This window comes from Tetrao urogallus (genome assembly GCF_951394365.1).
Source record: "Tetrao urogallus genome assembly, chromosome: 7".
NCBI lineage: Eukaryota > Metazoa > Chordata > Aves > Galliformes > Phasianidae > Tetrao > Tetrao urogallus.
The window spans coordinates 34,110,582-34,254,760 of NC_136820.1; the positions used below are offsets into that span (position 1 = coordinate 34,110,582).

At 40.3% G+C, this 144,179-nt stretch overlaps 1 protein-coding gene across 3 annotated transcripts; it reads right to left on the bottom strand.

The window, feature by feature from the left end:
* Nucleotides 1–18,547: 18,547 nt before the first annotated feature.
* Nucleotides 18,548–116,123, bottom strand: PIP4K2A (phosphatidylinositol-5-phosphate 4-kinase type 2 alpha; the record flags this gene model as incomplete). 3 transcript variants are annotated; one of them, XM_079538402.1, is made up of 10 exons in its annotated part: nucleotides 18,548–18,628; nucleotides 20,091–20,194; nucleotides 20,909–21,152; nucleotides 24,234–24,347; nucleotides 33,098–33,136; nucleotides 35,902–36,048; nucleotides 48,502–48,654; nucleotides 64,008–64,104; nucleotides 65,138–65,235; nucleotides 115,983–116,123. In XM_079538402.1, 10 exons carry the CDS (start codon nucleotides 116,121–116,123, stop codon nucleotides 18,548–18,550), a joined length of 1,218 nt encoding a protein of 405 aa, XP_079394528.1. The 3 variants fall into 3 exon arrangements, with proteins under 3 accessions (XP_079394528.1, XP_079394527.1, XP_079394529.1); XM_079538401.1 differs by having other exon boundaries at nucleotides 115,947–116,123; XM_079538403.1 differs by lacking the exon at nucleotides 115,983–116,123 and adding an exon at nucleotides 115,522–115,667.
* Nucleotides 116,124–144,179: the final 28,056 nt, after the last annotated feature.

Here is a 144,179-nt window from a genome sequence, read left to right on the forward strand (position 1 = left end):
CAGGAGGCAGCTCCATGGGCAACAGTGTGAGCTGACAGTGAGGCCTGTCAAGAAGCCCCATGTCACATCACAGAAAGGGCTGCTGTCACCCTGTAACACAATATTTGTTCTGTGCTCATCAAAAGGAAAATGCAATGCAGGGGGATTTGCTGAATTCCAGCATGAAGGATTTGAGGGGGGAGGTTCACTTCACCTTTTCAAAATGCTCAAAAGCACTTCGCATTGACTACAAATTAAAAAAAAAAAAAGTTTATTGGAATACATTCTGCTAATAAACAATACTTTCAAATGTGTTATTTTGGAAGGTGAATATATTCCATGTTACTTTCGGTGTCTACTCTTATGTGCATCTGTGAGAAGCATTTCCTTCTCACCTGTTTTGGTGCAGCAATAGGAGGAATTCGAACACGCTTTCAGTGCGTGAATATAGGTACAGTCATTCCAATGGTATCCTGTTGTTTGTTATTTTCCCTGTAGAAATGCCTCATACAGCTGACATCACCAGCTCAGCAATCTTACAGTGCTGAATAATCGTAAACATGTTTGTCCTACTTATTCCCCTGGAGGATTTTTCTGCTTACAATATTTAAAGGAATATGTCCTTGCTGTGACATGGGTGTACTTCAGAAATACTTGAAGATCATACTAATTATCAAGTTCATAGCTTCAAAAATGAGTTTCCCACAGTTAAAACCAAAAATGTTTTGCTTATCGATAAAGAACACTGTCAGTTGAAAATGTTAGAATTGTCCAAGCAAAAATATTTATTTATTGAAGGCATCATCTGATATTCAATACGTAGGAGTTAAGGGAATGTTTTGTCTTCAAACTGATGAATTAACTCTAGAAACGCTGGTTTCTTGGCATCTCTGTGAAGTGCAGCTGGCTGAATAACAAGTTTGACACTGCTTGAGAGCTTGCTTTGCTGTGCACCTGTGGTAGTGTTGGGTTATGTAAACCTTTCACTTTCAACTAATAATTGTCTGAAGGACTGAAGATGCAGATTTTTTAATAAAAATGATGTATATGAAAAGGGAAGTTAATGAGAGAAGGGTCGCTCCAAATTGTTAGTGACACTACAGGGATCACTTACTTGTTGTGTGGGGTTAATGTTTCGCCTTGGTACGAGTGTTGTTTGCAGCTTATCAGTCAAACGAATGTCTCAGCGTGCTTTGCTTTATTCAGGCACCTTCCTACAAAGCTGGTTCATTGAGGAAATTTATCAAATGATACCTGGAAGATACCAGTTGTGTCAGTACAGTCATTTTGATCACGTATCCCCCTAGTACAATAAATGAGATTCTTCCATTTATCTTAGCCCTTCCAATAGAGAAGAACCCACCAACTGCTTTCCAGAGGTGGAGTTAATTGAGTCTGGATTTAAACTCGAAAGGCTCCCGTGTGCCTGGGGAGTGGTTAGAGAAAGTACACAACGCTGACTTGTGCAGGTGAGTTGTGGCCTAGGGCTTGGTGGGAGGTCAGCCCTCGCCAAGCTCTGTGCCCTATGACATGGAGAAGTGCCTTACCTGCTCTGGCAGCAGCGTAACCCTAAGAGTTGGAGCAGCTGCGCCAGGCAGAGACCTGAGGGGATTCTTTGTTCCACCTCCGCTCTGTGCTGTCAGCACCTTTCTGCAGCTGTGGCCAATCTCTGGTATTTCTGAGGAAAACCAAAGCAAACAATTCTGTTAATCTGGCTTTTCCAGCTCCAGCACTTTCTACAGATTTGCGTTTTGTCATCGATTATGAGCTCAACATGAAGCTCTTCTGCGATTGCTGTATTCTCATTGTGTCTCATACAGTGCTGTTACATCAAAGGATGGTACAACCTTCTTCTTTGCTGGGTTGCTTACAAACTCCCCTTTTCTACCTGAACACCTGTTTTAAGGAAAGTGTGTAGGAACTCTGTAGCTGAAAGTAATCAGTGCTCCTCAGTCAAGTTAGGTTAAAGCTGGCAGGAAGGTCACTGGGCTGGACACGTCTGTGGGCACACGGTGACTGTGTATCTCTGCTTCCTTAGGAAGCAAATTTGCAAATGACATCCATGTCTTCTCCTAAGATTAGAAGCCAAACTATTACATCTGTGTGCGGGGGGAAATCCTTCCTTTATGATTCCTGTATTCAGCGGGAGAAAGCTTAAAAACAACACTTGGAAAAACAATTGCTGTATTAATGGAAGGCTGCAAAACTGATGAGCCTGGCCAGTAACCGTGGAGGAGCAGTGTTGTGAGCATGTTCCGAGTCAGCCAGGGCAGAGGCTCTGCAGCCCAGCCTGGCGGTGTGATGGTTCCTTGGCTCAGACTTTCACAACTTGTTTCCCAAATCTTTATCACTTTTGTGGAGCTGTCTGTAAGGAAGATGAGAGGTTTTTGAGAAGTGGACATCAAGACTGAACATAGTAGTGTTCTCAGGAATGCATTGTACTGCAGCAAAATGAATTCCTTTCACTCAACATTTCCATTCGCGCCCTGTGCCACAAGCTTGCTTTCTGGAGCTCATTTGAACTGACCCTTCTGTTCTGAAAGAATGATTTCCTGAGAAACTGATTTTCAAAGTGGTCTTCTCTCCTTCCAGCATTATCTGTATTTCTGATTACTGTGTGAGCATTCCAAAACATCCTGTAGGACTGTGATCACTTAGCACAGCTTGTAGGAATAACCCCACCTTTATCACTTTCTGCAGCTCTTACTACCACGTGCAAGCTATGCTGATCAAAATCCTTGTGCAGATCGTTGCCAAGTTGTTAAATGAGAAATAGTCCCAGAAGTTTCACCCAGGAAAGTCTCTTTCAGATCCTTGCTCGTACTACTACTACATCTTACATTTTGGTGTTTTTCAGTAAGGTAGGTTTGATGTAATTTGATGTAACGTATGCCTTGTTAACAGTGATAGTATTTTTTTTTTCTAATGTAAGAAACTTCAAGCATAAAAAATGTATGGAAAAAAAAATATTTCTAAAAGTGCAAGGTCAAGCAGTGGAGAAACTTGGTACCTCAGAAATGAGTGTAACTGTTGCAGGACTTTAACTGAGCACCGGTAGGTCATACTGTGAGCATGGATTTGATTCCATGTCCATACATGTCTTCCACGAGTATGGTACAGCAAGGTGCCTATTCTAGGGAATAAACAATGACATATGGTGAAAGAGGAGCAGGACTGCAGTCTGATTTCATCATTTGTTGTAGTGGAAATGCCAAGTCATGGCTTGAACCAGTGACTGAGCACCTGGTGGAAAGGCAGGGCCGACCCAAGGGAGCTCAGGTGCATGCAACCTCATTTAAGGGTTGGCAGTGGAGGCAAGGCTATCTTGCTGAAGATCACCGCCTGAAGGCCTTCTGAAGGTAAGCAGTTTTTCTTCCTTTATTCCTGTGTCTATGGCTACTGAATTTGGGTTTGTTCTCATTTGCTGTAGCCTAGGATTGTGCTATTCCACTATTGCTGCTGTACTTTCCATAGCATTACAGGTGTTGAAAGCATTGTGTAATGTTTACAGTAGTTGAATGATGTTCTATAGAACTGGACTCTATCCTGGGCATTGCTAGACGTCTCTGCATTTTTCTGGTCTTATTATTTAATAAAAAAGATCTTCTGTAGGTTATCACTGTTTTCATATTTGTAAAATAAGTCTTGTGGGAATGCTAGATGCTCAAAGGTGGGGATGACCTAATGGGAACTGTGCTTTCAATCTGTGAAGTCCTGTATATCATAAAATCCTTTGGAAAGCAGACTGCTGGCATCTCTAAGTGTTACTTACTTTTCCCCTAATCTGTCTGTGTTCAGTCTGTGCTCTGTAAAATGGGAGTAATAATGCCATTTCCCATCTTCCATCCTAGAAGAACAACAGCGACAAATTAGTGAAGTGTTGTGATATAGCAGTAAATGCTCATAAAGAAAAGAGGGATTCCTTTTTTGATAGCAGAACTTAAACAGCACATAAAAAGAATGTCTTGGACTATACCTTGAGAAGGAAGAAAACAAAATGCTAAGCTGCTCATTAAATTAGCACTGTTTTCTCTGCACTGAATAATGTAGAGATCTTGTGGAAGAATGGTGTGTGACTGTGTAATGAGAGATCATATATAGAAATCTAATGAATATTTATGCTTTTAGAGGCAAATAAAAGTTGCACAGTTACTTAGTTCTATTCTTTCCCCAAATTAAATGTTGTTAATCCACTAGTGTGAAATATTTTGTTTCAGGAAATTGCATAAAGGATTATTTATCAGGAAAACATTATGAAGAGCATCGTGTGCTGCTGTGTGTCCATTTCCACGTACTGCCCTCCCCGCCTGTTGCCACATCCATATCGTAAATCCTCTACATTGTTGCTCTCTAAGGAACTGTGCAACTGGTTCATTGTTCGTATGTCAGTTTGCATATGCAAATGACACGGTGCCATACATTTCAGCTGCAGAAAAAGCTGTTTCTATAATCAGGAAAACTAGCAATTAATGAGCTGGGAGTAGGAGCAGATACTGCTGTGGGCAGGAACAGCAGGCTTTTGTGCCCTCTATGACTTTCTCTGTATCCGCTTGGTTTTTAAAGCTGCCACGTTGCTGAGACAGCCCCTGGTTGTCTGCCTGGTTGATTCTGCCTTCCAAGGGCTCAGAGCTGTGTAAACATGCAATTGAAAGCTCATTGGCTCCAAAAATGAGCTTAAAGGTGGGGAGGCTTGATCTGAAAAAATATGTTAAGAAAACAGCAAGCTTTTAGAGGTCTCATTTCTTTAAGCAGTTCTGTTGTCTTACAGCTGAAAGAGGGAAAATAGAGCAGCAACAACTGAGGCAAACTTTGACCAGAGGTAAATGTGTATGAGCTGGGAGGTGCTGTGTAAAGGAACATGAAGAGGAGATGGTGCCTGCTGAAGGCTGGCTTTGCCATTCTTTCTGCATATACTTCCATGTAGTCCTTGCATTCTGCCACCTTTATCTGATAGCAGCCTATTCTGGTACAAAGTAACATACTGTGCAAGTGCTTTTGGATTGTAGCATGGTATTTAAAAGGAAACACAGATGTTAGTGAACAATTCAGAGAGGAAATGAAAAGAGGAAGAGCATCTGGAGCCTTGAGTCTGGGCTGGAGCTCTGTTTGCAGTTGATTTAGTACTGCTGGGCCATTGCAGTCAGGTCTGGACTCTGTGCTTTTGAGTAGGTGCCCCAAGTATTCCCCAGCATAGCTGAGTGTGCTCTGCTCTGGGCACAGTGCTGTGCAAATTCTGATTTTTGAGGGTTTGGGGAAAGGACAGCTGCATTTCTTTGACGTCAACTCCAATTGCAGCAGCCATAGCCATGACTTTTACATCCCTTTCAGTTCTTCCCAACCTTTTGGCAATGGTGATGCCCAGAGCAGCTGTGTGCATTTACCCAAATTTAGCAAAGGGCTGTCACCCAGAGGGAGGGAGGCTAGGGACTCCTGCCTCCCCAAGGCTTTTGTGGTTCAATCACTTTTCTGAGCTCGGGTAAAGGTGGTAAATCTGCTCCTTTTATAGATTTAATGGAAAGGTTTGTGAGTGTCTGTAAAACAAACTGTTACACCACCTGTGGTGATAATAAATATTTTACGCTCTGCAGAAGTGAATTTGTCTTAACAAAGCTCTTGGTTACAGTAACCTGCGTGTTTCTGTTTAGCTCGTGCACGTCTGCTGTATCTGCACATCTGAACAGACCTGCCAGAGCATTCCTGCCTTTATTCAGCTCCTCTCGCTATTTCCTGTGGGTGCGTTTGCTCAGCACCCCAGTACTGCTGTATGCGCTGCCCTCGGTGTCCTTGGTGAAACAGATTCGGTGTTACATATGTGCCAAGTCTCTCTTTGGATCTCTGTTTTATTATTTAAAGAAACAGTTTTTTATTTTGCAGCCTTCCATTGATTTATCAGTGTGTCCTGGAAATACAAAGTGAGTTGTCTTTTGCTGTCAGGGACGTAGTTCGTGTCTCCTAATAAGTAATATAGGCATTATCTGTGTTTAATGTAGAAACGCCTGCCCTTCCTTGAGTCTTGATGCTGTATATTGCATGCTGTCTAGATCTAGGCAAACTTAAAAGCAGCCTAAAAGGCACTTGATGGGATCAGCCTGAAGGTCAGTTCTTTGTTGTCTTTGGAGCTTGATGTGAATAGTTCCATGGAAAGGGTAGAACCAGAGAGATGGGAAGGGACTTGGATTGTTTTCTTCAGACTTTTTTTTTCCAGTGTATATTCAAAATGATAAAATGCTTCAGGAATGTTAACTGTAGAGACAGAAGTCGTCCCCCCTCCCCCCTTTTATCTTTTAATTATTTTTTATTTTTGGGATGTAGCAATTTCCTCTTTTTCTCCATTAGAAGGACATTTTAATCTGCTCTGGGGTATTGACCGTTCGAATCCTCAAAACATGCTGTTCAAACCTCCTGGAGGTTTCTGCCAATACAGCTCATTCAGGCTTCCAGGAGTGCAGGGAGAGGAAGGTATTGGAATACATGCAACACTTGTGGAGGCCAAAGGTATTGGAGGTTGAGGGAGGGGTAGGTCCGCTGAGGGCCATTAAACATAATGGTCCAGATGCAATTGTGTTAGCGGAGATGTGGGCTCTAAATGCAGACTGCTTGGTGGAAGCAGGAGATTTTGAAGTGTTGCGTATTTGTGTTTGAAGATGCTTTTATTTAGTGTATGGCTGGTTTCTAAATACAGCTCATATATAAATACTGCAAATGTATCGGTTGTTCTCCGTTCTCAAAAGGCAGAAAAGAAAGGAAAGCGTGCCCAGCTGTTCCTCCCCTGTATGAAGCTTGGTCTGAATTATATGTAGTGGAGTATGAGAGCTCCGCTTTTAGCCTTCTAGACAATGCTCTTCGTGAGTGACTGCTTCTGTTCCTTCTGGAAGTCCAGTACAGTTCTATTGTGATGAGTAGACCAAGCCTCTAATGCACAATAGGTGAAATTTAGATGGGCACAACTTTTGTACAGTAACACCGCTGAACTGAGTATTTCTGGCAGAACAAGTAAAGGAGTGTACATATGGGTTATGTGAGCTCCAGTGTTTAGAGGAAAAATGATGAGAAGAAAGAAGAAAAGCAAGCTGCTTATGGAAATCATTTTCCTGCTATCCTGGGTCATAAATAATTTGTGCCAAAACATGAAGAACAAAAAGTATTTCTTCAATACAGGTTTGCCTTTTCCATTATTGGACCAGGCTGCTAAATTTGAACAACTGCTGAGTGCACAGGTTATGTATATACATATACATACATATACAATGAGTATATGCATATATACAATATGTATATATATGTGTATGTATATATATACACTTATAACTTATTTATATACAACCTGTAACAATTAACTGCACCATTCCCTGAGGTCTGATAGAATATCTGTCAACTCAGCTACAGACACAAGTCTGATCAGCCTTTAACGTTTTACAAATGAATGAAGAAACTGCACTCATATACAAAGATTGAATTCCCTTATAAAACCCAATGACACCACTGACTCTACGTGAACATGTGTTTCTTTATTTTAACCCATATTCATTGTCTTTTAAAGACACTGCGAGTTTTGATGGTGCCTTTGTGCCATCGTTCTCTTCATAATGTGAAAAATGCTTTCATGTTTCTGATAGGGAGACGATAATTTGCAATCTTGAAGAGATTGTCACATAAAGGAGACTGCGTGCGCTAAGCTGCATGTGCTGCGCAGATGAGGTAATGTCTGTGGTGCACACCAGATTAACCTGGTTGGAGCACAGAATACCATTTTAATGATGAATTAAAAAAGGTGTGTGTGTGTGTGTGTGAGAGAGAGTGAGGTATCGCTTTGGGCAGTGGGTGAGCTCCTGCTCAGAGCAGGTTAAACGTGAGAGAAAGGGGCTGTGCTGCAGAAATGAACCGGAGAATTAATGCATTGTCAGAGGGAGTTCGGAGAAAAGGAGGATTGTCCTGAGTTGACGTATGGCTTAATGAGGGGCGGGAGAAATGGAGTGGAGGTGTAGAGGGGAAACAGATAAAAATAATTCTGGTTTCCTCTTCCCATCCAAAAGCCAGGTGTTACGTATTTTCTTTGCCTCTGGAGTCTAATAAAAGACCTGTGGGAGTCGATGAAAATGTTTTTGTCTCTGTTCTATTTTTCCCCAGTAATAGAAATTTTGAGGGGAAAAATGAAACACCGTGGTAGTCCTTAAGGCATTTCTTTAGATGATGTAGATTGGAAATTATTTCCTTACAGGACCAACGGTATAATCCCAGATCAGAGTTCAGCTTTTAAGCCAGTTTTGATCTATTTTCACAAACTAAGACGTAAGAAATTTAATTGCCAGATGGTTTGAGAGTCTACTTCCTATTGCACGTGCTAAGCTGGGCTGGAACGTACCCTTTTGAGAATAATTGAGGTGCAATCAGTGGATATACTACCTGCAATGATGTGCTTTGTGTACAGAGCGGGGGAAGAGCACGTTTCATAGATCACCTCTGAAGCTTCAGAAACATGGCACAGTATTGAGTATCTATATCATTTTTAGCAAATGCTGAGACTTTGTAGCTTAATGATTGGAAGTATTTACATTTTCCAGATGGGAGGAATTTCGGTCTCTGTTGTGCAGAAAAACTTTCTGCTTTAATTATATATATGTCTTTTAAACTGGAATCAGAAGCTGCTTCACTGACGTGCTCCATTTATCATAGGAGTCCACCTTCAGAAATAGATTTTTCATAACTGCAGAAATAGAAAGAGAAGCGGAGAGGTCAGTCCTTGTTAATTAAAGGCAGCCAGTAACTGATGTGGACAATCATAGATCTGAGCAAAACCTCACTTGTCTGCTGATGTACCATTACTGTGATTAATGGCACAGTACACTTACACTAACAGTCCGAATGAGTATATTAACATTATAAAAGTCTTTAAATGAAGGTTTATATTTGACTATCATTTTTGATAGCCAAATGGCTGTTAAAGAACTGTATTTGCTGTCAGTAGTCGTATGCCAATCGATGCCAGTCCTTTCCTCTAGGGAGACAGCTTGTAGACTCCAACCCAAGGGTCGTTCTTGACATCAAGCTGCAAGTACCATTGAGAAGTGATTTGCATTAACGTCCCTTCCTGCACAACCACCACAGAAGGGAGTGCCAGGAAGTATGTATGATCCTCCCTGTATCTCCCAGCCCGATGCTGTCAGCAAGGCAGCTGCCATCACGTGTTTCATTTCAGCTGCTGACCCCAGGCTACCACTGCGCCTTTTGTGTGTGTGGGGTTTCCCAGGCACCAACCTCCACAGCAATGCTGTGTGTGATGGGCCTGAGGCTGCTGGGAAGTGCTGGTGTTACTGTAAATGTGCAGCCAGTTCAGCACACAGAAGGATTGGGCGCAGCGTGTTTCCATTCAGTCTCTGCTTTACAGTCAAACATACTGATGGAGAAAGGAAGCTTGAAAAGAAACGCTGAAGTTCCCTTTATGGAGTTGAAGGTGTGTTCGTTTCTCTGCAGGTGGTTCTTGTGTTTTTGTTTTTGGTTTTTTTTTTTTTTTTTTTTCTTTTTGCAGTTTTGAACACTACCCTACAAATTGTATGCAGAAGAAATGCTTTCATCTCACACTGTCCTCCACACCAGAGTGATTTATCAGCGAATTATATGGGGTTTCAGAATCTTATTATATGTGGAGTAATACACATCTTGCCTGAAGGACATCTCGGAGAGAACTCTAGGAACAGCTGCCTGGCAGATGACAGCAGGGGCTCAGGGTGGATTCCTAGCGAACTGCTGAAGAAGGTTAGCATGAATTACGAGGCTGAAGCACAAACCTTAGCAGGAGGGTGGAAGGAATGTCCCAGTGTTTGGAATCAGCCTGCTTCATTGCCAGTAGCTGCAGCAGCACCAGAGCTGGGTGCTGCCAGGTGGACAGTGGGACTGCTGCCCTACAGCCACGTCTGTCTGCTGCCACTCCACTCCTTTCCTGTTAGTGTTTCCCTGCAGAATGACTGTGACTTCCAGGGACGCCTATAGGAATGTTTCAAAGGTACCTCTGATTTTTTGTTTTTGTTTTGTTTTGTTTCAAGATGAGTTGTGTTTGTCTGTTTGCAGCCCCTGCCCTGAAGCCACGCTCACAGGCTATCAGCTTCTGGAGCTGAGAATCTGACTCTTTACCACCATAGAAAGCAGCACCCCAGCCTAGGTGAACTTTGAAACTTTGGCATATTTTCCTAATTGATGTGAATAAGATGAAAGGGAAAACTGACTCCTGTGACCTCCATAGCATAATTGTGTACCGTGTGTTGCGTGAATAAAGGGGTGTGCCATAGCTGCACAAATGTCAACTGACGCCATCCTACTCTTAACAGCTTTGCTCTGTGTTGTCCAGGTAAACTCACAGCTGTTACCCTTTGCTCCTCTTCTGTCTCCTCCCACATACCTGGTTTGTTTGCATGATGCAGCTCGGTGTGTCTCACAGTTTGGTGCTCAGCATTGCTGGGACTTTCAGTCCATCCATGCAATTGTCCAAGACAGGGCAGGCAGAGCGCTGGGGCAGGTCCTTACGTGCGTTGCTGTGCTGTAATCTGCAGGAGGAACATGTGGATGTGGGTCTGCATTGCAGCTCAGATACTCATCAGAGGGATCGGTGCAGGCAGTGTGTGTAACATGCGGGACAGGTGCAAACCGCCATTGCTGTGGGGATGGATTCATTCAAGCTGATTTTGTGGATTTCTTTTTAGATTAAAAATGAATGATACTGCAAAGGCTTTGAGCATAATTGGCTTTGTGTTATGTGTTTGTGAAAGTAGTAGACTTCCCGTATTTTGATTTAATTAAGGCTTTCGTGCCTGGCTCTAAACCAAGCTCCTGCCATACCTTACCTTTTACTGAAGGGGCTGAAGCAATCCATGCCAAAGTGCATCACTGTACTGCATTGCTTCAGCCAATGCAAAGTTGAAATGCTCGTGCTTGTGTTTTAAGTTATGTATTTAAAACTCTTTCTTCTAGAATTGAGAAGAAGGTCAGCACGAGCTGAGCCCCCTTTTCTTGCCCTCGATTAGGATAGAGTTTCCCCACTGCATGGAGGAGCAGAATGGTACTAATTATGCTCTAGAAACACTGGCACGTATTGTATGTGTGTGCTGGAGCCCCATTTGTCCTACCCTCATCTGGTCTGTGGGAATGTATGTGACAGTCGAAGGGATGTTTGAACTGCAGGAGCATCAGGCAAATGGGCTGGAGATTCTGCTCAGGAGAAGGGCTGTCTGAAGTGCTGTCTCATCACTGATGGTACTGTATAGTCAGAATATATTACTTCTCATCAAGTGAAACTTTGGTGAGAGGTCTGACTCACCTCTTGTGGCTGCTGTTGTGCTGTAGAGCTTTTAGTACAGATGTACATACAGTGCAAATCAGGATATCCTTCTGGAAGCATCCTCATTGCTGAAATACATAATATGCATATATAAATGCACGTGTATGTGAGTATATGTGTATTTATGTAAGGACTTCCACCACAGTATGTCCAGATCCATAATCAGAGAAACTGGAAATATGAGTCTATGCTGGCATTGTTACAACAGCAGCACCTTGTAGTTTCAGCAGCACGAGCCGGTGTGCGTTACTGCTGATGTGAATGTTATGCTTGGAGAGTTGGGTTCAATGCCTATTGTGTTCAGAGAGAGCCTTTCCTGTGCATTGCATCAAACTTTAATTTCTAACTGAAGGTAGCTGTAGCTAGAAGCCAGTTCAAGTGCCTGTGGACTTCTTTGATATCTGGAGTGTATTATAAAATAAGTAATGGGGGGAAGGAAGGGCTCGGGCTTGGCAGAATGGGCTTCCTGCTTTAGAAACAGTATCACTTATGTCTCAGCACTGTAAATCTTAGCTATAGAAAAGTCACAGTTAAGGCAAGATCTGTCTGTGGCCAACGCGAGGTGGAACTGCTGCAGAGATTGGAACAGCAGAGCAGGGTGTTCCGGGTGGGGAATTGGTTTGGGAAGGTAAGGGCATGCTTTGTGCAAGGGGCAAGGAGGGGCCGAAGCGCTCCGCGTGAGCAGCTGGCTCAGGCACATCAAGCTGCATGGGAGGTCTGTTTAAAACCACTTTGTTTAGCAGAAAAGCAACAATTAGGATTAAAAGCAGTTTGTCTGTTAACATCTAGGATTAATTTCCTGGCTCTGACTTCATGTTGGCATCTGCATTGTGAAAGAATTAAAGCCAAACTTTGGTCAAACATCTGCAGAGTATCTAGAAAGTAGCAGAAGTGTCTCTGTATGTGATCTCTGGCTGGGGTCTGTGAGCTCACTGAACTTTTCCCGTTGTCAGGGTGGGCTGTGACATGTGCCTGGTTATGCCTGGCTGTGGAACTACATTTCCTAATAGCTGGGAAGCCCTATATAATGGTGCAGCATTCTTCTTCAGTTGCTTCATGTATTGAGAGAATTCTAGAAGCAATTCTAGAAACACGATGTTGGGTTATGTCCATTGGCTTCCCCTGTGGCCTCTCCCTTCCCCAGACAGCTCAGCTCAGGTGCTTTCTTCCAGAGCACAGCCCCTGTTTTTATTTGCACTGCAGTGGCCCTGCAGGAGCTGCGCATGCCTTGGTGCTCTGCTGTCCTGTTCCATCTGCATTCCTTACACTGGCTGCCTACATAGCATGGACTAATTTAAACCAGTAGTTCTGATTTTTAAAGCTCGGCTATATTTGAAGATCATCTTCAACCTTCGCTGTCTGGGCATCCATGGTTGGTTCATTGCTTACTGTTTCTTGCTGGCCTGCTCTAAATTTGGAGTTATGCACCTTTCTCGAGGTGCAGCTTGCTTTGTCCCTCACCCTGCTGAAACAGCTTCTTGGTATTTTTAGTGTGTGATGGGACTTGATTACTAACAGCTTGATAGCTTTTTTCTCTCCTTTTTTCAAGCCGTCTGACAGGAATGGACCAAATGCTGTCAGTATTCTTGTTAATAAATTTGCAGCCGCTCAGTGATGGTGCTGCTCCTTTGGAGGGGCTTTGGGCAATGAGCCCTGCTTGCTGCACAGCAACATCAGGAAGAGCATCTCCTCTCTGGAAGTCTGTAAGTAGAGAAAATCCCATTTAGGAGAGCAGTTTGTGTTTAACGTGTTTGTATTCTGATCTTCCTGTGTCTCCACATGCCCAAGGCCTTACCCTGCAGCTGGATATGGCAGATGGGTGACTCAGGGCCATCAGCCTCCCCCTGCTCTGCCGTGGCACGGCCATTGTCTCTTGTGGAGGGGTGGATAAGTGGATCTGATGCCCTTCCCCACGAGGGCTGTGAGTCCTAACTGGAGCTCCATCACCTGGGGGAGATCGGGCCACATTGATGTGGGCTGCAGGGGAATGACAGTGCTTTCACATCTGTCTTCTATGGATGGGCCAAGTGGGTGCATCGTGTTGCAGCCGAATGGGAGCTGCGTACTGGAGGAGGGCATGTGGGCTTTGGTGCTGTCAGCCAGCACCTGTGTGGAGTTCTGTATGCCACGCAGGATGCAGGTAGAAGCGTGGCTGAGATTTTCTTACAATGAAAAGCTTTTTATGGGGCAAAGGAAAAGTACATAGAAAGGAAGTGAAGCGCTCCAGTCTTGGGCTTCTGATGCAGAGTCAAGAAGAAATAGTGGAAATATTGGTAATGGAGAATGGCAACAAGTTAAATCACATTCTAGCGTTGTGTGGAAGTGTGAAGCTGCTGCGAAACACCCAGCTCTCACAGCTCTGTTGACTCCAATAGACGCACACAGCTAAGTGAGTTGGTATGAGCTCATCAGGCGGGCAGGGAGCAGAGCAGATCTTTGTGAACGTAAGCACATTGGGTAATAACTGAAATGCCTGAAAATCGTCACAGCACTGATAGGTGTGAACTTATGCCAACTCGAAAAGAAGTAAATTTTGTATCTTAATTATCGAGGAGCAGATGATTACGTTATGTCATATCACTGGGGGGGGATGAGATTAGAAGCCTGGGGAATGAGAATATCCTCAGAAAAGCAAAGATGATGATATTTGCTTTGGGAAAAAAGTCTGTAAGAGGTTGGCATTGTACTGCAGTTACAGCAACAACTGCAGCCAGCAGCTGAGTGCCCGCTTCCACACCGCGCTCTGTTCAAACAGCGATCATTGTGCGTTTCTGGGATTAGGTGCTAAATGGATTACTGGGAAATTCTCAAAATAAAAATGTGTAATCCTTTTACAAAATGTAGCTGGCAATTGAGAAACACCACTTTAATGGGTGATTTTAATTTTTTTTTTTAGATTTTGGCATTAAAAATAGAATACAGGTCATTCTGCCTGGCTCAACTGTTTTGATTATTTTGTTAGATAAAGAAAGGGGATATTCACATTATAATATGTGCCAAAGCTAATATTTACCCTGTATAGCACATAAAGGCAGAATTGCACTGAGTGAAACTGAGAGCGGAAGAGAACAAACTCTTCTCAGAGTCCACTGTAGATAGAACAAATATTAATGGATTTAAATCGTTCTAATGCAGTCAGGAAAGATACCAGGAAAAAAAAAATCTGTCAGTGATAGAGAAGTGAGGTATGGGAGGGTTAGCAGAGGGATCCCTCGGAACTGCTCTCGCTGGTAAGCATTAGCCCACTTCTTGGCAGGGTTTATCTGCAGCAGAACTGCTCTGGGACAGATGTAACTCCCTCTTCAAGTCCTTTCCACTCCCATTTTCTAATGCTTTTAATAAGGCTGTTGTTTGACTGTGAGTTTCATCTCCCGCACATCATCTTGGCCATTTGAAGATGCTGCTCCCTGGCTCTGCCACTCGCTTATGCATGTAGCTGTGCAGCAGCTCATGTTGCTGTGGGGTGAAGACAGCACTGCTGGCATGGCACAGCTGCTGCTCCCTGCTCTGCATGGTGAGGAGATGGAGCACGCTGAGTTTCAGCACCAGCAGCTGCCACAGAAGAATTGAGATGGGAAGGAAAGGTGAGGCTGAATTCTCCTCTATGTTAGCCACTTTATTTCTTTTCCCATTACATGAGAAATACGAAAGTTTGAAAGACACCAAGAAGCAGGGATAGCAGAGAGAGGACAGACACTGCGCAACACTGGGGTGAGAACATCAGAATGTAATGAGCCTGTGATGTGGGGACTTGCCACTACCACAGTGGGAAAGGAGGGCTGAGCACAAGGGGATAAGCTGCAAATTCAGATTGGACATTTACAGTACAGTTTATGTAGAAAAATATAGCTCTCAAGAAGTTTTCATTTCTTTTTCTGCAGTCCCAGCATTAATGAACCCATTGGCTTCTATATCCTGATGACCATCATTGCTTTCTTCGGGTCACAGGGGGAGAAAACACGTCATCAGAAAAGATATTCTCTTCCTACGCTGGAGCATACACATGCACCTCCTCAAGCCAACATGCTTCGACTGCCTGCTGGAGCCAGCGGTGCATCATACAGTGTGCCCAGCAGCAGCCACAGGGAGATTCAGCATCCATCACCCCCACCTGTGTGGACAGGCAGGGGACAGCACCAGGATGGGCAGAGAGAGGCTGCAGTGGGTGCCAGCTGGGGGCTGCTGCCAGACAGGGCAGAAGCAGCTCAAATGGTGAACTGAAGAACCGCTGCCCTGCAAGCAGCAGTCCTGGAGCAGCACGGCTGTGCTACAGCATGAGCAGCTGGAGCAGCCGTGTGACATGCAGGCTTGGGTTAACGCTGGAGATATCATTACATGAGTAATTAAGAAGCGGATTCTCTCCCCTCCCCATCACTTCACCTGCTCTTAATAGAACAGCTCCTCAACAGCCTTCCCTGTGGGGAATGTCTATATTATCATTAAGTCTGTCAGGTGTATTTTAGAGGTAAAAATATTTCTGAAAACATTGCCTTGCTACGTCTGTGCAGTAAAACAAAAGGAAGTGAAAAGTGACAAACGCATTAAGAGAATTAAGTCAGTCAGAATAAAGAACAAAACTTCCTTTTCTGCTACTTGGGCTGAGCAGGCTGCTTCATGTGCTGGGAGGCCTGATGGAACTCCAGGCCAGAAAGCCCCCTCTCGTAGGAATTATCTGGCCTTATTCCCAAGTATTTTTATGTGACTATGAGCTCAAGCCCTTACATGTGTTGGCAAATTCTGCCAGTCTTTCCATGCTTTCATAACTGTAGGACATATTCCTTTTTTTGTAGTAAGACCAGGACTTCACCCATTGAGCCATCGCTCCCAAACCTCTGTTCTGGAGCACAGCCCAAACACAGAACGCAAAGGTTGCAAGCCATTTACGTGCATGTGGAAGAAGCAGGGTAAAATCTAATGAAAAGGTTCCAAGTTTCTGACTGTGCTTTCTGGTATTGGCTACACATTCATTTTAACATCCAAAATTAGTCTGTAAGCGAGCAGAAGCGGCTGAAACACGAGACCAAAGGAATTACCTAGTGAGTCATCAAAGTGCTTTATTTTATAAAGCCTTGCTCATGGTTGGAGTGTAATCTAAGCGCTAACATATACAATAATGAGACTTCCTTGCCCTGTCCAAATAAACAGTTTATCAACAATAATGAGTGACAAAACTGCTACACAGACAAAAAGGGTACATTTCTAAAATGGTCTAAAAATGTACACTGATTGGCCGCAATGGAACATTTACTCCAAGTACGTGTACCTCATTTTGACTTCAGGGTCTCGCTGCGGCCTCACACTTCAGGAAGCCACAGGAAATGAAACTCTGGTGATAAATGCAGATGATGGGGGGGCATACAGGAAAGGACAACAAAATATCAAGCCACAGTACCAACTTATTTAAATACATACAATACAAAAGTATACACATACATTACAGTGCTGCAGACATCACTAAGTCAAACGTAACAAAAAATCCTGTAGGGAAGGTCGGGCAAAGGAGAAAAGAATTAGTACACAGCAAAAGGGATAGCATTGCCTTTGGCCACCAAGAGTGTGATGGGCTGCTATCTATAGGCTCCTCGGAAGTAAAACGTACGTTATGCACAGGTGCAGGCTGAGTAGCACTGATGTTAGTAATGGAGAAGGCATGCTGGCACTCCTGATCTCTGTTAGAAATGATGATGGGGAGGGCCTGACTTCCTTTAGATTGCCTACAAAATCTAACAATTTCAATAAAGAAATTTCAAAGGCACAGCTTTAGCACAGTGTATAAGTAGATAAACTTTAAGCATATGTAAATTTGTCTTTCAAGCATGGAATCTTCCAGGGAAAAATACAAGAAGAGCAGAAATACAATGTCGTTGTTTAAAAATTTTAAACAAGTTAAACATGATCAGCACAGCTTTAGGCAATGCACTGTACAATCAGATTTGAGTACACGGCAGGACAGGTCGTTTTGGTGATAAAAGACGTCCTTGGGAAAAATCCCTCTGCAGTATCCTTCCTCACTTTATTGTAAGAGTCTGCCGGGGGCGCGAGTGAGACATTCACCGTAGTACATGGCTGCACATTACGCTTGGAGGGTGACGAGCATACTTCATCTGTACTGCAAAACAACTTTACATGTAAACTTAAAAGTCACATATTGTACACAGCTCTAAAATTCAGAAATATCCCTGCTTTCCTAATCATGTAAACAGTAAAATCCGGGGTTAATTTTTAGAGGGATAATCTACAATAAAATCCCGCCGTTTAAGCAGTACAATGTAAGCATCCAAACTGCAAATTCCCATTAAATTACAAGAGAATGGAGTTTCTATCCACGCGTACATCTCGAGGGTGAGAGACTCTGCTACTGGTGCCCAGAACTATGCACTTCTTCAGACAAGCTTTTTTCCACTTGTAACATTATTAGCTCCTATATGGCAAGAATATAAAACAAATGAAAACTTCGGGTAACAAAGTGAAATAAGCAAGGTTTTCCCTTAATGTAAGTTCACGGCAGCAAAAATGTACGCACAGCATGAATTACACGTTAGCTCTTTGTAAGGTAGGAGACATCAGCTCCTGGTGCCTGAGAGCACGGGCTGCCCGATGCGACGTGCGGAGGAAAAGGAAGAAATGGGAGAAAGGGGAAAAAAAAAACCAACAAAAAACCCCCCAACTGCAGGAACCTGATGGGAAGAGCTCCAGCACCACGGGCCCACTGCTGCAGTGCTGTTTGTAAGGAGTGCCAGTGTGCACGGTGTGAGTGTAACATTCGCAGTAAGGTTTTTATTATTATCATCACCGTCATGAATACTGTCACGTATCTTTTAGTTCAAAAAATAAACTGATCCACAGTTTACAATTTGCTATCAATATTGTAGACTTAACATGCATTTACTTTCCCCACCCCCACCCCACGCCTCTTTGCTCAGTTGCTCCGCTTCAGCTGGTAGCGTCAGAGTGGGACTGTCACAGTGCACTCTGAGTAAGCTGTTCTATTTATTTAATTTAATGTTTGTTTGTTTTTTTGCACACACAAAAGAGTCAGAAATAGCTAGAACTATGCTGGGAATATCAGGCAGCTGTTAAAGCGAGTACTCCACCCCACTTCAGTCATCTTTGCCAGCAGATGTAAACAAAGGGGTTGCTTTCTGCAAGATGAGCGCTTCTCTGAGTTCCTTTTTCCCTACCCTCGTAGTCTCTGCTGCTGTCCCCAGATCTCGTGTCTGTCCGCTGTGACATGAGGGGTTACGTCAAGATGTTGGCAATAAAGTCCAAGAAGCGCTTTGAATACTGTTCAGGATTAACAGTTGAAATTTCTGCACCGGCCTAAATACAGGATGGAGAGGGAAGAGGAAAGAAGGAAGAAGCAGTGTTTAGTGAATGCTTTGTCACCAGCAGCACTGTGATGGATTAACTTGCGGTCTCAGAACCAGACACACACACTTCCACCAACCCTCCAGCAGAATATGAAAGGCACCTTTTTAGGCTTCACACCAGTGCAGGTACGCTGGGCACCACAGCATCCGCCTCCCGATTCTGAATGGCACTCTTCACTTTCTTTATTCCTCTTTACTTTCATTGTGTTTCATTCCCCTATACAATTCCCACTGCTCACACCTAAGCACGCTACTCACAGATTCCCATCTCTTGAACAGCAGCATCTTCCTGTAGAGAAGACTGAACCACTGCAGTTGGATCCCATGTGTCCCCACTTGGCTGATGCACATGGCTATCTGACTGCTAACTCATCTGCTTTGGAATACGTGGGAACAGTGAGACACACTTTTTCCAACTTTTAAATCTGGACTCCCCAAATGAGCTTCACAACTACTAGTTCAGCGAGATCACAGGTTTTTTTTTTGTTTTTTGTTTTTAAAGTTCATTAATAATTGCCAGCTAATGGCTGCACAAGGCCTGCATCGACTTTCAAGTGCTTTTAGAATGGAGAAAGTAATGAGCAAAATGTACTGCAAGCCTGTCCAGGGCTCTCACTGCTAGGCATTCTAAGTTACCTTCTATTGGAAACTCAAAAAACCCAAACTCTTTGATTAAAACCATCCACAGTGCCCTGATTCTTAGAGGAGGGACCCCAGCTTCAGAAATGATTATGATCTTAGGAAATTCTGACCTCAAATCACCATCAAGTGATAATGGAAAATACAAATCTTCACTTTGGAAGACTGGGCTGCTTTGCCATAACTCTTTGGTGTCTGCTGCTCAGCAGCAGTTTCAGTCAAAAATAAAGAAATTCATGGCAGTCAAATACAAGCCTTCACTGAATGGTATCCAAGTATCTAACATGTACTTTTTACACTTAATCTTGCAAATTGAACTTTTTTTTTTTTTGAAAGAAATCTTTGAAAGTCAGACACGTTATATGCTGAGGAATTGACTTTCAGCAGGTTGTACCCAACAATGAAACCATCACCAGGGTCCCGTGTCAGAAGTAAGATTCACAACAGCTTCCACTGAGCTGCAAGCTAATACAAGTACCTGGTGAACAGCTTTGTCTGCAAGTATAAAATACATCCCACTAATGTAGGACAAAGCCCTAAAAGGGCAGTGCCTCACTGGTCTTCTTTATGGGTAACAAAAATGTGTGTAGCTGAAGAGGGAGCTTTAGTATGCAATGTATAGAAGTTACTCTGTGCTGTTTTATCCCATATGAAACTAGGAAAAAACAATCTCTCTCCTTTGCACAGGTCTCTTGAAATGTATTCTATCAGTGCACTAAACAAGAAAAACGCAGAAGTATAAACTGTATCAGAGGAAGAAAACAGACACTTACCCCATGCTTTACTGTTTTTGCAGCATGGGCAGCTTTCTTTTTTGCATCGTAATGAGTAAGAATGTCAATAATGGCCATAAAATATACTTCCTTCCTAGGTGCACCTGCAAAGGACAAATACATGAAAGTGAGAATGACATTTCAATCATGCCTTCTCCTTCCAGCAAAGGAGACTTCTTTAGGATCACTCAGCAGCTGGGGAAGGGTAATGTCAGTCAGAGTTAAGTTCTGTAGAGACCACAGGCTCAAGATATTCCTAAGTGAAAGTTTAAATGCACTTATATGTGAAACCCCCGAATAAGTGTAAAATAAAACACCAGCATACAGAAATAGGAATTATTGCTCACTTAATGTGGCTTTCAAGTTCCTTTATAGTTATACAAACAAACAAGGAAAAACTAAATTTTATATGAGAGGCAGTGCTTCTGAGTCAGCAAAAGCATATTTTATTTATGAACGAAACTATATATTTATTAATGTAAATATTGGTGAAAAAAAACAGCAGACACTGCTGTCTTGAACAGCCACTGAGAACTGTGATGTCTGAACAGCTAGTTCAGAACCTGAGCTGACTGTGCAGCAGGTATGCTAGCTGACTGCATGCATCCCCACACATCACTACATCTGAGAAATATGTTCAGTAACAAAGCTGTGCATCACAGATGTCTTTTGCTGTTTGCTTCACCCAAAGAACAACTGATTTCCTCCTCTACAAAGCAAATTTATATTGTGCTACGTAACTTTCCCTTAATATTGTTGTGAAGATGTTTGGGTTCCAGTGTAAGAATCTTAGCATGCAAATGTTTATTACTACTTACTTTCATGAGATTTTATTCCATAAACATCAATAGCTGGATCAAATTCCCCAGGAGCCAAAGGCAGCGAGCTGTTCAGTGTATTTCCTGGACTGTCTGGAGGAGTTCCAATAGGGTGTGTCCCATCACTTTCACCTTCATCTTCTCCATCATTCTCTTCACACTCTACTTCTTCCTGTTCAGCTCTTTCAACATCATGAATTCCAACTAGCAAGCTGTAGTCCATGAGTTTTAGCTGAGCAAGGAACTAGAAAGTGATAATAAGCAATTTATCAGTATCACAGACAAATGTGAGCTCCACTTTCAAATAAGAGAAGTTACAAAGATGCCATCGGTTGAGAAAAACGGGCACTTTTAAGAAAAAGCAAAGTGGAGAACTAAGTGATAAAGCTAGCAAAGAGAGACCTTTAATTGTTAAGATGTAGTGATAGCTGCAGGTCACTTACACTAAAAAGCCCTAGGATACTGTAGCGGTGTTCCAGTTAGAGTTGTTCTGACAACCACAGCAGCACATGGGAAGCCATGGTCTGCAGCCACGTCTGTCCCTTCACTTCCTTCTCAGCCTTATTACAGAATCATGCAAAAGTGCTTAAATATCCTTGCAATGGAAATTGCAACTGTGAAGTTTTACATCACGAAGAAATGAAATGATGCCACACTCTCTTCAGAATTCAAGTCACATAAGCAAAACATAAACATGAACGGAAGCACACCTTTGAATCAAGGCTAAAGATGGGAGTTTGAAGAAAGCTGGGAGATGAATGTACTTGCTGTGTAGACAAACTGTTCTTTCAATTGATGGGAACAGTGTAAGGAAGGGAGAAAAGAGGAAGATGAAAATAAGAAATGTTACCAAGCAAGAAGAAGGGATTAACAGCTCAAGGAGTGAAGCTGCCATAGGAGGGACCTCTGCTTATGATACACACAGAGAGAACCTGAAAGTACAAATCATTTAAGGTTTTAGAAGAACTAATGGGCTATAAAATGCAAATTAGAGCAGACCAGAAAAGGGATGTTGGTCAGACTTTGGAATAGTGGGAGGCAACAATGAGATAAGTATGAAAACATCAAGAAATAAAAAAGCAAGTTTGTCAAAATCCTGATTCTGAGAGAGCAATCATAGCTAACATGACTCTGAATTAAAGTGCTAGAAGTATATTATGAAAAGAGATTGAGAAGAGGCTTATGAAGAAAGTTTCTAACCATTTCAAGTACAATAAAGCAAAAGACTGTTCACAAGACTGGAAGAGAAGATATACAATAATATACAAGAAAAACAGATGAAATTGGCCAAAGGAAATGGAGTGGAAAGTGGAGAAGTGGAAGCCAGTAGGGTATTTGATAAATATCAAGAGAGAGGAGAAAAATCTACCAATAACGGTAAAAAATTACAAGAAAGAGAACAGACCCTTGGGAAGAAGAGTGAACTGCTAATTGGAGGAACAAGGGTTTTGTGAAAGCCCAGAGTAAAGATCATCCGACTTACAGCGGAAAAAAACATCCTTATGTGATTGTGCTCAGGACAGTTTCAGTGGAATGAGGTAGCAGGAAATGAGGCAGGAATGAACTGAGAAAAGTCATGGATGAGAGGCCATCAGAACAGCAGCAACAGTTATTACTACAATAGCAGCAGATATTATAATGTGCTAGTTTGAATAAAGGAAAGGGTGCGAGACAATTATAAGAGAAACACAGTGCAACAAAAAAAACATTTAATGACAAAAAAGAATGGATACAGAGACACATTCTTCAGAATTCTATTTCACAGTCTGACTATAAATACTTTTCATGAGATAATTTTATGCAAAGTTCTCTTCACTGTAGTAAAATCTGCATCCAAGTCCAGGTAAAAAATGTAAACTATTAGTTAGCTAGCAAGGGCAGAAGAACCAGTAAAAGCAAAACAGGCTGAAGAACAGCTTGACTTTATTAAAATCAGGTGTCAGACCACTTCACACTCGTGGTCTTCGTATATTTAACAATACTCTGTATAAATTTCAAAATCATAAAACACAGCCTCTCAAGATATTATCTAGATTCTGCCCTTGTATTTACAATCCAGTAGATGATGTAAAAGATAGCATACAATCCACCTTCTGCAGCCATAAAATATCTTCTATATTCACTGCACATGTTTAAGATTTTGTCTGCAACCTACTTAAACTAAAAGCTTTAGTCAGCAACTGCACTGTATTAAAGAGCACAAAAATTTAGTTCAAATAAACCTATCTCTAGAGCTGTGACATTGACAGAGCAATTTTTTAGCATAATGTTGTTCCAAATATAGGAGAAGCATATACTGATATTTCACAAAGTACTTTTGTTTTCATAATTACCATCATCATAAATTTCTCATCATTATGACAATGGGAAATTACATTTCTTCAAAAGCAAATGATTGCAAATTCTAAGTCTTCAGTATTTTGTACAACTACTGAGCTTCTGAACAACACTCAGATACAGATCTGAAAAACTAGACAAGTCAGTTCACATGGCCATCCTGACAGAAGTAGCTGAAAGTCTCGTTAAGTCCCAGGGGCAATCTGCTATCAGGTCTCTTCCAACAAGCAGAAACAGATTTTAGGTTTTAAGTACAGGCATTGCAAAATATTGTGTTTATTGATAATATTCTGAATTACAGAAACTGAAGTCAAGTTATATGAATTAGCCCCAAATTTAGTTTTCTTTATTTGCTGACTGGCTAAATCAATCATAGTAAGTATGACATTAAATTTGTATATTAACATTTTTCTAGCAGGAATAGACTACACTCAGCCAATTAGAAATCTGTAAGACCTATGCTAATAAGTCCACCTGGTACATACCGATTTCTCTATGTATCACTACTGTGATACTAAGCATAATCTAAAACTGGATTACTAAGATGAAACAAATAGAGCATGCACAGCCGTGAGTAAGGGAAGCTACATTATCTGTTACAGGCTACAGTCCACACACATGGCTCCAGCTAACATCAGGCAGTCCTGGTGTACCTCCACCTGTAAAACAACCAGCAATACTCACCTCTCTCTTGGGGGCATTTGGAAGGACTATGCTTGTAAAGCCTTATGCACTAAGTAGTACCATCATTTTTACATCACATCATCAAGGCAGGGATAAAGCATGGCAACCAGCTATGGCATCAAGCCATTTATCACAGCAGCAAAAGCAGTGAGCAACTCCTGAAAGTTTAAATTATGTTTCATTTAAAACAGTCAGTGCTTACAGATAAAGAGTTTTCATTTATGAATTACAGGTATGCTTTCCTGAGCCATTTCCAATTTGCCACACATTTTAACAACAAAGAACCGATCAGGGGCACTCTTACCTCAACGTCCTTCTTGAGTTTCTCAAGGAACATCTTTTTGTTATTTTCATCAATATGAATCTTTTGGCCATCGTTAATAAAATCGTTGTCTTTGAATGTTGGCAGCTCTTTGGCCTAAAATAAACAAAAATTGCTGTCAGAGTCAGAACACAAACAGAAGTGCAGTGCAGTTGACGGTTCAGAATGGGTCCAGAGCAAAAGCTTCTCCAGCCCCACCAGGAGCTGAACCCTCAAACCTCCCAAAACGTGGTAGGCACTCGAAGGCCCAAAAGAGGGCATTAGTGAGCTGTCACAGCTGAAAGCCCCACCACTTCTGCAGTGTGAGCAACTACACTTGCAGAAATTGTCCTCCCTTGCTTACCCACGCTTGAGAGCCTACAAGGTATACATTCTCTGGGACTGCAGTAAATTTAACTAAGACAAAATATCAAACTCAATACTTCATTTGCATCTAACCTTCAAGTCCATACTTCTTCCAAGATATCATTTGTCAAAGTGACAGTAAGTGAAGCTGAGACACAATCTATACCTCATAATGAAGTGCTACTGCATCAGAGCTTATAGATCAAGCCAGACTGGATTACACTTTACATAGCTACTGTAAATGTTAGTAAGTGCCTAATACCAAATAACTGTTTATAAAATATCAAGTGAACATGAATTATGCAATGCTGCTTAGAAGTGGTGAATGCCAGAGAAGACTGCTACCTTTTAAATACATAATTAAATATTCTTGATATTGGAGCATTAGTTGATTATCTTCACCTTTAACTCTGCCATGAAGTGATTTGCAACAGCACTAAGGAAAGCCAGAAACTCTCACATGACCACTGCAGTAACCACTAGTTTAAGTACCGAGACCCTCAAACGGGCTGTTTTCAGAGGGCAATGACTGAAAACTTGCTCTAAAGAAACACCCAACCAAGAAAACAGATGACAAAATAGTTCCTCCAGGGTATTTGGTCAAGTGACCCAGAAGTAATCATAGCTTCTACAATCAGAGCCTTGAAAAATTCTGCCCATTCAGCCTTTCTCCCTGCCCTCATCTCTCATCAACATTAGGGAAGAAAAGGCTTTGTTTACAAAGAAATGTGGCAGAACACCTGAGTGTTTATCCTCATTTGCAAGTCCTCCCACTAGGAATGAAAAGCAGCTAACACCAGCCCACTGGAATATCCTCCACCAGCACAAGCAGTAAGTACGTAACTTCACCAAACAGTACTTTTTGTAAGTTTATTTTCTTTCTACAACACAGTAAGGAGAAGATGTCTGTATCTTCTGCTTCTTCTCTGAAACACACATACTGGAAAGCACAAGATTAAAATACAAATGACACAGCAGACCCTGCAGTGCCTTCATGCATCTTCCCAGAAGCTTTTCCTGCTGTTGGGCTGTGCACAAAAGTGGCCAAAATGCTCAGCTTCCCAATTCTTCAAATTTATTTTCTTGGACTTGGAAATTAGGAATTGCTTCAGATCCCACAATGCTCCGCTTGTTTAAGAAGTAGCTGTTATCACCTAAGTTATTGCCCGCAACATTTCGTTATGAATCCATGCTAAATTCATTGCATCCCAATACTTATGAACCTTGGAAAAAACTGAAGTCCAAGCCTTTTTGCTCTGAACCACTGCCACGTTGCACCTAGAACACTGTGATGTATTAAGATACCCTCTAGTGTTGCTCCAGAGGCTTTCTATCTATAAGTTCACATGAAAGAAAAGCCCTGCCTCAGGGCACTGCTTCCTCGGGTGAGCTGTCCTGAAGTGCTTCCCTTACAGGTGCCACAGATGCTTCCTAAAGCCAGCAGTGATTTGGTTACTGCTGTACGACAGCATCGATTTTCTTTCTGACCTACTGAACAAGAGGTCTGGGACGAGAAGGAGCAGGGGGAATTTCAGATAAGCATTCCTGTCACATGCAAACAGCCCCACAGAGGAGGTCTGGTTCTGCAGGGGCGGGCTGGGGATGTAGGGATGCTGCCAAGGCCAGCGATGGAATCTGATGTGTGGGAGGTTCAAGAATGGAAGGATTTGGATGAATTCAGTAAGGCTGAAACACTAATGAAAAGAATGCAGAAACCGTGCTCCTTCACGGCTAGCACCAAAGTCACTAAAAAGTCCTCATCTTGAGTTATGTCTGCGCCCAGCTGTCCCAGGCAGCAGATGACACTAGGCAGTGGTTAAAGCAAAACAAGCCCATCGACACTGAAAAAAACCCCACTGATGCTGTATGAGACTGGGGGAGGCAAGGAATGCCCGTGGCTCAGACATGACATGCGGATCCATGGGCAGGCTCTGCTGGACCAGGCAGGAGCTACTTTCAATAGAACTGCGCTAGCAATGCTGAGACTCTCAGGCCTGAACACCCTGCAGGTTTTGTCTGAGGGCGCGTTTCCTCACCTAGATCCCACAGCAGAGAAGGCTTCGCAAATGCAAGCATGAACTGAAAGCCAGCACTGATGCATGGAAACAAAAAGAGCAAGAAATAAAAGCTGCAGTATAAGAAACCGGAGCTAAAGAGCTACATGCTGGTGGTTGCTCTCACCATGTTATGTGAATGATGCCCCCATACTACATTCTTTCTTCTACCTCTTTCCAGACAAAGCTTTCTGTGTCTTTCTTTTTTTCTTATGTGCTAGACAGTATCACACCCCACATCTACTTGAAGCTGAACAGCCCTAGGATACTGCTGTAATCCCAAATATTATTAATCACAGCCAGCACTAGCAGAAATTCTAGTGGCAATTTTACTCAAATTAATGGCTTAGAATTTATTTGAGGATTTAGGAATGAAAACCCATGACGTATACAATCAGAAGTGGCTCCAGGAGTTACTTAACATTCATAATGTATGTGTTCATTTTGAAAAATTCAAATATGAACATTTTATACTGATGCACTGAAATAAATACAAAGCAAACCACATTATGGCAGTCTGAAACACTATCTGAATGAAAAAATTGGGACTTCACTTTAATGAAATAATTGATATGATTAAATTTTAATGAAGTCTCAAATATTTCCAATGAAGCAAAATCCTTGTTGGAAAAAGATTCTCCCAGAATGTAATTCATTATAATGAACATATTACTATCATTAAAGAACTAAATATTTTAAGAGCTGCACAGGAGATGAACATCTAACTACTTCCACTAAATTAATAATAGACTTTCTTTCTGAACCACTTCCATCATTTTTAATCCCCTACTTAAAGATGCAAGAAAGGCACAGTAGTTTTACAAATATGGAGGATCTATTTATTAGAAAAGCATGCTATTTACACACTTCAGGTTCACATTCTGAAGTTTGCCATGGTTACAGACAACTTTAATGATAAGAAGGTTTTGCTGTCTTTGAGAGGGCTGAAAAGCAATGAAGTCAGTTTCTTTTTGGACTATGATGACAGAACACACAAAGCCAGATTCAAAAACTAAAATTACTGAGAAGAATCAGAGGCGAAATTTCATTTCTATATGGACACAGATATAGTTTTTGCAGATGTCTTACGCATCTCAATTCAGCATCCTATCCTGATTTGTTAAAACGAAAAACTGGTACTTTTTTTTTTTTTTCCGAAGGAATTTTTTGCATTATGACCTAATATAACAATCATGGGCTGGTATTAATGCTCACATTTTGGAAGAAGCTTGATAAAACAGTTGTAGGACAGTGAAATTTGAGAATAATTGTTGGACTGAAGAAGGGAAAACAAACAAACAAACAAGAACAGAAAAACCCCTAACTTCACCACCTGACCTCACCTAGTGAAGGCAGAGAGTAGGCTGTGGGAGAAACAGTGCATGGAAATGTTTGCTTGGAACTAGTCACCGGCCACCTTATTCCCACAGCTAATTGCTGGCAGAACTGGGCTGTCAGTTTATACATTTTGGAAATGGTGTACAACATCTGCCAAGAATTAAGTTCTGCATCCTAGGCTTCTTTTCTTAGTAAATTCACTTTTTACTTTTTTTTTTTTTTAAATTAAAAAAGTGATGTTAACTTTCAACTCATACAAGGAAGGCAGCATTTTTAAAAGAAGGATATTATGAATTTATTTGCAATAGTTTGGCACAGGTGGTTTTGAACTGAGTCAAAGGTTTGAAGGCACCAGATCCACAAGAAGAAAGAATAACTAGAATCTCCTTTGGAAGTCTGGAGATGGGAGCTGCTCTCCTCCACTGGTTATGGATTCCAAGCCTCTCTTGTACAAACTGCCTTGTCCTGGGTAGGCATTTCTGACCAAACCAGGTCCTACTGCAGTGTTTGGCAGAAGGGGATTGTAAATGGCAATGAAAATAAAGGTGCAACCTCAAAACTGGGGTTTAAGAGAATGCTGAAAAGGTTTTAGAAGGTACAAGATGGATTTCTGTAGGACAAAAGATTGTGCAAGAAAGTGTAGATGGATTAAGAATTCAAGCATGTACAAAAGTAGTAGCGAAAAACTTGAGATCAGGAAAATGCATCCAGAATTATACCTATAGTGAATATTCTCCAGCTACAAAATGAACATGAAACATAAAATGCAAGACCAAGATTCTCTTTAAGAAAAAAACAATTGCTTTAACACAGAGAATACAGACCTTTAAACAAAACCAAACCAAAAACCTACCCACCAGTCAACAGGAAAATAGTGATTTGCTTAAGTAACAGTCATGGGTTAGCATCATATGAAGGCAAAGTGTTGAAACAGGAATCTGAACTCTGAATATTTATTGTTATCTTTGCAATGCATGGCAGTGTGATGATTTGAAAGTTATGATCTCTGCATAGGTCAACTTGAGATGTATTTCACAGAGAAACAGCAGTCATGCTTCATTTCTGTTGCGTGCGACTGGCAAACAAGCAAATCGAAATCATTAAAAGAAATAAGTCAAAAATGCATTTTTAAAACAGCAGGAAAAAATTCTAAGCTTTGGGGATGATCTGCCTTGAATCAAATTTTACCTACTTCAAGACTGCGTAAACTTGTTGCTAAGGTCTTGTATTTACTGTCTTTTTATGTATTTGAGCTTATTTACAAAAAATCACCTATCACAGAGAGTAACAGAACCCATTTAGCATTAACAGAAAGACATAATTATCATTCTATGAAATTCTACAAGAAAGATGAAATATGATAGGTTTCACATCACCTAGTTTTATTTGCTTCTTGAAATTTCTGAACTGTTCACTCACCAGCAACATCCTAAAGTTCTTTATAACTACAAGTACTCCCAGCTGGAACTGCTAATTTGATGTCATACTGAAAGTACAGCATAATTATGAGCAGACAGACCACCAGGGGAGTTCTGCATTATCCTTGTTTCACTTAAGAGGGCAAAATTGTCCAAGGAATGAATAGAAAATGCCCACTATTAATGTTTCTTTTTTTTTTAAGACGGAACTAAAGACTAAAAAAAATAAAGGAGCAGCTGTCAGAACTTGACAACTGTTGAAACATACTGTTCTTTTTAAATTCAAGACATCTGTAAGTGCATGTTATGATATTTGTTGCCAAGAAAGTGATGACTTTATTATTAAAAATATCACTTACAATGCAAATGAGAAGAATTGTGTGCTAAGGTGAAATCTAAGGGATGGAGCTTGTCTCCACACTGATTACCATAAAACACTGAAATGACAGTTTCAGAGCTTATCATCAATATGTTAGGATATTAAACAGTTGAAAACAGTCAAATGGAAGATAAACTGAGAATAAGACAGAAAGTTAACATTCAGACATTTTCATTCATCCAGCCAGCTTTTCTTCCTAAAATCTTAACCTTGAATCTTCATATCTTTTCTACACTACCAAACTAAAATAGAAAAATACCTTTTCTTTCCCCTGATTTCTTACTTTATGGTCCAATAAATCTTTTTTGCATAATTGATTGGTTCTCATTTATTAACTAAGTAACAAAGAGTATTTTGATAGGAAAACATGTCAAGAAGATCACCATTTTATCCAAGTCATTTCAGAGTAATTCATTTAAAATTTGCAGTCTTCATTAGAAAGTGACTGAAAGATCCACTTCACTGTTTTCTGGATTCTGCAGTTGTAAAGGAAGCCAACATACTGTGCCTGACATTCTGAAAACCATTTGATCACTTTGAATACTGGCATTTCAAATTAAACATGAATTACTTAAAAGCTTATTAAAACCTACAGCATGGCCAGACATTTTTAACCTCATATTTTAACACCAAAAGATTATTGCCTTTTATTACTTTTCTGTTTTTCATATATGAATAGCAGTGGGTATCCCTACAATAAGTAATTAATTAACATTGCCGTTAATTGGGATTCTGTTATGAATAGTGTCATTGCAGGGTGGTATTAATAAATTGATGCTTTAATTTGCCCCTGGCTAAATGTTAGCTAGTAAGTTACAACACCAGACAGGTATCTGAGGTACCAGACAGATATTTTTTTCTTTTGTTCAGTCACTCAGAACTATTTTTTCGAACTTCATAGATTTCAACACAATTCTCAAGGTCCCCAGTCCAGTGACACACATACAGAAATACATCTCATGATAGCAGGCATTTAGCACTGCTTACATCGCTTCAAAAACCAAACCATCTTTGTCTATTCGTACACAAACACACTCAAGCTTAAAAACAGATCTTTAAAAATATGTTGAGTAGTTTATATAAGGAAATTCCTTATCTAATAGCTCCTATTGCAGGACAGATTAAGATCACAGTGATCTGAACCTGGAGTTCCAAATACCTACAATGAAGATACTTGTGTATTCTTCTGACCCCTTCCAGACCAAAAGACAGATTTCAAAATGTGCACAGAAAGCACGTAATAGCAAAACATTATTTTTTCCTTGCCAGATTCTCAAAGAGCTTGTACAATGTTGTTCCCTCTACCCAATTCATTCTCCTGCTTAGAAATGTTTGTTCAGAGCGGTAACTTATCACCTCTTTGCTGAATTATGAGTAGTAGGAGTCTGTTCTAACAGCCAGACACTGCAATACAGCTCCATAGGCTTCATGTAGTTCTGTCTCCAAGAAATCAAATGCATTTGAAAAGAATATGATGTGTGAAACTTAGAAGATCAGAAGGAGAATCTGGGGGAGCAATTTTTATATAGCTTTCATATGAATATGCAAAATGAAAGGGGAGGCTCCAGACATTCAGAAGTTGAAAGGAATTTTGTCATTGGTCTTGCTGAAGTTAAAATTTCATGTTTTATACATGGAGAATAATTTTTTTTATATAGTTAAACAGCTTTGTTACAAGTCAGCTATAATCAGTTTCAATAACAATTTTGCCATGGACTTGCACGAGAACAGAATTTAGTGATTCTTTCTGGTTCTCACTAGTTACATAGTAATTAAATACATAGTTACTAACTCTATATCATCAGTGTATCATGACTTATCTAATTTTGATAATTTTGATATTCCTAAAACTCCTCAAAAACATAAGCACCAAACATCTGCACAGTATCATCTCTTGTAGAGCTAAATGTGTAATATTAGTAATATTTACATTATTATTCCAAGCATTAATATTATAATCTGAAGCAGTCACATCCAAGTAATTTGCCCTCCTCATTTCTATCAGCTAATTTCAGCACTACCAGCAGAGGCTTTCAATGACACTGGGTATCACTTGCAAGAAACCTGAAGAGTTAGTATCTTTGTTCTAAAAACACTAGAGTTGTGCTACTAAACGAGACCAAAAACAGACCTCAAGAAAGGAATGAAGACCACTCAAGAAATGATCTTAAGGGCCCAAAACAGAAAAGGAGAGCTAATGCAGATTACTGCAATGGCAACTGACATTTGTGACATCTTAGTTGCACACCACTGGAAGAATTTTAAGTGTTCAGCCACACCTTAAGAAGAAGTGGAAAAACTCAGCACACAGAGTGTTTCTTACAGCTAGAAATGCATCACTGACAGCTACTGAATGCCCCTTACTCCTTACTGCAGTTGTGTGATTCACAACAGAAGAGTTAAAGAGGCTGGTATGGTATGACTAACGCTTAGGATAAAAACAAGTTATTGGAATGGAATTTTGGGACAAAACAAAATGAAGTCTTTAAAGCAAATTGCTGAATGATCTTATGCAACAGCATAATTCAGAAGAATTATGGAAAACTTAGGAAAACTAGTGTCACAAGTTCGTAGACAGCTCAAAAGTTTGGAAATCTAAGAAGTCTTACAGAATGGAGACTATGTTCCACTTTTGATTATCTGCAGAACCTTCAGACAAACCTCAAGTGCCACTGGAATCTCAAAGAACATTTTGCAAATGTTCAATTTTCCAAATGAACTCAAGTTGCAGATGGAGAAAAACAAAGTGACCAACTTCCTTTTACAGCAAAGTTCCAGCTATAGAATTTGAAGGAGACTACTCCCTCTCATTACACCTGTGTATGTCCATGCCTGTCAGCTGTTGGCTTGTTTGAACAAACTTTACATAACCAGTGGTTATCACAATTCGAGTTTTGGTTCATTTTTACATTCACAATAGTAGTGCCCCATCACACAGTTTCATAAATCTGTGTCCATAAATCTTTATATTAAAGAGCAAGAAAAAGAAGATGAAGAAGCAGGAAGAGAATGAAGTTCCTGATGTTTTCCTACCACAGGGCAGGCCCTGAAGAAACTAAGAAGAGAAGAGAAAAAAGGAAAAGGAGGAGGCAGACGAGTGGCTCACTTACCTCTGGAATTTCAACACCATTGCAAACCAACAGTCAAAGGTCTGCAGTAAATACAGGAAAGATAAAGGATGGAATAAGGTAGAACTCAAGCGGGAGAATATGACAGAAAACAAAGAAAAGGGGCAGAACAGCACTGATTATGCTTGTCCTGACACTAGCTAGCAGTTTAGATAACTGAAAAGTAAACAGAAATGCACCATACCTTTTCTTTGTCACTGGCTTCTCGAGCCACAGTAGAGCCCTGAAACAGAAAAAATGGATCTAAAAATGTGCATATGTCAGAAACTAATTTGAAAACTTTACGATAACAGGTCAAAAAGTGGATGAACTGCATCTTTTGAAATTAAGAAGGTGACACGGGAGGTAGAATGTCTTCAACTTCTGCCATCTCTTGAAGAAGATCTATCACGTGAGAAGAAGGATGGATTAAATCCTCAAATGCTCTGTACCTATTGTCTCTGTGACTGATGGGGGTTTCTTCCTCATGTCTCATCCTAATTCTGAGACAACCTTGTAAGTTCAGTTGGCTTGGCAGACTTCTGAAATTTCTGTGCCAATTTAGATGTACAGTTGTGGGATACCCTACTCTAAATATCTTGGGCAAACATAATACACATTTAAAAAGGATGTCATACAATATAGGTACATACAAATATTTAAAAAAAAAAAAAAAAGATCACAAAGTACAAACAAGAACAGTGTACCTCACAGCAACATGAAGTCAAAAGAAGAGATGAGATCAACAGTGGATTCAAAAGATTTACAGTTTACCAATGGCATAATGGGTATTTTAAGATACTTTTTATTTAATGACTGAGATGTGTATGTAATGTGGTGCTTTCTGAATAAGCTGGAGGTGACCAAAAAAATGGCTGTATATATTTCTTTACAAACTTCTTGAAGCAGGACCACACCTTTCGGTACCCAGAGTTTATCAGGTAACAGCACTGCAATAAACAGTAGCCATAATTATGCCTTCATTACAGTAACATGGTAAGCATTGGATATTGAAAGATTGGTACATCAACTCTGTCTTGTTGGAAGGGTAAAGAAGTGCTCGAGTGGGTTTACACTACTTCAAAGAATGTAAGAATTCAGAACTACACATTTTTATATCATACTTTGTTGTCTGCAGAGAAAACTTAGAAAGAACAGAGAGAAAAGATAAATGGACAGCAGACCTTCAGTATTATGTACAGTACAGAAAGCAGAGATTGCATTTCATTATATCTTTAGCTGATAAAGAACTCCAACAAAAGTCTATGATATTTTAGTTTACTGATTTACTTATAGCGTTTTCTGTGCTCTACCTGCCTCCAGAACTATTGGGTCTGGACAACGATCAGCAGAAAACCAAATAAGGAAAAAAAGATTTGCAATAGTAAAAATTTTGGAGGTTGTGAAGTTTAACACTGAAGTAATCTTAAGAAAAAGTCTCAGCGGACAGGAAAATACCTTTGAAATCCTATGCTGATCCATAGTGGAGACTTTTGGCTAAGCTGGTGTCAGAAATGCCTACAAAAAATGGAGTCTGAACCTGTAACTGCAAAAGCTGTATCAATGAAATTAAGAAAAAAACTCTTTATAATCTTAGCAGTGTCATTATGCATATGCTGGGGGGCAGTAATTTTCAAGAACAATATGACACTGATGCTGAATTTAAACTGCAAGGGAAGTTTATCTTTAAGGCAATTTTGCCTAGCTGGACAAACTGAACAGTGTACAGAAGCATTCACAGAGGTAAGCAGCAGCAAATGCAGTGCTGCTTAGACCAATGGTAAGAATGTATTATATGCTATTTGGTTTTTGGTATTGTGCTTTTGCCCCATTTTTTAATGCATATGGTCATTATGATGCTCTAAAATATATGTAGTTCTCTCAAATTTTTGGAAGTTACTCGTTTCCCATTCAGGACTGAGATCAGTCACTCATTCTTAGTGGCACTTTTGGAGAAAATCCTCCAAAAAAAGGCAACTTATGATTGAATATTTGCTTTCTGCACTAGTCACCTCATGCATCAACTAGGATATTTCAAATGAAAAACAGCTAAAATCTGAGAGGGTAAATTCAAAGAAGAGCAAAAACAAAATTAAAAACATCTTTCTTCTGTAAGCTCTGCCAAGTACTAAAAACCATGAAGTCAACAGTCAGGAAATCAGTTCTCATAGATGAGGTTCAGTCAACTATACAACCAGTTCCTAGGTAAATTCCTAGGAATGGTTGCTGCAACATGTAGCATTACAAACCTCTTAATATAGAGCTGAATAAATATCTTAAAATAAGTATGCAGATGCATGTAGTGATTCAACACAGAAATTAAATGCATTAGAAAGAAGTAGGTTTCTAAGGGAGACTTTATGGAGGAAATAAAAACAATCCCTTATACAGAAAGACCATGAATGTATTTCAGGCCTTTATTCTAAGTGCTGTATATTAAATATCAGCGAAATTACATTTTAGAACAAAACTAAAACACACCTTATGATAACAACAGAAGAAATTCTGTATTTTAAGAGCAATTCTCTTTTTCTCAGAACTATTTTTAAATTGTAGAAGGAAATATGAACCTTCTGTAGAAGTGATGTACTTTGTAGTAGCGTTTTGTTGGTTTAAATAATGACATCATGTAGTCATTTTATGTAAGTCCTCTACACAGTCAGCTGTGGCCTTCCATAATGTTGAGAAAAGCCTACAGTAAGCAGAATTCTGATTTTTCTTGTGTGAAGTGCTTCACCCTTAGCCATTAGTTATATACAACAATATTTCTGGTAAAATCACTCCATTTAAAATATGCACAACACAGAAAAATATTTAGTTTCTATAAAATCATTTTTCAGCTTTTCTAAGCTTAGATGCAGAATTACACCAGCTCATCATGATTATTATATAACACAGGTTTAAATTCATTAAAATTTTGAGCAATCTTCAATCAACAGCAGAATCTAGCATTTACATTTATGATTTTCAGGTACTTTGTCAGTTATTTTATCTGCAGTTATTTCTCACCTTTAAATCATATTTTCTATAAACAGACAAACGATGGCTGAAGACATTCCTTGTAACAATCATATATATTTCAACTCCATCCACAGTGAGCCGGTACATGCCCAAAAACTGGGGAAGAAGTGTGTTCCCATGACATTCCACGATAAACTGCAGAAGCAAAAAGAAAAAACAAGAATGAGGAGGGATAGACAGGATATAAATTTGTACTCGCGCATTTTCTAAGGGAAAACAACCAGAAACAACACATCTACTTCTCAAACATATATTTGGGTGGAGACAAACCTTTGAAAAATCACGCCAAAACAAAGCCCTGCATTTAGGCTCAGCGTTTAAAAAATAAAACCATGAACTGCTTAACTTGTAACTTCTCCAGACGATGTCACTGGAAGAGCAGGCTGTGTGTGACAGATCAGTCCCTTTCTGTGGGCCAAAAGTGCACCTCATGTGTATTTGGTATTGGTGTAAAAAAAAAAAGAAATAGTTTTTCAAACGTCACAATACTTTACAGTATTTTAGTTATCCCTTATTTAATCTGTTCCTCCATCCTCAATATGAGGACCATTTATGGTGCTGTCACCAGCAACAGGCATTATGTACTACCACCAACTGTCTCCTGGCACTTTGCTGCTCAGAGCTGAGCAGTGACGTATAAGGACCTTTTTTAATTTAGGAATTATTTCATTTCCTTAAGGATGCCATGTTACATTACAAACATGCTATCAAACTTGGAAAGTTTCACCATGTGCACCTGAAGCCTGACTTTATTTATTTTCTTAAATTTAAATCATCTGCCTTTTAAACAAGTTCAAAGTACTACTGAGTGACCATCAGAAGAAACAGCAATCTAAGTACAGACTACATTGAAAATGAGAAGTATTGAATGAATATTTATTCTTACAATAAAACTGTCCATACTGTATTAATACTAAAACCAACTTGAACATATTCACAGCAATTTTGTGGAATCAAGGAAAAGTTCAGCCACAATGAAGTAGAAAAGCCATCAACAGCTTTCCTTTTTCTGTTATTACCAAGTACCAAACAGACAAACTCGGAGAAAATTTAAAAATTCAAGCCCTTAATGGAGAACAACTTTTAAATTATTTTGAATACTGAAACCTCTGTTTCTTTTGTGACAAAGTGACCTGTTAGTAGAATACATCACACCAAAATACAGGAGACTTTAGAACAAGGTGAAAGAATAAGCCATTAGAACTGTTTGACAAAGGTAATTAGTGTTTGCTGACAAATAACACAACCAAAGCTCTTAGAACTCTGAAGATTTCGCAATTTTTGGCTCTGTTAGCTTTAAGGAATTTCTTTCAATAATTTTACATTGGAACCTGCACAGACCAATACAGACTTTCCTTTTTTAAATGGCAAAAATCTAAAATAGATTTTAAGGAAGATTTAAGCACCCTGAAAACAACCCTTTGTGACAAGAATCAAAGTGAGCAATCAACAAAGCTTAAAACCACTGCCTATGAATAGAATAAAATTTAGACTAACAACTCAGACACACCAGCTTTAAAAGTTTAGGTTATAACAACATTTTCTGTCTGCCCCACAGCTTTATTGGAGGTTACAACCCATATACAAGCCACAGATGCTGCAGTCTAGCATTGTAAGCTCAAATCCCCAAATGCAAAGCAGTCTGATGGCCCCAAAGGCAATTTCAGTTCTAAGAGTGCACAAAGATTATCATCCTGCATCTGAGAAACACTTTAGTTCTTAACAGATACTGAAGTAGAGTTGTTGCATTAAAGGATTTCTGGCCACAGGACTGTGTACCAGATACACAGCTCATTTTGACCACCAGTAATTTTTACAAAAGATCTGATCATAAAGAGAAATTATAACCCTTAACGTGAAGGTTACAGAAAACATATTTAAAACAGTAATCCCTGTTATTCAGGCTGCACTGCCTACATGGTTATAAATATCAACCATTTGGCATATATCCTAAAGGCTGATGTCTTCCTAATGCTTTAGAAGGTGTTAAAGGTTGTTCTCAGAACAGCACTCCTTAAATGATTTCCTGTATACAATGATTAGTTTCTACAATGATGATAAAACAAATCTACCTTCCAAGAAGAGTTTACTGTCACAGAATTTCAGGCCACTCAATTTTTTAAAAAATCCCATCCATTTCAAATATTACAGCTCTTGCCTATGGAATCTGAACTCCTGTGCAGTACAAGGGAAACTGTTATTCAAGTTTTCCAGATAGGGGAATTGAGATGCAGAAGAGTTATGGAGTGTGTGCCACATGAAGGAACAGACCTAGGCATCTCAAGGACCAGGCTAATCCCTGCCCGTCCAGTTGCCTTTCCACCAGCTTGACACTTAAATTGTCTCTTCAATGCTAGATATTGCTAACTCTTCTCATATTAACCTTGCTGGTGCTGAGTATACCCACCTGTAAAACAGCAAGGCCCTTAACAAAGAATATGGACAACACACTCCTGTAACAGCATAAAACAAATCCTTTGGTTAGCAGTATACAGCCAACTCCCAAACTTTTCTTTAATATGAGCCATGGGGAAAGGCAACTAATGAGAGTAGCTTAAATCCTATTTGTAAATTGTCATTAGCCACTTGCCAACACTGCTGTTTCATTTTAATATTTTGCTAACAAGTCTTCTGAAAAGTCCATGTGACTAGAATGGATCACAGGACATGAAACACTCTGCTAGTATTTGCACCTTATCTGGCAAAAAAGGACTTGGGTATATTACTGCAGATTGCTAAGAGACCTTCCCAAAGAAGATCTTATACTGCAGCCATTTACTCCCACTCACTGACAACTGTGTAGACTTTGTGCTGTTTGCTTTCAGAATCTATAAGGTTTGTCTAGAACTTCCTACCTTTCAAACTATCAATCCCCCATATCTGCATCATAGAGGAGGCAAAATGTGTCCTCTGTTTGGGTGGGAGCCCAGCAGGACTTGCACTAGTGACTGTGGTTGGCAGATTTTCAATTTGCCCATCTTGATATAAATGAAGTAGCAATTTAGTCACCTCAAGGTGTTTTTTAGGAATGATTTCCTGAAGTTTCCCGCTCACAGCTGGAATGAAAGTGAGCCTAGAAAATAAGCTGGAACATCAGCTTAACAGAATTTAACTGCTGAATTTCAATGGAAGAAAAGATTTCAGACTTTATGTTAATTCTTTCTAAAAAGAGCATTAAAATATTTCTATCAAGCAGCCTTGCTAAATAAATCTGTAACACTTAGCCGGTACATTTACAAGTCCTTATATGCAGTAACAAAATCCATTTTTAAAGAGTGCTAAAATAAACACCCTATCATATTTTCTTATTAATTCAGACAATTTTCATTTTTCTGCACAGCATGAGGACAATATTACCATTAACAAAATAAAGTATTGTCAGCATGTTGACACATTCTATCAGCTGTGCAGCACAGTTTTCAAATATGTAATTTTCTGAGCTCTCCTGAATCCCATGCTTAAAGCTGAAAATAAGAAATTCTTTATGACCTTACATTCTCATTATTCTTTGTACAAATATGGCTTCAAAATTCCTTAATAAGAACAGAACTTATGCTACCTCATTTTACATTACAAATATGACTCTTAGCTTCCTCTTCTTGGTAATGTTAGTAAGCCATCAGGATGACCAAAAGATAACGAAGTGCATACAGCTGTATTGGTAAATACTCTCTGCCATTTCTGGCTAGTTTTGAAAAAATACAGGGTAAAATTCTCGTTTTTGCATTTTTCTCTTCTGGAAGATCATCTGTGGAATGAGTTTGACATGAATGAAGACTAGTTCCTCCAAGTGCAACGTAATCTGAACATGATCACTGGATGTGATTATCTAGGCAGCTTATCTGCTACCAGGAACAATATTCTTGATAATGCTACGATAAGATGAGTCACTGGGCTTGCTGTGTCTTCTGGAAGTGCCCTGAACATCATCAGTGACAGAATTTTAAATACACTAAATACGTAAGAAACAGCTACTGGTGAATTCCCTGTAGCCAAATTCATCCTGCCATTTGGTGTAGCTAAATATCTGCCTAATGAATCTTCTCATCATTCAATGAACTTCGGCAACACTTTTCCAGTAACAATTCCAGTCCATGGTGGTCTGTCCCACTTGCACAGGTTGAATTCCCATGAATGCCCATGTTAACTAATTTTTTATCTTGATTCACACAAGGAGCCAGCAGAAGGGCTTTCCCCAGCTCTGTTTCTTAGCAAATCTCCCACAGATCTTATCGCACTGGGACACCTAGAGAGTCAGGGTCACAGTTACATGCAATGTACTCTTTCTTGAGAGTTTTCATTTAAATAACAGAATATGATACTGCCTTGCTCTGCCTTTTCACCTATCCTTCCCCTTCTTTTTGTGGTACACACAGAGGGACTCAGGAAGAAACAGGGAGGAAAATGAAAAGCCTCGCCACAGATAACCCAAAGACATGCATGGAGGATGACACAACCTTAAAGCTCTGCTTTAGGATGGCATTGGCTTAATATTAGCCTACTTCAGTGCACATTCCTGGACACTTAGTCCCCACCTGCTTTTCTGGGATAGACTTCAGCCTATATGGCTGTCATCGTATTTAGGACAAAACTGCATTTAGCTTGCAGTAATGATTTTCCATCTATTTACGATTATCACCTTTTCTCCAGCCTCCCACTGAATACCTTGTGCTATTCTTCAGCTTCTGAATCATGCACTCTAGGTACTATTTCCACTTCTTACACTTGATTGTCTGTGATTTTTTCCTTTCGCTTTTCTTCCTGTTTTTTTCACATTTTTTTCCTCTGCAAAAGCTAAGGTCATATTTGTGCTGCTTTTGTTTTCTCCTTTATGATTCTGTTTTTCCTTTTTAGCTTCTTTCATCTTTCCTTCTCATCCAGTTCAGATCACTGCTCTGTTTCCTGCCTGTGGAAAATGGGCAGTTTCTCCCCTTAACCAACATGCTGCATCTGCTATTCACCACTTCTGTCAGTTGCCATAGAGACAGGCAGGCAGTGCAACGGGTAGCAGTTCTGCATTTATTACCTGTGTAAGAAAGAGGACATGCAGTTGGCAGCCCCCTATAGAAACCTGCAGTATACCCACACTTGTGGTAAGATTTATACTTGAAAGCTTGTATACTTACAGATCCCTCTTGTTCACTTGCCTTGGGATGTCTTCCCAACTTCTTTTTCCTTACAAAAGCACTTAAAACACCTGGATGTTAGCACCAAGGAAAAAAACCACTCCTTTTGAAGTCCATTTTAATAAAGATAGGTGTGCAAAAGGTGCTGGCATTTTTTTTTTTTTTTTTTAAAACAAGAAACTCAAGTTACTTTCATTTCATTTTAAAAAATATCCACCCTGTCTTTCATCTATTCTCAGAGGGCACAGGATTGCACTGTTTTGCAAGTTTAGCTCTCTGAGAAGGACAACATATCTCGTTCAGTTTAGAAACTAGAACATCTTACAGAATTCTGTTGAACTGGCACCAATTTCTGTCCTTGGAAATATTTGTAATTTATAAACATTTATATTCTGTGTTTTATGAAAATTACTCCACAGCACTTTTGCATGGGGCAATGTATCCAAAGGACACATAAACACAGCTTGAACATATACTGAAATTAACATACTTAAGGGAGGTACAGGGTGCACCTGCTCCTTATAAATAGAGTGAAACCCTGGCAATGCATGTATCTCAAAAGACTTCACTAAGATCCCCTTTAACAGTGTCAAGGGTCTTAACTCCAGTTTTCTGATCTATGCTTTTGGGGTCTGAGTACATATTTTAACCAAAACAGCAGTAGGCTTGAAGGCGTTTCAAGTGAGTATTCCTTTTTGCTCCCTATTAAGTACTATTTAAGTGTTTAACATTAATATGCTTGATTAACTCACACAATTTTAAGTTGTTGTGCTACTTCTGAAAGTAGGTGGGGACAATACAACAATGATTTTTAAAGTATTTCAGTGTTGTCCTTTTGAGCATATTACAATGCTTCTAGCGTATTTGAGAAGTAAATGATGTTCAGCTGAATGGCTCCTGAAGAACAGCTACAAGAGCCCTGCTAATAACTGCTAATATATCACTACTATAAGCATCTCAAACAAAATGCGACTGAAAGCAGTATTTCATACTATGTACCAAAAATACCGTAGTAGTAGAAACTGCCTAGCATAGAAACTTACAGCAGAACTCCATGTGTCACACATGCCTGCATTTACCACAGCACTTAGAAATGTAGGTGGTTCTTGTCTAGGCTAATTAGTTTTTAAATGTAGATAGAAAGCTGGATCTGGAGTTTATATTCTTCATAAATGACAATAAGTTTTGCAACTTTAAGTATGGAGGAAGGCTTTATTCCTCCCATTTGTTTAGGCCAGAAGTGGTATGCTCAGTTGTTTACTTTCCCCCAGGATTTTTTTTTTTTTTTTTCAGATTTGCAAGAAAAAAATAGAAAAGAAACAAGCTCTAGTATTCTTACTCAGTACTGCAAACATCAGACCCATGTGATGAGTTGACAGAAAGCATCAATGTTGAGACTTGAGTATTCACCATCTGTCTGAGTCTGTAGGCCTGAATGCCACTACCGAAAAACCAAGCATCACATTGGACGGGATAAACAGAGTCTAACTCACAGTTTCTAACTCACAGTTTCAGATAGTAACTACAATTTACAACTGTCAAAACTGCTACTTACAGTTCAACAGTTTGAAGCTTGAATTGCTATATATACTTGTACGCTGTTTCTATAGTAACTTCTCCTGGTATTCCTTCAAACTTGATTCAGTTTTAGTTATTTATACATCTCCAGTATGTAGCCATAGACTTGGAATTTGATAATTTCATTTTTACTGTTGATCACTAAAAAACCCCAAAAACTATAAAGTACTAACAACACAATAACCTAGGAGGCACGTAACTTGTCATTTTGAAACATCCCACCCAACATTACAAGAGCAGCTCTACCTGGAAAACAGAAAGCTCAGTCAAACTGACTTATTTTGTTTTCCCTCTTAAGTTACCAGCCACCTGCTTCCTGAAAAAAGCCCAGTTTCCCTAAGCTGTGCAGTCATGACCATTATATGAGGGTTGCTGTGAAAGTAATGCCTCCTATTTTATGATGTTGACCCACAACATCATAAAATAGGCGGATATTGGTTGCATTGGCAGTAGAGGTGAAACCTTCCTACCAATATCCCATTACATTTTGTTGCCATGTGACAGATGGCAGCAGAGGGGCAGTCTGACAGAACAGTGTCTGACATGGGAGTGCATATGAAGCAAAGGTATGGAATTGAATCCCTCCACGCGGAAAAAATTGAACCCATTGACATTAATCAACGCCTGCTGAAACCAAACAGTGGATGTGAGCACAGTGAGGCAATAGGTGGTGCTTTCAGCAGTGGTGACAGTGAGTCACCTCCACTGGTACAGATTTTCATGAGTGTGGCACGCAGGCTCTTGCTCACTGCTGGAGAAAATGCATAGCTAACGGTGGTGACTGTGCTGAAAAATAGCATTTTGTAGTAGAGAATTTGCTTTATCGAATAGTATTATTGTAGTTTCTGTAGAAATAAATAGGAGACTTTACTTTCAAAGCAACCTACATAATTTTCGTTAATTAAAAACAAGGCATTCTACACTTGATATTTTTAGTCTTACAAGTGTTAACATGTTGTGCACAATTCCCACTCCTTTTAGAAGCATCTAAGTATACAGGTTGCATAACTATAACCACAGTTCTTCACAACTGAAAAGAACAGAGCATTAGAACTTCAGACAAACAAAGAGAGAAAGGACAAAAAAAGATAGGTTTGTGGACAATAAACATCCAGTTTCTGATGAAAAAAAAACACCCAAACCTTTATTTCTATTTTCTAGTGGCAGTCTACGTGTCTAATCTTTTGGTGACTCACAAAAAATCATCATTACTTGGAGTTGGATTTCAAAAACGTTCATGGGAAAACTGCTCTGCCACATTTCTCTGCCGAACCCACCAGCTCCCAGATGCCTTGTCTTCTTTGCTTAAAGATAGCTACCCCTCTTGTATGTACTGCTGAGAAACTCAGGCAGACCGGGAAAACATTTGATAAGGCTTGTTTTGTCCTAAGCAAGGAGGAGGAGAGAGACACTGTCAAGGTCTAGAATGATTCCATCAGTTTGGAGCTGTAAGCATGAGTAAGATCACTGGTGAGTAAATATGGTTTAAATGAAACTCATTCAGAGTTTCAGCCTGCAGAATAAACGTGAGATGAGTCTGTAGAGAAGTTAAAAAAAAAAAAAAAAAAAAAAAAAAGCCTGAGAAAGAGAAAAGAGATGATCTGTCATAAATAGTAGAAATTTTGCTCATCATCATGCCAAAAGTAACTGGATAATAATTACTGCCTTCCTGGACAGATGAAAGAGGGTGCAAAAGTCCAATTGTTCAAAAGTTACTGTTCAGAATGGATAGAGGACCAAAGTTAGGTACTTCGGGGATACCAGATCTTTGTCAAGGGAGACTTGGAAATAAGAGAAGCATTCTTTAAGAATTCACATGAATCATCTCCCTGGTCTTCACGTGCCTGAGAAAGGTTATTCCAGCCAGGATCCCTGCACTACACAACTGGGTCTGAGCATGTCTATATGCTCCTGTCCTTGGAAAGCTGAGCCTTCCAAACATGGGTTTACTGTAAGAGCAGCCTGACACAGGACATGGAATAAGGGCATGCCACTGAAGTCCCAAACTAGTCAGATGCACTCACATTTCAGCTGTGGAGCTAATTTAACTGGGTCACAAATTTTCACACGTGAAGAATGCTGCTGGCAATCAGTGCACTGAAACAGGGGGAGAATTAATGAACAGACCTTTTCCTAAAAATGTGTCACTTTTATATGTGATTGCAAACAGCCTCATCAGCTGCAGTAACAATTACAATTCAGGAAGATAGTGGGCAATAAGCTATGTATGTAAATCAGGATTTATGCATCTTTATTACTCAGAGAGAATATGCCAGAATAAAGCTAAAATCGAGAGAACTTGTTTTGACAAAGATTTCCACAAGAATATCCAGTGCAATATCTGAAAAGTCTTGCCATCTGATGGGACCATGGAGGTACGTGTGAGTTGGACTGTGTTCTGGAAAAAGTTCTAACTGGAACAGAAGAACACACATCCAAATTACTAAACCCTTCTCTAAGTCAGGATGCCCATGTTCCAACTGCAAAGTAGGAATAGCAACTGGCCTAGGTTAATGTCTGAGTTAATTGCCCAGAATTATTTGGAAGGATGCTAGTAGGCTCAAAGCAAAACCACAGTAGGGAGCATTAAACTGTTAAGATCAAGTAAGTACCAATGGACGATACCTGGATTGAATGGTTTGTTAGTACAAGCGTAACCTAAGGGCAACTTTGTGCGATGACTTGGTAATGAGAATTATTTAAAGACCTGCTCACCAGGACAGTAGGTTCCCTAGACTTTGTCCAGCATAATAAGATATGCCTTCCTTGTCCAAAAAATATCTAGAGAAATGAGAGGACCAACTGCACCTAACAGACCACGCATTCAATTACCAGCAGCAAAACACAGGGCATGTTATCAGCTGCGTCACCACACTTAGTAAGATTTAATTTAGATTTTCTTTAACTATAACAATTTTATTCTTTTAACAGCACTTTACTGAAAAGTAAAGCACTCTCAAGCACAGAGATGAAGAGAAATACCATTCTCTATGAATCTTTCGGAAACACTACTGAAAGATATCAGACTTAAATCTATTTAAGTTACTAACATAATAAAGTGTAAGATGTTTCTAACACTACCTAAGCACATGCTTTTATTCTTACACAGATAGCAGCACATAGGCAAATAAGATGACTGCCACAGATACCATGCAAATCATTGCCACTAGTAAGCTACCTACTATGGACTCTGATGTTTTGAAAGCATGAACAATAACAGATTACAGTAATGTTTAAGTTCATTCATGCTAGCCACTTCATGGCCACTCTTGAAATGAGATGACTGTTTTGTAAAGCAGTATGACTTGTCAGCTGGATTAACAGTCTCAAAGAAATCTGGATTATTAATTGCTAATGCCAAATAAGAAATGGACCAGAGCATTAATTTTCCTGCTCTGCTTCGCAAATGAAAACTGTTTTAGATCAAAGCTAAAACTGTAACTTTGAAAATTCTAACACTCCCAAATTACAGATAATAGTTTAAATTTTCTCATTAACAAAATTGAAATTAAAAGATGGTCTTACAAAGATTTCTGACAGTGACAATATTTTGCTGTTAAAATAAGCACATGCTTGTCTCACATTTTATTTAAATAGATGTACAGCTTGCAGAGAGGAAGGAAACATCTATCTCACTGAAGGCTTCACAACAACTTGGGGCTTGAATGGAACTCACAGATCTCAAATATACAGCAGGAGAGAGAAATGGAGCTGGAAGAAGCGCTGTGAGGATGGCTGGCAATACTTACAATTCCTAACATCCCAAAATCATGCCTCTGTCTCTCTTCACTTTTAAAAGTTGCGGAAGTACAAAAAATGTAATCAGGCCTTGGTACTTTACATTCATTGGTGTTGCTTTCAAAATGTGCAAGGGCTGCTCTGAAAATAATGCCTCCTATTTTATTATGTTGGCCCTCAATGTCAGAGGCAGACGTTGGTGCTGTGGCAGTAGTCCCACCGATATTCCATTACGTTTTGTTGATGCATGACAGATGGCAGCAGAGGGGCAGTCTCATAAAATGGCATCTGATGTAGGAGTAATTGTGAAGCTTATCTGTGAGAATTGGTGGTTTATGACTTAGGAACTGTGTACAGAGCCAAATACTGGCTTTAACGCATTGGAAACAACAATGGCAATGCTGGAATATCACAAAGTTTGTGCCAGGTGGGTCCCACAAATGTTAACACAGGAACAGAAAGAACATCATGTGCCAGTTTGTCAGGACCTACTGAACCAACACGAGGCTGAAGGTGGCAGCTTCCTGAATCGCATCTCCACCAGCAATGAGACGTGGTGTCAACACTACAAGTCAGAACAGCAGACCACAAAGTGGGAGCACGTGAAGAAGAAAAAGTTCAAGACACAGCCTTCAGCAGGTGAAGTGACATGCACTTTCTTTTGGGATAAGAAAGGGGTGATCCTACTGGATTTCCTCGAATCCAGACAAGCCATCAACTCTACAGACACATCTGGCCGCTGACTAAGCTAAGGCTTGAACTTTCAGACAGGCAAGAGAAAAAGACAACCTTTCTCTGGCAACACAATAATGCAGGACCCCATGCCAGTCTGAAGACCGTGGAGTACACTGCCAATCTCAGCTGCACTGTTCTACCACACTTGTACAGTGTCGATTGGGAGCCTTCTGAATTCCAACCATTAGGGCTGATAAAAGATGAACTGATAAAAATGTGTGGGCAACATTTTCCTAGTAGCAGTGCCATCATAACAACTGTGAAACAGTGGGTCACCTCCACTAGAGCAGATTCTTATGAGCACAGCATGCAGGCTCTTGTTCACTACTTGCAAAAATACATAGCTAATGGTGGTGACTGTGTTGAAAAACAGTGCTTTACAGCCAAGAATTTGCTGTATTGAACAGTGTTATTGTGCTCTTTCTATCTGTTGTAGTTTCTCTGGAAACAAAGAAGAGGCATTATTTTTGGAGCAACCTACATAGTTTGTGATTTCTACTGAAGTGGCATACAGTATCAGAACATTATGAAACATCACAAGGCAAAACAACAGAAACAAAAAAAACCAAACATCTGAACATCCTGAAGTCTTTACCTGCAATTCCAACTCACAGATGTGAGCAGGAAGACGGAAAGAAGGAAAAAACCCACCTCCCTTTGGGCATCATATTTTAGATCATTTTTAAAAATTTCCCTGGTTTATGCAGCTTTAGAGCTTATTCAAACAGATCTGGAGCTAAGGAAGTTAGCACTGACTTTTATTAAGCCTTCTTGTATTTCCCAGGTTCTGCTTCCCTCTGTACCATTCATACAAACCACACACTGACACAGCATGAAAACTGTTAAGGTTGATTTCAGGGATTTCCCCTGCTCCCTTCTGACTTCAAAGTAATTTATATAAAAGCACATTGGCAAAATCTTTTTTTTTCCAATAGCTGGAATTTTATATCAACTTTATATCAAATCTTTAAGTTCTCATGCTATTCAACATTTATTATTTTAAACCTGTAAGTACTGAAACACATTCCATGCTTAGACTGAGAAGAAAAAGATCACGTGCAGCATTCATACACTTGTGCACGGTGATCCCCAAACCAGCCTAGAATAAAATAGCTTCAAGCCTGGAGGTGAAAGCATGAGAATCTTTGTAGTAAGGAATAGGATCCTATGAACTCTGAGTTATCATCTGTACCATGCAGACATACCATCTTACTTAAAAGCTAGCTTGGATATTCAGAAGAGTGTAGCCTTATTATTTTAAGTATACCATAAAGCAGACATGCAAAAGGAAAAAAAAAATCAGTTATTCTTTTCCCATGATTATTCCTTTAAACTTTTAACACTTTAAAAAAGATTGGCATTGCAATATATGAGAAGATACTCGACATTTTGGTAAGAAATAGCATATTACCTGATGGTATTTCTTCAGTATGTTGTGCATTTCTGCTACATCTTCACTTGTTATCGTTTTGATGATATATCTTTTGTCATAAGATGTATGAAACCGGGCACCACTGCGTGCTTGGGAATCATTGGCAAGAGGTGCACTTCTTGTCAATGAGTTCTGTCAATTGAATAAAAAACAAGTGTTGTCAGACAAAAATATACACATTTTCTAACTAAAACATATATAAAACATTTGCATTTATTTTAAAGTATTTTGAACAGTCACTGAGTGGAACTCTGCCAAGCATGTAATCCCTTTAAATATTTTGAGAACCAAAGAGCGTTTGGGTGAATGTACTGACCATCAATGATTTAAAAGTCAGTGTAGATTTACTGTGCTTTGTTACATATATGCTATCAGCTTTGGGGAAAAAAATACAGAGTCATGAAAACCCAAAAGAACCACTGTTCTACACCATAATAACCAGAGGATTCAACGCTACTAACAAGTATCATTTTACAGTGCAGTAGGAGTTGTTCTTAAGCCAGAAGGACTGGCTGAATAACATAACCAAGGGAGATTTCCAAGATGTGGTACCAGAGCTATTCCAGTGATTTCACATCTAGTGTTAAGCAAGTGATATTACTGTACAGTTCCTTCTTTGGCAAAACAGACACATCTGCCTTTCTACAAGCTCAGGAGGGGAAGAACATTAAATAACTATATAATGGTCAGAAGAAAAAGTTGCTAGAGATGAGTGACCATACCTAGACTAGGGCTTGATACAACTTGTGCTCCTACACTAGCAAAAGAAATTTTTTTTCCCCCAGAAAGTTAAGCAGTATTCAGATCAGAATACTGCTTACCTTATTTGAAGGTGTGCTTATGCTTTAACTCTAGCAACAAAGGGATCTGGGATCACAAGCTCTGGAATTCCAGCAGGAACTGCACACACTAACTTGAGGAAAGTGTTCAAATTCAGTGCCAAGGAGTCAGTGCTGTTGTCAATTATTATTAAGTAACAACTGCAACCTAGAGATGAGGGCAACTGTAGCCTCCATTTAAGAAGGAGCTTGAACACATACACACACCTTCGTATTTCTGATTGCATAAAGGAATCCCACTGACTTCAACAAGCATTCAGAATGTTTAAATCCTGACCCAAATGTGAGATGCTTTCTTAAATCAATTTAGTGTGAGGTAAGAACGTTTTCCCACAAGCTTACTTCGTTCAACTGAAGTACTCAGGAGTATCAGGAATAACAGTAAATTACCTAAAAGCACACAGCCCCATAAGGTCTTATTACAATGAAAAGCTTTGTCATGACATGCAGAAGAAATAAATCTTTGCAGACTTTTCCCTGCACACTTCTAGACTCAGTGAATTACAGTCATTACCAATGTCTGTGACAAAATGTGATTCTCTGCTATTCTCTCTGTTCACTAAAGAAACAAAGGATGTGGATGCCTCCCTAATGCTTATAAATGAATAGTTTTCCTAGACTGATCAGATCAGAGATTCTAGGACAACCACTGAAGGCTCAGTTCCTGATCTGCGTTGGCTTTTGTCAGCCAACTTTAACAGGTGCAAGTGCTGCACACACTGAACTACTATGGGAATTTAAATTTTCCATACCTGTTTCCAGATGTTCCCTACTCTAATTCATTTCCCACCACTCCGTCACTGAAGTATTTTTTATGTACTGACAATGCCTACCCAAGGGAACACGTACTATAAATGGACTGAATTTTCTTAATAATACACTTCATATCAGAAGTGTATCATAATTTTAAAACTGAATCATATATTGACTTAGTCTTAGAAATCATCCTCCATTCAAACCTTCTATGTTCTAGAGTCAGAACTTGACTTTATTTCCAGGGTTTATATTTAATGTTTTTAAATGACAAACTGATCACAGAAAGTTTTCAAATGCAATGGAAATTCAGTTTCCATCACCACAAACTCTAGAAAATATGATGAAACATAATAACTATTCACAACTTTGAGAAAAGCTGAAGCATGGGTAATCATCAGTGTATCCAGTGAATTGAACTACTGCTAAATTATTAGGCTATAATTCAGTTAGCAATAATAAAGGCTACTGGGTAATTATTTGTTATTGTTCCCAGCAGAAAAAGGTGCATTATTCTGAGGTTAACTGTTCCAATAAAGCTAAAGTGTTCATCAGTAACCACACATTTCTGAACGTATTGCTCCCAGAGAACCCTAGCCTTTAAACTGTAAGCCCATGTGGTATAAATCTTGAAAGCAATTAACCTGAGGGGAACCTTAAGTTGTTGTGCTATAAAAAATTGCTCAAAAGTACACTTGTCAGTCTGCCAAGGAATCTCAGATGGAGGATGGAAAGAGGGAAGATAATAAGGAGGACCTGGACTAGCATCATTGTCCAAAATGTCAAGGGCTTCTGAGGCACATTTTAACACTTCACCAAAAGATGTGTCAGATTTAAGTGAAATTCCTATCTGCGAGTGCTCACTTAGAATGAAAAACCTGAGTGGTTTTGGTACAAATAGAAGCAGCTGACTTCCCAAAGTGTCTCTGAAACTCAGTACTGATGGCAACGTCATGACTGAGATGCAGCACGCAGGAAACGATGCTGCTCTGGACTTCCCATATGCTGAAGCTCAGCCAACAATTCTGTGCCCAATAACGCGTTTTTACTTCAGACATCACCACTGCTAATCTTACAGTCCTCTCACTTAGAACGTGTCCTCTTTGGTCTTCACAAGTACTACTTGCACTCACTCAAGTGTTAGGGCTTAAGATAAAGATCTTCCTACTTTTTAGGTACAGTATTCCTGAAAACATAACCTCCATTCATCCCATTCTTAACCAGGAATTTCTAGAATATATTAATGGAGCAACCCCCCAAAACCAAGGTACTTATTTTGGTTCTTCTTTTTATTTTTAAAAATATTTCCTGTTGGTGTGGTACCTGATGCATTTAAAAACAGACAACATAAGCAGTAAGAAATTTTGCCTTAAAAGAAATGACATATGAAAAAATAAGAGAATGAATTAACCAGTATTCCTTATCATGCTTCTTTCATTTACAATCCATCTTCACAGAGAAAAACAGAAGCTAGTCCAATTCAAACAAATTAATAAATTTAGTCATATTTTAAATCAACTGGATGAAACCTCATTAAGTCACTCAGTTTTAACTGATCCATGTCTTTTCCTGCAATAGTTGTTTTTCTAATGGAAATGAAATCCGCTTGATTGCCAATTATAATGACAAGTTAATTTGCAAATACAGCTATCATATTGAATATGTTGCTAACAATATAATGTATACATAGACAATTATTTAGTACACAATCTACAGCTTCTCAATGCTTTGATACATCAGAAATGGTATGCATATGTTTTTGAGTAGATGGCTATTCTCTTTCTAGTTATCTATATCAAGTTTAATTAAGAATGCATGTAACTATCATTTTACCATGTACATAATTAATTTGTTACAACAAACCAAACAACACTGTACTAAGCAGCACAATTCTATACATGCACAGGTAACTCAGATGCCTTCCCTGCAGTACTCCAAATCTATTAATGAATTAAAGATCAGATGTTTAAACATTAAACATGTTTAAGATAAGAAAACCCATTTAATTAAAATCATTGACACTTTGTTTTTACTAACTCCATTCCTGTAGAAACTCTCAATACAATGCTCTTTTCAGATACAGAATATAGTTCATCTGAACACTGAAAGAAGGTGGAACACAGTGTTTAAGATTAATGATAACTGCTGTGTGTTCTTTTGATTCATGCATAAATTTAATTAATAAGTACATTTTTAAAAGCTGAAAAATTAAAACCAATGCCATTATATTGGGCTGAATAATAATAATTTATTATTACTTTCTTGTGCTGATAATATATGGTTCAGTTTTGTCTGTGGACAACTTTGTCATGTTTCACATTCACTTCTGTGAATAGAGGAAAGTTCAAATTCTTTCAAAAGCAAAGCCTCCATGTATCACACAAAATGTCCTACCTTCCAACTATACTAATTCTACTGCTTTATAATAAGAAATCAGTCTTCAATAAAATACACAATACAGTTGCATGATCATCACAACAAAGAATCTTTGAAAAGATGACAGCAATTAGTCTGCACCTGATAAACTATTAGTAAGTAAATTAATGAGCAAAAGATAAAACCAGAAGAGCTCATGGGATTCAAAGCGGAAACGATATGGCTACTTAAAAATACTTCTAAAACACTATCATCCACCCATTTTATGTAGGTGAATCTAACTTACCTGACTGACTCAACACTGTTCTGTATATATCAAACCATTCTGAATCCCATTCAACCCTGCCAAATGCTAACAAATGAATAGCACGTCTATTAGAAGTGGAAGAAACTCTGTGCTGGAAATTGCATCTCTTATAAGTTAGCACAGAAGGCTGGCCAACAAGGTCTCGCGTAAGCCCCTCTGATGCACAGCCAGTAGTTAAACTCGTAACTGGTAAGAAATCTCAGACAGAACTGTCAGTAGCACCACATGTGACCTCTGGTATGCACTGTCTACCACAAAGCGTGGACAAATTGTGGAACTTTCTCCTTTGGAATTACATATTAGCCCTGTAGTATGTATCTAGATAAGGACAAGACTTAAACTTATTTTGGGTTTGTCTAAGCTCGGTTTTTAAGAGAATCACCTTTATCTTAATGCAGACAATAATAAGAAAGTCATCCTGTAGTGGTGATTAGACTGAAAATATGCATTTATTTGAACTGTACTGCTCTGTAGTTGAGACTATTATCAGATGCACTGCACTGACTTCTCCCGTCAAATGCAGTACAGTCTTGGGAGGCAATATTGGACACAACAGCACTGATAAACTTCAGTGATGCTATGTGCAAAAAGTGAGCAGAACAGGATAATAAATTGCACTGTTGACATCCATGTGCAAACAGGTCGGAAGAAAAGCTGACTCAATGTGCCTAAAAAAAAAAAAGCAGCACAGGGCGCTTCCTCTGCTTTCCTGTTCAGCAGTGATCTCATTAGGCAGGACCAGCATGGTGCCCAGCTGGAAAACCTCATTCTTAGGTGAGACTTCCATGTGGGATCGAGAAGGAAACAAAGAATGAAAATTAAGTATCTCCCTTTTCTGAAAGGAAAATACAAGAAGGGCTGAGGGAGGATGAAGGAGATGCAGGAAGAGATAGATGATGGCTAAAACCTGATTGGGTTCCCTTGGGCTCTCTTTCTTAATTAGGGGAAAATCAAGTGGAATATGAGCAGATGGCAAGGAGCCACTCCTCACTGAGAGCATACTTATGAATCACAAAGACAGAACAGGGAGTATATCCCTCAGATATAGGAAAATACCCTTTGAAAGACACAGGTTCACCATCCTAACAACCTTTTTACCATTACTCACTGCTGCTCACTTGTGCTCTGTGCAAACAGACAGTGGGGAATTTATCTAGCTATACCATGTCAGAGCACTATCTTTAGTGAGAGCAAAACTCTGAGAAAACAGGGTCACAGTACCTTGTTCACATTTTCTCAGCTGTTCCAGCCTCTCCTCAGTCTTCACCCTTACAACTAACAAACACATGTGCCAGCCACACGCACTTTGTTCCACTTAACAGCTTCACTTAGCAGCTCTCCTGATGCCTCCTGCTCTGAGCGTCTGTGTTCTGCCAATTCCCTGTTCACCTCTAATTTGTGAAGTTTTAATCTTGTGCCTGCTGGCTTTGGTCTCAGGAGAATGAAGGTTTTGTACTTTTGAAATGTGAATACTTTTATGAGGTCATTTAAAGACTATGCTAAATTACTTATGTAATTCCTTATACAACTCGAAGACGCGCTTAGCACGCCAAGTTCAGAGATACCACTAATAGATAAATTTCCCTTTTGTGCACCTCCCTCTCTCTCCCAAATGGTTTCTCAATGAGAAATCACCGGCTGAAAGTCTCACAGCCCTAACATAAATCAATATTAAAAGTATCATCTACACTGCGCTGCAGGCAAATCTGCGGGCAACCAGAAATACTCATCCGGTCCTCTGTACAAATCACAAAGAACTTGTCCCACATCAAAGAATTAATTTCTGATGAAATAATCTAGATACAGCTTTCCATATAAATAGGTAAAAGCTACACCGCTTGCTAGAACTTCACTTTCTGAAAAATTCTTGATACAAAATGTTAATCAGCCCACCTAAGTCAGATCATAATTTCATCTATGAACAGCATGAACAGCATATTCTTTAGCAAGTTAATTAAAAGCTCATTCAGTTTTACTGTAGATCCCCTCTCTTTCATCAGCATGTTTTTCTGTGCAGAGTTTTATCAAAATTCCTACAGTAAAAATACAGTGGATAAGGAGAATGTTCTTACCAGAGGTCCTGATCCAAAATTCTGTGAAGATCCTAGAAACAAAACAGCTCCCACCAAATCACATGAGCTTTCCTGGAGCCTTCAAGAGAATTTCATAAACTAGAAGCCAACACAACCACCACATATCACACGCCATTCCATTCCACCCAGCTTCTCCAAAACTGAATTCCAATCTTTGCTTTTGGTCTAGGAACAGCTTCCAGTAAGACAGTCTGGATTTTCCACCTTCACAAGCCAAAGACTCATCATTGCAGTTATTCTGGCAGTTATTCACTTGTACTGCTGAAAGTCCCATCACAAGGCATTCTCTATGTTCTTAAATCGCTTTGATGCCAGTTTCCCATATCTCTTCTGTATCCAAATTGCCGTCCGTTTTTTTAAGATGACCAGAAGCAACACTAAATACAATATATTAGCTTTAAGTATAAAATAAACAGATGTTCAAAAAAGTTAGTTCTTCCTGGCTTTATCTCACACCGTTCAACTTACCCACCCAAAAGAGCAGTTGAAATTGACTCACTGAAAGCTCACACTAGCGCTACATTCTCGTTCTCTTTGGCCTTTTGCTCCTTTTCAGAGCTGCTACCTCCTCAAAGGCAGACTTTTGCTCCCTAAGTATGCACTCCCTTTTTTTCCATATAATTATTTATCTGATGACGTTAAAAGGCATCCTGTTTGGATAGGCTCAGGATGCCAGGTGGCGGTCCAAGTGGTACTGCATGAAATTCTTGTCTTTATCACTCTTTGCTATTTGGACAGATTTTGCCTCTTCTGCAGGTTTCCACTACATGAAATGTCAATTACTCATTGACAATTAAATTTTGATTCTTGTCATTTAATACTCTCTTATTCACACGGTTTTAATTTATGTTTATAAAGTCCCCTAAAACTTAGTGTTTTAGAAAACAACAAAGTCACAAAATACCAAGTCAAACACTGACAGAGGAGTCACCAGGTACCAGCTGAAGCATCACTTACACTTAGCGTGTTATCTTTTTTAAACATACTTTACCTTGTGCATCGGTCAATAAAAATAGCAGCCTACTGTAACAAAGAAATTATCGTATAATTGATAACTCCAGTTCTACCAACACAAGACAGCAAAAAAAGGGAGACCAATTTTGAGATCAATTTCCAGAGAGATGCTGGCTGTTTCTGAGAGCAACAAGTTAAGCTATTTGGAGCTACATTATCTGAATGAAACACCTTTTTTTTTTTTTTTTTTTTTTTTTTTTTAAGTCAGAAGACACACACAGCAGAACCTTCGGCCCTGCTTGAAGTACAGGAAAGGTTTGTCCCTCTTCCTCAATTGCAATCTGCATTTATAACTGTCAAAGTAGTGCCCTCATCTTCAAAGACAAACTGCTGGCAAGTCTCTTCTTCCTCTGTCCACTTTGCCTGAAATGCTCACAGCAAGGATATTTATCTCCACAGTGGGAGGTCAAGGATTAGCCACAGCCTCCGAGAGGGTGGAGAGATTTAAAGGTCAATTTAATTAGCTCATTCTAATCTTCTACACAACTAATGTAAATGTTATTGTTTTCTAACTGCTGCTTTAACAAATGAGATTATAATTTAGAAACCTTGAATTTGTGAACTATGTTGGATGTAATACAAATTCTTCATGTAACCAATCTTAAAAGGGAGTCCAATAAAAATCACCATCGAGACACAGAGCTTCTTAAGAAAAAAAGGGCAGCAGGAAAATTCTGGTGATAAAGCACAGAGAGATGTACAAGAACAGTAATCTCTCAAATTGACTGGCTTAACATCTTCTCATTGATTTAAATCTTTTCCATTCTGCAATGCCTGGACAAAAACAAAACAACAGTTTCTGGTACTGTGATCTCATTCAAAAGTCGTGGGATGCTAAAATGAGTGTCACAAGACATTCCCCTACTGTTCGAACCACATACCCCAAAGACTAATCAGATCAAATCCCAAGCTATTTATGAGCGCCTCTGGGCAAGCTTTGCATGAACGAACAGGCAAAAACAAGTGCACAGATGATGCTCTGTGATGACTGAAATAATAGGTCAGAGGGAGAGCCTGGCAGTAGTTCATTGCTGTTAGGGAAATTACATACACAGGATCTGGCTATTCTTCTGTGACACTGCCTGGCTCATGCACAGGTTCTTATGAAGACAAGCTTGCAGCTTTCACAGTTTTAGTTTTACTTTTTCAAAGACGTTGGGAATTACGAATGTGGATTAATTGATTACTGATAAAGAAACATACCAGATAGAAATGATGTCATACTACTGGATATGGAGCTTTCAAGGCTTTCTACTGCTTTTTAAACAAGCAGCCCACTTCTTGGAATGTGTTCAGGATGATGCTTTACCTGCTGTTCTACAGAAGAAAGGCAAAGCACCAGTGTTATTATATATATATATTATACAAAGCACCAGTGCATACTATAAACAGCAGAAGCATCAAATCCAGAAGTATCTGGTTTTGTCATACAACAATGGGTAGGGAGAACTTTTGGGTTTTATTTGAGCATTGGCAATGTGCATTCTACCACAGCTGTTGAGCAGGATGGCACAATGGAAAATGCTTCATATTAAATAGCCTTCATATTTTTCTTCAGAAGAACAGACTTACAGGAAGACATTTCTCTCATAACACAAGCTGTCATCTTAAGAGGTGGGAAACTTCAGTGGGAACACTGCTTTTGCTAAAGCTTGCACTGACAAATTTTCTGGAAAGCACACTCAGTTACATCTGCAAGCAGAATCAGTCTATCAAGAAACTCAACTGAAACACCAACTTACATTTAAGAAATCTAGCATGTAGCAATGTATGACTGACCACCAACACCATACAAACATACTCAGTGGCATGACCTCTCCCTGCCTTTGGCAGCTGTATGGTCAACACTGTGCTCTGTTTTCAGTCAGCTCAGAAACAGGTTTCAAGAGAGCCATGTTGAATGTCACAGGGGCTCCAGGAGAGAAAAACAAATCACTCTAGTTCTATGATACTATGATATGATGTCAGAAATATCAACTGCTTTCTATCGTCTTGTTCAGATGTAGATGTAACTCTGAACATTTATGAGCTCTGCTTTTGTGATCAAGACTATGGGGTCCTTGACTTGGTCTAATGACAGTACAGTCAATAAAATACAAGATTCTTCCCTAAATCAAGTCACCCTATTCAGACAGTCTAGATTTGGAGTTGTCAGTTTAAGGCATGCACTTGCATTGGAAAACACTAGGGCTCTTTATCTGGGAGCCTTTCCCTTTCAGCCCTGCAAAGCTTGGCTTGCTGCCTCATTTTCAAGGATGGCCCCATAGCAGCTCAGGGAACTCCTATCAGCTCGTTTTTTGATATTGCCAACACATGCTAAATCACTCTTTTCTAGTTTGACTACCCAGCTGTGAATGATATTTAGTTTAGACAAGACACTACTGAAAGCAAGGTAAAATATTTGTTTTCTCCAGTGAAGACTAGGAGAAACTGGAGTTATAATTGCTGTAGTGTTGCCATACCTACTAAGGTCCAGTCCCACAGTCCCTAAATTCCTATTTCAGCTTACATTTATGGTATCAAATCCTAGAACGTAACATTCAGATTGTATACCTTGTTTTTAATGTACTGGAAAGTACATAATCTACTGGAAAGAGCAGAAATGCCACAGTTGTTAGCATAGCTGGTTCCACACCTTACTACCACGACCACATACGCCCACATCAAAGATGTCAGCAGTTCTGAGGATCCGAGTGCCAACGTTCATTTGCGATCCAGAGACTATATGCTACAGGTCTCTCATTTGACAGATTTGCCACACTGAAATGACCAGCACAGGATTTTTCTTTCAGGTAGTTCTTGCTTCCAGGAGTATTTATGCATTTTTTAAAACACTGGTATGGAATATCCCTTTAGCCAGTTTAGGTTAGCTGTTCCAGCCGGGTTTCCTCTCAGCTTCTTGCCCACTTCCAGCTTACTCACAGAGTGGCAAAAACAGAAGGTCCTGACACTCTGTGAGTACTGCTCAGTGCTAGTTGAAATATTAGTTTGTTATCAGCACTGTCCCAAACAATTCCAAAACACAGTACCATACAAGCTGCTATGAAACAAGTTAACTTCATCCCAGTTTCAGTACAACAAGTCACAAGCCTGTTTCAAAAAGATGCATCACTATCAACTGATATTTTTTGTTTAAACAAGCATCTAAGGTTGTAAAATTGTTTGCAAACTCCAAATATGATTTCTTGGAATTGAAAAAGTCACACAAAAAGAGTAAAAATATTCATTACGAGAAAGCTGGTAGTAGGAAATTTAGATACTTAGGAAGACAATTATACTAAAGGCTAACTTCTGAAGAATTAATCCAAAATTTGCAGTATCTATCTGCAGCTACACTAGAATCTGGACTACAAACTACTTTAAGAAATTCTTCTATACAGAAATCTGCAAGAGATATTGAAACTTAAGGAGAGTCACACATCAGAAGAAGTGAAAGATACTGAGTTCATATGGTTTGCTATAAAAGAAATTGATTAGAAACAGAAAATCTCAATTTTCATTTCAAGATGTCAAACTTTTATATGGAAAGAAATGCACACATAAATAACAGGGAGCTCTAAATTAAAATGATTATTTAAATTAAAATGACTATCTGCTACAAGCCCTTTAAGAATTGTTTACGTTACACAGACAACTACTACAAATTGCTTCTACAGACAGACAAAGTCAGAAGCGAGCATGTCTCCTATTACACCACGTACTAAAACTTTAATGAAAATCCATTGCTCTCTCCCCAATTTCCTGCAGAAGGGTCATTAGGTACAGTGGGACACTGGTGCCTTCTGGAATGAGCAATTCTATTTATAGGGCAAGAACCCGGTCTCCCTCTTTTGCCTAGTAGAATCCAGATGAAGGATTCAGCAAGAGCTTTAAGCAAGAACAGATGTGTGGGAGGACAGTAAATTAAGTTTATTTTCCAGAGCAACAGGAGCAGAAGCATTTGTAACAGCAGTAGATCCTATTTTTCTGGAGTTGGTTGGGGGGGCATCAGTTAGCTGCTATCTTGCCAACCTCTCCTAATTTTACATTTGCCAGAAGCCAGTCCTATAATTCTTCTGCCAAAATTATACTCGCATATTTTATTAGGTAAGAAATGGTGATAACTAAACTAAAAAAAAACTTCGAAGTTACCCCACTGAGTAAATATATTTTGGGAAACAAGAGGCTTTTCTGTAAAGTAACTTCTGCAAAATCAGTGTCTGAAGCTGAGGGGGTGCAGAAATTAAAAATTAATTTAGGACTCCAGTGAGTTAGGATTCTACAGGTTTCCTTTACTGCATCCATTTCTCTTTTTTTTTTTTTTTTTCCCGTTAGGAACAGATAATGCTCTCATGTATTTTCCTGTCAATGTTAAGACGATCTTTAGAGCTACAAACAGTTTCCCAATGAAAAAGACTAACAAAAACACTAGTTCAAGATAATGTGCCCTATCAAGGCAAAATTTGGCACTATTTAGTGCTTTTAGAAATTGTAGAATTTCTTTGACACTTTTAGAAACTACCTTCAACGAGATCTGTATGCACCTACTTGTAACATATCACAGCATAGAATAAAACAAAAATCTCCTTTGTTTTTAAATCCATACAATACTCTCCGCACTGCCACCCATAATAAAGGGTGAATCACCAAAAAAAGCCAATTGGCCAATGCATGTACCTCTAGGAAGACAACCTTAGATCAGCACTAATCCAGACATCTTTCAGAGATGCCCAACTAGCTACAAAAGGGAGACAGATGCATGGTAGGTTAACAGAGACATTTTGGTTTTCTTCATGTGGAAGGTGGGAGCCTATTACAAGAACTGCAGCAGCCATTGCTAGAAATAGCTTCTTCCAGGGCAGCAGTGACATAATTTGAGTTCTCCAGGTTCTGAAGCTGCACTGAATGTAGGAAAAGAAAATACTTTTTAAGACAGAATCTTTCTTCATAGTTAAGAGAAGGTCTCTATGAGGAGATCTCTATGTTAATCATTCTAAAGACGAACTGAATATTTCTGTTTTAGAAGCCCACAAAACTTTATGACCTCAGGCTGCACCAGGGGAGGTTTAAGTTGGATATCAGGAGAAACTTCATTACAGAAAGCACTGCAATAAGTTCCCCACGGAGGTGGCTGAGTCACTATCGTGGGATGATTTAGCAGAGGGTTGTTAGAGTTAGGGTGGTATGGTTAGGTTATGGTTGGACTTGATGATCTTGAAGGTTTCTTCCAAGCCAAGCTATTCTATGATTCTATGATTGTACGAAGTAAATAACATAATGCCAAGAATTAAAATGAGTATAGCTCAGAAACTAGAGCATACACTAACAAATTGTTTTCATGATGCAGGTTTTTGTTTGTTTGTTAATCTTTCCTTATGAGTAAGCACTGTCTGTCTTCTGGAAAAACTCATCAAGAATATCTGCTGAACACTCTGAAAACAAAACCATTTTAAAAAAGTGTTCTGCACAATTTATACTGATACATCTGATTAATGAAGAGGGTAACTAGCCTTATTTACATCAGTCCTGTCTTGCTCACTGTTGAGAATGACATTGCTCACAATTGACTGGGACTCCCTTCCTGAATATCATTTTGTAAGAAACACTGCTGTCTGTTCCATAAGCTTCCCCTCCATTTAATATTGTACATGTTTTTTCCAAATCATGGTTACTTCTGAGTATAAGACAACCACTTTAATCAACGTTCACTGAAATAACTCCTTGAATACAACGATTATCTGGAATCTTTGTCTTTTTTTTTTTTTTTTTTAAACAGTACCTCTGTCAAATTCCCTTTTAAATCAAAGGGAAAGTTGAATCAAAATGAAAACAACTTCTGCTTTTAAAGGGGATAATCCCTATTTTATAATAAGATCACAACAAATTCTGGTTATGTGGCTGATGCCGTCCCTGGAGACTTTCTGTGATCCTATGACTGGGATTTTCATTTATGTATATTTTAGTAAAAATAACTTGAGTTTAAAAATGTGTTCGAATATATTGCTACTCAGAGTATTTTTACTTTCCTTTATTATAACAGTCCTATACAGTAAGAATTCAGGGTGAAAAACTGCTTGGATGGAGAAAAAAAAAGAACAGAAAACACAGATACTGCCTTCCCTTGGTCAAAAATGTATTAATCTACCTTCTTTTTATGCTAGATACACCTGAAATAATAAATAGCACTAAAGATTTTTTTTTTGTAAATAATATGTAAGTGTTGAAGCAAAAACAAGGATGTGGTTGCATTTTCCTCTTTTGAATTGTTTGGTTACACTATCAGAAGCTGTTAAAACAGATAGCTACAAGAAAGTGTTTTTTTTTTTTTTTTAATCTGGAAGCTTTATTTAGTGACAATCAATATATCCAACAAATGTTAATTAACAAAGGGATTCCTGATTTGGTTCGAACAGTACTGGAGATGAAAACTGGAGGTGGAATTCCATGGTGCTGTGGAATACAGCATTTTAGATTATGCCAATTTTCCCAGCTTTAACTAATGACAGCATCTTAAGTCTTCTAATACACGTGCGACCTGCTGTAGGGAACCTGCTTTGGCAGGGGGGTTGGTCTCGATGATCTCTAGAGGTCCCTTCCAACCCCTACAATTCTGTGATTCTGTGATATTTACTGAAAAGTAACTTTGTTATCACCCTATCTTCCTAAAGTGACCAACCATGAACTGACACCATCATTTTAAATTCAGGAGCAATCACATCTTTCTCTCTTACACACTCATCTTTTTTTTTTTTTTTTTTTTTTTTTTTTTACCAAGAAAAATGCAACCTTCTTATAAAGGGATTAAGTATCTTTCCTAACATTTCTCATTGGTCCATCAAGAAAACTGAACCAGGAATGTAACTTGATATTTTAGCCCCAGACATTATAACTGTGGAGAAGGGAAGGGAACTGTGGGGAAAGGAGAGGAAGGAAGAGACAGGAAAGGAGAGGAAGGGAGAAAATCCCCTTCTCCATTTCCGAGCAAAACACCTTCCTAAAGTTACAGTGGCCATAACTTAATCTCAGTCATGCAAGCACATTTTAACCAATTTTTACGCATTTTTAACACGCTGCTGCATATTGAGAAAGGGGAAAATTAGTAAAAGGGGCAGCTGAAAGAATTTAGATTCGGGCTGCAGCATTCAAGTTTGTCTGTATTGCATCATAGAAGTATTCTGTATAATTTTTTAGCTACTTGAAATCTTTAATAAAAATTGTATTATTATTTATTAAATATCTTCTGATATATCTTAGTGACGGGCTACAACAGGAATTGCAACCCATACTGAAACAGCTTAAAAAAGTAAAAGAACATGCCAGGAAGCAGACACTCACTACAGAGCAAGTGCTATGTAGGACAGGCTGTTTACCAGGGTGACTGCAGAAGGAATTATCCCTGTGATGGAGATGATGTGCATTAGGAACAGTTAATGGAAAAGGGAATGTCAGTGAGTACTGGCAAATCAGACTGAAGCAGAGTTCAAGGACTTTCTTTTGCAAAGACTGAAAGAAGCTTTGACTGCAAGAAACAATACTGCCAAATGTAGAGCAATTTCTTGTTTTGCTGTATCTGCTCTTTGCAAGCTATTTATTTCCAGAGCCTTTTAAAAAAGGGAAAAGAAAGGGCAACAATGGAGCATGGAGTCGGTTACCACAGACTACTCTTTTCTGAACAAAAAAAATACATAAAGGAAACATACGGCTTCAATGGTTTCAGAAACTACATCTAACATGGACGCGTTCCTAAAGCAACCTTTATCAGAGTGACTCAGCTGAACACAGCATCTCTTGTCAGCAGTGCACAGACATGTTTCTTCCCTCCTTCTGCAAGTTTTAATATAACCTCTCAGTTTTAATATCTCAGCTTATGGCCAGGAGGTACTGTGGTGGGAAACAAGGAGAACCAAAGGTTAGGAAGGGCCACCATAAGACAGGTAAGACAGGCAAACCTGAAATCTGATGGCTCAGGTGGGGGAAAGAGTAGGGAGAATGGCTACTTTTTCCTCTTAGTTCTTTTCCAACTAATACTTAAATAAAGAAATACTGTTTCAACAGGTTGGCCTGTTCACAACTGTAGCATAACCTGTATATGTACTGGTCTGGATGTTTTGAAAGTGAACTTACCTGGAAGTCCTGATCATCAATTCCAAACCTCTCTCTTAGATTACGGAAAACCATTGGACAATATTCCTTAAATTTGAAATGACTCGGCATGTTTTCTCTGAAAGAATATAAAACCAAATCAACACCATTTACCTGCATATGCAATTAATAACTCTAGGGTATTTATTTCAATTCTGTTCATACAAAGCAGAGAATAAGGAGATTTACAATCTCTCCTCTAAAGCCCTACTTTTTTGGGCTCACCATGTTCTACTCTTTTGTTATGTTCAATAAGTTTATACATGTTTGTCTCTAACAAGCTGAACCTGCACTGAAAAGCAGGAAAGAGCGTTTTGCCATTGCCCTTAAATTATTTCAAAGGTGAAATCTCAGATTGCATTATACAAGAATTACCATACCATCTGTGACACCAGAAAGCACGGACAGTGCCAAAGCTTCACGAAAACTGGCCTTAGTGAGTGCAGGACCAGCTTTAATATCCCGCTGTTCATTTCAGATTTGAGAAAAGTAACTTTGAACTTTTCCATAGAGAAGAAGACTCCAAGTAACAGAATTCTTCATTTTCCTAATGTATTATTAAACAGGTTATACACACAGTGGCACTAATAGTTTTACACGTGTGCACATACCGATCATGGGAGATAATTTTAAGAGATGCGGATATGATATTTAGCTATCTTAATACTTTTGAAACTCTTATATGATTGCTACAATTTCATATTATGGATTAGTAAAATTTATACATCATTTAGTTTTGATATACACTTTAAATTTTCATTCTTGTCCAAATATTTCATTTAAAATATTAACAAGTACATGCACCTGAAGTTATGTTTTAAAAAATACCCAAATAAACATTTGGAACAGCCACAAATAAACACACCAAGAGAGGATCACCTTCAATATATAAGATATTCACAAGGCAATAATAAACCATATGGAAGAAGAATACTGCCCAGCAGCCCCTGCTGTTGCTTTTCAGAACAGCACAGATGGTTATGTTTATCACAGGATTAACTTAATCATCAAAACTTCAGTCCCATCAGCTGAAAAATAACAGAGTTCATAGTACTTCATAAAAATATCACTGCCACTATCCCCATCTACAAAGAATTGTTACTTGTACTTACTTGTTGAAAAGGTGATTGTCCACCTTTATCTTTGAGTATGCTTTGAAATCATCTGGCATCAACATAACAGGGATTTGAACATGGCTCAGTTCATTGATCTAAAGGAAAAAGAATATATTAAGTTGATAATAATTTTGCAAAGATTCTGCATGTGTTCTAATTAAAAAAAAAAAAGTTATTTGGCCTGCAGTCGCTTGTGTATGTGTATGGGAGTGAATGTAATTGGAAGAAAAATGCAAAAAGAGATTTATTCTTTCCAGATTAAATGTACTAACAAGGTAGACTCTTTGGAAAGAAGAAAGAGCACTCTGTATTTATACTAGTCTCTGGAAAAAAGTGTTTCAAAGCACACCTGGAGCATGTGCTTTAAGGAAAGTCAGTGAGGACACCAGCAATATGTTCTTAAATCCTAACACACTGCTCTTACTGTTCTTGTTTAGCCAACTGAGCAACATTTTCCAAAGACAATTTAAATCCTGTATTTAAAATGACTATTTACCTTTGCAGCTTACAAACTAGTCTTACCTGTTTGTGTCTTAAACTACTTACAGAAAATATAATGCTGCTTCCATATGAAGGCACAAGCTTTGGACTCAGGAAGAAGAGCCTTGTTTTGTACAATAGCACAGACCTCAGCCAAGCTTTTGCAAGTTACAGCATTTAGGCATTTTTTTGATTATTCAGGCTCACTAAACTACCTAAATATCCAAATTTGTACCTAGAAATAAATGCAGGAGTCCGAAGGTTTTCCTTATTTTGTTATATTTATGGGTACAATTTGCTCTTTCTAGTTTTGAAATAAATATTGTCTGCATCCTCAGTATTAAAATTTTCATACATACTTGGGATTTAAGAACTATCCACTTCTGGCCACGTCTTTATGACAGAACGTAAACAACTTCACAGTTACTTAGTTTGTATCCATGTTTTTGGTAATCATGAGCATTAACCAACTATTAATTTTGGAAATTTTGAGTAAAGGACGAAAAACTTATCAGAATATTGCTAGCTTGTAGCAGTTCTTTCAAATCATTAAGGAGATAAAAAGCACAGTCATCAAAGATCATCAAAGACTCCTCACATACATTTTGCCTATGCTCTTATGGTGCTGCAGACCCACACAGCACACATTGCTTCAGCAGCCTTCTGCGGGCTGCAGGGGGAGAACTCTACGTGAGAGTTCTGTGTGCAACAGAGGTGGATGTAACAAAGTAAGTGTGACCTGTAGCATTCACTGCTCTTATCCAAAAGCGTCTCCCAATTGGGAATCTGTTCCTGTCCTTAGATGCTATCCTGTTAAGAGAGGCTCTCTGAAACACCTTTGCTGAAGCAGTTGTAGGCTATAAATATTAGAGGAAAAAATGCACGACCTTCTGCAGAACTGAAGTTAAACAAAACCTGAAAGCAGTGAGGAACCTTTTTGCTTTTAAAAAGAGAGAAGAAACCGAAGCAAGCAGGCAGGTCAGAAAGCCTCATCACTCTTCAGTCTTTTTAAGTCTCAGTAATGTGTCTTGCCATCTCTCATTTTTATTATTCAGACCTCTGCGGCCCACATGAAAACTGATAAATATCAGTTGAATTCCCTTTACAGAATGCTTCTTTGGAAAGCCCTGAAAAGTTACAAATTGAGGCATCACAGCTGTACAGAAGAGCAACAAACTAGAGAGATGCCTGGATGGGCTGACCGTGTGCTGCTCCCTGAAGTGCCAGGGAGAACACTCCTTCCTCCTTCCAAAGCAGGACAAAGAAGGAACTCCAGAAAATTTTTGAAAACACAGCTGTAGGAACCTAATAAATCATGCTGACACCTCATTAACTATGACATGAAATAACAGCACATAGATCGAACATCACGACATCTAACATACATGCTCTTTACTGCATTTGATATCGCTGCACATCAATCTCACCCTGGAACCACAGAGCAGTTCCATGAGCATGCAGAACACTAGCCTAGCTCTTGCACAAATAAAACTAAGGAGAAGCAGATAGGTTATGCAGCAATACAGAACTTTGTTTGCTTATAAAGAATTAGCTACTTTCCTAGATTGCCAGATTTTGCAACGAATTCCATGCTTGAAAAAGGGATCATAGAGACCCACACCCCTTCCATCCCAGTCAAAAGTGATACCAAGACAATTTTCAGTCAAATACAATTAATTATGCTCAATTCACACATCTCCAAATGACCTATTGATAATAAAAGCAAGTTCACTGCCAAATTAGGGGGCTTAGACTATCAAATTTGCATCAATCAAATTTTTTGCATGCATTCACTTTCTTAATTTACTACTGTAAAGCGTCTCCAAATACATTTGTAGGTATGCTTTTACACTGCAAAGATTTACCTTCGTGCTATAGCGGCACAGTTTTAATTGTACATTTAGGCCGTACAATATTACTTATGTGGAAGAGTAACATACCCACATATACTCCTATTTGAATACTTTAAAGCTTGTTATGTTGTAAATAGAAATTTCAAAACACTTATCCCAGGAGGCTCCCTACAAGATGTGAATGCACACACAGACCTACCCTCAAAAACAACCAAAAGAAAGCACTCTAACAAAAAAAAAAAATTGCAGAACAATTTTTTTTAATGGAGATTCACTGCCTCTGAGGTCTGGAAATATAATTTCTCTAATATTTTAAGGAATTCCCCTCTAGGAGGAGAGAAGAAAAAGCAAGCAATGAACATATAGTAGAAGTGACCTTTGGTATAGCTCACCAGCTGAGTAATGGCATGTCCCAGCGGCACAGGCCATTAATTAATTTAAACCCTTCAAGTATAATAAGGTCTGTTTCTTTGTGCAGTAATGCATTTTTAGGATGGATTTGACGAGGCTAAATTTGAAAGTGCATACAACACAGAAGGGAATAGTTGTGACAATGCACTGTGGTGCAAACTGGAACCATATTGGGTAAAGAAACAATATCCTGAACTCCCCCACAAATGTGCACTAGAAAGCTGAAAGGTGAAGGTCACTGGGATCAATTCTCCACTCTGCTATCACTATGGGAAGGAACAGCCATGCCTGAAAGTGACCAAATACGAAACAGTGAGAGAGTACTTTCAGCCTTTCAAAGTGTCTCAGACAAAAAAAAAAAACAAAAACCAAACAGTTCTAGTTCCACCACCACCAATTGCTCTGTGATTCATTTACTTTTCACCAATACCAAATTTTGCTGCTGTTTTTCTTTTTTTTTTTTTTTTTTCCCCAGCAGACAATGCTTACCACATCTTTAAAGAACTTACATCCACCCAATAGCCTTGGGGAATGGATTATTTTTAAAGCCAACTGAGTAAGATTTTAGTTACACAGTATCCATGCACATTATATGGAAATATCTCATGTCTTTCAATAGTATTTTCAAATTCATATACACAGAATATTTAAAAATCACCTGAAAACCTCTCCTTAAGATATTTATTCAAATATCTTTGTGATATTGGCACAAAACCAACTGCTTATGTGAGATACAGATATCCTCCGTGAATTAAAAGCTTTAAAGATGATGTTTTGAAAGCCTTATATGGCATTGCTCCTTTAAATATACAGTAGAAAAAAATCTGTCTGAAGGGATCTGCTCAGTCCTATGGCTCAGGGATGGTAGGTGGGAGGGGGAGAAGGGGAAGGAGGCTTTCAGGCAAAAACCTACTGATTGCAACTCATTTTGCTCCTGCAGGTTCAGGATTGAATTCACACTGTCAGGAAAACAGAGGCTGTAATTAAACTGCAAATAAGGGAATAATAAAAGCCTACTGGACATTGAATGAATAGTAAGACTCAGCTGGTAATGATTCTGAAATTAGCACACAGAGAGGTGTTCCCACAAAGCCATCTTATAGTGGTGACATTTCAAATAAGCTTCTCTAATTTATATGATTTGAAATCTAGCAATGAATATATCATAAATTGTTAGGCGTTATTAATGGCCTTTATTTAATTCAGATACATTCACCCTAAACACCACATTACTAGGGCAATGCATAATTAAACATTAGTTTTCATTCTGTCAGAACATAAGCAGCAATAAATTGCTTGTATGCAAAGCAGACAATGAGATATTTAAGCAGCATATAATAAAGGCAATTTACAGCATATATTGCATGTTTAGCTGGAAGAGCCAGAACAACGATCCCATTCTCCAACAAATACAATCTGATGCCTATCAGTATGATGCTGCAGTGAGAAACCTGCAGAATGCACTACAGCTGGTATTATTGATAAAAAAATATATATACTGGAAGAAGCCAGGTAGACCCAATGAGCAAAACTTCATTCCAAACATACCATGAATCTCATGCAGACCAGTTAGCACTATTTACTGGATGCTTTTGAAACTCCATGTAAAGCCTTTATTCCATATGCAGTTTCTTGTTTTTAATATCTTAGCTTTAACATGCAGCACAGATACTGCTTTCTTTTAATTCAGTTTATCAGCCAATCAGACTCAGGCCGAACGTATGGAGGCATTGGTATTTTCACAGCCAACAGCTTGATAAAAGACTTTACGGTTCTGGCCCTCGGCAGTTGCGCATGCAGGAAAACCCCTGCTCCTTCGGGTGATGTGTGTGGATGAAGTTGGGGAAGTGCTCCTTTCTTTTCAGCTCTGTTCATTCCCCAGCGCCCTGTCTGAACTGAAAACCAACCGCTGCAGTCAGATCTGCTGACACAAAAGAGCTACATTTGGTTTCTCAGCCTGAGAAAAGTCAAGAGCATTTTTCTCTAATTTCTGTATTTTTAAACACAGACTTTGGAAGAAGTAGGAGTGGAAGAGTTTGGAAGAAAGAAATTATTGAGTTCTAAAAAAAGAACTGAACTTTTAACATCAGCAACAGTTCTGGTATTTTTATGTTCGTTTGTTTTCTGCGTCTCAGTTTCTTCCTTGGCAAGAAAATTCACAAATTGCTCTGAAGCAAAAAAACATTAGGCAGCGCTTTTTGTTAAGCTACAGAGCCACCATTTTGATGCAGCAATCCAGGCACAGCGCTCAAGTCAGTTCATCTACCTATAGGTCAAAGCCTACAAGAGCAAGCCCTCTGGACTTGCCCTTACCAAGCAAAGCCACAGAGCTGACAAGTAAGAATGCATTAGAGGAAGCTACTAAGGGCCTAAAATGTCATATTTAGGAGACGTATCCTTCTTTATTCTGGAACCTCCCTGATAACCGAACAACCTACAGGCCTTAGGAAATGGCACTTTCCTGCTTACTGGAGCGCATTCATCCAGAAGATAGAAGTTTTGTACTGTAACTCACTCCAGTATCAGCAAAAAGCCATTCCTGACACTGCTGCTGAGCTGCAGGGAGCTCAGCGTGAGGCCCTGTAGGTGCGCGGTAGGGCAGGGCCTGGAAGGCTCCCAGCACCCTGCTGCCATATGGGAGCACGCTGCAGCACCGCTACCGGGGCACTAACCGCCTCCTGCTGAAGTATAAACTGAAAATGAAGTGATTATTTTACAGCACTTTGAAATCTACCTTGCAGGGTCTGGAAAGGGTGGAGGAGGTCAGCAGCTAATCAATTTTGTGGAAGACATTTGCCTGTTACGGGGCAAAACCATCATTTGATAAATGTCATTTGACAGTTTAAATTACACTCAAAGCCGTTCTTGCAAGAGAAATAAAAGGTTAAGCTAAGTTCTGCTGGAGAGAAATAAATCAGTTCAGCAAAATACTCCTTAATTTGTTTTAAATGAGGTTTTCATCATTTCAATCACACAAATTCATCTCTCTTTTTTTTTCTCCTAAAAGTACAAGGTAAAAAAAATCTACTCAGACATTTTTTTATTAACTATACAATGTGCAAGGAGTTTAAATGCCATAGGAGACTTCTCCAATATAAGTAATTTCTAGTTACTGATTCAGAAACAACTCCTGAAATTAAACCAATTATATGACTGAGAGGAAAAAACAGGGTAAAGTATGTCATTTTTTTCTGAATCTTTACCATCATTTTTATTTAAGGTATATGAAGGAAAAAAATCCAAATCAATATAAAAGCCCACCCAGCTGCCACAGAAATACATGTTGACATGTTACACATCTCAAAACATCTATCAGTAATTACCATAGAGAAGCTTCATGTTTTTACAGTTGAGGTGATACTTGTCATTAGATTGTTGGCTTTCAATGAAAATGAATAATATAGTGCTGGAAAAGCAGCCTTAGTTGAGCCAAATATTATTATATTGCCTTAATGCATACTTTTTGCTAAGTATTAAAACACAGAATATTTGAATTTCTTGGCAAAAATATTTATTACTTTTTATGGATTAAGAAATTCTGAGAAATGAATGCATCAATTAAAGATTATTTCTTTTTTATATGTTAAAAAGAAAGACTTTTCTGAAGTCTTATGGTCTGTCTTTGAGTTAAAACAAACAGAAAACAAAGTTTCACAATAAAAAACTGATGTTTCAATGGGACTTTTTTTTCGCAGTTCTCAATGGCATGATGCTCTTTTTGGGCAGGGACGTACAGAGTCATGCATCCTCTGGAAAGCAAGATACTGTGACATACCTAAGAAAGATCCAACAAGATATGGTGAAATAAACCAAAGAAAGTCCCAAAGCAGAGGGAAAAAAGTAGTTTTGAAAAGCATTCATTTCTTGGCATTTAACTTCAAAATTTGGAATACCAATGTTCAAAATTCAAACAGAGAACTTCATGGCTTGGTTATCACCCACATCAGAGAGCATTTAAAGAACACACGACAAAAGCACCCAAATCAGATTCCTTTCACAAATCTTTGATGCAAGATTTTTAAGTCTTTCAAGTCTCTTGGACATCTCCATAGCATACAGAATCCACAAGCACTGCTGTACACTGTTCAACTAGCAGAAAGCCATGTTTCTACAGATCTGGTTAAACTTGCTGCGCATCTGCTTACACCTCTCAATGGGTGCAAAAATTAACACCTTATAATGTGCCAAATAATCAAAGAACTAAAATGAATTAAGCAGTTCAGACATAAAGACTGTCATGATAACTCCCCACTAAAAAGCTGGGAAAAATGCAATTGTGTGTAAGGATGCTAGTATGCCTCGATGAAAATGAAGGTAGAGTAATAGGAATGTGATCTAGAGTGAATATTTTTGCAAAGAATTGTTTTGAGTAGCAAGTGGCATGCAGAAATAAAATGTAGTCTTGGTCCAAAAGGAAATCATAATGCAATGAAAGTCCACCAGATCTGGATGAGTTGTGATGCACACAATACAGATGAGCTCATCCCTGCCTGCTAATAACATGCTTAAAAAGAAAACAAGACAAGGCACACAGCTCAGATGACCATTTGCATGTTACTTGTCAGTGGGCTTGCAAAAAAAAACAAAAAACAAGAAAACAATCCAGTAATATACATACATATGTATTTTTTGCCAGAAATATCTCTAGTAATCTTCTTCAAACCTCAACTTATGTTCTGTGAAGTTGTACTTTAATATGATCTTTGATTGCAGCTTGTATCTTCAGATATTCTTTGAAATCCTCATTTAAAATAGACATACTTGTCAGAAGGACTGATAGCAATCTGGTCTCTATTTTTCTAATTAAAGAACAAAACTCCTTTGGCAAGGGATAAAATTTAGTTCTCCTGGCTGTGTTCTCAAAGCTTCACAAGAGACTATCTAAAAATAGGAGGATGCTAGGAGACAGTAAGCATTTATTTACGACAGAGGAAAAGATTTAATAAAAACATGTTGAATTCTCTAATGAAGTAATACAAAAGTCAGATAAATGTACTGCTGATTTCCTGAATGAGCGCATTTTAGTAGAAGAGTTCAACGAGAAGGAAGAAAATGAAATGAAACTGCACTTATAATCTATGAATCACGTTAGTCACTTGAAAAATAAACAAACAATTAAAGAGTCTATTAAATAATGATCACTTCTCATAACAGCCTTTAAGACTGTATTTGCCAAGGATAACTTTTCTGAACAGAAAAAATGTGTTCACGCAATTAAACATAATACTCTAGTAGACAGTTGAACAAACACACAGATGCAGTATTCTTACCTAAATGCTATAACATCTTTTCAACAAAGAAAGGCTAAGTATAAAACCCAAGGAACCATTTCACATATAACACCTGCAACGCAGCTGCTTAGTCAAGAGGAAGGCTTCAAGAGCATCCTCTTGCAAAATGACAGACTGGGCTGGCTGGACCATAAAGCAACAATCTGATGCATTAGATAGGCACTGTTATTGTCCAGAAGCAATAACAAACAGAGGAAAGAGAAACATTTTGGTAATTTTTACAGTGGCATAATACAGCTAATGCACCGCACATTACTATATTTTTCTTCTTTTAAGGAGGAGGATGACTGGCTTGTGAACAGGCTTTTTGGTCACACATTCCACTCTCACTAATAGGAAATTGTTGACTTGCAAAAAGATGACATTAAAACAATCCTTTTTGTACATTTATGACTATTTATCAGTCAAAGGCTAAAGCAAATTTACAGAAAACCAGAAGCAATTAACCATTTGCATTACAGAAATGTAACTTATGACGTGAAAGGAGTTACACCAGAGGCAACCGAAGCAAATAAGGGTTGCTCTACAGATATTTAAATGCTCTGCAAAGCTTTATCAGATGCTGTTAGTTGTAATGTAGACCTTGTAGAATCATCAAGCTCCATGCCATATGCCAGCCTACGGCTATAATTTTTCCTTAACTACTGACCTACATCCTCCAGTTGAAGCAATAATTTTCTGCACCAGACAAAATACCACACTAGAAATCCAAATGGATGAGAAGAACTGCTTTCCCCCTGCTAAGAGAAATCCCTTAGTTTATCTCCCTGAGGCATGTTGGTTGCACCGTATTTTTCTTGTATTTACCCGCTCTTACTCCCAAATTCTGCAATGCCCTGCTGGCAGCTGAGGTCAGGCTAGCAGGGACATAAAGATACATAGGCATTCATATACATACTCTGCAGCTTCTTGCTACTGAAGCCATGATTTTATCTGCCAGTTGTTAAGCATTTGGGAGAGAGCAGTTCCTTGCTGTGTTTACTTGAACACAGTGAACTGGGTTTTGCTTCTGCCCTGGATATAGTTTTTCCATGCTGAACTCCAGTTTAATTTGGCAATGCTGCTATATACAAAATTTCAAGGAATGATGATCATTGCTTATTGGAAACTAACTGCCCAGACATAACCACTGCAGTGCTCATTTGCAGCTGAACATGTAGACCATGGTACAGTGATTGATAACGCCAGAGCCTGCTCAGTCTCAGGGCAAAGGACCTTTGGGGCAGTCTGGAGGAGTTGAGGGGCCACAGGGAGGGCGATGAAGCACAGTGTGGGATTTAGCAATCGCAAGTCCCATCATGTTCCAATTCTGATTGAGTTGGAAGTTGAAATGCTTAAACAATTCAAGACAAACATATTTCTACCCCTTGATATGAAACAAGGCACAATTTGTTAGAAGTAACATAATTGCATGACCTTCTTCCTCAGTTTACAGGTCAGACTTTTGTTATCAAAGGATTTCATAAGCTTACGAGGACAACAGGACACGTTCAATAGGCAAGTAGACACAAATCCTCTTTATATTTGTCGTGGTCCATAAATAAAAAGCAACTCCAGTTGTTTTAGTGTTGTTAATCTTAACACACTCTGGTGTTGTGGTACTTCTTTGAAAGGAGATCAGACAGAAATAACCAAATTCTACCACTCAGCAAACACAGCAACCACAAAACATTAGCCATAATGATCAAGGCAAAAATACACTGTAGGGTAATACATTTTATGAACAGCACTTCATAGGCAAAAGTCTTAAACATATTCTTGTGCCAGTGACTGAGGCAGGACGCACGCTGCTGCTGGGCAGGCTGGGGGCTGCAGCTGAACACCATAGCATGCTCCAAGCTCTGGCCCATGGGCGTGCACAAGGCCCAGCCGAGTCCCAGGGAGCATAGCTCTAGTGACAAAAGCAGTACAGTGTTTTCTACTGTGCTATCTGTGTTTGTGTTGGATGCATCAAACTCAGTCAAAATCACTTTCCCCTGAGAATGTGGTTGGTGCCACAGTTTGATCAACCTCCACTTGTTTCCTCTTCTGAACTCTAGCATTGTAATTCCAAGACCTGGATGGCAGGACTAGACTACAAAACCACTCTCGTATCACTGATTTTCATCTCAGGCTATGTATTGCTGAAGAACCGCTTGAGAAAGGAAACTGGCTTTTTGATTATTTCCATACTTGAAAATCGAAACTAAAATATTTAAAAGATTTAAATTATCCCTTGAGAAAAAATGTCACATACAGATATATGCATTTTACACAAGAAAATATGCATATAATTTTTTGTTAAAGCCCTGAGCTACCAACACACATTTTCAACCATAAATGTAATCTATGTGTTAACACAGAATTCTCCAACACAACCTAAAAAATAAATGATAGAAACACATCCACTCCAAGTTCTGAACACTGCACCAAAAAGTGGGCACTGCTCTTCTGAAGGTTCAAAGGCAGGCAGACCAACCTGAGCTGTGTTCAGGCACAGAGGCCCCAGCGTAGCCCGAGGACCCTGGCAGGGAGCACAGCTCCCAGCTGCTCTGCATCCCTGCGCCAGCAGCAGCGCTCTGGAATGTGCACTCCTGTGCCCTCCGCATTCCTCACTGCACACATACACATTTTTCCATTTTTAGACTTAGATAAAAAGTTGTTTTTTCTTTTAAAATCTGTTAAAAAGGAAACAATAGTCTTATATTTAATCTGAAAAAGACACTGCCATCATACACTTTATTTCAGGGAGCCTGAGACCAAAAGATGCCCTTGTTTCAAGACAAGCATTAATCTCTACCATTCCAAGTACAAGAAAAATGGATGAAGGGTACGTGGTGGCCCCCCAAGTCAGGGGGGATGTGTGCACACAGAAAGAGAAGGAACATGTTTGTTTTTCCATCATCAGGAAACTTTGAAAATTACTGCATTTGCAAGCTCAGGTCTTTTTTCTTGTAAATATATCTTCCCAAATACTTACATAAGCATTAGTAAACCATAAGATTATGACTGAAAAAGCACCAGAGCATTTTTTAGGAAGGCTAGGAGAGGCCTCTGCCTACTAGCAGGAAAGAACTTGAGAGGAAAGTAGGTTCAATGAGCCACAGGTGCGTTCAGAAAAACATAGGAAGGTGCATGCATCAGCCAGCAGCACCTGACGCAGCATTTCCAACCTTCCCCATTTTCTCCCACTTTTCCACCAATTCTTTTCTGACACATGAGGGTGAGTGGCTGTCACGCTGAACCAAAGTCAAAAACCAACACAGCTTTAAATGAACCTGCTAGCAAGAATTTTTGTTCATTTGGGTCAGTTTGTCAGTTCCACCCCCTCTCAGTTCACACAAAAGTAAAGACAGGAAGAAAAAAAAAGCACCTTTCTGCAATTTGTTGGCTCAAAATGTTCAGATACAAGCTAAAAAAAACCTCAAGTTAAAAGTGCTGTGTGCAGTCTTAAATTTAATTATTACAAGGTGAATAAAGATTCATCAGGAAAGGTGTTTTTGACATTTAAATTAAGTTTTAACTTTAGTATCTTGTAAATGTATCATAAAATCAGAAATAACATTAACCTGCACTAATTACTGGGCTTACTGCTCACAAAACACCTTTGACGATTGCTTTTGCTGCCAGCATTTAGGTACTTAAATCAGAGTTTGCTGAGCTGCAAAACCAGCTTTGGGTAACTAACTTCTTTTTCAGGTGCAGGCAGAATATTTTCTTCACTCCTATCCACTCAACTACCAGAGATGAATGAAAAGGTCATTTGGAGTTGAGGAATCAGCTGGGAGCCAAAAAGGCAAGACAACCTCCTTTCCTTTTCTGGTTCACTAATAAAAAAATGATAGGAAAGGTGAGATCTAATTTTGACTTTGTTTATCCATGATATTTAAGATTGTTTTATTTAACCTAGGGAAAAGAAAGCCTGTTTAGTGCACTGCAGCTCAATTTACTGGACACAGCTTCACAGGAGTGATTTAAAAGAGGATTCTTCTGCTATAAAACAAACTGTTACCTACTAACCCCTGTCAAGACTCTACAGAGTGATGAGAATACATTGTCCTTTCTGCAGTCAGTAATCACTGCGTTAATTACAAACGCAGAACAGATTTAAAAGCAGTCCTGTCAATAAAAACAGAACCTTGACTATCCATTTAAATGATATTTTTATTTATAACATCCAAAATTATACGTTTGAATTGCAAAAGCGAAATTTGGAAGAGGACAGAAGTAGATTCATCTTCTGCTTTTGGAGACTAATAAAAATTGAGATTCAAGTTCAGTCAACTAGTAGAAAACAAAATAAATCAGATAACCAACCAACCATCAAAAAGAAAAAGCCTACAGCAACCCAGTGCTCATGAAACATATCACACACTAAAGTACTTCAGGTTAGGGGAACGCTTTTATTTTAAAAGGAAAAAAAACCTCTAGCCCAAAGGTCTGCCTTAAAATTTACTAGAGACTTAGGCCTCATCTCTGAAGGTTCAATTAAAGGGAGCCTTGTTTGACACGTTTTTGTCTTATGTCTTATGGACATCTTAAAGGATGAGGTTTCTTTAATTCTCAAGCAAACAGAATTTTATTCACTCATAGCAAGAACACATACAACTGCTAAGCGATATTAAAAAAACCCTAAATAATCCTGAATACTTTTCTACAAACTGCCATAAAGATCTTTTCCAACCTCAGCAATTCTATGATTCTACGACTAAGCGTCAGCAAGACTGAAAAAGTATGCATTCTATAAAGGAAGAGCAATTAGATTTCTTCTTATGCCCTAGAACACTGTCATTCTCTAATTCAAATCTGAACTGCAAGCTTTTCAGTATTTACATATTCTTCTCAGGTACTCTTCTTACTGTCTCAACAAGAAAGAATGCATTTTGCATTAGTTAACTTTATGTTAACTAATGTTAACTTTATGTTAACTAGGGTCTGGGTTGGAAAGGAACTTAAAGATCATCTAGGTCCAATTCCACTGCCACAGGCTGGAACACAACCCAGGTCAGGCAGCTCAGGCTGCCCAGGTCCCCATCCAACCTGGCCTTATGTCTCCAGGGCTGGGATATCCACAGCTTCTCTGGGTAATTTCTTATATCAAATGTAATGTAAGTATCCTGTCCTGGACACACAGATAGAAGAAGAGAGAAAAAAAAATTAAAAAAAAATCCCCAAATCTCTGGATATATAAAGAACCAAACCACTTAATACTGAGTTTGTAGAATTACAAAGTTCTGAGCAAAAATTAATAAATTTTCAAGTTCTCTCTTGTCTCTGCTTGTGCTTATACTCTCAGTTAAGTCTGATCTTCAGATCACCAGTAAGCTCCTTATTGACCAGCCCCTCACACTGCAAACTCCCGAACCTGAATTCAAGTAGCAGTGAAACTAAAAGCTCTGCTGAAGTTCTGGTTAGGAGGATTATCTTTCCAACGCTCATCTCTGTTTTTCTTCCTTCAGCTGAAGACTTCCTTGAAGATTTCAAACACAGGAAGCCTGCCAGCAGTGCAATATTTTCTTCTTGTCTCCAGGCCTTCTGTATTGTTTCCCTCCCACTACTATTGCATAACAGTAGATAACCCTGGAAGGCAAGGCAGGCCAATTTTCAGGAGAGCTGCACTTGGCACAACATGAGGAATATGTTGTTTTTCTAGGGTCATATTCCAGAAAAAAAAAGTAAAAAGAAATGCTTTAAGCCACAATGTAAACTCAATGGGATAAAGATGACTCATAGAGCCCTGTCTGGTTCAAGTGACCTTAAATACTCACACTAATACTAAACTAAATAAATACACATTCCAGAATCACATACCATCTATCTGCCAGTTCTAAAAATGGCCCTGTATTAATCTCCGATAAAGTACTGAATGATGGATAAACAGATGCTGTTGTACTCTGATCACTGTAACGTCAGCAGAGAACATGCTACCCACACCCAGGACACAAAGACCTGGAAGCAAGAACTAATATTTTGTTCTATGTTTGTACACTACTAAGGAGAGGAAAGGTCCTCCTCTGCTTTCAAGGCAAGGACCCCTGAGCATCTCCTGCCAGACAAATAGGCAGTCATAAGCTAAAGATACACCAATTTGTAGGTACACAAAGAACTGAGAGAATATGAATATGAGAGAATGCTGAATATGAGTAGCTTGCATGAATCCCACATGTAAAACAGACAAGGATCCCCAACACTGAAAATAAGACAAGTATCACCCAAGAAAGACATGTGAGAGACTTCTTTTAAGGTTTTAGTCTTCATGAACATTCTATACACAGAATGCTGTATTTCTGCATTTCATCTTGCCTCTCTATCTGGAGATTATTAGTTTTATCTAGGTCATAAAGAAGTTGGGCTAGCTTTACATTTGAAAATATCACCATTAAACCACAATGTAGGACTACTATATGCCACCAAATTGTGCACTTTTGCTTTTATAGCTTAGTTTGTCTCCCACTGGCACAAGCCATTTTGGAAGGAGTGTGATTTTGTAAGCAAACAGACAACACGCAGAAGCAGCTATCAATTCTGCTTGTCAGGAATCTTTTTCCTTTAGAAGCACAGCTTCACACCTGCAACTTCAGTACTCAGCCTTACACTGATTTTGGGGTGCTCACTTCAGAGCATCTCTGGTCTGATTTTTGTAAATGCCCAACAGAAACAACTCCCACTTACTTTTATTCAGTTTGGGAGAGTCTGTACACCAAGGACCGACTGGGGCTGGAATGTGAAGGTAAACCTCACGAGGCCCAGCACTGCAGATTTACTTAGGTCAATGTCTGAAAAGTGAAGTGGCATTAATTGCTATTGAGATGTTTCCTATGAAAACTCTGCCAGTTACACTATAAATAAAACCCCACAAACGATGTATTAGCCAAATATTTATGGAAATAAGTTAGCATTAAGTGATTAATTTATAGTTGACTATTCATATGCTGCAATAAATAAGGCAGTGACAGATAACTGGAAAGGCTTCAACTTTAGAAAGCATGACTGTTGACACTTAAACTTCCAGTAGAAAAAATGCTGATGACAGTACAATAATAACATTAAAAATACTGTTGCCCAATTTTCCTTTCAGGACACCTAATCCTCAAACTGTCACAAGCTGTAAATTTCTCTTTTTCTTTTTTTTCCCCCCAATCTTCCCTCCCTCCCCTCCCCCCCAAAAAAAAAGGAAAAAAAAAAAAAAAATCACTAAAATGTCACATCACTGCAGTAATCTTTCTTTCAGTTCAAGAGAGCATCTCAACAAACCAGACATTTGAACTCTGGCTTAATGAGTACTCTGAAGGAAAAGTCCAAACCATGAAAAAGTTTCACTCAGGAAAAAGAGCAGAAATGTATTTTCAGTGAAATTATTGAAATACTTATGTGGCTTTTTCGCAACATCTATGCTGTCTTCACATAAAATGGTCATTACTTTTCATTTTTAATATGTTCTTTGAAAGGAGAGTACTTAAAGAAAAAAAAGTTTCAGAGTTCATAAATTACAGCACTGATTGTTTTATAAAAGATAGGGACAATTATAAGGGTAATTTATTCTTAAAACATCCCCTTCATTGTTAACACCTTAAAAAAAGATTCGGTACAATAAGAAAAAAAAAATCTGAAACGTTAAGTAAATTGTTTCATCAACAACAAATGGATGTAACTTGCAACATTTTTACCTTACTACTAATTACAGCTTGCCTTCTTTCCTTGTGCTCATTTAGCAGTCTGAATTTGGCAACTAAGTGCTTAAGCATCCAACTTAAATGATTGTCTCCTGGCAAGCACAGAACCCAAAGCAAACCGACATTCATGAGCTGTGATTAGGGGTAGAGAGTGAGGGACTTCCAAACAGTTTACCTGTGTGTTTCTACTAATAAGCAAACAAACTCCACACCCCAAAACACCCAGGAGACACGTAGCTGACACCTACCTACCTTTCAACTTAGTTGATAGCAACTTAATGCTAGCAACCAGCTCCCAGTCACAAGCAGACTGGTAAATAACATGCCAGATCCCAAACTGCTGCAGGCTGTTACCAGCTCAGTAGACCAAGAATAATGTGAATTTTCATACTGAGCCCATAACCAGCCTCTCAACCTTGACTCTTCTTAGACCACTCCTACCAAAATCACCCTTCAGCACATGACACTTTACAAGAGGCAAAAACCTAAATACATGCTTGCTAACTCCACTTTCCTCCTCCCTAGAGTAAATTTGGTCTCCTGTTAGTGAACAGAAATTAAATGGATTAAAGAATTCAGCTTTAGGCTGCCCTACGATTTAATGCAATTAAAGTTGTAAATGGTTTCTGCAACTACCGGTAAAGCATCAAAGCAGCAAAACACAGAGCAGGACTCAACTGACTATGGAAGTGCTGGGGCATAAGGCTCATCTTCATGGAGGAGTCCATATCAATCCTGTTACAGTTTAAAAGAGGCTGTAAGATAATGCACTTTTTTCAGTGATAGAACAAAGGGCAATGGGCACAAACTGGAACACAGGAAGTTCCACATGAACATGAGAAAGAATTTCCTTAATTTGCAGGTGACAGAGCACTGGAACAGGCTGCCCAAAGAAGTTGTGGAGGTATTCAAAACTCACCTGGACACTTTCCTGAGTGACTGTGCTGTAGGGAACCTTCTTTAGAAGGAGTTGGTATGGATGGCCTCCAGAGGTCCTCCAACCCCTATGACTCTGTGCTTCCTAAATGCTTTCTGGCACTAAGAAGTGGGGACCAATCCTGATGGTGTCTTTCTCAAATGTGTATCAGTATTTCTTCTGGAATCGCTTCTTGGTTTTCTGCTGAACTACCAACAGTCCAGAAGAGCTGAACAGATTAAAAAAAAATAGCAGTGGTTTTTTTTTTGTGGGCAACCTTCCCCTCTCTCTTGAATGCCACATTAAGATGTTGAATTTAAGATAAAAAAAAGAAGCCAAATGCTTTAAAACAGAAAGAATAACATAATTTACCTTATGCATCCGAAAACATGACTGCTTTTTTGCACTACAGAATTGATGCTGACTTCAACATCCAGTTACAAGATAAACCAGTATCATACAAGGTGTACGTGGTATAATAACATGACTTTTTGAGTGAAGGTGCCTTTAGATGGAATCTGACTTGTAGTACTGTGGCATAAAACAGTGAGAAAGACACCTGTGGTGTTTCTGAATGTGAAGTAACTACAGCCAGGGAGTTTCAATCAAAATGTAGCAGACTGTTGTGTCCTTTGAACATAATAGGAAGTCAAGTATTTTAAAAATCAGCTATCCTACCACAATAATACACTCTTGTAAACAAACCTCAAAGTTGATCCTCAAGCGATTGGCAAAACCTTTACTCTGTTTTATCTAATGTTTGTCATGGAAATGTGAAAAACAAAACGTACTCAGAAAATGACTTTAAATTCTCTTAAAAGACAACCTCTTATAACAAAAGGGAATATGATATGAACAGTTTTGGAGCAGGCAGAAACACAGCAGTTGTCTGATCTACTTGGTATGCAGCCAACATCCTATACCCACAGAGAAAAAGGCTACATGAGATAAGAAGGTGGACTACAAGAAGTGAAGGACATGGGAAGGTTTCCTGTGTCTCCTGACAGCATGCACAACGCGCAGTCACTGCTACAAGCAGAACCTGACCGTCCTCTCACTTGAAAGGCTGTGAATCAAAAATATCTGCACTGGTATCTGCGGAGCTCCTTTATAAAACCACTGAAATAAAAAAGGTGAGTCAGACCAGCAACGTTCATCTTCCCTGTGTCCAACAGAAGTAGGGCTGGGGCTGCTGCATTCTAACTACTGTAACTTAATGGAAATTCCCACTGATTTTGACAGATTAAACAAAAGAAGAGCCAAGAACTGCAGAAAGAAGCTAAAAGAACAGGAGAGGAACTCAGGAAGGAAGCTAGCCAAAACACAATCCAGGCAAAAAAACCCACTAAGGTATCAGCATGACACTCGATCTGAAACATCTATTCTTGGAGTTACAAGTTGTTCTGGGCACAACATCTGCCCAAGTATCTTTGCAGTTGTGCATGCCTCTAACTAAATCAATAGAAAAAGCTTACCTGGCCTTTCACACACAGCATTTGGAAAGGAAACAAGAGGAGACTGACTGACAATACGGGCAAAATGACAATTCTGGATTGTAAATAAAGCAGTGCAAATTCAACAGAAAAGAGTGTTATTCTTGTTCCAATCTTTTCTGACCTAAATCTTGTTATAGCAAGGAACAGCTAAGTAAGCTGCTTTCTGAATTAAATTTAACTGCTTTTCTATAAGCTGAACAACAAAAATCCTAGAGCCTGGGTATGAAGAAATGCAAAGGGCCCTCAGCAGGGGCCTTTCTTATTTTCCTGAAAACCACTCTACGTGTAGGTGGCTTTCTACATGCAGTACTGCTGCGACATTTGGGCCCTGTGTTGGCTGCAGTGGGTGTTCCAGACAGCCTGAGCAGATGCTGCATCCCTGCCCTGGCCTCTTTCTTTGCCCTGCCTTTACCCCCAGTCAGTGCCCAGCTCACGCTTGCTCTTGTTGAGCCACACACCAACACAGTCTGCAGCTCTCCTTGCAGTGAGGCAGCACAGAAATGGCTCAGCCTCAGGTCAGCACAGTGCCAGAGCTGGCAGGAGGCAGCAGGACAAGGGATGTAGGGCAGGACAGCGAGCAGTGACTTAGGGAGAATACTGCACAGTATTTCATCCCGAGCAGCCCATGCCATAGCTGTGTGGTAATCCTTCTTCCCACACCAAGAATTTTCATTTATTTATTTCTGATGTCATCAGCTGATGGCACAAAACCATCAACTGCATCTAAACAAGCAGCATCTTGCCTCAAATTTAGGACTTCCTCAGGAGTCCAATGGGACAGAACTGATCTGATTTGCAGGACCACAATTAGAAATAAAATAAACAACAAAGCATACTTCACATTATTTTTGCTCTGATCCACTGTTAGGTTTCAAGTACAGAATTCATGAAGTTAATTCTTCTCATACAACTCTGGCAATCTCAGCTGGAAAAGAACACTAGCAATAGGTTCTAGAGTCTGCTTTATTCTGGGAATCTTTGCTTAACCAAGAAACACAGGGTTGCTTTCTCTCTAAATGAATACATAAATTAAAAATAAACAACAAAAAAGTAGCACCAAATCATTCTAAAACTTGCTTAAAGAGAGGTATTTAGTGCTTTGTGGGATGCATTTGACTTTTGTTTTATTTCTTTGTGTAAGTTTTGTTTATTTGAAAAAACAAAATAAGTCTTCATGAACTACCTCCTTTGCTGGCTGACACTAAGTGGGTGTGCTGACTGCCACTATGCTGCCTGCAAGGCAGCTATCATACAAGATTAGTAACAGAAAACCACCTTTTGTTAGACAGTTGTGTCTTGGTCCTGTGTTTTATGACAGCAAAACACCAAGCAAGGAGGCACCACAAAGCTTTTAGGTACAAGCTGCCCCTAGTTCCCTGGAACGTACAATTAACTCAGGGAGTATACATAATGATCCATTCAATTTCAATGCTAATCGTCCTGATAACTTACAAATGCACTTAAAAAGAACACCCTCCAAAACCTGGCAACACAGAATATGTCAAAAAAAAAAACCCACCAAAAACAACCAACCCACAAAAAAACCAACAGTTGGGTCAGATGCAATGAAGCAACCAAAGCATGAGAACACACGGCAAGTTTTTCAGGTTTCCTCTGGTACTTGGGAAGCAAATCACACAGCTAGGAACAGACACAGCAATTTTGGCACTATCAGCCCCGACGCCGTACCAGCGTCTAGACAGATCCAACAGGAGCTCACCCAGGCACATGAGCAGGGAAATGCTGCCCGCTGAGAGCCTTGCACAGGACTTTTCTAACACACATTTTATTCTCAAATCAATCTTGAATTCTGTCTTTTGATAGGAGTTCCCCCTGTATACAAAGACTATAAATATTTTGGGGAAAACTAGTCTGAATTCAAGAGCAACACTTGTGCAGAACTGTGTGGGAAGATAACAATCTCCTTTGCCGTTGGGCAAGACTACAGAGCACTGTGCCACATTCTGACTTCCACCGTCCCTGCCGGGGGCTTACAAAACCACAGGGTCTACAGCAAAACATCTGCAAACACCCAATTAAAGGCTTCAAGACTTCTTCAGAAAGAACAAATGCTGAGCTTTTATTATTATTATGAAGGCTTCAGAGTGACTAAGATAAATCTAAAAATATGAACTGTAAAAATCTCACCAGAAAATACTCTTCCTGTGTCCTTGCTCATAGACGGAGACATGAGGAGGATAGGGATGCTGACTGCATATCACTCACTATACTCTTTCAAACCAGTGCCTGAGAAATAGGGAACAGATAATCTCAAAAACCCGCATCTTTTAATATGTTCACAGTGAAGTTTATGAAACTCAGAGAAGGCAAAATAACAATCACAGCCTTTTCTGTCCTATCAAGTATCCATTACATAAATTAATGTAGCTTACAAAACTCTGTCATACCATCTCTGTCTGATACAGAAACTTGGATGCATCAAAAGCTAAAGGATTGTGTTAAGAAAATGAAAGGGGCCCTAAGACTATAGGAGTACAGAAGTAACACAGAGAAGGAGAAAAAAAAAAAAAAAAAAGAAGTGTGATCAGCAAAATTCTCTGTGATTCTCTACATCCCATGTTTTGCTGCCTAGCAGGTAAGATATGGTGAATAAGGAGGAAATGGAGAAAAAAAAATATTTACAGAAGGAACAAGACCCATCAGTTATGTCTCTTCTGGTACAAGCTATTATGTTAGCATAGCAGCCGAGCTGAGTCAAACAGGTTAATGGACTGAACATTTTTTCTGACATCACTCAAAAGGGAACTTTTAAACTCCTTATTGATGAAGCTAAATAAGAAGGAAAAAAGCAGCACTGTTATCGTTATATACAGCTCGGCTCATTAGCACATTTAATCCCTAACAAAACAGTAAAAATGTGAATGATGGTTGTTTCAAGCACAGAGATTACGCAGTATTTTTTTCTTAGGTGTTTGCTGCTAAGTGCTCTCCAACTCCAAGGTAGAGAAGCTCAAAAAAGTATGTGAAAAACTCATCATGCAGGCAATCAAAAGTTAAAAGACAGCTACAACCAGGTATCACATCTCTCTTCCTATTAGAATAGACATCTAGAAGAGTGCAGCTCTTGAAAATGCAGGCTCTAACCAGGCAGTAACCGGTGTTCTGCTCCATTTCCAGTAGGTTCCACATTTCTGCCAGCTATTTAACTTTGAAGTTATTATTCCCTCTGCCTTTGGGCTTAAGATTTCAAAGAAACTCGTGAACAAATCATTATATTTGACCAAACAATTAACTCATTGAGTAAAGACTATACTACAGCCAGCCTCCTATTGTTCTCTCTGTGGCTTCAATATTTAGGGTTTAAAATGAGATTTCAAAGGAAATTACTGTTGGTTTGAGTTCTTTCATGAAAAGCTCCAGTTGCCTCCTTACACAGGGATGTTTTCTCATTGTAACTGGATCTGTACTAGCCATTGCTGTCTCGGGAGGAACACGGTGTCATCAGCTGTCACTCACAGTCCTCTGCGGCTGCAGAAACAGAGCCAGACTTGTCCAGTGCCTATTCTTTTTTCCATCATTACAGAAGCAAAGCTGGGATCTGGGCAAATTTACATGCTAAAATATTTAAGCGCTGCTCTGTAAACCAGATTCTCCTATTACAAAAGGGTATCTTTCAAAATATTCATCATTTGCAAAAAGCAATTAAAAAATGAGATGCAAGAAATCTGATACAGCTGTTATTTACACTCTGCTTAAAAACTCTTGCAATGTTATTTTAATACAAATTGTCCACTGTAAGAAAAACAACTCAAAAACATGCACTATAAGCAATCGGCAACAAAATTAGATTGGAACACTTTAAGGGCACGCACAGAGCACTGCAATTCTCCAATAGCAAATTCCAATGCAAAGTGATGATAATTGTAAACAGAACTGTGGTACAGCCTGACCCTTTTCTGCTTTCAAGAAAAAAAGCCAACGCAAACTTTGAGTCAGATGCTGTCATGGGAACTGCCCTGCCTGGACAGTTAATTCTGCAGTAGGACTTGGCTGAGAAAACAGAACAGAACACGATGAAGGTGTTATAGTACACAGTTTCTACTTAGATATGCCTGTCAATGAGCACTGCCAAAACAACATACTCCTTTTTAGGTTCTAACATGCCTGTATTAAAATGTACAGCTTAGGGGAAGTCACAACCCCGAACTCCATCACCAATACATGTTCTGCACCAAAGGAGCGGTCTCTTGCTCAGTACAAAGGGCTGAGCCCAACTGCACCTTCAGATCACACGCTGGCTCTGGAGCAATGCCGTATGAGAGCAAGTTCTCTTCCAACAGAGGCAGCAAGTCTTAAGCCCGTTGCAGGACGTTTGATAAACCTGCTCTCTGATCTCTCAGATTTGTTATAATGATGCTCTATTAATATGAAGAAATTGAAGGTGAAACTTTTCTCATCTACCACCCCAGGGCTTTGCAGAACAAAAAATTTTCTGTTAAAATTTTTTGAATCCTTCCCATTCTTTCTCAGTCACAGACATGACAAACAGAAAGAATTAGCAATGTCCCTCAATATTTCTGAGTTACTGCAAAAACGTAGCACTCTGAGAAGATGAAAATGTACACAAACACTTTGACACAAATTGATCCTTAGAGTTCAGAAATCAGCTTGAGATGCTTCCTTATCCTGCTCCAGTAAAGTGAATATTTTTGGTTCCATGTGAGTATTTTTGTAAACTTGACTTCATGTCAATTTCCTTCTTTAGCAAGGAGAGAAGGCTATTTCCTAGGAAGAAACACACCTTTCCTTTCTGCCTGCCTTTAGGTATATTCCAATGTCCTTAGAGTGCAAATGCAGGTCCACAGCTAGTGCTGGTTTACTGGCCCATCAAAGCCTCCACTCCTCCCACAAATCAGTTTATCTTACTTTGGAGGCTGAAGGTTTTAAAAGTTCTTTGATGGCTTTAACTATCTGACAGCTTAATGTGTGTCACACGCCAATACAGCCAGTACATATGCTGGTCACACCACCCAGTGCTGCCCATTGCTTTTAGTGGGCTCCTGTGACGCTGCTGCCACAAGGGACAAAGTCCCACTTAGAGAAGATGCAATAAACCTGAAATGCTTTACTGCAAATTGTTCTCCAGAATTGAAAGTTAAGGCAACAACCTAGATGCTCTTAGCTCCAGCTTATCATCGCAAGTGTTGCTAGGACAAACCTGGAAAGCTCAGCAAGATTCCCCAGGAGCACGAGAGTGGCCTGCCCCAGGATGAGGAAGGTAGAGATATGACATGAGGGATGAGGGTCATGAATGACTGCAGTGTGTTATCAGAAGGAACATCTTTACAAGTCCCATAGGAAATGTCTCCTACAGGACACACACTTCCCTGCAGTAAGTACCATCAGCATGACAGAGTATCCAAAAATGTAAGATAATTTACTTTTCTGTGTAATAAAGCCCACATTTCTTACAAACCCTGCAGTAAAACTATCTTGCTGCTAGCACAAAGTTGGTTTCACAAGATACTCAATACCATTGGATGAGAGCTTCAACCTATTTTTAACAAACCAATTTCACTATGTTAGCTGTAAACAATAATAAAATTATTATTAGCAAGTTATGTGCTCACTGTCTTCAAGAAAGCTTCTGTAGGAAAATTAGTGTCAAATAAAATGTACGTACATAAAAGCAGTTGACTTTATGCCTTCCCACTCTGATTTCCCTCTCTCCCTCCCCCACGCTCCCTAGCACGCAGATGCTGTGAACACCACACAATTTTGCCATAGGGAAAAAATGTGCTCATCTTGGCCTCCTGGAATTTGGGTTTTTTTTTTTGACTGAAGGTAAAGATTTCATTTTCAACAGACCTTGTATATCCTTCGGGAGTCACTAATTGATTCTGGATAGTCTTTTGTCTCAAAATCCCTTTGATTTCAGTTTCTGTAGCTGCTAGGTCAGGTTTTGTGCCCATCATCTTTTTCCTCATTTGCAATATTCATTTGTTTTCCTCCACAGTCAACAGGAAATGGAATGGCACATGGGATATGCAGTAACTTCAGCACAATTCCTCGGGATGCAGTTCTGGCAGCTACCCACCAGAGCCTTCCTTTTAGCCTTTTGGTCCTTTGGTCCGACATAAACAACACATTCCTCAGCTTTTACAGCTAGGAATGGTGCCCTTGGTTAACAGCACAGCCCAGCTTTTAACCCTTTATTCTGCTGTTTTCGATGGTCCTTACCATCTACATTTCAATTCACACTAAATCTGTATCAATCACAGTACTTCTGTTACAAATCTCCACAACTCCACAGCTTTTTCAAGTGATTACAGAGGTCGCACCTAGATGAGCTTAAAGGCTTAAGACTCTAAGATATTTTCAAGCTTTTCTCTAGCCTTGTTTTGCTACAGAAAGGAGATACAAAGCATAGAACACCTTGGGTTTTATCCTCTTGCCTCTGCCTCTAAATTCCCCATAGAACATATACACTGCTTCAATCTGAAAAATTTACTAGGGACGCAATGAGCAAACTGAAGTCTTGAAGCTCAACACTGATGAAAGAGCAACCTATCAGTAGATGAGACTCTTTCAGAACAGCAACTTTTGTTAGCAAACCAAAAAGGCCAGGGTTGTAACATGAAGGGATAAATCAGTGGAAAAAATCCCGATTTATATAAAGCACATTCATCATTGTTGATGTTTGAGTGTGAACTGTCATTTTCATTTACTAGCAGCTAAAGGTACCCTCCACTGTGCCATTTTTAATGTATACCAGAGTGCATGAAGGCGCATGCACAAGTTAGTAAAACACTGGGAAATCAAAGACTTTCTTTGCTTTTTTGTTCTCTAATATTCCAGATGATGATTGGTTATGAAGAAGCAGGGTTGTTGTTTTTTTGCTGTGTTTTTTTTTTTTATTATTTAGAACTTGTATGCTGTCCTGAAGCAGAAAACTGTCCAACAGTAGACACCAATTAAAGAAAACAAACATCACTGCCCGTTAATGACAAAAACTAGCTTTCTTCATGTTATCTGCATTTTGCTGTCTAACAAAATTACTTTTACTGTACTTTTCAAAGTACAAAACTACTTTTACTTTTCACTGTTCCTCAAGATTTTTGAGGTACCATACCTCAGTTTTATTCACACACAGAGCAAGAAAGGAAAACCTGACTTCAGCTGAATCAGCTTAACTTAAAAGCCAAAGTCCTCTTGACACGTACAGAATGGGCTTCAGACAGGCAAAGCTCATTTAACAACCTGAAGTTTGGATCAGAAGACTTATTGTATATGAACTCTTTTTCCAGTTGAGGGCTATCATTTTCTAACAAACATGTAGTATGTTCAAATTGCAGCTGCTTTAGTGCTAGCACCAGCACTAGTGCTTTCCATTCTAAAAAAAAGCCAGTGCTAAATGTTACCCATTAAGACAATAAAAAAATTCAATTAAAAACACTGTTTTAAATGTTTTCCAGTGCAGGAGATGAAGGCTTGCTTGAATGACCAACAGGGCTGAAGGCATTCAGTGATGTCTGCAATGGTTTCTCCTTCTAAGGCAGTGTCTACAAAAATTAGTATTTTTTTGCTTCAAGCAAAATCTGATATTTTCTTCTTCAGCCATACACCTGCTGTACCACAAGAAATCCCCATGCCTGAGTAAGAAAACCTGGCAAGCATCAGGTCTGCAGTGGTGGGGGGGGGGGGGGTTACAGGTGCAGGTAGCACCACAGAAGATGCACATCAGGAATATGCCTTCACATCTCTGCAATGCACACAGCAGCTGAACATCCAGATGCTTTGCTCTGAGCATCTTGTGCAGCCTTCCTCCTTGAAGACCTTCCTGAAGCCACCTGAACACCCTGCTCTGGGTGGCCCTGCTTCAGAACATGTTGGCCCAGATGGATCCAGAAAGCCCTGCTATCTCTGCTGCTCTGCGATTGCGCAGGTCCCATCAAAGCTGCTGTGTTTCTGGTGGTGTAGTCAGATCTGGGACAAGAAGGCAGGGCCAGAAGTCACCTGCATTGAGATGGGAGGAAACCAAGGCCTTTGTCTCCATACCCATCAGCAAATAGGCAGTGAGGACCAAAGTTCCATTAGGACATCAGCCCTATTAATTAAACTGGAAGCTGGATCAAGCCTTCAGCATCCATTTCTACAACAGTGCTTCCTGCAACTTCAGTTCAGTCATGGCTTGTTTCATGCAGAAGCTCTCATATGCATCTTCATAGGCATCACTGTTTTGCTGTCAATTCAGTTCTCCCTGTGTTTTTATTCAGCAACAGTCAACGTGTTAAACAGGAGTATAAATCTTTTGGGGAAAAAAAACAACAGGACATAGTTATGCTCCTAGCATGCTCTTCATATTCCAAATGCTGGAATGCATGGAATCCAAATTCCATGCTCCAAAATGAAGTTACATGACCATTTCACAGTCAAGAACATTTCAGCTGTGCTATCACACCTTTATTGCTACAGGCTTGGGTTCTTGTGCTGCATTTTGAAGCCAACAGTAACTTGCTAGAAAAACAGCACCAGCAACTGGGCTAATGAACACATGCTTCCAGCCAGCTTTAGCACTTACTGAAGGCAGACAGCCATGGCTTGTTGCATTTCATTTCTGCACTGCTTTACAGCAAGCACTTTCCCCACCTTCTAATTTTGCATAATTGTTTCTCAATACACAGGTCTCTAAAATGCTATAGTTGCAAGAGTTTAAAAGATTTCCATCTTTCAAAGTAAGATCTCCTCCCCCCCCCGCCCCTGTCCAAGACAACAAAATAAACTGTTTCCACTCTTAGAGAAATCTACAGGAAGATCACACAATTGCATACGTAATATGTAAAACACTGTTATTACTGGAATTTAAAGAAGTAGCACCAGTTGAAAGTTACTTACTCCTGCCATTCTGTGGAAAATCTTACTGTATAGGAACACTCCATTTTCCAGAATCAATGTTTGCATCTGCTTTTATGTAAAAATAAAGCCAAAACACCCAGCCCACACATTTGCAGAGAAATCAAAGCATGTAATCCACAGAGCCCTGAACCTTTAAAAAAAAGAATAAATCTTTGAATGGGGCTTTAATATTTTCCCAAGCCTTGTTTCACAGAATCACAGAATTGTAGGGGTTGGAAGGGACCTCCAGAGATCATCGAGTCCAACCCTCCTGGTTCCCTACAGCAGGTCGCACAGGTAGGCACCCAGGCAGGTCTTGAACATCTCCAGAGCAGGAGACTCCACCACCTCCCTGGGCAGCCTGTTCCAGTGCTCCGTCACCTCACTGTAAAGAAGTTCTTGCGCACATTTGTGCAGAACTTCCTATGCTGCAGCTTATGTCCATTTCCCCTTGTCCTGACCACCATACCAGTGGTTAGCTCTCAGATTTTTCAGGCAGAACCTGTCAGCTGAAGTTGCTTTGTAGGTAATAAGAACCTGAAGTGAATGTGATGATTTTTCCCTGTGTTTTAAAGAAGCACTTGTTTAAAAGGTCCATGTAATTTTTCAAACAGCCTTTTATCTTTGCAATCTAACCACTGCCTGTATTCTAAGTTTCAGGCCACACTTGCCTCGTGCATTCAACAATTTTCTGGATATAACAGGATTAATTTGGAGCCTTAAAACAAACAACAAACAACAAAATACAAGTAGGTATGACTAGATTTTTGTTTGTTTCAGGGAAAGAGATGCCTGCAAGAGGAACCCCACCCTCATGCAGCTTCACATGAAATCATTCTGCTTTCTTCATATCAACCCTCAGAAATACAGATTTGTTTTCTTCAGGAGGTGGGGAAGGAGGAAGCAAAAGGCAGAAGGAAAGGAAGGCAGCTGGTTTTCTGTGTGTTAGCTTTCATGCCAGCAGCTTTAAACCAACAGCTCTGCTGGGCAGCTACTAGTAGGGCCATGAAGCAGTACAGAGCAGATAAGACCTGTAATGTATTTTCTCATTCCATGTAGTTAGAAGCTCTATGCTATGGGCAGTGACTGCAGAAGTGTTTCCTAAATGTAATGCATCTGACCTTCAAAGTCATACAGCCTCCAAAACTGAAACAAATCCTTGGAATTCCCAATCCATCCAGAAAATTGCACTGGCACACTCTGCTCAGTGAGTACAAAACTAGTGAAGGTTGCCTCAGAACAACCTCCTCAGCTTCCTTCAAGGCATGTGTAGCAGCAGCCCCCTGGTTCTTACATCTGCCTCAGCTGCAGAAATAGCATCAGCCAGCTTTGTGTGGCAGAAATGAAGAAGTCTCACAGTACACATACAGCAGACAACAACAAAAGGAGCAAAAAAGAGGGCAAAAGGAGCTGAACTACAGCTTTATTGTGAAAGCACTGCATATTCTGAATCTGTAAATATAATCTAAACTGCTCGACTTAATCCAGTTACCTATGTACCTACCAACCAACCAAATGCAATTGATGAAGCTAATTAAAGAATAAAATCTCCATTCTTTCTACTGGCAGTGCAATTTGTCATTAAAACTGTGCTATGCAATCTGTTTCAGACAGGTAGGCTGTTCCACAAGTAACGAATTACAGACATTACATGTTGCTGACATTCTCTTCACACTTCAGTTTGCTAGCTGCATTAGAATTTGTAAGATACAAATACTGCAGTAAAAAAAGGAGAAGCATTTTAGTCGCCTATTTAGTAACTGCCATTTGTTACAGGTATTTCAGTGAATAATTACTGACAACCACAGTGATAGTTTTGTCTGCCCCAGACACAAACTGGAACCTGTACTTCCTACTGCACCAAGAGAAGGGCAGCTGTTCCCTGCTGCACTCCCAACAGCCTGCTTGCATTAGCTTTTGGGTCTGTGCTGCGTTTGCCATTTATTAGAATGAGCACAGTGCTCCTGCAAGCTTGTGGTAGCTCGGATTCCAGCACGTGGGCTGTGGAAGGACCCACTGCTGCCATTTCATCACTCCACTGCTCAACTCAAAACGCTGCCCAGTGCACTGCTTTGATACTTAAGCTCCCCTTAGAAGTAATTCCCCATCTCTGCCACAACACTTAGAAGTCCTAGCAGGCTGAAGGCAAAAGTTTTATCTATATAATTTATCAAAAATTTAATTATAAAAGTTAATTTAATTTCCAAAGTACTACCGCACTTTATTATTTTCTCTCCCTGCCAAACAAGTATTTTTCATTTCGGGAGGCAGTTACAGCTATTCCTGCTGCGTTTGGGCTACATAACATGTTTGGTTTTGAGTTTTAGCAGCAGTTTGAGTTCAGACTTCAGAAGGTCTTAAATTCCTTACAATCCAGGTGGATTTGCAGAGCATGGCTCAGGGCACTTTATGGGGCCAATATAACAGCTCAGAGTGCCCCGAGGGGCCAATGCTGCTCCCTCCTGCCTGCTTCCAGCCACAGGCCCCATCCTCCTCCCAGCGAGTGGCTTCAGCTCACAAAAGGGGAGGAAGAGCATGAAGGTTTCTTCTATCCTAATGAGTTAAATGAGTTCACAGGTCTGTTTTCCAGCACAGTCCAGCCTGAAGTCATTTGTGCACTCCCATGCAGCACAGGTTGCAGCATTGAGGAATCCAGCCCAACAGCTGGCAGAGTACTTGTACCACACATTGCACCTGAAGTCAGAATATACTTCTGAACATGGGAAGTTCCATCAGACTCATGCTGGTTCTTAAGAGAAGCCTAAAAAAAGCTTTAAGACAGCACAATTCCACCACAATTCCATTCTATGTGATCCTTTTAAAATGTGTTAGAATGTACTGTAAAGTACTTGTGAAAAGTAGATCAGTACAGAACAAAGCTTTGTACATTCATAGTTCTGGCATCAGCAGAGGAGTGGGCATACAGACAAGGAACGAAGCTCACTGCTGTGGAAGGATACCAGACCCAAAGACTTACAAATACAGATGGGAAGAAGAACTGGGTACCAGCACACATTGGTTTCAGTAGAAGTTAACTCAGGAAGAAAAAGAAACATTTTCATCTTCTCCCAACACAGCTACTGTGACAGATAGACATGAGAGAATACATGGAAAGCTATTTATGAGTGATGCACATATAGAAATATAGGTGAGGACCAAGAGGTTTTATATTGAAAAGTACATCGTTAACATCTTTCAAGCTATCCTTCCCCAAAAGTTCAATTTAATTGAGCACCTTTAATGATAAAACACATCTTAGGTGCTCCAGAAGACTTCATAAGAGTTTATACTGTCAAAAGAAATTGTATTTTGTTATTGAAATAAAATATTTGTCAACGATAAAAAGCTTCAGTCTAAATATCAAGAGTACACTAACCAGGAAGCCTTTGGCTGTACACACCACACATCATATAGAAGTAACCATTTTCCTGTAATACGTTGATATTTAATGCCACCCACGTCAGATTAGTAACTCTGCTCAGATCCTATTAAAGCCCATGCAAAGCTTCAAAGCAGTTTTAACTGTTTGTTAGATACAGTGTCCATCTCAAGCACTCTTTTTTATTTTACTCTGGCCTTTTTTTTCCAATTAAGTCCCAAATCTAACAAATGGCAGCTTTGGTCTTCTCATAGCTTGGTACTTTATTCATCTCCTCAGCTAAAAACTTTAGGGTAAGAAAATAAAACTGCAGCACGTTCTTAGCCAACACAGAGCAAACAGGGTGATATTCATGCAAGATCAGATTTTAATTACTATTTCAGAAAGAAAAATGAAACAGCACTAATGTAACACGAGAAATACCAAGACACCAAAGGAAGGCAGCAGTCCATAAAAACAAGCAGCCGATCACTGCTGGGTGATGCCACAGTTGTGCTTTACGCGAAGGCTTGAAGCTTGACTGTAAAAATCCCATGTATGAAAAAGCTATTAACCTAGCTACTGCTGGTATTGCTCAAATCAAGGAAGCAATCTTTAATTTCAGCTGAGGTAGTGAGCCAAGGACAAAGGCAAGATTTACTTCTTACAACAAACTCTTCAGCAAAGCTTTCCCTCCGCCCATCCTATTACAAGGAAAAGCAAGGTTCAGCATTTCGATTATCTGTGTGGACAACTGAAAGCACAAAGATTAGATGGTAAAGCAAGAACTCAACACAGCTCTTGATTATCAGTAGCCTCCCTTGCCCAGTTACGAACCCTTTGTACAGTATCTAACAAAACCGACTGCAGTCTCACAGGTTAAACCGAGGAAGGGAACATTAAGTTATATCAGAACAGCATCCTCTGTGTGAGCTCATACAAGTACGTACACATTGGAATGTGTGTTGGTAAGAAGCATTTGTATCAGACTATTTTAGAAACAAATATGGAATACTTAACCAAGCCGCAAAGAACTGGCCAGAAAATCCTTTACAGCAAGTAAACACAGAGCTAGAACTATATTCAGACTGCTTTCAAATTCACTGCAGCAAGATCATTAAATTCAACCAGGTTTCTACTGTGCGGTAATAAGCTAGGAATATAGAAAATACACATTATGAACTGATGCAGCAATAACTTGTCACTGGTAAAGCAGATGTTCATCGCATTGACAACTTAAAAATCAGTGCTCTTCTTACAACATAGGCAAAGTCTAGTATATCAACAATTTGTAATCAAATATTAAAGATGCTTTTATTATCCAAGAATTCAAATTTGAGACTCCAAGATCATAATAACAGCATCATATCTGATACATTTTAGACAAATATAGTGCAAAGACACAGAATCCCGTAATCCTTCTGCACTCACCTTTTAAAGTGAAGCAGAAACATCAGAATAATCTTAAACTACTGCAAAGATGTACCCCCAGGCCTCTCCAGCAGTCCTGGCTGAGGTACTGTCACACACCAACAAGAGCACAACACAAAAGCAAGTGCTGTGGCTCAGCTGAAAGCCCCTCAGCCCAGCCCTCTATGTGGCAGAGACTGTAAGTATCTCAGGGAACACTACAAGGAGTGAACGCACCACTTTTCTCCCCACCCTCCAACTCAGCACAGAATGTAATTGCTATGCATTTAGTAACACTCAATTGGTCAGGCTTTTCAACACTCAGCCACTATAACTAACCTTGAATTTATGTAAATTCTTAGCATTCACAAAACCCTTTACCAATGAGCTTGACTCCTCCCTGCAAGAACCACTGCTTGTTCAGTTTGAACCCGACTCCTGCATCTTGCATGGAAAAAAGTTACTTGTCCAATCCTCATTTTTGCCTTTGACTTACCACATCTCTTTCAGCACAGAGTCTTGACTTACTAGACAACTCTTTGCATCAAAGCTGTCCCATGTTTCTGATCACCCCCTGTTGCCCTCATCTCAAAGCAGAGCGAGCTTTACTACATTTCTTGACAGGAGATAAGGACTGTAGCCTTCAAAATGTAGGTTCAAGCTGGACTTACACAGTGTTGTGGCAACCTTGTCTGGTTTACCCTTTATTCCTGTTAGTAGTTCACAACAATTACTTGTTGGACTCCATCGTATACTGGTATACCACTAATTTCTCACTCCTGAACAGTTATGGTCAGCCTCAATACATCTTCGTGTCATATACATCCATCTCCATGTCACCTTGAGAGCTGCAAGCCTTAAAGAGCTGTCTGGTTATTTGCTTCATTAGGTTTATGGTGTGTTTATTTGCTTTTTTCCTCCACCTGTAGTTTTAAATAGCATCTTTTTGAATGAGAGACCTTGACACAACGTGTGATGTATGCATCAGAGATGCTGACACCATTCTTAAAAAAAAACAAAAAAACCAAAAAACCACCACCACCACCGAGTCTGCTCTCATCATTTCAGTCATTTTATGTGATGACAACTGTGTAATAAGTGCAACGGGTATACAGTACTGCTGTTGCAAAGACACTTCTATTTATTCTTAAAAAATGTGCCTCAGCCCCTTAATAAAACAGGTCTGAAAATCCAAAGACAGAAAAACATGAATTTGATAAAGTTACTTTTATGGCTCTCAAAAACAATTTTGACAGCGATTTAAGTGGTAGCTGAACTTTATTGTCGGCCAACTCCCTACAATAGATCTAGTTTCCACATCAGCCACTTATATTTTAATTAGAACAGAACACCAACCCCAAACTCCATAGTCTGGGTTCCAGACAGTGGGGTACTTCGCTGAAAGCCAGTACATTCGCACACATTGACATTTCCACGTAGACATTTTTTTGACCAACTGCACAAACCCACGACTTTGTTTACAAACCCAACCTGCTACCAGGAAACAACTGCAGGACAGGAGTCTGCAACAGAGAAGTCAGCGAAAAGCAAACACAGCCCTTCTCTTCACCCTTCTGAAATGGAGACATGAAAACTATCATCTTTTGGTAACTGCTACATCTGAGCACTAGTTAAAAAACACATCACCACCACAGGAAACAAAAAGCAGTCCCACAAACAGCAATCCAGCACACAGACACCAGAGCTAGAGCCCAAACAACAGCTTGCATGAGGAGCTGGCAGCACACAATAGCTCCAGCTCAGGTGAACAGCTCACATTAATTACTGGCTGATAATCAAGTGCAGCTGTGAAACCATTTGCATCCAGTATACTGCAGTTCCTGAGAGCAGACCATGTCCCTGCCAGTGCAAGAAACTCATTTTTCTTCCATGGTAAGTCTACCTTTTCATGGCATTCCTGTCACTGATCAGCACCATGCATCCAAGAAGAGCAGGGCCCTCCTCCATCTTGCAGCCATACATCCATTAGCCAAGCCTCAAGCAGAGAGGACTCAGCATTGCACAACAGCAGGCAACTGGCCTTTAAAAAATAAACAAGGAAGTCAAGATCCTGGCTTAAACATGAGAAGTCCAGGAGGGAGCAGACTATTAACATTTTCAGCAGACATTTGCCATATTTAACTCTGAAGATTAGATTTATACAGATTTTGAACTGAAGCATTTCCTAAAAGAATTAGTAGCTGCTCATCTTTAACCTTATCCTTTAATACGTACTGGCCCATATGCACAATTTTGCAGTTAAGTCTCTCCTGCACCTGAGTGAGGAGGGGTTTTTTTGTGTTTTTTTTTTTTTGTTTGTTTGTTTTTTGTTTGTTTGGTTTTTTTTGTTTTTTGCTAAGAATACTTAAAATGGATTACTTAACAGATTTGAAAGTTACATAAATCGGTAATTTAAGTAAACAAGATGAGGCTGTTTTACAACTAAAGCCGATGAGATACAAGTTACTTAACATTTTTATTTTGGTCAGATACTCTGAATAACTGATGTGAGCAGCAGAAACAAGAGGTAGGGGATGTAGTTCACACCAGTGCACAACATCTGGAACAATTCATATACAGCCATACAGGACAGAAAAGCATAGCTCAATATTTTCCCGGTGTAATCACTGCAAAAAAAAAAATCTTATAAAGTCTCGCTGAAGATGCCTTAGAAAGCAAACCCTTAATGACATGTGCTGTACACACTGCAAGAAAAAAATCCTTTTTGCTAAGTCTTTTGGGAACACAGATACTTCAACTCAAAAACCAGAGTTGAACAGTAGTTAAGAGCTAGACAGGCCTGAACAGTGCCATGCCTCCACCGTGCACCACTTCTTACATAGAGAGGTAATGGTATGTATAGCACTCCATAACATTACATTTGTAATAGCTATAGAACTAGTTCCATCAGTTTCTGGAATAAAGGTGCTCACAAAAAGGTTAATATATTTCAGAACAGTTTCTTACATATCCAGAGTTAGAAGGGCACTGTTTCACCCACTAGGCACAGAGGAGACTCACAAACACTAAAACCAAACAGTTTTTAAATCAAACCTCCAAAAAAAATCCAAAACCAACCCAGCGTTTGAAATAAGATTCACAATATTTGGCACATTTAGCATACAAGTAACATTCATACTTGGCTTCTAAGTGTTAAGCATTTCTTCAGACAAGCAGTAGGACATTGATTTTAAGCCACACTGAAATAAACGTCCACACTGTGTTCACATTGCAACATCAAAGTCACTTAGTTGCATGTTTTTTCCAGTGACTGACAGAATGAAGCTCCCTTGTTTTCACCTCCCTTAGCCTTAGCTTTAATTGCCTTAGTCTCAATAGAAAATAGTTTTTCTAACCCCTCCGCACAACATGCATTCCCGTGGCCCTACCACACGATACTGCTTTGCACACCATCACCTCCCTTCACTGTACAACCTTGAGTCACTCATCAAAATAAAAAATGCTGAGCAAAGAACCTTGTTCAGGGATGTATTGCTGTAGTCTCAGCAGAGGTGCAGTGGAGTTGAGCAGAGCTGAGCAGCCTGACCACACAAAAGCCTATCTACTCACCTCCAAAGCTAATTTGCAAGGCAACTCAGAAATTAATTTTACTAATCAGTGCAAGGATCAGAAGTCAGACCAGAAAGAAATGCAGTAATGAACCAGACAGATCTTTTTCATGAATAAAAAAACAGTTATTTAAAGGTCAGACCTCCACAATAAGATGGTACAGCCTATGTAACCATGCACTAAAACATGGCAACTTTATTGCAGATTTTAACATGTCTGAGGGAATGACAGGAGTAGTTTAAGGATGCTGGAAACTACTTTATACAGTACAGTGACAGAACTGAGGTGGTGATGCAATTACATACAAGTAATCGGGAAAAAAAACTGAGCAAGAGCCATAAACCTAAACAAGTTTTCACATATTCAGACACGCAAATTGTATTTCTTTTAGAGAGAGCTTCATGTGAAGGCTCCTCAGACACTTGTCCTTACACAGATGTCCTTACAGGCCTGATGCATGCCCATTCACTTCATAGACACCTACATGTCCGCACCAGCTGCCTGAAATGTTTTCCAGAGACAGCATCACCTCACCTTTCATCGCTCCTGCATTCAATTAGATTGACTCCTTGACCTGACAATCCCTTCATGCAAGGAACTTCTAATACACTTCTACAAAGAGAGCCTCAACTAATCCCACATCCATTCAGCAATCATGGCAGCACTCCTGCAGATACTACAGTAATCTACTTCCCCCCTCTCCCAAACTAGTAATGATATCAGAATAAGAACCATTTGCAAGAATTTTCACAGGAAGGCACTTGTACATAACTACCTTCATCTTCGGCAGCAGCCTGACAAATCCTGTGTTTATTCTTTGGAGTCTGAAATTTTAAGTTTTGGGTCTGAAGTTCTCCATTTCTTGCAAATGAAGCAAAGAATAACATCATTCTGCTGCCTTGCTTTAATAGGTTCTTCCCTTTATGGACGCATCCTGAAACGAGGGCTGGCCCCACCGTTCCATTTTGTCACTGCCACTGCATCAGCAGCAGAACAGCTGGGACAATAACAGATCCAGCAGGCTCACAGCCAACCTGCACGACCAACGTCCTGCCAAAGGCCAAGGATACACCACAATCCTGCAACACCGAAATTTCTGTTTGCTTAAAGAGCTCATTATACCAGCAATAAAACAGACTTCATAACTAATGCAGCAGTGTTTGCCGGGAGCATTTCAGGCCGCTGACAAATATTTTAAAGCTTCTGAAATATCCAGGTTGTTTTGAGTGTGTGTGGCACCCAAGGAAACGTAATGCAATGGGCTACATCCTCTCACTCCAACAGCACTGATATTTCAGCCCTTACTGTTCTTAACAGAGATAAGATCCACATCATACGGATACTGCATGCCTCACCCTTTGAGTATTAGAACAGGTTTTTAAATCAAATCTTAGTTTTAAGAACAAACATATTTTAACAGATAGAAATACGCAGACTAAGAGTCAGTGGCCGTAGTTAAATTTAATCAAAATGCACTCTATTAGCACCTGGAAGTTTTCCAGCAGCCTCCTGAGTCCTTGGCCATCTGCCAAGACAGCTGACTGTGTTTCAAGCCTGCTGAAATTACCAGGCTGCATGTGAATATGCCACTCTCCAGTTTCAGTAGGGAATTTACAGTTCTGTTGCACATACAAGAAGTAGCTACCTCAGCACTGCTATTGCATTTGCACTTCACAGACGCAGCCAGACATACTTTGTGTCACCTAGATTTCAAATGTTGAGAACATTTTGCAAAGCAGCAGCTATCCGTCATACTTCCAGGTTTCTTCAGCCATAGGAAAGCAAGGCATCAGGGACACCTAACATGAATAAAGCATAGCTAGAACCAAGATCTGAATTCATTTATTCAGTATGACCTGAGAAGATAAAACTCGATTCCTTTCTACAAGTATACTATAGCCAAGCATCAAAATTCTTGTTTAACAACTTCATTCAAGTTCACTGCTTAGCAGATCCATAACACATGACAAGAGACAGCTCTCAGGGTAGCACTGCATGGAAAATGCTGAAAGGAGGAAGCCTGGAAAACAATCACAATAACTGTATTATGATGCATCAAAATGAGGTAACATCTTGTCTGTATTCTGAGAACATCAGCAGTGTTACACCTCCCAGGAACACTTATACATGTATGCAGTTGCAATTCTCTCTGGAGACCTTCACATAAAAATATATTACTTATTAAAGATATTGGAGAATACTAAGGATACAAAGAAAAGCCTCCAGGTAGGCTCAAACAACTCTTGCAAGAACTATGGTAGAAAGGTTAGCAACAAAACAAGCAAAAAAAAAAAAACAACAAAAAAACAACAACAACAACAACAAAAAACACCAAAGACAAAACAACTGAAAGACCAGCACTCTAGTCCTGAATACTCTGTATTGTGCTCTGAATATTTGATGCACAAGTCCTACGCAGAGCGTTTTCAGCTCTGAAGATTCCTCAGGCCCAAACGAGGGTTTGCTGTCACTAAAACAGGAAGAGCTAGAACATTTGCACAGAGCAGATACACCACAACTCATGCACAGCCTGAAATCTGCTGGTGAAAGCATGCTAGCACCTAAGTACTGCCAAGTATCAGGCTTGATGTAGGGAAGCTTAACAGAGTAAGAAGTGAAAATGCTCACTGTCAGACCAATTCATTGTCAGAAGAATTCTAAACTCAGACTTTGCCATAGAACACAGTACTACAGCGTTCACTCTGCTCGTGCTCCACTCTGGCTGCAGCTCCAGGGCTGCCCAAGTCTGTGCAAGCACCATCCTGCACTCCTAGCCCGGCATTCATAGGTCCTTTCTGAGCCTGCTTGGTGGAACCAACCTGAGCAGCAGCCTGCATAGCCCCGGCTGGTGTTCTGCCACCTTTTGCTATGTGGCTGAGCTGAACTACACAGCTTATTACTTAGCAAGTGGGGCAGGCTCCATCCCCTGCCTTTCTCCAACAACTCTGCTTTACCAGAAAATAAACTGGTCCCATCTATGATCCCAGGAAAGGCAAGAACAAAAAAACTAAAGGTCAAACCAGCATTTTTACCAGATTAGTTTCTGGCCTTTTGGCAAGCTGAATTGATTTACTGGATGATCAGACAAATGCTAGAGCCAGCATGAACTAAGCAGGAGGCACCAGGCCTCCTGTTATTAGAAACAGATGCAGCTGGGAAAGGCTCAACTGGAGGCATTTATCCCTTTACCTTCCATCATAGGTAGTGCTGTGACTGGCACTGACTGACATGTCTTGGTGGAAAGCCCACCTAAGAAAAGACCAGCTGCAAAAGCAGCTCACTAGCAGAGCAGTCACTTGAATTTAAGGTACATCTGTTGGAGTAGCAGATAAGAGTCTTATGCCAGCCTCAACAAACATAACTTAGTGCACTGGACAGCAGTAGGTGCAGAAGCAAAGCTTTCAATAAGCTGATAAACTGTACCACAAAGCACATGGCAGCATGTGGTCACCACACAGAAAAATGTATATCATTTCAAGAAGAGATTTTTGCTCATGTAAATATTACACCTGCTTGCTTGAGACGACTATAGAATAGTATACTACTGTGAGAGTTTGCAAGCGTATCGAGTGTAAGTGAGGTTAAAATTGGGAAGAATGAGGCTGAAGGGATACCATCCAAATCAAACATCTGCTAACCTGGTGAGGGAACCAGACTCACTTCCAGCTGTTATCACACCCCCCAGGATTGCCCTGCTATGCCTTCTGCACCACCAGATTCCATCAGCAAACAACTACTTGCTTTCCTAGAAGTATCTCCTCCTCCCCAACGAGCTTTCCCCGCTGAACTGGTAAGTTAAACAGCTTGATCAGGGGCATGATACTGAGGACAATGAAAAAAATGAAAGAAAAAAACCTGAGCTACTGCTGCTGGAAGGGGACAGAAGTGAAGCAACACATCACAGCTGTATTAAAGTTACCCTCTCCAGAACTGCTATTCACACTCAGATTCCCACAGCACATGGAGATGCAAAAAAGCTACCAGTGTGTCTGGCAAATCGTTACTTAGCATAAGCAACACTCATCACTTGCAGGAAAGATTTCCTCCAGTAGTCACAGACCCAACAGAGCCACAGCTACAGAAGTAGAAAGCAATGCACATTCAAAACTAGAAGCAAGAGCTGCCATAAGCATGGAGAGAAGGGTACCGTATCATTTCTGTAAGGAAGACCTTCCACAGCCCAATATAATGCCAGGAAGGAGGCTCATACCAGAGAAATAAATGAAAAAAGTGGCATCTTCTAAGTTGTGGACAAAGATTCAGGAAAGCAGACCGAGGTTTCTGTACTACTGCTGCAAAAGCCACAGCACTAAATGCCGCAATCTAAGATGGATTAAGTTTAACACATTGACTGTTAGGTTCAGCAACAACCCCAGTGTCAGTCTCTATCACTGGTACAAACAGAAGCGTTTCCAAGATCCAGAACAGTTACTATGGATTTGGACCATCTGCAGTCCGGTTTAAAAATAACACAGACTGCACACCTCCATTTCCTCTCCATTTCTGTTTGGTTAACATTTGCAGCTAGGAAAAACCCTTAGCAGAAAGGAGTAACACAGCCGGACTCACAGCATGTTCTCCTGCCCACTAATTGCTACCACCAGTACTTAAAAAGGCCACGAGGAGAATTAAGTCATTTTGGAAGTTATTTTAAACTAAACCAACTTGCATCACGTCTCATATCTCTGTTCCCTCCCTGCTCCACACAATGTTCATTTCCAGGGACTGGAGCCATGCCTCATAGCCCCCATCTCAGGCAGACATCACAAAGCACAACTCCTCCCCAAAGCACATAGCACTGCAGCTTCACTGGCTTCACATTCATACTGTGCTTCCTGAACTTGAGCTCTCTTTGGAGGGAGAAAAAAGCAAGATAATAGACATTTGAAATAGTTCATTAGTAAGTGATTTTATTCTACAACTCTAAATCACCATGCAAAGTTATCAACATTAATTAAATGCCTTCTGTTTAACAGCACAGGAATTAAATGACAAGGAAAATGCCACTGGTTTATATTAACACAAAATATTTTATATTTCCAATCAAGAAACGCAACTACTCCCTGGAAGTGTTCAAGGCCAGGCTGGATGTGGCTCTGAGCAGCCTGATCTAGTGTGGGTGACCCTGCTGGGTTGGAACTAGATGATCTCTGAAGTTCTTTTCAACCCAGGCCATTCAATGATTCTATGATATTCTGCAGCCACTGTCTGGATAGTTATAGATGATTAAAGAGACTAAAGTGAATTGTCATTAGTTGTTAGCTTAACTCAGAATTGAAGCAAGTCTTGCACTATTTTTTTGTTGCTCCCAAACTTCTGATGGGAATTACCCAAGAACTCCAAAATTTGAGATATCCACATAAGCATCACTATCTGATTTGTCACCTTGTAAACATTTAAGAGTGGATTTCACTACCCGTATCTTGAGCCAGCGTGACCAGCCCAAGCACAGATACCTACCTTGGACTGTTTGACCATATACCAACTGCTAGCCATGCAGTGTGCCCAGAGGCAGCTGGCTACATGGCAGATCTCACTTTCCCATTAACACTACTCCAGCAAATATATGCAAATACACAGGACTAAGACCTCAGGAAGCACTTGACAAAGCAGTAGATTAATCAGACAGAAAATGAGCTACTCTGTCCTGGAGGGTACAGTAAAATTCAACAATGCCAATCTTTTGACTAGCCTGTTTCTAAAAAAGAAAATAGAAAATTGCAAGCTGCCATCAGTTATGCAGCAGCAGTGCTATGACTCACAGCACACTATGTATTTTACAGTCAAAGAGTCTAATAGCTGAGCATTTTCATTCCTGATTTGTCAGACTTGTTGGAAAAAAAATAACCTCCAAAGCCTCAGTGGAAAAGCTATTGCAATGGCAAAACCCTCCAAGCCACAGCCAATGTGGCTGCACATTTCTGTCTGCTCCACCTCAAGCTCCAGGCTGATACATCTGAAAGCTTTGCCATTACTGGCAGATCTCTAAGAGACATGCATGTTTTTAAAAAGATGAAGGTGGTTGGCACAAGTTGTAGCTATATACTGTATGACACAACTGCATCAACAGCAGGACTATGGCAGGTTTAGACTTCCAGAGCTGAACTCTTCCACTTCTAAATGTTTACCCTCTCATCACTGTGCAAGATAAGAGTCTCAGTATTATTTCTTCTTACACAATCTGCCAGATTAACAGTGCTGTTCTCAGGATGCTAAGGTTCTTGAGGAATCTTTACAACAGCACACACAAAGTGCTTACTTGAACAGCAAAGTCCTTGAGTTGCCAAGACTAAAACATATTTCAGAGAAATGGAAGTGAAAATGGAAGGTAATACGCAACTTAAATGAAAAGCTTATTTCAGGGTTCACTTCCGTAGTCTATCAAATGCGGGGGGAAGATGCAAAACATAACTGGCAGAAACACGACAAACCAATTCTCAGACAAACTTGTCAGCTAGGAAGGTAACGGTAAATAATGTGAAGCATGAAGCTACATGCTCTGTCTCACTTCTCTCTTATTTCTTCCACCAACCTGAAGATGTAGGTATTAAATCTCTTCCAAGTGACACATGCCAGCTAGCATCAGTACTTGAATTAAGTAAAAGAAAAGCAGGGCGATCTTTGCACTTTCAAATCCTGTCTAGACATGTGGCTATATAATTTCCAATCTTGAGAACTATGCAATCAAATCCATATTCTTCCTTTAAAGAGCCCAGGCTTTTTAAAAAAATTATTTAGACAGTGCTTGCCATGGAAATATTAATTAGAAATGAATTAGCTTAGTCTCCCAAGTTAACTCTTCCCAAAGACCATGACCTGCAAGTTCAACAAGTAAACACAGAAAATCCATGTTCCTTTTTATATTAAAAACATCCCAACAGCTTCCAAGGAGAAACATGCAATATACCTTCTCTGAAAGAATGAGCAAGTACAAAGAATATTCTGACAAGTAATTGGTTTGCTTTTCAAGAGAAGATGACCACTGCTAACCACACGTAATACAGTACTTGGGGAAAAAATCCCTGACAAGTGGTACTGGGAGATGTGGTAAAGGAAATTTCACCACAAAGATGGTGCAGAACACAGACACAATTCAAGATGCTCCAGGTTTGAATGCTGTTCTGCCTTGCCACAGGCAGGGAAGCTAGGTTCAGTGGGAAGAGGGCAGGAACGTGAGCCAAGAGACATCTGAACCATATTACATCCCTGCACCAGCACAGCCCTGGGGCACAGCATGCCCTAGTGAAAGAATCTGCCAGAGCCGCCTGCTGCTGTAGGTAGGAAGGAGAAAGCAGCATTGTTGAATCAGCTGAAGACCAAAATAACAGCTGGGGAAACTGCTGCATCAGGAGCTTGCAGCATCTATAGGAATGGGCAAAGACTGCTGAGAACAGGGGTTACAAGACTTTGTCTGTGAGCTGCTGGCATTAACAAGCACCAAGATTCTGGAAATTATTTTTCCCCCAGCCTGTAAAAGACAAGTGGTAAACTCAGAAAGAGTTGCATGCATTTGGTTGCGCTTGCTGTGCATGAGCAGAAGGCTGCCTGGCTCACCGCAGGCCGCAAGTGCAGCATGAGTCAGACTGAAATCTCACTGTGCTGATGATTCCGCTCAGGCCCAGGAAAAACAACTGTGCCAGAAAATCTCTTCTGCCCTCCTCCACCAACCTGATCTCTGCAACAGGGGAAAAAGCACTGGGTGTGAGAAGCAGCCAGCCCCCGGCCCACACGAGGCACCAGCAGGGCCTGGCGGGGTTTGGCTGCACCTCAGCCTTGAGTCACTCCCTGGGCTTCCATAGCTGGGCTGCGGGGCTGGACACGGGTTTTCCCAGTGAAGTCAGTGTGTTTTAGGCTGCTATCTTTCCCAGAAACACGACCGCATATTTCAAATAGCCAACAGAGAATAGGTTTAGTAAGTACTTCCTCTTGGAGGCCTTACAGTAAAAACCCTTACTTCAAGCATGAGCTTTTAGATGCTACCACTACTTCTACCAGGCAGCCTCTAACATGTATTTTACAAATGGAGAACTGATTTGCATACCATCTTAAAAACTGAAGTTGTGTATTCATAGGCTTTATAATCAAAGTCTGCAACAGACCATGTGATTTTTTTCACAATTGGAAAAGGCACAGGAAACCCCTGGAAACAGAACAGCACGTGACAAGTACAAACAACAGAGAAGAAACTATGAACAGGATCTGAGTGATGGCTTTTACGATCTGCTAAGGAAAATAACGCTTTCTGAAATAGGAACGATCTATTAAAGAGACGTAAGTTTTAGGACTGATCATCTGAATCGAAGTGTTCATTCTGCTGCTCTCAAAATTACACAGAAGCAAAAAAGTAACCTCATCCACCACCAGCTGTTTACAATAAAGAATTCCTAGGATTGCAACGTCAAAGTCTTTAAAAATATCCCAGTTCTCATTCAAACGCCCTCTCAATTTTTGGTAATTTGCAATTTGATCACCTAGATCTGGCTCTAGATTTAAATCAAAATACAGACATTTAAAAAGACATGACTAGCAACCTTGCTTTTGTTACATAGATTGACTGGTTTTTCAGACACAGCCAACCATAATGTCTGATTCACACACCATGGCAATTGCATCCACGAGCTCCTCTAGGAAGATTTCATCCAGAACCCAACCCATGCTTAGGGCTACACTACAGCAGAATACCATAAAATCCTCTCTAAATGCAGACAGTTCGCATCACTGAGAAAGAAAACCAGTACACAGAACAAACTCAGCCTGTAACTACTGCAACATTTCTGGTACCCAAATAATCTTGGAAGGAGTCTACAATACACTGGGCAATATGATCAAAGCAGAACCAACCACTGCAAAACAGCTGTAAGTCTACCTTGCACCATGATGCACTGCCCTAGATGAAGGGCACTGTAGCAGTGCTATTAGTTTTGGTAACAGAGTTATGGAGGCTTGGCACCAAGCTAATCAGATATTGCTCAGTTTCAGCTCAATATAATAAAACCCTTATTAAGCTGCCTTCTTCAGGCTAGTCTCAGGCTAACCAAGATTTTCTCTCCTCCACCCAAGAAGAGGGACTGCTATAACCACAGCCTTGATATTGCTCAAGAGAATCTTTAAGATAGGACTCTCATGAAATATTGCTGAGAAAGTCTTCTGGCCATTATCATTTACATCTAAGAGCAACTTCGAAAACTGCAGTCACTACGAAGCCACTGCAGCTTTTCTAAAGACATCTGTCATCTACCCAGATAGAAACTGAAAGCTTAGATCCCTCAGTGTCTTCCATAAGAGCAAGGAAGCTGACAGGTATAACAAATTATTGCATCTCTTACAAAACACATGCCCACACGCATGCTTAAAAAGGTTAAAATGTTTGGAAAGGCTTCCAGAGTGAGGGTTCTCAAGTATTTTGCCTAGACGCAACGGTTCACCTCCAAATGTGAAACTGAACTGCTGACAGGGAAACTGAAGAGCACAAACCAGAGCTAAGAGTCCCTCTACTTGTCCTAAGCAACTAAGACGGTCTTCACCCTCCACTATTTCACAGCATTTGCAGGTGCTCTTTTAAGCTGGGACTGTCACTTCAGGATATGGCTTATTCAGCTAAAAAACACACCCTAAAATAGAAAAGTGAATAATGTAGTTTTCCCACCTTAGCGCATTGTCCTAGATGAACTCAATACAGGATCAGCTCAGTGCCAAACAGTAGAAACAAGTCCAGCAACAGTTACAGAGGTTGTGGTTTGATTAACCTTACTGTAGTGTAAATTGGCACTTCCTTACACAGCAACAGCTTTGTACCACCTTTTCTGCTTCACCACAGTCTGTGATGGCACTGCTGTTTGAATGGCTACATGATGAATTCTGAGCATGATGGTACATCTAAGAATTGAGTGTATATTTTTGCTGGGCTATTAGTTAGTAGCTGAATAATTACTGATCAGGAAAAGCAGATACGACTGAGCCTGTCAACCAGGAAAGCTGGAACAGCAAAGACATGATTGATAAGATGCACAAACAGGAACAGCAGGATTATGAGAGGTGAGCTAGCACATAGCAGGGACAATAAGAGGGGAGCCTGGGAAAAATGGGACTCAGTGAGTTAGTTCAGATAGTAACAGCGTCGTTCTGCAAATCCCAGCCCCACTGGGGAGTTCCACAGGCTTTCCAGTAAGGCAACAAATGGAATTTTTTGTTTGTTTTAAGTTTTCTCTTAGAATCTAAAAGGATCATGTATATACTCACAGCCATGTTATTAAGGTTGCCTTGGGAACTTAAAATGCTCCCCAAAGAGCTGGATTAGACTAATTACCTTGTCTCAGTACACAAGGTGGTAGTTCACCAAGTGAGATGAAAAATAAGTATTCCAAAAGGTGCACGGCCAGAAGTATTTCCACTGCAAACAATTCAGCTCTGCTCTTTGATGATAGATCCAATGTTTCCTTTTCAGTTTGTGACATCCATCACTACAGCATTCAGCTGCTTCCAACAATTTTCACAACACCATTATTAAGCACTCTCTCTCAGCACAAAACTAATTAACTTATGATCTTCCTACAGAGCCTGGATTCTACAATAAGACAGACGTGCACATAGCAAACCACATTCAAGAAGTTACCATCCCAACAATTCAAAGCTAGTCCATTTCACCATGGTTCTGGGATGCAAACCTTGAAAGCTAACAAGATTTCTCATTACCATTCCATAGCAGCTATGTTTTTTTAAACACTGTTGCAGCTCTTTTGCAAAAGAAGATGCACCTCACCAACAGTGAAAAGGAAGGAAGAAAAAGCAGGGCTTTTATTAGACATCTAAATAGCAAGCATTATTCAACGATAACACCGACCTTTCAACAAATCAAGATATCTTTAAGCCAACATGACCACAAGTCTGAGAGGCTGGGCAAAATTAAACACAGGGTTAATAATAGGTAGTTCCATCTTATTCCCAAGGTCTGAGGTAGCTCCATACTGCACAGATAGCCTATGGAGCTCTGCATCACAAAGAGCACAGAATGAGCGTGCACAGCAGGTACTGCACAACAGGTGAGAGTTACAGTAAACAAAGCTCATCACCCTAAAGTGTAGGAGGTAAATAAGCGTTTACTAGTCTGTAGCCAAAAGGCATAACGCACTGCTTTAATGAACAAGAAGCCCTGAAACAATCCACCACAGAATTTCTTTCAAGTCATCACGATACTCAAACAAGATGACTCAGCTGAGTCAGCAAAACCAATTCGCATTGCCTGTTTGCTTTACTGAACATTGTCCAGCCCTCCTCGTTGAGGTTAATGAAACTCAGTTTCAAAACCATGCAGGCAGAAGAACCTCCTCACCTCTGCAGTGCCGTATTTTGTAGAGGGAAAGAAACCACAGAGCACAGTTTTGAAACTGCTACGAGATCTCTTTCCATCTCTCTTCCTGTCTCACCCCTAACAGCAGCTACTGCACATTTCCCTTTCAGTAGTTCAGAGGACACCCACACGAAGTATCACTCCTGCCTTTATTTCGTGTAAGACCATTTACTACCTTTAGTCCAATCACAATAAATACTTGCAATTTGTATTTTTAGTAGTCTGTCCACACAGATGCAAAAAAAAACAAACAAACAAAACAATATTAAGTGAACTTCAACAACACAGAGCTTAACACCCAAAAAAGAACCAAGTTCTCAGTAAATAGCTTTTCCTGTTCTACTTCCTTCTATATACAAACATCTGGGCTGAGTGCCCAGATGACTTTTCAAAAATAGTTTTAATTGCTTTATTATCTCCTCAACTGTAATCAATGCTTTTTAATATGTAGTTTCTCATTGCTTCTTAGAAAGTGCCTTCTCCCACATAATCTACCACTACCTCCATTAAACAATTAATAAGAAGGGCTTTTTCCAGCTTGCTGTTAAAAAATCTGGAGTTGACTCTAAGATCAATAACTCGAGCTTCATTACTTTGCCTCACTCACTTTGAAAACCCGCTATCAGAGCACATTTGCAGCAGTGATGCTCTGCGTTAATGTAAACACTAGCCACAGAGCTGACATTACCCATGGGCAGCCCTACCCTTCTGCAGCTCCCAGCCAGTCTGCTGCGCTCACAGCTGATGCCACGAATCAGCCCCACAGTTCCGTATCCTCAGGGTTTAACTACTCTATCATGTAAAAGCATACGAAAAATGTGGAGCCAGAAGTTGCAGTAAGTTCTGCAGATGTATAACCAGTAGTAAACGCTGTGTGGTTTCTTAGCTATGATAAGCATAAGCCAATAGTTTTTACTCCAGAGGGCATAACCTATCCTGTAATTATTTTGTATCTCTGCAGAACTACAGGTTTCCTGATGTGATGGCACAGATAGTAGGACACAGGAGGTGGAAAGTCACACTTCCCTGTCACGCTGGTTTTATTCTCCCCTTGTTCAGCTCTAACAGTAGAGATGTCACACTGGCAGACAGCAGAGCTCCATAGCTTTCGCTCCTTTTGTTATGCCCTCATGTTGTTCCACTTTTCTTAAAAAGATCAAGCCAGATTACAGCTGAGAGCGCAACAGTATCATCAGGCTTTAGGGTGTCTCATGTAAGCAGTTGAAGGCAATTTTGCAGTTGATTATCTGTTGAATTATTCGCCCACATAAAGTATAGTCTTTCTGATGTACTCGTCAAATGTGCTGGGGGAGAAAAAAGGCATTTGATCCATGCATTCTTGTTTCACTTGCTCATTAGGCAGCAAGTGCCACTGCGAAGTCAAGGGCTGGCAAATTTTTAGATCAGCTTGTAATCATCCCGAAACAGATGGCGATTACAAATTCTAGGGGCTGAGTTTTAGTGCCTTTTTTTTTTTTTTAAACTTGCACGTTCATTATTCTCAAGAACTTCATTAGGTGTTCATTCTCTTCTGTGTTAATCACTAAACAGTCTGAAGGTGAGGCCTCCAATGTCTCACTCTTTACCTCAAAACTAGTTAGCCAAAATCCATTTCTATTATTCTATTTTTCCCATATTTGTGGGTGGTATGTTTTGAAGGAGCTAAGCACAGCTTTCTACAGATTTCCAGCCTTCCTAACCAGCTCCTAATAGAAGCAGACAGCCAACATGAGAGAGCAGACCCACCAATGCTGGGAACAGGACAACCACAACAGGTTGCAGAAAGCAGAGCCCATCTTCCATTTCTGGCATTTCACTTTGTGAAAGTTTCATAACAGCATCTTTCAGCAAACCAAAAAAGCGAATGCCTTGCTCTCCATGTGAGCACATTTTCATGCTCCTTAGGATCTGAGTAATGTTTACATGTTGCGCTCCCTCAGGCGCCCTCTGAAATTATTCCTGAACCTGACTGCAATCCCAAGAAGGATTCTGCCATCTCTATCTCCCTCCTATTCAAAGGCTACCAAAACAATTTCCTCACAGCCTGCTGGGGAGGAGGTGCTGTGTTTAGGAGCCCTGGGTAGCACACCTCCCTGCAGACCTTCACACACTTGCTTTATGCCTTATCACTTTGTGATGCTGATGTGCAACACTTCCCTTTCTAGTCATACTTCCTTCTAGGAGGGGTAGGTTAACAGCTGGTCACAGTTTCTTTGTATGGCTCTTCTTCACACTTGGATGATCTTAGATTTTAAATTGAAAACTTGGCCATCAAGTGTATCAGCATTCTGGCCCTACATTCAAAAAGCCTACAGAAAAAAACTATTTTCCCCATTTTATCATCACCAAGTGCTTTATACCAGTGTAAGCCACATTCTGCTGAGATGTAGGAGCCACATTTCAGACCCCATCCTTATTCTCGAGCCCTTAAGGCTCACAGACTATCTCATGAGTCGCTGCACGCAGCTCTGGAAGCAGTCTTAAAGTTTTTCAGATGAGTGCTATGTTCTAAGTTTATTTAATTACTATCGTCATTAACTATAATTTATGCTCATTTCCTAGTCTAACCTTTTCTTCTGTGGGTTTCTGTTTATTTTGTTAAGAAGCATAAGCGTGCCTAATTCCTGACCTCAATGAGTACACATACACTTTGGGCTTTTCCTGCACAAAGTTCTGACTGGAGCTGCTCCCATCACACCAAGCACTCATTTCCATCTGTCAGCCACTGCTGCACTCAGTGTTACACACCAAAAGGGTGAGCACCTAACCCGGGATCCAGCAGTACTTCAATGCAGCGTTCCTAGCCAAAGAGATACCTGGATTTGCACACATCAAGTTATTTTTGCATGCTCCCTGACTTGGGGGGGAGACAGCTTCCACAGGCTCAAAGCATTACTCATGGTTACACCTTCTTTGCAAGGTGAGGACATCAGAGAGCATCCACAGCACATACTCAATTCTACCACCTTCCTTCATACAAAATCATACACTTCTACATCTCTCCAAGCTTGCCATACTCCCCAGCTTGCCCTACCCTTCCAACCCCCCTCACCAACTCCAGGCCTTCTATTTGCCATTTTTAGCACTACACACAAAGGCAAAGTGTGCCTTTATGACATCTTCTAACTGGATCAGCCGTGCACTCCACAGCAGCACAGGATGGTAGGAATCACACAGCACTGTGCTGGTCCCAATTTGCTTTGTTATTTGGTACAACCCTTGGGAGGGCACAGGACTTCCCTCGGTGAGCACTGTTGTGCCCAGAGCAGACACACAGCAACAGCTGGGGCTGACGCACACAGCACTGCGGGCTCTGCTCCAAGAGCAGCTCTGCCCCATCCAGCAGCATCTCAGCTCGGTGTCACCAGCCTGCTGCCCTCCAAGAGCTCTGCCTAGGAGATATCTCTATAAAATAATCACGTGCATTCAGAAGGGACAAGAGGATCCTGTAGGCCTAATTCCGGCAAGCAGCACCCCATACACTTCCACAACCGGAGGCTTTAAGCAGCTCGCTCTTTCCCGGCCCGTGCCGCAGGATGCCACCGCTCGCACCGACCCACCGGCAGCGCTGCGCCACCGCCTTCGTGGGGTCACCCGACCGCAGCGACACCCGCGCCCGCACCGCCGAACCGCGCACAAAGAGAGGCGGCGGATTTGGATGGGTAGGAAACAAAGGCAACACCGAGGCGACGCGTCGCCTCTACAAAACTGGCCTCATTTAAAGCGCACACTGACAACTACGCGTAGAGCTCCGGCACGGAACGATGCGAGAACACATCTGGAGACGGCGGCTCCGCAGCGGGGCGGGCGCCGCGCACGAGTTGGGCTCAGCGGCTGCCGGCGGCAGAAGGGCTGCGGGAACGCCGGAGCCCGCCGCGCCGATCCGCACCGCCGCAGCGCCGCGCTCCCGTACCGCCGCCCGCGGCCATGTGACGCTCCTCCGGGCGCGGGCGGGCAGGGAGCGGGGGGCAGAGCCGCGCACCGCCCCGCCGGAGCCGGCCGCGGGAGGACGGGGAACTTCGCCGCGCTATGTACTTCTTCCATCATCGTCGCTTCACAATTTTTGGTGGAGGGGTGAGGTGCGGGGGAGGGAACTGCAGTGCATTTCCGCACCGCCGCCCGGGAGGGGCCGGGGCAGCTCCCGCCGCCCGCGGGCACCGCGGCACCGCCGCCCCCCGGTCCCGCCCGGCCCCGTCGCTTACCGAGTGGTTTACCCCCCACATGAGGACGCTGAGCAGCGGGTCGCTGGCCCGGAACAACTTCACTTTTTGCGCCACGAAGTGTTTCTTCTTGGTCTTGGTCTTACTCGCCATGACGGAGGCGACGGTGCCGGGGGCCGCCATGGCGCGGCAGGCGGGACGGGAGGCGCGGCGGGCGCGGGCTCAGCACGGCAGCCCCGAGGGCGGCTCGGCGCGGCGGACGGACTGACTGCCGCGGGGCGCCGCACGCATCCCGGCCTCTGCCGCGCCGAAATGGCCCCGCTCGCGCGCCGCGGCCCCGCCCGCCGCGGGGGAGCCGCCCCCGCCACGCACGGCGGCGCCCCGCCCCTCCGGGCCGGCGCGGGAAGGAGCGCCGAGTTTCGGTTCTCGGCGCCCCGTTGCGCACGCGCCGCGGGCTCGGGCCTGCGCGGTGCCTTCAGCGCTGCGAGGGGAGCGGCTGCAGGACGCGGCTGCTCGAGCTTACTGCGGTTCCCTGGTTGGAAATGGATTGCAAAGCGTGCCCATAGCGCTAATCGCTCACATTGCCGCCATAAATGGACGCCTCAGGAAACGACCTGAGACAGGACCGCACACCATCTCCTGACATAGCCCTAGCCTGCAAGCTAAGCTGTCCTAGCTGACAGAAAGCAAATTATCCTTGAAAATAGCACTCTCCGGCAGACTCTGTGCAGCAGTTTAACTGTTTAGTGAAGTCCATACACCCCACAGGCTGCATTTGCCAGCTGTACCCAAAGCAAAAATTTTGAAGTGTTTCTTATCTGGCTCGGTGACCACACAGGATGTGGTCATAGCCATAGGATACCCTGCAGAGGCTGCATTCCCAACTTAGAAACACTGCACACAAAATACACTTCTCTTGGCACACAGGGCTTTATGGGCAGCCCCAGCTGTACTAGAACCAACTCAGAGACAGCCAAGAATCACAGAATCATGATGGTTGGAAAAGACCACTGAGATCATCTAGTCCAACCCCTACCCATCCCCACTGTGCCCCCTAATCACATCCCTCAGTGCCACATCTGCACAGTTCCTCCACACCTCCAGGGACAGTGAGTGACTCCACCACCTTCCAGGGCAGCCTGAGCCAATGCACCACCGCTCTATGTGAGAAGGAACTTCTCCTACCATCCAACCTGAACCTCCCCTAGCACAACTTGAACTCATTCCCTCTCACCCTATTGCTGTTACGTGGGAAAAGAGACCAACCCCCACCTCACCACAGCCTCCTTTCAGGAGGTTGTAGAGAGCTATAAGGTCTCCCTGAGCCTCTTCCGGACTAAACAATCCCAGTTCCCTCAGCCACTCACCATTAAACTTGTGCTCTAGACCCTTCACCAGCCCAGTTACCCTTCCTTGGGCACACACAGCATTTACAGTATGTCCCCCACTGACTTCTTAACTATTCAGGTGTACCTGCCTGCTGTAGTCCTGGCTGCATGCGCAGGCTGATCGTGAAGCAAGATGACCTTCAGGGAGCAGCAGCAGCAGGGCTGCTTTATGAGGACAGACAAGCGTGAGCTGATGGCAATCCCAGTCTAGGCAGCGCCCCCACCAGTGGGACCTGATGCCATAAGGGTTGAGTGCAGGGGCCAGCATACATCAGCAGTCCCACAGAGGCATTGAACCAGATCCACCCAGAAAACAGAAGCACAAGGTCCATCTGGGAAGTAAGCTACTTTTGGAGAAGAGCCAAGGTGACCTAAAAGACAAGTTTACAAATACACTTACAGCACAGCTCAAGCAAAGAGCAGGCCTAACTCCATCTCTGAACTTAAATAGAGGTCCTGGCCAGAGGCTGGGGCTGGTCCTTCCAGGTGAGGCTGCTCATTAGGGTCTGCAGGTGGGCTTAGGGCCCCCCAACCCAGACCTACACTGGTGCTCATGGATTGAGAATTTTGTTGCACCTAGCTCAGTGGTTGTTTAATCTCCTCTGCTCTTCGGCTGTTGTGATTGCAGTAGCAAAGTTAACTAAACTGGTAGTGCTTTATATTTTTCCTTGCATTTGTTATACAGTCTTTTTTTCTTCAGTTTACTGAGAACAGGAGAGAACAGATAAGCCATATTTTGTTTTTAGTTATTTTTATTTTTAGAGTGTAAATTTATTTAGGAGTTATAGAAGGATTCTAAATGATAGCCTTTGTTCTTGGGGAAAAAAAAATCTTAAAACAAAAATTCCTGTCCGTTCTGCAGTCAATGGAAGCAGCTGAATAGTCAGCACCTCTGACTAAAAGCAGGTCACTTAGATGTCTAAATATAGATTTGAAGTCAGATTTTTAGAAGAGATCAGAACCCATTTATTCCTTACATTATGCTTAGAACATGACATCTGATCACTGCACACAATGCTGCATACATCGGTGTGACATCTGTCACATATTTGTCTGCCATCTTCTTTCCAGAATAAATCCGTATAGTGAAGCATTTTGCTTTTTAAGTATGTAACATGCAACAAATATTTTGGTAGGTTTATTATAGGGAAGGGGAGTCTTGGGCAAGAAGTTGTTCTTTTCTTTCTTCCAGGAGACTTTGCTGTCTTCTTGGCCTAGATTCTGAAGAGCTCTTTCCTGCAAATGTGAAACCTTTCCAAGGAAGACTGTGTTTTATCAGTGGATAAAAGTGGTAAAAGTTTCTCCTGCAGATTTGTTACGTTCTCGACTTCCATTTTAAAACCCTTTGAGTTGGAACTTTGGGCTTTCCCTTTCCTCCACCCCTAACAGTAACCCTGAGAATAAGCCTCAGAATAATAAGTTCTACGCTAAACCTCCACGCAGGGTCCCAACCAATGCCTGCATCAAAACCTTCTCAAAGCCACCTTCTTTTCAAAGTCCACCTTTTCCTTTGGCACGCTCCCTGCATCCACCTGCGGTTCTAGGCTGTCCCTGCCTGAATACTAGGCTTAATACAGATCTAAGGACCAGGACTCCCAGCCAGCGCTCATAGTAACATGTTCCTTTTGCTGTGTTTTCTCTACACTGTGCCTTTTCTCTTCAAGTTTCCTTTCTAGCTCCAGCCCAGCTGCAACTCCAGGCTCCCTCTTTCAGCCCTAACCTTACCCCTCACGCAAACCCTCACCCTTGGTCATGCTCCCCTGCCAGTGCCTGCACCAGGAAGTTCTTGTGGCCAAGTTTTCCTTGCAGCCTACACTTCCCTGTGACAGCCACTTTCTAGCCCCAAGCCAGCTGCAGCTCTTGGCTTTCTCCTTCTCTTAACCACAGACTCAGACCTCACCCTACCCCTGACAGTATGCCAAGCCTTAAACTAAGCCCCTCAGCCTGTGCAAACACCTACGTGTTCTTGCAGCCCATTTATTTTTGTGGCTCAGCCTTTCCTCCAGTGAAAGCTTTCAAGATCCCTTCCAGCTGGAGCTCTGGGCTCCCTCTTTTTCCCAGCACTGACCCTACCACTCACATCAGCTTCATGCCAAGACCAGGACCGCCAGGCAGAATAGTTTTATTTCAGTCCATTGACAACGTTGGTGTTTTTTGTTATGACGCTGTCAGTATATGTTGCTGGTTCATGGTGCATATACAGTGGTGGAAGATGAAAGATATTCTGGGATGGTACTGAAAAGCTTCAGAAAAAACTAAACCTAGTGCATGCTGTGTGTGATGCCTCTGGAGAGGTCTCTCTTGGTCAATGCAGCTCCACAATTGCATTCATGTTCTATTGTAAGTCAGGATCTGTAGGTTCCAATCTGGTAAGAACAGTTTCTGAGAACAGGAGATTAATTCTCTGAGTTACTGCATATGTCAAGTCCTGAGCAGCACTTCCCACTTGACTTTAAAGAAATCCACCCCCCACAGATTTATAGCGTTTAAGACTCCTTCAGTGTGTCCAGAACTTTTTGATGGCTGAATATAAAGCTTTTGAACTGCATAAGGACTGAATAGGAGGGCACGGTCAGGGTCAATTCACAGTGTTTGGGAACTTTGTTAAATGTATGCCGGTGGACTAAACTGAATGTACTCAGCTCCTGGTGAAGCAGTTTACTATTGCCAGCAGCACTGAACAGTTTTTAGAAGCTCCAGTGGAGATGAAACTGTTTTGTTTTGTCATGACTGTATAAACTGTTTTCTGCCACTGGTAAAAGTCCTTCTTCCTACATCTGCTACAAGATGCTCAGCTGGAGCTGGTGCATGAGGGAAAGCAAAGGAGAAAATGAGCTACCAGGCCCATGCTAATGAAGGCTTGTCTTTAACTGACTTCAACAGAATATATTGAAACATGGGTGCTAGCCCTCTCATTAGCATTTAAGAAAAGCCTGGGATGAGCAAGCTCACTGTTAAAGACTATTTACTCTTACTGGTACCTCCAGCAAGGTTTTGTTTAGCCTTATTGTCTAAACATAATGTTTTCTAATTTGACACTTTATTTCAGCATGTATAGGAATGACTTGGTTTTTGTTTCACTGGTCATTAAGAGCAGTTCCAGTGGTGAGTTAGGCTCACTGCTTTTAGGAGAAGGGATATCACAGTTTGTAACTGAGGCTTTGCCTAGCTACTGGAAGGTAATATTCCCCTTTACAATTATTTTCTGCAGCTGCAAAGAACAGAAGGCCCACAGAGTTTCCTTGGGCCAACTGCCACAGAAACTAATTTCAGCTAAGGCAGACTCATAAATTGTTCCATTACTCTATAAATTGGTCTGAGCACATGTCACTTCAAGCCGAGCTGGGCTACTTTAAATCTAGCCCCTAGTTGTGAAATACTGCTGCTTTTTTAAAGAATGCATCTTAAAGAGATGATGGAAATAATAAGAGCAGTCCACACAGACAAAATATTTCATTTATTTTCAAAACAGAAAAGGAGAAACAGAAAAGCAGTAACTATCAACTACTTAACATGCAGATTCTTTAATTGCTCTGATTTTAGAAGAAGACATACATTCTGTATGTGGAAATGATTACTGGCTCTATGCACTTACAGGCAGAAAGCAATGCCTGCCAGCCTTCAGACGTGCCACCAAGAGTTAGAGAGTTCACAGAATGTCACATCATTGCAGAGGATTTCAAACAATCTCTGGAACATAACTAAAAATGCAAAACTAAAATTAATTTACAGAGAGCAGTGCAATAATTCCTTAAGCAGAAAAGATTCTGACATTTCATTTTAAGCATTACCAATTTTCTTTTGTTTCTCAACAGGAAGCATAACACATAACCAGAGGCCTACAGAGAGGCCATCAGCCCTAATTAGGGACCAGGCATCTGTCCCAAGTGATGCTTTGGGGCTTTTTTTTTTTGGAGGGCGGAAAGGAGGGGGGGTGAAGGGGGTAGAGAGCAGGATGGGCTGAAAAACAGTAGACAGCTCACTCCAGTATAGGCTTAGGGAATTATTACAGCCAGAGGTAGCTTCTTTAGTCACCACCCTAAATGAGATGGAGGCCAGGACAGCTTCTTCTTCTCACCTTGTTTGACTCTCCATAAACAAGCCAACTAAAAGCCTTACTGTGATCAGCATCTAGCAGTAGCCATGCCCATTTTAGTTCAAACAAAGTAAATTCCCCCTAGTGAGAGAAACACTAAAACTCAGCTATCCCACTCCCTCTGGGGCCCTCTGCTTCCCTTTTATGACTTCCCCACTTAGGCTGCACAGCCGTCAGTTCCACCTCCCAGCAGTTTAACAAGCCACAACTGCCAGGTTTTGCAGCTTATATAGTCTTTAAGGGCTAACCTCTTCCTTCTTATTTAGCAAAGGCTTTTAACCCTTTCTAGGTTCATAGTGACTACTTGAGTTGTTTATGTGCAGTTTCCTGAAGAAGATGTGATTTTCTGAAGTCTCTGAGTTGATCCAAGCTTCTGTTTTATTGGGTGTAGTCAGCTGCAGAGTTTCAGAACTGCTCCTATGTGCTGTTGCTCCAGCTTAGGGGTAGAGAATCTGGACCAGCAAAAAGATAAAGATTGATAGATTCCATTACCAAAACTGTGGTATCTTATGAACAAGATTGAAAATGTATAATAAGGACAGTCTGTATATACATCTTCTTGTTTGTTCTTCAGCTTGAACTGTATTTTGGTCAACACTAAGTATAATGTTCTGATAAATCCATTAATCATGTCTGTGTCTGTCTAAAAGCTGATGTTTTTCAAAATACTTTTTTTCTTACTGAAAAGGTGTTGTGCTTCCTGTATCTAGCTTTAATAACCTTTAAACATGCAGTCACATTTTAAACATATTTAAGAAACAAAATGTAGTATTTACTTTCTTTAACTGCATATCTTTTAGTAGATCCTGCTTGGTGCAGAGCTCATCTTATTTGATAACACGATTAAGTTCCATTTTGCAATAGCTGTATTTTTAATATTTGTAACATTTCAGGGACATTTTCCTTCCTGCTACAGGACTTCAGCAGCATTATCAATTTCCAGCTGAGAAACACAGCTTCCTTAGTATGTGCCATTTTAGAGTTTCTTGCTTGCTGTGGTTACTCACAGGAACTACCATAGCTGATGAACTGTTGAAGAACTGTGGTGGTTCCCACATGTTCTAATTTAGACAGCTGCCACTATTACTAAGGGTTTTGTTTTAAAAGAAGGGTATCTTTATGCTCTGTTTCAGTGTTGCTAAATAGCTTTCTGATATTTTTCTGCTGAAGATATTAAAAAGTACCACTAATGCCAATAGTGAGACATAGTTCCTAGAGAAGTATTGTGAAAGTGCAGAAAATAAGGGACAGTGTTTTCAGAGCTTAAAGTACAAAAACATCCTTCACTATTGGATGCCTCTGTTTTGGATGGAAAGCACCAGGTATGAAGACCCTGACTGATGATAAACCCAAGTGAATCCTGAACCTGTAGTGGCACAGTATTTGTGGAAAACAGATCTCCCATGTATGGCATCTAAATAAAACAATCACATACATTGGCTTGCTCCATATCTTGTCGATTTGTGTTCTGAAATCTCCAAGGAACTTCACCAGATTTGGCCACCCCTGTGTTTTTTCTGTATCTCTGATAGGAATTCCCCTGCTCCATTTTGTTTATGGCTGCTTGTCCCATCTCTGGAACAAAGCCCTATGAACAGCAGCCCTGTCCTCCTAGCATAGCAGCTGCTACCTCCAATGGCATCTACAAACTTGCTGAGAGTGCACTCCATCCATCATTCAGGTCATGAATAAAGATATTATGCAGTTTTATCTTCACTATGAATCCTTGAGGGATGCCACTTGTATGACCAGTCACCAGTTCTGCTTCGCATGGTTGATTACCACCCTTCGAGCTCACTGGCTCAGCTGATTTTCGACCCATGTTATCATCCACTTACACAATCCATATCGCACTAATTTGGCTTTAAGGAGATAATGGGAGACTGTATCAAAGAATACAGTCCTACTAGAATCAAAGCATATAGCGCTCCTCCTTCCACCACTGAACAAGTCATCTCATCACAGAAGGCAATCAGGTTGCTCAGGCATAATTTGCCCTTGATCATTCTGAGCTGGCGGTTCCCAATCACCTTCTTATTTCTCCCATGTTTAGAAATGGCTTGTAGGAAAATTCTGCCCATAACTCTTGCAGAAAGTGCAGTTGAGCTTCTTGACCTTATTTTTCCAGATTCTTCTTCTTGCCTTCTTCAGGATGGATGCGAGTTTGCATTCTTTGTTCCTTATGGCTCAATCGTAGTATGTTTTTATTTTGATAAATACAAAATTGGCAACGGGACCTTAATAGAATCTATCACATTCCTCCTTTAAAGGTAAAAAAAAAAAAAAAAAAAGTAAAAAGAAAAAGCAATATTTAGGGTCCAGTAAAATACAATATGCCTCTGCTAAATACATTTTTACCATATGTAAAACCAATTTCGCCTCAAGTTCTTCCAATTTACATATCAAATACACATTTTCCATTTTCTTACAGAATATTTCTTAGAAATTAGAAAAGTCACTTCCTTAAAACTGTTTTTTTTCACTAAATCTCTTCCCTGCTGCTCACAAGAGCAGAAGTGAAAATGCTTTAGGAGTTGGTTAGACATGAAATTGCAACAAATCTCCAAGAAACTGCATAAAATACAGTAGACAAGAATCAAGAGAAAGGCTTCTCAGTGTGTGGCACTGTGCTGCATGCCCATGACTGTACCACCTCCATGCGTTCAGGAGCTGCAGGCTGCAGTAGCACCGCCATTTTGTGTGCGGTGGGGGTTGGGCTGAGTTCCATTTAGGGAAGCTCTTCCCTCCCGTACAAGTTTGTTTGAAAATACATGTGTAAGAGGCCTGATCTACACAGGTCTTTACTGTAAGTACGTGAGCAGCGCTGTTTTAACATGAACAGTTACTCAAGTGCAGGCATTTCTGCAGTTGTTTATGCTCAGCAGCTGCACTGCTGAGAGTGGCCTGTTTCCTGCTCTTAGCAGAAACTATGCCACGAGAGCACACATATGACATCCTCCGGCTGTAAGAGATTGTAGTGCATTGCCTGTTCTGGTGTTAAAAAGCAGGTTAAAAGAAGCAGCCCTGTCTGTTCCAGGCCTGAAGAGGAGCCTGTGCCCCAGCCTTTCTCTCTGATGCATGTAGCAGTGGGGGTGGCACTTCCTGATGATCTGGAGGTGATAAGGCACTGCTACTTCTTCATGTGTGGTTTGATGTTGTAACCAGAGTCCTGGCAGCTACTGAGGATTAGCAGAGCTGTTAAGAGTGCAATCTGTGTGCAGACAGGGCTTTGGTTGTTAGATGCTGTCACTGAAAACTTCTTAGCAGTGTTCTCTCAGGTCCATTGCACATGAAGCAGGCTTGGAGATTAATTAATTAATGGAAAAGAAAAAAAAAAGATGGAAATGACACACAAGAAACTGATGTTTATGCCCAAAGCTCTCTCTAAACTATACAGTTATGTATGTGTGAGCTGTGCAGGATAAGAGTGGCAGAAAACTGAAGCAGAAGACAGACTGCAAACCTGCAGCTTTCTTCTGCTGTCACTGTTTCTGCATTTGCAAATGAGGTCACTACCACATTTCCTCTCAAGGTAGGCAGAAAGGGCAGATTAGAAGCTTGCAAACTGCAGAGTAAGTGTAGCACAGCAAGAGTTTTCCTATTTAGATAGATGTTAGTTCTGTGATGTTAGGCATGGCACAGTGCTTGCAGAAATGCAGACTTTCCATCCTACGTGGAAGAATACAATGAGGAAGCCAAGTGGTTTTGCTTACCTTTGAGGTGAAGATGTATGAAGATTGCTTAGGAATAAAAGATTCATGTGTTCCAGCGGGTTTTTCAGTTTCTTGAACATCCAAGTTGAGCTTGATCTTCAGAAACGTCTTCAACAACTACCACGCAGCAAGCCAGGCCTTCTAGACCTCAATGCTATGTTGAATATAAAGTCAAGATATTGGTGAAATTGAACCAATGCCAAACTGACTGATATAGACTCCCCCTTTTCTGTTTAGAATCAGACTCACAGAATATTACTGACTCACAGAATAGTATCAACAAAAAAAAGATAAAACCCAGGCATGCTGACAGGTCTGCTGTGGGGAAGGAGGCCATCTCCATGCTGCTCCCAGTGTGCTCACCACACGGCTTCTGTTCAGGTTCCTGCGGAAAGCAGGGGGGAGGAAAGAGAAACAGTGGCTCCCCTGTTTTCAAGACTGAGGAAACTCAAGAGACATAACCAAGACACCTGGTATTTGTGTTTGTTTCCCATTATTTTGGCTGCTGAATATTGCAAAGGAGGGGTTTTAGGTCTTCTCATATACAGTAAATGGGTGAGTTCTTCCCACTAACTGGCAGGCAGAACCTATTTTTCAGGGTTGCTATCTGACTACCTACCAATAGCATGAAGACACCATTTTAAAAATATGAGAAAGCATTATTCCTTGTCACTTCTTGATTGTGACAATATGCAGACACACACACGCACCAGCCAGAAAGAAGGACTGGCACAGAAAAGAGCTGACAAAAAGGGAAATGGAGGAGAATGTAAGAAACAAGGAAATAATAGAATGAAAAGGGAGGGAGGAAGCAGCAGGGGTTTGCTTTCGTCTTCTGCACACTCTCTGTGACAAGAAAATTACTCGGAGGTGCAGGCATTAGATGGATGTTTAAAAAGGAATAGCAGAGAAAGCTTGAATGAGACTGATCTTTTGAAACAAACAGTGCCTTACAGATGAAATCAAATAGCTTTTACTGGGACAGTAGGTCTAGGAAGACTGCCATCAAAGTGACCTGCTCAGTCAGATACTGTCATGTTTCTCCTTTCACTCAGAGCAAAGAAACAATTTGTATGACTTATCACTTCATTATTTTATTCATTTGCTTCTTCATCCATTGCTGGGATATTTTCTATCAGTTACCAGGTTTCTCTTGGCTCTGTCTTCAGTCATGTTCACTGGCAGAAAGTGCTATTAGCTTGGAACAAATCTCTCAAGGAGAAAGATGTATTTCTCTACGCATCCCGGTAAGTCTGAAGTACTGCTGCTTCTAACGATCCCTAAGGAGAAGTAGGAAAAAAGCCAACTCTAAGCAACTTTTGCATGAGGAACTATTTAAAAATGCATGTAACCTTTTGTGTATTAATCTGGTTTTTAGGACAAAAATAATATTTGAATGTCAGCATAGAAAACAGTAAAGTCCATGCTGTGGTCAGCAATAACAAACTGGGCAAGGAAATGGAATCTTCCCTCTTCCATCCATGGAAAACTACACTGATATTTTCTTCATCGCATTTTAAAGTACCGCAGGCTTTGTCCCCAGGGCACCATTCCCTGTCAGTACCTGCTGTCTGTAGACTATCCCAGCTGGTACACAAGGAAATGACCTTCCTTTAAATTCATAGCATTCTTCCAACTGGCATACCACTTGTTAATTGATACTAGTAGTAATGCTTCAATAATAATTACTAATATAGTAAAACAAAACTTCAGAATATTTAGTAATTTAAAAATAACTAAAGCAGTTAGCAAAGTATGGGAGAAAGTATTTTTTCTGTAGTGCAACTCAAATTATTCTTACGTGTAATTGTTTTAAGAACTATTGCCTTAACCATTTAGGCAACAGGCTAATAAAAATAGATCAATTAAATATAAGATGAATATAGGACTTGGGTGACAATTTTCAACCATGTACTATGTCCTAACACACGAACATAAGAGGATTAGGGTTGATGGCTGAACCAGTTAAAAATCTCAGTTTTCTAAAATCTCCGCCACTGACCCAGAATGTTTCAGAACTGATTTTTACAGCTGCACACTGCCTATATTTGAGGTTTTAAAATCCCACCCTGAAAATTGTCCATAAATTTGTCATCATTTTTTTCTAGATGAAATCTAGGAATCCACTTTCTAGATGAGATCTGTCAAGTTTGCATGATCAATCTAAAAGTCAGTCTTGATTTTGAGAGTTCTTCATAGAATCATAGAATCCTTAGAGTTAGAAAGGGCCTTTGAGGGCCATCTAGTCCAACTCCCCTGCAATGAACAGGGACACCACAGCTACATCAGGTTGCCCAGGACCTTATCCGGCCTCGCCTTGAATGCCTCCAAGAATGGGGCATCAACCACCTCTCTGGGCAGCCTGCTCCAGAGCCTCATCACCCTCACTGTAGAAGATTTTTTCCTTACATCTAACCTAAATCTGCCCTCTTTGAGTTTGAAACCATTTCACTTTATTCCATCACCATAGACCCTGCTAAAGAGTCTGTCCCCTTCTTTCCTGTTATTCTCCTTTAGATAAAGAAAGGCTATCAGGTATATATATCAGGTGTATATCAGATATAATATCAGGTCACCTTACAGCCTTCTCTTCTCCAAGCAGCACCAGCTCGCTCAGTAGAGAGAGCTGTCCTTGTAGGGGAGGTGTTCCATTCCATGGATCAATTCTGCGGCCCTTCTCTGGATGTACCCCAACAGCTCCGTGTCTCTCCTATACTGAGGACTCCACATCTGGATGCAGCACTTCAGATGAGGTCTCACTAGCTCAGAGTAGAGGGGCACAATCACCTCCCTCTCCCTGCTGGTCATGCTTCTGCTGCAGCCCAGGATACAGTTGGCTTTCTGCGCAGTGAGGGCACATTGCTGGCTCACAGCCAGCTTCCCATCCACCACCAGTACCCCAGGTCTTTTTTGGCAGGGCTGCTCTCAATCCTTTCATCTCCCCATTTGTACTGATAATGGGGTTTGCTTTGACCCAGGTGCAAGACCTTGCATTTGGATTTGTTGAACCTCATGAGGATCACCTGGGCCCAGTGCTCAAGCCTGTCTAGGTCCCTCTGGATGGCATCCTGTGCCTCTGGTGTGTTGATCACACCCCACAGCCTCTTTATTTATTTTTATTTTTCACCTATCCTTTCTGATGCTGAAAGTTCAGCAGCATAGATGATAGCCTCATTAATTTCACTTGGTCAGCTGACAGGGTTGGACCTTACCAAGAATCCCTGTGCCAAACATATGCACAAAACAGGGAACTGAGAAGTAGGAAAGCAGCACTTCTAATCTGGTGATAAATATATTGTAAGTGCAATCAAAAAACATTCAGATAAAAAGAACTACCTGAAAAATAGCCTGCGGTAAAACTGCTTCAGACTGCTATCTGAAATGAAGAAAATGGGAATAATGAGATCTAAACATTCTTTGGGATTTCACTCAGGAGCATTCTGCTTAAAAAAGCATGAGACCACTTGGGTGACTTGGCGTCTGCCTTGGTAAAAACATTTTTGTCTTGGAAATGAAAATGAATGGCCTAAAGAAAAAGCCTGAGAGGAATGGAGACCAGGAATCAGTATGGGAGGCAGAGGCAAAGCTAGGGACACAGCAGGGGGTCACATCATTGGAAACCACTGGAGGGGGAAGAGGAGAAGGGAGCAAGGCCCAGGCATCCTTTATGTCTGAAATGAAGTGAATGCACACACCTCTTCTGCTAAGCCTAGAAACTACTATTTTGGACATTAGCTCCCTGAAAGGAAGAAATTTCCAACATCTTGGCCTTTTCAAAGCAGATATTTCGGCTCCATGGCCATGTTATACTAAGAGAAATCTGAAGTTTTAGCTAAGAGCACATACTTCCTCCCCTGGGCAGAACCTGCTATCTGGGAGAAGTTTTATGGAGTATCTGAAAGGAAGTTCCCAGTATTATTCAGCATTTCTGTATCAGATCAGGTTTTTAAAGTACAGAACAAATCACAGTTCACTTGTTAATTAACTGAATTTCAGCAGATGGGAAAAACAGACATCGAGAGGTTAGAATAAATTGGCCGTGCAAGTTAATGGCAGTCAGGAACATGAATCAGTATCTCCTGGCAAACAGGGCACAAATCTTTGCCAACTGGGCCACTGTGACAATATGGGTTTATCTGCTATCATGTGCTTTCTCTCCCCACGTGTGTCCCTTGCCAGAGGCACTGTGTAAGGCCACATGCCAGAACATCCCTCAGCCTGGCATGCAGCATGGCCCAGCCACAGCCTTCTTCCCTCAGTGAAGAACTCTATTTTTCACGGACAGAAAATCTTTAACAGTCAACTTTTCACAGCTTCAAGCATCTTTCTTCACATCATTGTCAAAAGCCTTGCAAGCATGATCCACAGCAATTAGGTTTACTAGTGCATTTTAATCCTCAACGAATTTGGATGCTTTCTAAAAAGTCATCCAGTTTATGAGATTATACATGATTCAAATTATTTACTTTTTTGCAGCCTTTGAATTTCAGCCAAGACATTTCAGGTACAATGGACAATTGTTCAATACGAACTTCTTCATTAGTTAATAATCTATGACTTAGTCTGCCATCCATTTGTTAAACACTGTCAAATCTTCCTCTTTTAGAGGATTGCCCAGAATGAGACAATTCATTTTGCACGTCTCTGTGAATGACGCACAACTTTTAAAAAAGGTTTAAAAATTCTTTTCTGATGCACTCCCCTACTCTGTAGAAGAGGCTCTCCTCATCCATGCCTGTGGATGCCAACAAAGAGCCATCCTATCTGCCAGGAGGGCTGGTGTTTTCCCAAGTCAGCCTGTTGAGCTCAGCCAGCAACTGGGCATAAATGCACCTACAGGGGCAACTGCTGATAGAGGACTTAATTTAGGGTTCCTGAGCATTCATGTCTGGATTAAAATCTAGGTCCTTGGAAACAGTTATAAGTGCTCCAAGTATCTTTTCCATCTCCGAGCTTCCGCAAATCCCAGATCTGTACTTTCTGCAGGTATTCAAAACGTTTCTCTTATAGCCACTTGGCCCATCCTCATTCTTGGCAAGGAATTAACTTGCCATGTATCTGTTGCTTCACATGAGTTTATCACTAGGGAGCTTAAAATGAAAACAACTGTTTATTTATTATTTGTTTATAATTACAAAATAAAGGCAATTGCAAATATAAAATGTACCACTACCAATCCTTTGCCTTAACTTTACCTTAACTACGCTGCTGCAGTTCCGTCCCTTTACTTACTCTTCACCCTTCAGGCCTGCCTGTTTCCTGTTCCCTCCTGTGTGCAGTTACTGGTGTGTGTCTCAACTCAGAGTGATCCAGTTCAGAAAAATAGTAATTTTTCTGCTTGTTTAAGTCTGCAGACTGATATGCTGTGCTCAGATGAGTAGCAGCACCAGCATGAGAGAGGCAGGCCTGACTCAGAGCAGGATTAGTTTTAACCTATCCGGGAATGACATCCTTAGGGATGCTTTGAAGTACCTTTCGGCTGCAGTAGTCAGGAGATAAGTCAGCAGCATTTGCCTCTTAATTACTGGTTTTAGGAGTGGGTTCCCTTGAAGGATACCACTTAGAGGTTTCCTATATACCCTGAACATAGAGAGGGCCAACCTGTGTAAGATACTACTCAATATTAATAAATGAGTGAGAAGCTGGTCCCCGGCTCTTTGAACAGAGAAACTTGCTGTGGTGCTGGCTACAAAGACGTCAAAAGGCACTGAGAAACCATACTGCTACAGATCTAGCCAGAATCCCTTTAACCACATCAAAACAAAGTAGCTTTTCCATGTGTTATTTCAAATGGTACAGAGAAAGACAAATATTCTTTTCTCCACTCCACCTAATAATATTAATATTAAATGTTTTACCTCTTCTGAAGGTTTTGAAGAAAAAAAAAAAAACAAACCAACAACAACAGTGAATGATTGGGTATTAACTGCCATACCACAGTGTGCTTATTTACTGCTGCTGACCTGGCAGCTTACGGAGTAGATACTCAGACAAGCAATGGCACTGAGGAGTTACTCATAGGCCAACTGTGTTTTTTTGCTTCGTTTTATCCTGTGCACCAGTCTGAAGCACTTAAGTCATACTTCATCCTTTTGCTCTGTTCAAGGCTGACCCTGCTTTTTAAATGGAAAAATATATTAAGAGAGTCATAATCATAATGCTCCCTCTGGTTCCATTAGCTTCAGAGGAACTGCATTTTATACATTATATGTGACCAAATTAAAAGGCCCAAGTTTTTTGTGTGCAGTTCCTGACTTATAGAGGCTGGGTATAATTACTTCTTTTAGAGTATTGCTATTATACTGTACTTTGCACAAGGGTCCAAAAGCCTTCCTATGTGCCAGCTGAGTCAAGAACACCACTTTACAATCGAGAGCAGCACTGCTGCTTTGCTCATTTCAGCACAGGTGGACAATTAGGTAATTAGGGCAGAATTAACCCCCTCACCCCCAAATTATATATGAAGTATAAAAAGAAATGCTGAGTTTGGAATACATATATTGATCCCATTTCATCAAAAGTGAGGAACATATATTAGACCACGTATGCACTAAGTATTTTTAAGTGTGCAGCTTGAAATGCTGAAGAGGCTCTACATAAGATCTTCATACTGAGATTCATAAAACCATTTCCTCTGCAACCTTAAAGAAAAAGTCATTCTTCCTGTTCTGTACTAAAATGATGCACCATTAAGAAGCAGCCATCTCAGTGAGCAGAAACAATTGTTAGTACAACCGAAATACCCTCATATAAAGCATTTTAGTAATGTCATGATTTCAGGTATCAGCTTGACCTTCAGCTCAACAGAACAGAGACACTCACAAGGTGCTTTCAGTCACATTTCGGCAATTTGACGAACTAATGAATAATCAAATGATAATAGCTGAGATCAAACCAAAACATTTGCAGGACATCTCCAACTTACATTTATGTTATGGATTGCTGTGGAAGTTTGAAGACTGAGTCTTTTTTTTTTTTTTTGATCTGTTTAAATCTTAACTGAAAACTGAATGTCACAATAGCAAAAATTACAAAAGAAAACTCAACACATCAAAGCACATCAAATCACTGCAGAGTTGGTATACATGGGCTCCCCGTTCAATTCTAACAAAACGCAGATACCTTGTTCTTCGCCCCATCAGCACTTTGAATAGTTTATAATAAAGTTCTCTTGTTCCACTGCTCCCATATAAAGCAGCACTTTCCCAAGACTGGATGAATTCAATGAATTGCCATTTTCAAGAGATTGGTTGAAATGGAAAAGATTTTGACAGATATATATTCTGAAATATTAACAAAGAAAAACAATAAAGGAAATTTAATTTTTTTTTGCTTTGAATTCTCAAACCAATTATTTAGTCTCTCATTTCAGTATTTTTTAGTGCACTTTCCCAAGATACTCAGAAATTGATGGCAGTTATTCTGCATTTGCCCCTTTTGTTGCATATGGCAAGTAAATGCTCTGTGAAGCTTATCTTATTTCATACCTTTAAATACATTATTTCACTGGTATTTTCTATTAATGTTATGATTTCAAATAGAATTTACTTTGCTAGTATCACTTTCAGGCTGTCCTGACATGCAAAATTAAAGCACGTCACTGCAAGGAGTAGCTGTCATTCATTCTTTCTCTTGTTATGGCACTGCTAACATTGGTATTACAAGTTGTTACATCTGTACTCTTAAGTACATTTTTTTCAGATAATACCTGTTTTTTTTTCCTTTAGAAGTGTTGAAAGCTAAATATATCGCTTACTCTTCTAATCTTTTAAAGAAATGCAATCACTTTTGACAATTCAAAGAAACTTGATATCTCTTTAGTACTTGCCTCTGGCTCTTTTTTTTTTTTTTAATTTGTAAGAATGTAACTCACTAAAAATGTCACTTTTGTGCTTAGAAGAAAATTGTTTTTAAAATCTGTACAATAGCAAGGAATGGGGAGATTTTCATCTCAGAAAAGCTTTTTTTTTCCAACTCAAAGGTTTTGTCTTTTTTTATCTAAACTATTCATCTGGAATCCCTTCTAGGCATGGAAGATCCAGTCATCACATCCTGTGTCAGGATAGGTGAATCATCACCTGAAAGCGTCCACTCCCTCTCAGCTGAAAATGGGAGCAGCTGGGGATGACTTGGTCTGACCATGAGCCAGCTCCTGCTGTGGCCATTCTGTGCTAGGGGGGATGAATCCCACCCAAAGTCCCTATCTGCATGTAAGCCATGGTAAAACTGTCAGCTAGAGACATGAGTGTATAATCAATGGATATTAAGATGTTACAGTCATAAAATAAACAAGAGAGTTAGGCGAAGTAGATTATGATAACAAAAGAGAATAAATGGAAGGCTTACCCTTAGTTAGGCTCACTACAGAATACCAGAAGGAGGGATCTCCAGAAGAGATCCTTCCCCTCTCGTAGCCAGCTCTTAAATAGGTCTAGGAGGAGTAGAGCCCGGCTCCACCCCTTCCGGCAGTACAGCTGAATTGCCTTCACCTGTGCTCCTCTGGCTGACTCATGGCTCACCTCAGGTGATCAATCAGGGGTTCAGGCCGTGACTCAGCAGTTCCCATACAGATGAGGAAACATCAGCTTGCTTAAAAAACACGTGGGAAAATTTGTTTCAGATGAGAAGACCTAGAAACAGTAATGCTATCAGACATCTGGTGTTTGGTACGGGCATCACAAATTCTATAACTATAGTTTTATTCTCACTATGAGAATAGTCTCCTAGTTTCATGGAGCTATTTTCCAACTCGTTTTTGTCTCTCACATCCCTGCATTAGCTCAGTTAGTCTTTTTGTAAAATTTTGTATTTTCAAGGTAGTTTGTTTCCAAGTATGCTAAGTATTACTGTTTATTGCAACCTGCATATCGGAACCATAGAGCTAATAGAAAATTGTACTTGATTTTAGCCCTCCTCCCATACACAAAATTGCTTATGGAGAAGCAGTAATCTAAAGACACAATGAATTTTCTTCTTCTTGTACAGAAGCCTGCTAGTAAATGGAAAGCTTTAATCTGCATATGATTTCTTTAAACGCATCACTCTTGCAGTCTTTAGACTGCATGTTTGTCATAATAGAAAATCACAGTAAATTAAATTACTGACAATATGATGCCTTGTTTGCAGTCCATGCTCTGATAATATTTTATTTGGCATAAAACATAAGTAAAACAGCTCTAAAGACTTAGCCAGATTCACCCAATATATCAGTGAGTCTCAGCTTCAAACTTAGAATCAATAGCATTCTACCCAGGGAGAATATTATCCACTCCTTTCACTTTATTTGATATTAGTACTTAGTTAATAATAATATAATATGAAAGGATATAATTTACATTAATACAGATATGCTGGGTAAAAAGAAAGAAATGGTGATGCAAGTACGTTAAGCTTTCTATCTTTCACAGATGAACAACCTTTCTTGGGTGGCAGAAGTCAGGAAAAATATGAAGCAGAACGTTTGTTCTTCAGCTTTGGACAGTGATAGCTTACTGCATTTATGAATAATTCCTTATAGTTTTTTTTCCACTTCCTACCCCGGAAGCTAAATTAGTTTTACAACTATTAATTGAATTGTCTAACTTCACTACACTCTGTGAGATAGAAAGGATTATTAACTCCACTTTACAGATAAGGAAACTGAGACGGGGAGAGGAAACGATTAGCTAGAGGTCACACTGGGAATCAGAGACAGATAAATCTCACATCTCTCAATCCAGTGCATTAAGTGTCGAACATCATTCCTTCTCCACACAAACAAACACTAGAAATGAGACACAATTCAAACAGAAGCAATTAAAACAAAATGTCATAAAAGATAAAAGCTTCAGAAATTCATCCTATGCTGATGATCCCAAACATTATTCTCTTCTGTCTCTGTTGCATGGTTCAAAGATCAGATTATCCCTGCTTCCTTCCTCCTTACACCACCAGTATGTGCAGCACATCAGATCACTTGATACAGTCACGTAGCCCTCCTGCAAATATCTGCCCTGCCTGCATGCTGTACAGTTTTATATGCATGTAATCACCATTGCCTTAGTAATTACATTTAATCCTGGATTTCATTAATTCAACAGATATTTTTCCATTACTTTCCAAAGGAAAAAAGTCAGGATCTCTATGAAAACCATAGTATTATATGACAGAAAATCAGGTCTCTATAAGATTCCAGTTTTGAAGCAACTTTAGTTTCTGGCTTTAGCACTTCTCTCCATTCTCCCTTCTCCACTGAATACCTGTACATAAGATACTTGGTCCATTTCTAATAGCGAAGGTGGTCTCATGTTAGTTTGTTGGGGCAGATATATCTCTAAAGAAGAAAACGGTGTTGTTACAGAGCAAACAGTAGGGCAGAAGTGCAGATTAGTACAAAACAAAATGCTTCAAATGTTGCCATTAATTGTTCCAAAAATCTTGTTCTAGCTACAACATTTTCACTGATAACAGCCTTTCTTAAGTTCTCTCGAGCAAGTTTGTAAAATAAAGAGTTTCTAAATAGTATCACAGATCAAAATCAATCTATTTTTAAACAAGTCTTAATTCAGACCTCTGCAAATTCAGAATAGAATTAGCCTTTAGATTTTTTAAAAGTAAAATAAACAATATATTTGCCTGTGCTGATTTCAGTGGAACCCCTGGGAATAGGATCTGAAGGATTTTATTAGAGGCACATGAAATCTAGAGCTTCAACAACAACCTGGAATTCAAGAAAATGCAATTAAATACAATTAAAAGGACCTACTAATCATTATTGACACTATTACTGCTGCCCATTACTTTCTATAATTGCACATGATTTTCTACCTGATAGTCCTGATCACTCTTATGAGGCCCAGAATGCGAATGCATTGTAATGTTCCTCTGACTCTCCTCAGCTAAATGTTACGATGAGTTAAATACTAAGATTTGGTCTAGTTGTAGAGAGAATATTGGTTTGGCTTGTGGATAGAACACTTCTTTTATTTACTTATGATTGTTCTTAGGACTGTATATATTTGGCGAACAAAACTGTTCTGTAAAGAGTGATAGTTGAATGTTTGAAAAACTGTCAGAGATCCTTCCCAATATGGTTTCCACATAGCAACAAAACAAGTTCAGTTTATGACTTTTATTAAGAGTATCTAAGAAACAGATTTTATAATAAAAGTTTCCTGTTTGTTGATGACAAGTGTAATAGCTTTTTTAAACCTCAAATCGTGTATTTGAAGTACAGCTATAGGGCATCAAATGCCTGTGACCTAAGGCAGCTGCACATTTTAAAAAAAAAAAAAAATCAGGAAAGAAGGAAAAGGAAGAAACAGTCCTAAAAAACGCTGGAATGAAGCACTGCCCCCATTTTTGACCAGAGGCACTCCACAGTGCAAATGTGCTCGGTTCATGATGCTCCCAAATGCCTGGGGCTGTGTAAGGGACAGGGATTGTCAGTGGCTCATGGACTGTCATGTCTGCACCCAGATTAATTTTCAAAACCATCCCCAGAAATTCCTCTAATACTCATTGTTGTCTCCTGAAATGCTGTGCAGAAGCTTCATCTGCTTCAGCTCCATTTTGGGTGCCAAGAGGAACGGAATGTTCTGCCACAAAATCCAGACTACAGCTGTGTCTGTTTAGCTTTTTGTTTTGAGGCAATACAAATCCTGAGAGCCCCCATTTACTGCAGGTTGGTGCAGCCTGCAGAACAGTGCTTGCAGGCAGTAGGTTTCCTTTCAGAAGAGGCCAACCTGACGTCTGGTCTCCATATAGCCACCAATTGTATTTCAGTCCCTTATGGGAGCACATGAGCCTGTGACAGTGCTTACCACTTCAGGGTATGTTTGTGTTGCTTCTGGTCAGTCCAGATCAGAGGTGTGCACAGGAAGCAGATCTTGGGGCTGTTTGACCTGCTCTTCTGTTCACAATGCAGAGAAGTCTCAGAGAAACCTCAACTGGATTCTTTGAAGGCAGAACTAACCCAGAAGATGTATTCCAAGAGTTTCTCCTAACGTGCTGCATTTACTAATGAGCATTCAGTGCCTGGGCCAAGATCTAATCTGCAGCAAACCCTCCGAAGTGCATATTGTGGATGTGAGGTTCTCAGCAGCAGCTGCTTCACTCTGCAGATCTGTTTTTCTCACAGCATGATGCTTTCTTACCTAAACAAAGCCTCAGATAGCTCCAAACCACATGTAATGATAGTGGTGATGGTTTGGGGGGCCAAATTGAAACTAGTCTGAAGTAAAGGCCCTGAACTTCTCATAATGTAGAGTACTGATTAATTCATTGACTGTTGCTTTTTTGCACCAGATTACTTGCCAACGTGGATGTAGAGCTCTTTGTGTTAGACAGTGGCTGCTGATGCTTAGCCATGCCAACCAGAAAACAGGTGTCCCAGCCCCTTCAAAAATATACTGTTTCTGACAACTGAACATTTATGCACACCTCTCTGACGCTGTAACTCCATTGCATTCCTGAAGCTGAGACTGCAAGCAGGCAGAGCTGGGATATGTGCTACCACAAAGACCCTGTGATGGGCTGAGAAGGAACGCTGGTTTTCATAGCTCTGCTCAATTAAGATTTAAATTCCATCATACAGCTTTTTCTGATGGTTTATTTAAATCCTGCAAATGCAGTTTTATTTTATTAAAGTGCTCTACATCCGATTAAATTTTGTGTATTTTTTTTTTATCTCTCCATATCACCTAGCATTAAAAGTAGACTCACTGGAAAATAAATAAATACGTAAGTGAACTCAAATCCACCATAATTCTGCTGGGTCTGATTTCACGGTAGCATTAATCAGAACTGAAATCATTGAAAATGTCAGAGTGCTCTTGAGAGCTAGTATCAAAAGGAAGTCCCCCAACTGCATTGCAGCTTCTGCTCTTGGAGACTGTAAACACCAAAGAGGATTTCATGATAGAGCCTAAAATTAATCCGACACAAGGCCAAGGCACGTCCTTCATAGTCCCTATGAAAAGGGAACGTGCAAGGTTTGACCAAATGTCAGAACTGAAAAAGTGTAAATGAAAGTTTTGACACATCTCTACCTTCTGCCTTGTGGTTTCAGTCTGCTATAGAATTAACCTACAAAAGAATATAAATCATGGCAGGACTACAGAAAGAGATCAAGGCTGCTTTAGATTAAGTTTTAGGTATCTATCATGGTTCAGCACCACCTGTTTTGTATTGGAAAAGACTAATACTTAAGGGATATTTATTACAGTATAGTAAGAATCTTAAGAGCTTACATAGTCCTTTAAAGAATATACTGAAATTAAAGACAAAGTCCTACATGGGAAACTGACATTCCTTAGCATCTTTCAATAGACAGTCAACAGTTTTATGATAGTATCGTAAATAAAAACCATCCGTAATATACATTATTTTTACCAGCATCCTGTAAAAATCATCACCATTACTTATATTGTGCTACTCACATATTTTACAGACATATCCTGTAAGTTACAAAGAATAAACTTAAATCATAATACTCGCTGACAAATTTCTGTTATGCATCTATATTTATGGAGAATTTTATAAAAAGAATGTATTTGCTTCTTTCTACCCACGCTCGGATCTACTTAATTTTCCTGCACTAGACTTCAGATAAAGTGGATTTAAAATACATATAACTTCTTATTTATGCATTGTATATGAAATTCTTGCACAGTATTTCAGTTGTTGCTTTATAATTTTCTTCTTATTGTTTTGTTTTCTCAGTGTCCTCAGCAAACAAAGAACTTGATGAATAACCACATACTATCCTTGAGCCCTGCAGTTACCCATTCCTCTATACAGTTTCAGCCACTTTTCCATGCCAGGAGAACTCTCAGAACTTCACAGTTGGATTCGTGATAGCTCACGCAAGGGCTCTGGAGGGATTTGAGATTTTTTAGTGATTCTTAAAATCCAGAGTTACACAGACCACATTACACAGACTCCTGTTTCCTGACTCTGGACACAGGAGCAGTAGCACTAATGGCATGCCAGGTGCAGCCATGTAGCCAGCTGGCTGGCAAAAGTGATTTCTCCCTTCTTTTCATCCCTCATGTCCAGTTTTGGCAGTCCCAGCACAAGAAAGACATGGACTTGCTGTCCAGCCTGGTGAAGAAAAGGCTGTATGGAATCCAGCTGCTGCTTGTGTTGCCCAACTGGCACCTTTCTCTGAGCTGCACAGAGAAAGGACAAGAGACAAGAATCAGGTTGCAACAAAGGACATTTGGAGTGGACAGAGAAAAAATGTCATCTATGGGAGTGCTTAAGCACAGAAACAGGTTGTCTTGAGGGTGTAGGAATCTGTCCATTTCGTCAGGCACTGGAACAGGCTGCCCAGGGAGGTGGTTGAGTGAAGGTGTTCAGGAGATGTTTAGATGCTGTGCTGAGGGACATGATTTAGTGGGGAACTGTTGGTGGTAGGTGGACATTTGGACTAGATGAACTCAGAGGCTTTTTCCAACCTTGATGATTCTGTAATTCCATGATTTATCCTTGCAGACAGAATTTATCTGGAGAAGGCCCGCTGTGACTTGAACACTGAGCCTGCTCTGAGCAAGGGACTGGATTTGATGACCTCCAGAAGAACTTTCCAACTCAATTCTAAGCCTACAAGCAAAGCTTGCTATCCTTCCACTGTAATGACTCTCATATCAAGTTTTTCACCATCTATACACTAAATCTGTCATCGACATCCTCACAATCTTGCATCCTGATTAATTCAAAACTGCTGTTTTCAGGCCATCTGTTATGCATATCCCCCCCTCAATTGAGTATATGCGAAATATAGCAGCCACACTATTCCCTGACCACAATTTTGACATTACTGACTTTTTATGTCTCATCACACTGCTGCTTATTTCCCCACACAGCGCAGTGGGTTTGTTTGCCAATTTGTCAGATTCTGCCACTGGGATCTGCCTGTGCTGGCAGATCCATGCAGCAAACCATGCACTGTGCCCTGCCCTCCCAAACTGGTGCTGGAACACCTTCCAGCCCTCCATTTCTTTCACGCACAGTTCACTTACTGTGCTGTTTTTTCAAGAAGCTGTCAGATGATGTCAACCGAGAAAGGTCACAGTGTCTGTCAATTTTTTTTTAAAAATGATTACATACTCTGCATGTTCCCCAATACTTCTGCTGTGGTACATCTTCAATTTCTAAGCAGACATTGGAAATTATTCACCTTCAGTAAAATAATTAGAGCAGTTTTTTCAAAGTGCATAGATTCCCAAACACACTAAGGGACACGCTTCTTCCTAAATGCATATTCAGGGTAAATGCCTCTTTTCCAGAAATACCAATGAGAGGCAGGTGTGCCATCTTTCAGCACATTTACTTTCCATACTTACTTGCTAAGGTATTTTTCCGGGTCCACAGAAATCTACACATTTCTCAAGGCAGGTCTTGAAAATTTGGTTCTTAATATGACGCAAACACAATAGCAAAAATAAAAATATCACAAATGACCATGATAGATCTTCAAGCTGTTTTACAGTCCAGTATTGCTTATGAGTTTTTGCTGGATATGAAATTTAAACTGAGAATGGAAAAGAAATTTCTGAAACGTATACAGTGTTTTTTATAATGCTTCTGTTTCTTTGATGGCTGTTCAGTGGTAGTGGAAATCTGTAGTTGAAGTGGCAGTGCACACAGTGGAGAAGGACAGTGGTAACCTGGCAAGTAACCAGAAGTAGTCGTGAGTAATGAGGATGAATTAATTCCTAACAAAGCTAGCCTTGAAAAAAAACCAACAAAATATACCTTGAAAATACAAGGTAAAATACAATTGCATATATAAAACGTATGCAAACACAGCCAAGCAGCTGCACTCATCACAGGACTGTATGCTTATTTTCACCAGACTGCCCTGCCACAGCTTTATACTAGAAATGGAGTCATTGTATAGCTCTATGTCCTGAGTGGAATGGAGGTTAAATCCATCAGGCCTGCTAAGGTTTAATAATTATGGGAATTATGTATCACTCAAAGAGGCTGCATTTCAGGGATAGTTTTTAAAAAAAAAGTAAAAAAAAATGAATCACACAGCTTCCAAAGCTCCAGCTACAGATGGGTGGAGATAGGTTCCTCCACTGGGCAGTTCAGAAAGGACCTCCAGCAGTCATAGAGCCCTAGAGTGGTTTGGGTTGGAAGGAATCTTAAATATCACCTAGCTCAAACCTTGCCCTATCCCCATAGGACCTGGTAAAAAGTCACACTCTGTCTTATAAAACCCTTTTAGATACTGAAATGCCTAAAAGCAGACTGTGAACAAAAGGGTGAAAATCATCCTGCATGTTAGTATACATAAATTTAGGTATATGCTTATAAATGTAACATGTCAGTTAGGTGCCTAAGCTCCCATTCTGTATTGGTGATATATTCACTACAGCCAGTGGAGTCTCTAAAACTATGCAGCTGAGTAAATGGACTCGTGCCATCATTTATACCCATGTTGTGCTTCTGCACAGATTCTCCTAGTGAGGATGTTGTCCTGGCCTCTGGCTGCTGTTCCAGAAGAACACTGTTCTCCCACACATCTGCTCCAGACCTGCCAGCTACGCCTGAATACCTGATGGGATCTCAGATTGTGCTAGGTGCTTGTGCTAAATGAATTGGCTTGTGCTGGTGGTGTTATGATGAGCTGAATTTTGTTCTAGCATTCACTGGATGTACTAACTAGATTTGCCCCTGAGAATAACAACTTCAAGTGCAGTAACACATGCAGATTACTCTTTGTAGATACATCAACCTGCAAACAAAACCCCTCCCAAAGGTTTGATTCAGATGGTTGTACACAGTCATCTGGTGATGTCACTTGAGATGTCCCAAGGTCTTCAGCAGATCACTGCAAGAATAGCCAGTCCTAGGCCACGTTTGGCTGCTACCTGAGGGTATCTGAAATGTCATGTGGTAACTCCACGTGCAGGCAATCAAGTTACAATGAAAAATGAACTAATCCTATAAGATACACTGAAATGATTAAAAGAAAGTGATAAGAAATCCAGAGGAACAATAAAAAAATCATCATCAGTTATTCAGAATCAAACGTTATGTGAATCAATTCTTGGCACACTAGAGTGGAAAGGGCAGCCAGTACTGGTGAGTCCAGTCCATGCCACCCTTGACACGACATCCTAAAGCCCTCTCCAAAAACATAACTCCTGTCCTTGAGCAGGTATCTCCTACTGCTCTAACAGCCAAACGTGTTAATCAGGTATAGCTCAGAGGTATATGTAATAGTCAGACACGTCCAGTACTTTTCACTGGAAAGAACTATATTTTTGTTGTTTCTTATGCTCTTTCCTCTATAAGAGTTTAGACAGTGATATGAGACAAGCTGGATATCAAGCTGCAAATTATGGGATATCTGCCCTCAACTCTCTGTTTACAACTCTGTTAGAGAAAGCTGATGCACTTACTGGATAACAACTCTGCATTTTTCATGTCTTCAGAAAAAAACTGCAAACAATTACATCATCTTTGGCACTGCCCCTGTCCATTTTGGACCAAGAATCAGATGTCTAGGTCATGATAACTTGGTCTATCTTATGCCAAATGAAAAAAGAAGAAATTCCAGACAAAACCCTTTTTTTCCAAAGTGCTCTGACAAATTAAGCTACTTTAGGGAAGGATTATTAACATAAATAATGAATTTGTTTTGTACTGGATTGTCTGTGTAATGGGATGTCAGAAATGTTTGTGGCTGGACCCCAAACTGCACCGTCAACAGAACTTAACCTCACTAACTAGCACTGAGGTATAGATTTGGTTCTGAGTCAAAGGAAGTAAGCACTGGTCATTTCCTACATCTTTGTTCATTTTTGATTTGAAAATCTTTATGAGAAAATTCAATATAAGGTAGAGGAAGAATAATATGAATACCAACTTGGCGTTAAAATTTCACTGAAAAGAATCAATGCAGTGTACATCAAAATTATAGAAAACTTTGCCTGCCAGATGACTAAGGAGTGCTAGATAATGAATGCATAATTTCTTGAATACAAATACAAACACTGGCAAAATCTTAAACAGTCCTGTTTCTGACAGTCAAAACATTAGTGTGCCCAGTGCACCAGAATACCCCTCGATGCATCCACATCATCTTTATTTAGCACAATATATTACTTGCAGATTGAACTTGACAGCTATGACCAGCTTATAAAAGCAGTCCCACACAAAGTACAACCCCCAACGGTACTTATAGTAGGGATTATTTTCTGGTTTACTTGTTGTAACAGTTTCTCTCTTTTTTTTTTTTTTAACATTATTACAATATTCTGTCCTCTTTCAGTAGAGACTTTGCAAATATGTGACTTGTTTTCTTGCTGTTTGTTGCACGATATGAGTAAAGCCGCCCATCTTTTTCATGTGAAAGACGTGAGGGACTGTGCAAGACGTGAGTCCGTGGCAATCAGGTCCACCGCTGAGCTCAGCCTTCAGACCTGCCAAGCATTTCCCACCGCTTGCAGAGCTCAGGCAGCTAGCTCCCGCCCGGCATTCTGTTGCAGCTGGGGCTCCGACACACACATCGATTCAGCATTTACACAGCTCCTTTGATTTGACGCATGAGATCATGGACCAGGAATGAAGCTGTTGCACGGCCGTGCTGCCGCAGCGGAGCCTCCTGCTCGCAGGGGTCCTGCTGAGGGATGCGTGCCGTCTGGCTGCAGCCCGATTCCCCAGCTCCGTGCCAGCCCACCGCGCCGTGCTGCTTGTCCCCTGACCTAGGGCAGCATTCTTACAGGTACCGAAATAAACTGGACCCGGGAGCACTGCTACCTGAGATCGTGCGATGCACAGAACTTGGAGTTTAGAATAAAGCAGACAGTGCAATAAATCCCCCAGTATTATATTTAGTAATGCTATCATTTGTGTCATTCGAGAAAGCGCTCTCGATTCGTAAAACCCCACAGCTCTGAATAAATCACTTCTATAGTGGAGTGTTTGACTGATGAGACACTAACTGTCCTATAGTGAGAAAATTATTCAGACTGGGAAGATGACAGGTTCCGAGCATGAAAAACAATAAGCCACAGAGAAGCTGGAAAGAACAGCGTGTACAAAA